Genomic DNA, 133,373 nt, shown 5'->3' with positions numbered 1-133,373 from the left:
AAATATTATTTAATATTTAAATTATTTAAAAAATTGAATCAATTTTATAAAATTAAAATTGAATTAAATAAAAAATACTTGTTTGAATTTATGTTTAAATTCAAAATAATTATTTACAATATTATGATATATATCATCTAAAATTATATAATATATCATATAATTATTTACAATATTTATAAACTCAATTTTAGATGATTTCTTTGAATCAATTTTTTTTTTGAATTTATTTAAATTCAAATATAATTTTAGATGATATTTGATATATATATATATCAAATATCATCTAAAATTATAATATATTTATAAGGTTATTTTTAAAGAATAGATTTGAGAATAGACTATTGATGGGAGTAAATGATTCAAAGAAATGATGTGAAAAATAATATGCAAAGATTTTCAAATTGGGACCAAATTAAATAAAATACAAGCTGAGGGGTTACATAGAAAAAGTAAAATTTTGTTGCCAAAGATTGAAGCTACGTAGGTGTTCTAATGTGGTTGAGGAGCATATATTTAAATTTGATAGAAAAAACATACTTAATTAAAGAGAAATTGAATAAACAAGTAAATCAGTGATTAAATCACAAGATAATTAAATTGTTTAGCTAATGACGAAAGCGAAGTCATTTTAATTTTGATTTTTTATTATTTAAAAAGTATAAAATCAAACTTAAAATATAAAATAAAATTTAAATATACTAAAATAACTAAAAAATTATAAAATATTTTTGAATTAGATCAAAATTTGAGTAAACTCAAATAACATAATCCGGCTAACATAATCTATGGATCGACCTCACAACGGGTAAGGTCGGAAGAGCAACACAGGCCTGGGGTCTAACAGGACGTTAAGATCCAACTTAAATCAATTGGTCATATGGGGAAGGGCATAACATAAGACCCACCTAAGTTGTGGATTGAAAGACGTGTCCCGATACTTTACGCAGATTAGATTATGGCCACAAAAATCTTCAGCCATACAAAGATTATCTAAATTGATTTATTTAATTTAAAATTTAATATTTGATATAGGCTTTGTAACATCTTAATTCACTACGACCCGAGACCGATGAATTTTTATGTTAGGAACTACCAAGCGGTTAATTTCCCAAAAAAAAATTTAAAAACAATTTAAAAAACGATTAAATGTCATCTATCATAATCATAGAATAACACAGTATATAAGTTTACAAATACGGGATCTCTTAAAATACATTCATACTATTTCAAAAGAGTATTTCAAAATACGATTACGACTCAAATACAATAAGGTCCGTATACAGTGTAACACCCTAGTCCAGTTAGACCCGAAGATCCATGGATTATAATGTTACACGGGAATACTGTAATAGTGACCCAAAAAATCTTTTAAAATTGCTTGTAAATCTATAAAATTTATTCATCCATAATAATAAATTGGGTTTACAGTTAATGGGGAGCTCTCAAAATACATCCACAAAAATAATATAAAATATTGAGTTCCAAAAAGAGCTACAACTGAAAACATAACATGGGTCCAATAGTACATGTCCTCTAAAGATGACTCAAGACGTATTCAGAAAGGTCTCTGAAAATCTCTGTACACTATAATATCTTATGACGATAGTTCCCCACGACCTGCTCCCTAAGAATTTGCGAATGGAAACACATTCTGAACGCTAAGCTTACGAACTTAGTGCCTTACTAAAAATTGTACTATACTATATGCATTCGCCAATTGAAATGACAAGTGGCACATGTTTGAGTATATAATTACTGGACTGATAATATGTGGCTAGCATCATGGTGCGGCTGAGCAATTTTGCATCTCGGAGCTCACACGCTCCTTCAGCACCGAAGTACCATCGGGTACTCCTGGGTGAGATATGGAATTCTGCATTGGACGGTACACCGACCGACTTACTCCGTTGAGTCTTGGGCCATCTGATGCCCAGTCGGTTTGTGTAGTGTGGCACTGACTTGGATCCACTGACTATCTTATTTCTGCTAAAAGGAACTTGAGTGTTCTGATTGTTTCCCAAGTGTCAAACAAGGCTAGTTTTATGTAAACCTAGCTATTTTTGTTTCTACTGTTCTGATATTAATTATTGTTATCGGTTGAAGTCTTATTTGAGGATATACTAAAGTGCTGGGGTACCTCTAGTCTAATTCTCTTAAAAAATAGCCTTTTTGTCCAAAACAAACTGAAAGTATCGATACTCTTGCAAAAGTTTCATATTTTCTCTACAAGTATCGATACTTTTAAACATTCTGAACTGCCTGGTTTCGATACTTTCTGGGAGTTTCGAAACTATGACCCAAAGAATTGAAACTCTTACTTTTGCCCATAAACTCACGAGTTTGCCCAAGAAGAAGATCAAGTTTCGATATTATCCCTATAGTATCAAAACTCAACTTGCAGAGAGAAAAATAGGTGCAAAAACTCCTATTCTACTATCCTAAAAACCTTAGTGAGGTCCCAAGCATTATTAATGTTTTATGAAGATACAATGAGCATAAATAAGGCTTTAAACATGTTTATAACTCTAAAACATGAAATCTACCATGGGAATGCTTCAAGCTTATGCAACATACTATATTTCATCTAAATGACTTACATATGGTATAGTTGAGTCAATAGTGAGTTACATTTGATGTTATATGGCTGCAAACGTTAAAGGCTTAGCCAAAGTAACTTTTCCTTCTTTTTAACTTATGAGCCTTCTCAAACTTCTTGCACTAAACAAAACCAAATGCAAGGGTTACTAATTGTTGCTATGGATTAAGGAGGGTTTTAAAACACTTCCTAAGGCTATGAATATCTGAAAAATGGGTTGGAACCATCTAGTTTCTTAAACTCTTCTAAAACTCGTTTATAGAACCTCGGGCAAAACTTGATCTTAAGGTCTCAAATGAAAGGTCAAGAGTGTTGATTTTGATTCATACCTTGGTTTGATGAAATAGACTGCAACTAAACTAAAGCTTCCACCTTTGCTCAGGAGAAAGTTGAATAAGATGAAAAAACTTGGGAGAAGAAGACAAATGTGAAGAAAAAGAGAAGTTGGAATTCAGACAGTGATATCAACTAATTTTAATGGAAAATAGCTTTATTTTTTAACAAGGGTATAATCGTTTCCTTGGTCCCTCCAAGTCTAACTACAAATTAAAACACTCTTTTTATTCACTATTGGGCTTACCTCAAGCCTAAATCCTCTTTAATTTGAGTCAAGGCTTCCTACAAGCTAAGAATTAAACCAAGGCCCATCTCAGGTTAGCCCAATATTTCTAACTCAAGACGTACTCAAAAGCTCGTGTCAGTCTGGAGTGCGGGCAACTCGATAAGCTCCTCAAACGCTCCTCCAAAAAATCTTTGCATGAAAACAAATTTCAAACATTGAGCTTACAAACTCAATGTCACACTAATAACCAAACTATACTACATGATCATGCTTGTAAATGTAAATATTAGCTCACGAGAATGCTAATCTAAACATACATACAAAAGTAGGCATCATGGTGTGGTTGAAGGGTTTCGCTACATCTTAGAGACATACACCCCTCTAGCCTACCTTGGGTAAAATATGAAATTTCTACATCAAATCATCTGACCAAGCTACTCCTTACGAGTACTTCTGACATCTACACCCCAGTCGAAATAAGTGCCTTGTGCACTAATTGAGACTTGTCTGGACATAAAATCGACTCCTACTACTGGAGTAACTCGGGTATCCTGACTGTTTATTGAGCATCATACATGGTTAGTTTTATGACTTCCTAATTTATTAACGTTTCTAGATGAAATTATAAACATTAGTGTTTTTCTCACTTGAAATCTTATTAAGAAGTTTCAATGGCCTTTGATCCCTTAACTAATATACTCGAGATAAAATGAGTTTTACCCTTATCAATATGAGGTTCTCGATATTGGGCCTATCAGTATCGATACTAGTGCTAGAAATGGGCTAATGGGGTTTAAGAAGACTAACAATATTGATACCCTAAATTAGAGAATTGGTACTAGCACACGAGGGTATCGATATTGTTCATAGTAGACACCGAATTTGACTTCGTTGTTTGAAAATTAACTGAGTATTGATACCCTTACCATGGTATCGATACTCCCTTGAGTATTGGTATCAAATGACTACTGGAATTCAAAATCTAAAATGGTATTAATACTACCCTCTGAGTATCAATACCCTAAAAACAATATTGATACTCCATAAACAATATCTATGCTCGACGCCAAGATACCTTACAAATTTCAACTATGTGAAGGACAATATCAGTATTGTTCATCTAGTACAGATACTTATGCCCATAAATGTCCTATTTTGGCACGAAAATGTAACTTAACCCTACTCATTTGCCCCCATAAGACCATCAAGTGATGTTTAAGTCTTATGTAAGTTGATAGGGGTCATAAAAAGTCATTTTCATGCTTAAAACACCATAACTATAATCTATTATGATCATGATCATATGCTTCATAAACTAATACAAGCTAAGTAAATGTACCCAATGACCCACAAATTGTATAAAAAGGTTAAAAATGTGTTACCTTTACGACAGAGATTCAAATAGCGACTAGATGGTGGTATATCGATAGCCATATCACGGTCGTGGCAACATCTGGGATCGTTATCACGGAAAATAGCGGTGGGTCGTAATTGTTATTTAATGGATAACGACCAATTACAACAATAACAGACTGTTATTCTGTTATTTTTGCTATTTTTTGTTGAAAAGAATTAGCTCTTTATATCAACTCATTTAGAAAAAAATCACGACCGCAATACCCACAATGACTACGATAGCATTCATTATATCCGCAACCACGATAAACATAACATAACAAAAACGCAACCTTACCGTTATTTAAATCCTTGCTTTATGGTTAGCTACTGAAAACGTCTCCAAATTAATCAAAAGCTAGCTTCTGTTTTTCCTTGGCTTTGGAACCTTCTCAAACCTCTCTCATTAATATAACATGGGTAAATGAGTTAGTAACTTGATTAAGATTCCAAGGTAAAACTGAAAACACTTTCCTAAACTCAAACATGCTAAAAACGGGCTAGAAATATATAGTTTCCTAATGCCACTTAATCTCCACCTATGGTCATTGTGGCCAAACTTGAGATTGTGAGTTTGAATGAAAGCTTGGGATGAGAAGATTATGATTTTTAGCTTGGAAAATTTGTACTGAGCTTGAAGGAAAATTATGAAAATGGAGAGGAATGAGGTAGGGGAAAAGATAGATGAAAATGAGGGAAAATAGGAAGTGGGTAAGTATAATACATCTTCATTAATAGAAAATCGATATTTGAATTAAAAATGGTATAATAGTCCTTTGGTCGTTCCTCTTCCACTCAAGTATTAAAAATACCCTATTTTTCTATCGTTTAGGCCTAACCCAACCCCAAATTCATCCTTATCTTGCTCCAAATTATTCTATAAGTCTAGTGTGCTTATTTAAATCCTCTTAGGTTAACTTGAAACTACTAACTTGAGATTTGAGGCATAATAAATGGATTTAAAATTTTAAATAAATCATTTTTATATCCGTCTAATTAAATCTGAATTGAAAATAACCATTCTTAATTTTTAAAATATTAAAATCAGCCTCTTATCTAAATGGCCATTTTAGTGTTGATGTTTTTAAGCATTTTAGTCTAAGCATTTAATTTTTTTTATTAAAAATTATCATGATTGTATAGAAATTATTACTTGACCCACAATCAACACGTATTAACGACATGATACTTTTATATTTATTTAGTTGTTAACATTTTACATGTCACATTATCACAAAGTGTGACACATTATATCATCATCTTAAATGATTTGGTACATATCACATCATCGTGTATGGTGACACAACACACGTCACGACTTCACTTTAAATGATGTTATATATTTCATATTATCACAGTGGATGATATAACATATATTATTTCATCATTTTAAGTGACATGATTTATGTCATGACATTATCTTGAGTGATATGGTACATGTCATGACATCACATTAGACTGACATATGAATAATATTACACATATAAAATTATTATATCAGTAACATATATTAATCATTAATCAATTAATAATTTTCATCTAATACGAGACTCTTTTATAAAAAATACATTAGAAGATGAAGTGTTAAAAAAACAGGAGTCGAAATGTTCATTCAGACAACCCTTAAGATTAATTGTGAGGTTATACCATTTATAAATTAGATGCAGAAGCAGAGGACGTGCGTCACGCCAAAAAAAGATGACGTCTCCTCCAAAGAAAAAGGCATAAACATTTCAAAATGACGTGGCAAATGCCGACGCGCGGTCACGATTTAATCATAGGCCTAATCCGACACTACCCTTCGTTAGCAATAAAAATCCAATCCACTAGTAATTATTCTCCGCACCCGGATCAGCCTACGCTCATCTTAATCAAATCTCAACCCCTCACATCCACCACACAAAAGCTCCATCAGTTATTCACCATCATCTTCATTCGTTGACCCACTGCGTTTACCGTGAATACGCCGTACGGGATCTTTCCTCGAGATCTCTCGTCAACCTAAGAGACGCCAGAGTAGACTGGTCTGCCCCAAACTCATTAATTTTTCCTCGTTTTTTCTCAGGTATTTTCCCTCAAATTCTTTATTAATCCGATTTTTCCCCTTTATTTGTTTTCCGCTGTTAAAATTCTAGAGTAAACTGTTCCAGTAATAGTAAGAACATGATTTTGATTTGATGTTTGGTGTTTAACTGAGAAATTATGGTTTGACTTTTTAGTAGTGTGAATTTGAACTTTATAAAGTTTAATTTGAACCGGTAGTTTTTTTTTTCTGTCGTTGAGTTTTGATTTGCTTTGGCTGTGCAGATCTGGGAAAATTAGGGTTTTGAATTTGGTTATCGGAGAATGCAAACTAGAGGGAAGAGGAGCTTGGAAGGAGATGAGAATCAGCCGCCCGAGCGAAAACGCCCCGCTTTAGCCAGGTGTTTATCTTTTGTTTTTAAAAAATGGTACTTTGTTGTTTGCTTGCTTGGTTTTCTCGTACAACGATACTAATTCTTGGCGTGACATGTAACTTATCATTAAATTTGTTCCTTTTTAGTCCATGATGATCTTGCAGCAAGTTTCTAGGAAGCAAAAAAACTAGTAGTATAAATATCAAACCTTCTCTCCCTGTAGGGGCTTAGCAATTTTCTCTGAAATTATATATGTATCATATGCAGTGTAATCGTAGAAGCTCTCAAGGTGGACAGCTTGCAGAAACTCTGTTCGTCTTTGGAACCCATTCTTCGTAGAGTTGTAAGTTCTGTTTACTCGGTCATTCTTTGCGGTAAATTCTCTTGTTGTGGAGGATTTGAGGTAACTCTTAGTCAATGAGTTATCGGTGAATCTGCCGTTTTTTTATATTCTTCATCTGATGGGAGTTTTATTCTGACTTGGTGCTGTATCTGCTTTCTTATTTGTGCCTGCACGTGAACATGCATCCATATTGCTTTTGTGCGCATTTGCCTGTTTTATTTGTACAGAGACGCACACAAATACATTTGAAAGATTTGAATGAAGAATGCTTGTGTTTTTAACTGTTCATATGTTTACTCATAAAACCTATACAAGGCTGTTCCCTGTTAGTCTTTTTGAACTGTTTCAGCTTTCACCTCACTGTTACCTTGTAAGGTATGAAGGCTGGTCATTCAATCAGATTTTGATGTGATCAGTCACCTGATTTCCTAATGTTTATTACTGTTTTCATAAAGTGCATTATTCTTGCAGATATTTTCAATAAATCCTAGACTAATTCATGCTTATGGGAGATGGAGTCCTGAATAGAACTTTTAGATGATCCCATGTTTTGCTTATCACTATCTTTAAGAACGGCTATCCCTTCTGGGATATTACTCATTCTTCCACTCTCTCCTTGACCCTTTTGCGCAAGTTAATGATATGGAAAATACTTCCGTTTAACTATAATTGTTGATCACTTGTCCACGCACATGTTCCTACCTATGGAGTCTGATGAATGATGATGTTTCTTTTAGGATCTTCGTATCTTAAACACTCATGCCAAGGGTTTCTGAGATGTAGACACTATCCTGCTTGCTTCCATGTAACATAGATGTTCACTGTTTGTGTTGTAATTTTGTTGGATGGTTCTAAAATGACCCTTTTCTTTAGCACTTATGAGCCCAATTTAGAACAACCGTTTCTAGCACATTTCTATGGTATATTGTGTAGTCCATCATTTTACCCTTTGGGATATTCTTTTCCTTGTAACTTTGCAGGTAAGTGAAGAGGTGGAAAGAGCTTTGGCAAAATTAGGCCCTCCTAGACTTAGTGGAAGGTAAAATAATAAAATATCTGTCTAATCATTTACGATTGTAAAGGCAATTATTCTATATTCTGATGTCTTAATTTAATTATATATATATATTTCTTTTTCAATTGAAGACAGATAGAAAATGATGCATGTTAAGTGGTGTCGAATGACCAATGATTTTGGTTTGGTATATCAATAGTAGCCTTATATTTGGCATTGTTTCCTTTGCCTATTGCTCGTCAGGATCCCTATGCTTAACAATGTCAAACCATTTGGCGAAGTTTGTGATTTGAGAAGGTCAAACTTTATGTGATAAAAGAACTGTTTTGCTATCAATTGATGTATCTTGCAGTAGCTGGAGTCTAATATTCATTTTGGAACTTCTGGGTTTTAGCAAATTTTAGTTATTGTGAGAAAGTCTCTTTGTGCATGATGATAATGTGGGAACATCATATTAGACGTTTTTTTGTCTTTTGTTACCACTCATTTTAGCAATTGCTTGTGGAATTATATGCATTTTTTTAATGTTAATGAACTGTATACGCTGACAACAGTTTCTGTTAATTCTAATAGTTTTTGTGGTTGTTATTGTTCATTAAGTAACCATTGTTTAAGAATATTGTGCATGAGAATTGAAGTGCTGCAATGAGATTCTGAAAGAGTTCTGGAATGCTTTTAGGTTTGATTCTTTTCTTCTTCTTTCTTTGTAGAATTCCATTGGTTAATTAACTGCTTGCCTTTTGATTTACTTGAGCATCATTAATATACCAATAGAAATAGATGAACCCATACAATAAACTTGTTTTGATGTTATTTTCTATTATGTTTTTGGCTGGTTGATTGGTATTTTACTTTCTTTAAATGAACTATTTTTTAATCCTTTTTTATGTCGATTATTTACTAACCACCTCTTCGGTTTTAAGGTTCTTATTGTCTCAGTGTCTCCCTACTTTTTCTTTCGTCATTTCCTGCGATGCCTTTCTTATATGGATGAATCTTCTAATACTTTTGGTTTTTAGTTCTCCTAAACAAATGAAGGTCCAGATGGAAGGAGCTTACAGCTCCACTTCAGGTCCAGGTTATCTCTTCCTCTTTTCACTGGAGGAAAGGTTGAAGGAGAGCAGGGTGCTGCCATCCATGTTGTTCTAGTTGACAGTAATAGTGGACATGTTGTAACAACTGGACTTGAGGCCTCTGTAAAGCTAGATGTTGTTGTGCTTGAAGGTGATTTCAACAATGAGGATGATGAAGATTGGACACAAGAAGAGTTTGATAGCCATGTGGTAAAAGAGCGTGAAGGTAAAAGACCGCTGCTGAGTGGTGACTTGCAAGTGACCCTCAAAGAAGGGGTAGGGACACTAGGAGATCTAACTTTTACTGACAACTCAAGTTGGATAAGAAGCAGGAAATTTAGACTTGGTCTGAAGGTTGCTTCTGGATATTGTGAGGGTATACGTGTAAGGGAAGCAAAGACAGAGGCTTTTATTGTTAAGGATCACAGAGGGGAATGTGAGTTCATACTTTATACCATATCTAATTTTTCATCTGTGGATTTGTAAAAGAAAATTTAATTGAGTTGCATGACAGTGTATAAGAAGCACTATCCACCTGCATTGAATGATGAAGTATGGAGATTGGAAAAGATTGGGAAAGATGGGTCATTCCATAAGAAGCTTAACAGTAATGGAATATTCACAGTTGAAGACTTTTTAAGGCTTGCGGTCAAGGATCAACAGAAATTACGAAATGTGAGATTGGATTTTGGAAATGAAATTAAAATGATATTGCTTTTGGCGTTTCTTCTGACATTTTTGTCTATGTTTGTAGATTCTTGGAAGTGGCATGTCAAATAAGATGTGGGAAGCTCTCTTAGATCATGCAAAGACGTGTGTGCTGAGTGGAAAGTTTTATGTTTACTATACTGATGATACTAGAGATGTCGGTGTTGTCTTCAATAACATCTTTGAGTTGAATGGCCTTATTTCTGGGGAACAGTATTTACCTGCTGATTCTCTATCTGATAGTCAAAAGGTGGGTAAGATATATTATGCTGTTTTTCACCTGTCAATGAGATGCTACATCTCTGGTACTTATTTACTTTTCAGAGATGACCATATGAGATGCGTTAGCAGCAATATTACTTGGCCTGCCGTAATATTTATCAGATAACATGGAATTCCTTTGATTTTCTTCCCCATGTAGTTTTGTATTTTTTTTTTTTTTTTATTTTTTGCCTTTTCTATATGCCTTTAGTTGAGATTGGTTATTACTTTCAACTGCTTAAGGCTTGGGGTTGGTGTTATTTTCAATTTTTATTTTCAACGAATAAAATAGTTCAGCTAATGTAACAAAGGGAGCAAAATTTCTGTAGGTTTATGTAGATACGCTGCTGAAGAAAGCATATGACAACTGGAATCAAGTCATAGAGTATGATGGCAAGTCAATGGTGAACATCAAGCAAAATAGGAGGTCAAGTGCCCGAAATGAACTTCAGATGGATGCATTAAACTACCCTAATGCATTAGATCATCAATTGCAGTTACCAAGGTTGCCAGTTTCTGTTCCTACGGAGCATGTGCACTCAGGCCCTCATGTTGGAGGTAAGCATATGATCACTTTAATGTTTCAGCATTAAATGATTTTTATGTTCAATCATATGTAGCATAGCTTAATCTTTCTACAGTTGATTTATAAACATCATTTTTCTTATTGTGTCCTTACTTCCCCTTTACCGTGGTACATGATAGAAGATTAACATCTCTGAAGGATGAATGATTGTCTATGAATTAAGCTAAATAAGTAACATGTTCTTAATACCCTTTAACTGCTGGCATTCTGTTAATTTCTTTCTTTTGGTTACCACAGGGTTTAATGATAATCAGTCGACCAGATACACGGGACAACCTGAGCTTGTGAATTCGAATTCTCGTAGTCAATTTGACAGCTTGCAGTTTTTGCCATATGACCAGCTGGGTACCAGTTCGCAGCAACCACAAAGCTCAAGAGCTGATAACAATGCTGTTGGGCTTGCTCTTGGTCCTCCTCAGTCATCTGCCTTGGGTTTCCACAATGCCGGATCTTCTATGCAGACGTCGAATGTTAATCATTTCAATGATTGGACAAACAGCAGAGACAGGGGAGTCGAGGACTTTTTCTCGGAGGAAGAGATTCGCATGAGAAGTAATGAAATGCTCGAGAATGAAGATATGCAGCATCTTCTCCGCCTCTTCAGCATGGGAGGTCACCATGCTTCTGTGACAGAAGATGGTGGGTTTGGATTCCCTAATTACATGCCATCCCCAATGATAAACTTTGTAGACGAGGATCGTTCACGCCCTGGCAAAGCTGTTGTAGGGTGGCTAAAGATCAAAGCGGCAATGAGATGGGGTTTCTTCATCAGGAAGAAAGCAGCCGAGAGACGGGCACAAATAGTCGAGTTAGAAGAGGAGGAAGAAGAAGAATAGCCTAGTTATCCAAGCCTCGCATTTCTTACTATGGTTCTGGAAGATGCTAACACCACCACCACCATCAATGCCAGAGAGAAAAACTAGAGGTACATCGTTCCGATGAAATTATTGGTTTCAACCCCCCGGGGAAGAACCCTAATTGAGACATTGGGAATCTCTTGTACAGTTTATTGTGTAGTAAGCTGTATATTTGAGGGGTCGAATTTGCTTTTTAAGTTCAAATGGCCCTTCCCTTGCCTGATTTTTTAACGCATTAGGTGTGTTTGTTGATTCAAGAGGCGCCTCTGCATCTGCATCTCTCAAATTGTTGCCTGAGTTTCGTCTCCACCGAACAACAATTTCCCTGAATATTGTCACTCTTTTTACTTATTTGTAGACTCTCCTCTGTCAGTGTGCTTATATATAACTTTTAAGTTTATGTTAATGGCAGTGTTTATTAATTTGATTTGAAACCTAGAATCATATAAATGGAATTCTTACAAACGCAAATTATAAAATTTAGGGTAAATTACACGGGTGATCACTAAATTATGATAAAAAAATCACTTTAATCACCGATGTTTCATTTTAATCAAATAGACTATTCAACTACTTAAATGATTCATTTAAGTCGCTCTCTGTCAATTATTTAAACGGTTCACTAAATTTATTTTCTGTTAAAGTGAACCATTTAAATAATTGAATGATCTATTTGATCAAAATGAAATATCAGTAGTCAAAGTGATTTTTTTAGCATAGTTTAGTGATTACTCGTGTAATTTACGCTATAATTTATCAACTTTCTTTTCACTCGAGTCAAATTATCCTATATTTGATATTAACCTTTACAGTCGGATCAACATAAATAATCTCTTATTGTTTCTCGATCTTCATTTCTTAATTTTAGTAATAAAATATAAAAGAGAGAAAATGTAAGCGATAGAATTTATAATTTAGTTTTAAAATAAAAATGGGATTAAATTTCAAAAATCACATTTGACAATAAACAGTCAATTATCTTACTACAATCGCTTGTGTTTGAGCTTAACTTCTAGAAATAACAACAATTTCTTTAACTATCGAGATAAATAGATTCGTGCAGTCGAAATCGATTTGAATTATAAAATATTATTCAATAAGAATATATTATTCAAACACATTGGAAATTTCAATTTAATTATCTTATTCTTTATTTTTTTTCTTTTCCCTTCACGCATCAAATTCATATGTATATATAATAATATTCATCGACATATTTCTCTACCTGGAACAAATTTAATTATTTATATAAACTTTAAAAAATAAATTTAAAATTTAATTTTCAATTCTTTATAAAAAAAAGAGAAAATAACCTCAATGACAAAAAATGCTTTATAATATACTATTTTAACTAACTTTTTTTGGATTTGCCAAAATGACCAACAAAAGCGCAATGCGATCGCTAATTCGCAACGCGAACTTCGACTATCGCATTGCGATAGTCCAAGTTCGCGTTGCGATAGTCTCCAAATTGGTTGCGATAGTCTCCAAATTCGTTGCGATAGTCTCCAAATTCGTTGCGATAGTCACCAAGTTCGTTGCGATAGTCCAAAATCGCAACGACTAGTGGTATTGCATTTGTCACGACCACATTTGGAGACTGGTGATTTTGGACTATCGCAACGAATTTGGAGACTACCGCAACGAACTTGGAGACTATCGCAACGAACTTGGAGACTATCGCAACGAACTTGGAGACTATCGCAACGAACTTGGAGACTATCGCAACAAATTTGGAGACTACCGCAACGAATTTGGAGACTATCGCAACGAACTTGGAGACTATCGCAACGAACTTGGAGACTATCGCAACGAATTTGTAATAAATCGTAACGCGAACTTGGACTATCGCAACGAATTTAGAATAAATCGCAACGCAAACTTGGACTATCGCAACGAATTTGGAAAATCGCAACGCGAACTTCGACTATCGCAACGCGAACTTGGACTATCGCAATGCTAATATGTAAATCGCAATGCGATAGTCGAAGTTCGCGTTGCGAATCTAAAAACTGGTTTACGATACCTGAGATCGCGTTGCGAATTAGCGATCGCATTGCGATTTTGTTGATCATTTTGACAAATCCAAAAAAAATTGATTAAAATCGTATATTATAAGACATTTTTGGTCACTAAAATTATTTTATCTAAAAAAAATATTCCCCAACTTAAATTTTAACATGAACAAGATATTTACTTAAATTGTCACACGTCATAATCATGGACAGCTTTTACGTGGGCCATTTATATAATAATTTTGTGTCACATTTAACAATGATTTGTTCGTGTTTCGTATGTTAGCCAGCCGTCTTCAATGGATATCCATCCACCAAACAACACCTCCATGCCCCCACTATTCTATTTTTATTATTTAATTTATTCATCAATTCATTTAATTTTTTATTTTCATTTTCCAACAGTTAATGATAATTATAATATAGTATGTATAAATGCAACGAGAGTTAATATAAATAGTTGGGATTTAGGAATTTGAGTATATAAGGTTAAGTTTGAATCATATCTCCGTTATTCTTGATGGATAATCTGTAAATTCTTATGTAAATTCTAATTGGATTTTAAGTATGCTCTGGGCCTGGATCGGGGAGTCAATCCTGACCTAAACTTTTTTTTTTTTTTGTATAAAAAAGGTATGTCTAAATAATTTCTTTAGTCATTAACAATATATATCGTATAAACGTAATTACTCAAATCTAAAATTTAAAAAACACCGGCAGAGCCAGCATACTATCAAGAAAGTTTTTGAATTTTTCTTGTAAATTTAATAAAAATGTTCTTATAAAATAAAATGAACATAATTCTAAAAAGAATATTAGCACCTTAAACATGAACTGACATTTATTTATCACTTTTATCCATTTAAAAGAAATTTCATGTAAGTTCTAAATTTGACACTTCAAAATATATTTTTTAATTTACATCTTAAAATATTTTTTTTAAAATTTTCTCTATTAAAAAATAACAACATTCATTTTTTATTGTTCTTTTGATTTCAAGGTTTTATTTTAACTAATTCGGACCGATCCACATCGTACACCTGACTTTAATAGATGAATCTCTTATTAAAGATTTTCTGCATATACAAAAGACTTTAGATCCAGCTAACGAACGACGTTCACTTTAATCATTAATCATTCAGACTTAACTAATAAATGAGATGCAATTTGCTTAACTAATCCCTTTTTCACAATCGAGTGAATTTCACATTAATCATTTGGCAGCCAGCTGTTGATTTCTACCTTATCTATTGCTATAATTATCCACAGACTTTGGGTTCCCATTTAATGTTTAGTATAATGATTTTTTTTCAATTTCGATTATAGGGTTTTATCTTATTAATTTGAATTGATTTGGGTCATACATCTGATTTTAGTAAGTGAGTATCGCAACGATAATTTTTTGCATACATAAGGATTCAAACTCGATACTTACTTAAACGATATTAAACTACTTATCACTTGAACCAACAATTTTACGATTTTAGTGATACAAACTGTGATGATACTAAAATCATGCATATAAAATTAAAAAACTGAAAAAAAATAAATATTTATTAATTTTAAATATAAATATAACACATATATCACACAATTATATTTAAATATATTTAAATCAACACCCCCTTAAATATTACTTAATCCACTAAATGTTTTAGGTAAATCTATTTTAGTGTCGGTAATTATATTGTTTGACGTGTCGATCTCAGTGGTTGAGATTTTTTGTCAATACGTGTTGGCCCCACCAATCCATCGTGTAGTTTTTGACCTAAAGTGTCAAACCAAAGGCTTATTCATTTAAGGGTAAAGTACACTAATAGTATATAAAATATAATTTTTATATCATTTTGGTCACTAATCTTTTATAAATTATAAATTATTTATTATATTTATCATATCATTACAAAATAATCATCATTATATTATAATAAATAAAAATAATAACGAGTTTAACAATTATTTCATTTTTATAATTTTTAGAAAATTTGGAAAATCATAATTTTTTTATTAGCATGATATGATTATAAGATAGTATCAATTTATTTAATCAATTGAAAATGAATACACACATCCTATAAACACAATTATTCAAATTTAAAACTTCTAATAAAAATAATATATTTTTGGGTAAAGTATACAAATGATCTCTCGACTATAGGGTACTATTTTATTAAGTCTATTGACTATTAATAGTTATAAAATGGTGCTCCGACTATAAAATGTTGCTTTGTTGAGTCCCTCGACTATTAAAAGTTACAAAATGGTCACTCAAATATTCATTATGTTCTAAACTCATCCTATTTCTTTAAAAAATAGATAGTATTTTCAGTTGAACATTAGCCTGCTGACTATGATATGATAAAATATGATATCAGAATCTCAAATCACTATCATATTTCAACCATCATGTTGATGTCCAGCTTAGACAATCGTCGACTTTTTTAATGAAAAATGACGAGTTTGGAACATAATAATAATCAGTGATCATTATATAATTTTTAATAGTTGAATAATTATTTTGTAATTTTTAATAGAGTAGTACCTTATAGTAGGGGATCATTTGTGTACTTTACCCTTGTTTTATACTTTACTCTTGGTTTAACGCCATCTGCTTTGGCCCAATGGAATCTTCAGCTATACTCAAATTGTCCCGAATAAAGCCGCATGCCTATGGACAGGTGGCCTATTCGGCTTTTGGTGTGTGCATTAACTAGGGGAGGACAAATCAATCCACACAACTAAAAATAAAATAATTGTTTCCAGCAGTTCGAATTATCAAATAAATTAAATTTCAATATATATTTTTCAATAACATGAAATAATTATAAAATAATATTATGTAACACAAATATTCAAACTCATGGTTTAAAGAAAAAATAATATTCTTTCTGACCACCGAAATCATTTAATTTTAGATCGATCATCGTCGCATACTTAATTTTGGTGGATGGGTTTCTCTACAGAAATGTTTCACACACACAAAAAATTAATCGATATCAAATTGTTTACCACTTGAACTAATTTGTGTCGGACTAGAATAGATAAATTAGAGTATAAAATGCTTATTAGCTCGAACTGCCTATTGAATACATGGGATGCATATCTGGTTGCACTGTAATGGAACATACCAAACGCATTAAATTAGATTTGCATGGATGGAACCAAGCAGCAGCCATCAATTTACACACTATGTTCCAGCTGTTCACAACTAGTAATCCACACGAAGCAGGAAGCTTCCAAGTTCCTCTGTAATTTCATCTTCTATTCCACACCAAATCCTCCCCTATATTAACTCTCTCACACTACCAATTCCAAATCATCAAGAATCAAATCAAAATCCCCAGAAAAACAAAACAAACATGAAGATTTCTTCTCTGCTACTGCTAGTATCTGTTTTGCTCGGCTTCGTGTTGGTTGCTTCAGCTGCCAACTTCAACCAAGACATAGATGTTACATGGGGAGATGGCAGGGGGAAGATTCTGGAGAACGGCCAGCTTTTGACGCTCAGCCTCGACAAATTCTCCGGTTCTGGATTTCAGTCCAGAAATGAATATCTCTTTGGGAAGATTGATATGAAACTCAAGCTCGTTCCGGGCAACTCCGCCGGCACCGTCACCACATATTATGTAAGTTATTTCTTCATTTTGCAACTAAACCAACTCTCTTCTCAACTGTTGATGGAATTCCATGTTTATTGAACAGCTCCGTTCACAAGGATCGACGTGGGACGAAATAGACTTCGAGTTCTTGGGAAACCTATCCGGCGAGCCGTACACGGTTCACACGAATGTATACTGCGGGGGGAAAGGTGACAGAGAGCAGCAGTTTCACCTCTGGTTCGATCCCACCAAGGATTTCCATACCTACTCTCTTCTTTGGAACCCTCAACGCATCATGTAAGTTATATTTCGCAGTAGTGATGATTTACTTATTGTTTTTGATTGTTTGATTGTGAACTGTGAATAATTTTTTAATGTTTTTTTTCAGCTTCTCTATCGACGGCACTCCGATCAGGGAGTTCAAGAACCTGGAGTCCATCGGCGTTCCGTTCCCGAAGAGCCAGCCGATGAGAGCGTATTCGAGTCTCTGGAACGCCGATGATTGGGCGACTCGTGGTGGACTCATCAAGACAGACTGGAGCAAAGCTCCTTTCACGGCTTCTTACAGGAGCTACAAGGCCGACGCTTGTGTCTGGTCTTCCGGCAAATCAACGTGTTCGTCGACCTCGCCGTCTCGGAATTCATGGCTGTCGCAAGAACTGGATATCAGCAGCCAACAGAGGCTGAAATGGGTGAGGGAAAAGTATATGATATACAATTACTGCGCCGATACCAAGCGGTTCCCTCAGGGACTGCCTAAAGAATGCACTGTTCGTTAACGGCGGGACTTCCTTACGTGAATGCTTGTTTAAATGTTTGTTCGTTCGTGATGGCTAAGGATGAACGTAGCTCAAAATTGGCTTACTGTATATTTTTTTTATCGTATATTTTTTTATCGTATGTTTTTTTCATATGTAAACATAAGATCAATAACAGGATGGATCCATCTCTTTATATTTTTTATTAATTATTTAGTTTCGAATTATTTAAAATTTTATAAAATTCGTATTTCGGACATATTTTTTTTATTAATGATTTAGTTTCGAATTCTTTAAAATTTATAAAAATCGTATTTCGGACAAAAAATTATATGTTCATCCTAATCAATAATGATTTTATATTTTCATGGACTATTGTATTGTAACTCAATTTTTTATTAGTATGATTCCTGTAATGTACGGACGGAGACATTAGTTTTAGACTTCTTTAAGAAAATTATATTAAAAATAGATCGACTTGTAACACTTTCAATATACCCCTATATGTTACTCTCCTACTTTATTAATTCAAATCAGGACATATCTAAAATTCCATTAAGTGACCGATTTGTAACACTTTTAATATATCCCTATATGTTAGAGGTGACTCTTCTACTTTTTCGGTCTAATATCAAAACATATCTAAGATTCCATTAAGAGTAACGGAAATGACCATCTCTTATATGTTAGAGGTGACTCTCCCACTCTCTCAATCTAAGGTCAAGACATATCTAAGATTCTATTAAGTTACCGACTTGTAACACCTTCAATATACCTCTATATTTTAGAAGGACTCTCAGTCTAAGATTAAGATATATCTAAGATTTCACTAGGAGTGATGGACATGACCATCTTAACGAACATGTTTGGTCGCCTTAACGCCCAATCGAGTTGTGTTTGCTTTTGGTATGTGAACAATACTTTCAATTTTATCTCTTTTTAGATAGTTTGTTTATATTTTATAATAGTTAATTTATATATATTTAAAAATAATTATGATCACAAGATAATATTTATGTTTGATTAAAATTTTAAATAAATCTATGTATATCTATAGTCTTCAAATAAAATTGATTGAACTCTCTAACTATTCAAGAACACTATTTTTTATCTTTGAAACTTTTTTTGAGTTTTTAATTTATATAATTTTAAAAAATATATCACAAATAAATATTTAAAGTTGAAATCTTTCTTGAGTTTTTAATTTATATAATTTTAAATAAATTATATCATAAATAAATAAATAAATAAATAAATATTTAAAGTATATAAACCTTGCATGAACTAAGTGGCCTCCGTAGTAAATAAATTGTTGTTATTCCTTGAGGACTTGGGTTCGACCACTATAAATATCAAGGGTGTCTGCGTTCAATGCAGAAAGATTGAGAATTTATTTTTGAACATATAATGCATTGTACTTACCTCGTATTAATATATATATATTGACCTTTTTATTTAGGTAATCCTCCTCTTATAATTAAATGGTTATAGGAGTAATTCGTTCTTTAATTAAATAATTATAATTCAAAATCAAGGGTAAAGTATATAAATGGTCCCCTGACTACAGGACACTATTTTATCAAGGCCTTTGATTATTAAATGTTACACAATGGCCATTTGATTATAAAATGTTGTTTTGTCACCTGACTATTAAAAGTTACAAAATGATCACTTGATTATTCATTATGTTCCAAACTCATATTTTTCCGTTAAAAAATTGAAGTTGTTTAAGTTGGATGTCAACATGATGACCGAGGTACGATAGCCATTTGAGATTCAAAAATCATATTTTATCATATCATAATCAATAGGTTAACAATTAACTCAAAATATCGTCTATTTTCTAATGGAAAAAAAATGAGTTTAGAACATAATGAATAATCTAGTGATCATTTTGTGGCTTTTAATAGTCGAGAGACTAAACAAAGTAACACTCTATAGTCAGAGAATCATTTTGTAATTTTTAATAATCAAAGGACTTAATAAAGTAGTATCCTATAATCGGGAGACTATTTATATAATTTACCCTTAAATCAAATTTCATATTAATTCAAAGAGTGATTTACAAATTTGGTAACTAAACTTTATAGGTTTGGAACCCTTTGAATTTCATATTAATTCAAATAAAGTCGAACTCTTTTACGATTGTAACTACCGATTAAATTCCTGGCAAGCGCTGTAATCAAACATAGAAAGGCGGCACCAAACATATAAACATTAACTTGCATGGAACCAAGGAATGGCCATCGCCTTTGTTATTATTATTTGGACCTTCTCTTTCTCTTCTTCCATTCTCCAGCTGTTTACAACTTCCGATACATCTATTTTCTCACCAAATCCTCCCCTATATAACAACACTTCCCCATCTCAAAAACATAAAAAATCACATCAAACCCCCTAGAAAATGACGATGAGCTCTTCATTTGGCTGTGTAGTATCTGTTTTGGTCGGCTTTGTGTTGGTTGCATCAGCTGCAGACTTTAGCCAAGACGTGGAAGTTACGTGGGGAGATGGGAGGGGCAAGATTCTGGAGAACGGTCAGCTTTTGACGCTCAGCCTCGACAAATCCTCCGGTTCTGGTTTTCAGTCCAGAAATGAATATCTCTTTGGGAAGATTGATATGAACGTCAAGCTCGTTCCGGGAAACTCTGCCGGCACCGTCACGACGTATTATGTAAGTTGTTAGTTTGTGTTGCGAGTAAACGAGCTATTTCGTAATGTTTGATTATCTGTGGCTGAACAGCTTCGTTCACAAGGATCGACGTGGGACGAAATAGACTTCGAGTTCTTGGGGAATCTTTCCGGCGAGCCGTACACGGTTCACACGAATGTATACTGCGGAGGAAAAGGAGACAGAGAGCAACAGTTTCACCTGTGGTTCGATCCCACCAAGGATTTCTATACCTACTCTCTTCTTTGGAACCCTCAACGCATCATGTAAGTTATATTTCACGGTTTTGATGTTTTACAGATTATTTCCATCGTTTGATTGTGATTTGCATGTTCTCAGCTTCTCTATCGACGGCACGCCGATCAGGGAGTTCAAGAACCTGGAGTCCATCGGCGTTCCGTTCCCGAAGAGCCAGCCGATGAGAGTTTATTCGACTCTATGGAACGCCGATGACTGGGCGACTCGCGGTGGGCTTATAAAGACGGATTGGAGCAAAGCTCCATTCACAGCTTCTTACAGGAATTACGAAGCCGATGGTTGTGTGTGGTCGTCGGGGAAATCGTCTTGTTCGTCGAGCTCTTCGTGGCTGTCGCAAGAACTGGATATCAGCAGCCGGCAGAGGCTCCAATGGGTGCAGAAAAACTACATGATCTACAACTATTGCACCGATACCAAGCGGTTCCCTCAGGGGCTTCCTATAGAATGCACTGCTCCTTAACAGCAGGGTGTCGAGTTTGGTATATGGCACTGCCTCGATGGTGTGAATCTTTCTTCATTACTTCACGTATTATCAAATGGATTGATTTAGTGCTCGTTTTAATAACAATAATCATATAAAGTTAAATTGAAATAAATTGCACATGTCCCCAAACTATAACCCCTATTTTAAATTTGTCTTTAAACTTTAAACCATTCTATTTCAATCCCCAAACCAGGATAACATTCTATGCTGGCCCTCAAATTTTAAAATACTTATATTAGTTCTCAAATTACCATTATCATTCTATTGTGATTCTTCTATTGATGTATCGTCAATTCTAATTATTATAAAATTTGATCTTTATTTAAGGTCCCAAGAATTGAAACAACTGATATTTTTTTAAAAAAAATCAAGATTTTCAAAAATATATTAAATTGCTTTAGAAGGTCGTGATTTCAATTCTCATAACCTTCAAAAACATATTAAATTTTACTTAGAAGGTCATAAGTTCAATTCTCGTAACCTTAAAATATCAGTAAAGTAACCAGAACATTAATAAAATGATCAAAATAGAATAATACTAAATATTTTGAAAATTTATGTAAAATATTTTAAAGTTTATAAAGTGAATTTTTTATATTATACTAATGGTTCAATCAAATAAAATTATAATTCTTTTTAGTGCATTAAAATTTAGGTCAGAGTGATTCCTCAGTCCAGGGTCGGTACAAACTTGAACATCCCCTCTTAAGAAATTGGAACATTTTATATAGAAAAGTATGAAAAATCACATACATTCTTCACCTACTTGCACTTAATTCTCAACCATTCGATTACAAAATGTTTTGAACGGGTAAATACGAATAGTCAAAACTAGTATAACCCATTGAAAGACCAATGTTTGTGTAATGAAATTATTTTAGTATTAGTTCGTACCAAACCAACAAATTAGGTACCAAATAATAAATATAACACCGTATTAATAATTTAGAAAATAAAAAATATAAACAAACACAATTATCTATTGTAAAAATAAGCGTCATTAATACTAATATAAGGATGAATATAACGATGACAATACATTGACAATTGACTTTATTACAATTCAAGTATGACGACTGAAATAAGAATAGATCAACAAAGTAATCAAATAAATGACATGCTTGAAAAGCATACATTGGCCGACTATTTCATACCAGGTATTGCAAAGGTCCATTATATGCAGGGACGGATATATAAGTTTATGTTAGTGGAAAAACTTGAACTTATAAAATTTCAGGGGACGAACTTGAACTTATAAAATTTCAGGGGACGAATTTGAACTTATAAAATTATAGGGGGCAAAAATATATTTTCAATAGAAAATACAGAGAAATAATCTAAAATATATTACGATTTTAAATTTTCAAGGGGGTGATCGTCCCCACCTAGGCCCATATCCATGATTATAAGGGTGACCCTACCAATCTTATTTTCTCCTTTCACAACACCAGAATTTAAACCTCTAACCTAGCTTAAAGAATCTATTAAGCGACCTCAGTGAAAAAATAGAGTATTGTTCTCCCTAGAAATCCCGAGTTCAAGCAGTTGGTATGCAGAGTATGTGTACGTTATCGATGACTAAAACAATTTCGGAATAAATATTCAAAAATGTGGAATCAAATTGTTGACGAATCCTTAGTGGATGTTGAAGAATATGAATAATGTAATAAATTACATGACCTAAATTTGTTGAAAATACCAGTCTCCATATTTGCAAATGCAAGCTGCGGACAAACTGGAAACCAAAACCTTACGTAATTGATACAAGACCTAATCAACTTTCAATATATGGACCTTATAGATAGGAATTGCAATATACATTGTATATTCATACGTATTATATAGTTTTTAATATTATGAATTTTGATCATATTTAAATTTCGATAATTTGATTATTATTTACAACAAATTATTCAGGGAGAGATTGATGCTGAAAAATAAGATTAGAGAAATAAAGATCACGAGAAATTGTCGAGGGAAACAAGATATTTTTGTATTTTGGAACTAAATTATAAAGAAATAAAATTGAGGGACTAAAATAAGAATATCTAGAAGTCAGTTTTAAATGAAGATTTATAGCACAAATAAATAACTAAAGTATATCACCTTTTAAGTATAGAAAGTATTTTTTGGTCAAAATAAGTATCTAAACTTATTTTTTGGTCAAAATAAATACTTGAAGTATTTTTCGGTCAAAATAAGTACATAAAATATTCAATTTTTTCATCTAAGTACCTAAAATATTCTTTAGTTAATATCACATGTCAATTTTTTAGAAATTAGACAAAAAATTGAATATTTTAGGTACATATTTTAATGAAAAATATTTTATGTATCTATTTTGACCAAAAAGATAACTTTAGGTGTTTTTTTACCAAAAAATACTTCAAGTACTTATATAAAAAATACTTTAGATACTTATTTAAAATATAATCTTAAATGAATTGAATTTTCAGTCGCATTCCTTAAACTCACTGTTTTATTTTTATTATATTATTGTACTTTTAATTTGATCCTAGACATACAAAAAATATAAAAATTAAAGAAAAGCCACTCCAGTTTAATCAGTCTACTTTGGTAAATTCCTATTTTAGTCCTTCCTGAAGATACTATTTTTTATCCATATTATTATTATCATTATTATTATTATTATTATTATTTTTATTATTATTATTATTATTTTTTTATTAAATATATTAAATACATATAAATTACAAACCAATTACAATTCAACCGGCCCAGTTACAAACCAACTGAAACCGGTCCAAATTCAACCAGAAACCCTAAATATTTGGGTTTCCAGTTAGGGTTTCCTAACCCTAATCATCCTCAGCCGCCTCATTACAACCGTTGGATCTGGCACGATCCAACAGTCCACATAGCTCCAGAGAGGAACCCTAGGGTTTGATACCCTAGGGCCACGCGGCGCCGCCCCAGCTTCCACGCGGCTGCCGACAGTCTTCTCGCCGCCTCCGCCGCTGCCACGTCCCGAATGAAGGCTCCAGAAGATCATACCAGCCGTCCACGCCATGGCTACTCGGTGAGTCACCACTGGTAGTCCGGTGACTCACCGAGAGCCCTTCTTCGGACCGGTCCGACGGCTACAACGGTGGTGGCTATAAAAGCCACCACCCCACCTGCAAGAAAAGAAAAAGGAGACAGAGACAGAGACAGAGACAGAACCGGAGAGAAAGAAAAAAAAAAGACAAAGAAAAGAAAAACAAACAAACTATACCAACGATCTCAGCAGCAAAGAACCAGAAGAAAAAAAAAAAGAAAGAAAAAGGAAGAAGAGGCTTACCAAGGAAACCTTGACCGTCGCCGGAAACACTGAACATCGCCGGAGAACCAAAAATACCGAAGGTACTTTTGTAGATTTGCTCCGATTGGGAGCCTTTTAGGAAGAAATAACACCGGAACCGTCCTTAGGACGGTCCGATCTATATATTAGTGTAAAGAAAAATTTTTCCGGCCACCGGATGCGGTGGCCGGCGGTGATGGTCACGGCGGCAGACGGTTGCCGTCCGGTGACCGGCTTCCCTCCGGTGAGGGAAGCTAGAGAGAAGGCAGAGAGTTTTAAAACTCTCTCTGCTAGAGAGAGAAAAAAAAAAATGAAATGGCTGGCCCTTCGGGCCAGCCGGTTTGGACCATTTATAGTCCTTCCCGAACGACGTCGTTTCGGGAAGGACTATACGCGTAATTATGAAATAGTTAAACCCCGTCCGCAGTCCTCCGGATTTGTAAAATTTACATTTTAGTCACTAAATTAAATTTATAATATTCTTAATTTAGTCTTCGAATTTTAATTTAATTTATTTTAGTCCTTCATATTAAAATAATATATTTAGGATAAATTACAGATTTGATCCATTAATTTCTATAAATAATTCTTAAATCCCTAGTTTATATTTTTAATTTATTTTATTATAAAATTCGAATTTTAGATAATTTTATTTTAGTCACTAAATCATTAAATCAGAAAATAACATATTTGATCCCTATAATTTGATTAATTACGAATTAGACTTTTAATTTTATTTTTACTGTAATTTAGTCATTTATTTATATGTTTTCTTTTATTTTATTGTTTTTAAATATATTGTTTTAATAGTATTTTTATTTTTATGAATAAATATTTATATATATCATAAATATATATAATGGTAATTTTTAAATATTTATCTTAATAAATCGAAGAAAAGGACAGTCTTAATACAACTGGATGTCCTATTCTGATATTTTAAAATTAAAAATTAAATAATATTATTTATCAATATCAAAGAAAAAGAGCTGTCTTAAGGCACCTAGAAGTTCTTTTTAGATATTTTTAAATAAATAAATATTTTATATATATAATTTTGAAAATAATAGAATTAAATATATTTTTGAATTTTTAAATTTTAATAATAGAGACAATTTATAATTGCAAAGTACCAATTTTGGGCGTTGTAGGGGTGCTAATCCTTCCCTAAATGTAACCGACCACGAATCCCTTTTTATTACTAAAAAGAACGAATTTTTGGTTATAAACGCAGATCAGTTTAATTTTTTTTAATTGATGTTTTCTTAAAACTCTTTTAAAAGATATTTTTTAGGTATTCGACCTACCTGACCCAAAAGGCCGATGGCGACTCTTAAATTATTTTCAAAATTATTCATTCACATCAATTTTCTCGCCCAATTTAATATTTCGTGCCCGGACGAAAACCGGTTACAACAGCTTGGCGACTCTGCTGGGGACTGATCAAACTTTTAAAAAAATCAATTATAAATTGTCTCTATTAGTTAAAAATTAAAAATTTATATATTTAATTTTTAATTCTTTTTTTCAAACTTTTTATTTATTTATTATTTTTATAATATTTATATGTTTTATTTTCTTTGCAAGTATTTCATTTCATTATTTATTTTTCTAAAGTTTGAACATTTCTCCTCACACACAACACTTGCATTGCATAACATAAAGCTCTATAATTGAGTTGTCCCTTTTAAGTGAAAGTGAAAGCAACGTCTTCGTGAGAATTTATTCTCCGTGTCAGACCTAGCAAGTAACTTTCGGGGTTCATATGCTCTCTGTCTTCGTGAGAATTTATTCTCCGTGTCAGGCATAGAGAAATGTATCCCCTCGAATTGAACTCGATCTACTTTAGTCTGTAATGGACTAGGATTGAGGGTTAGCAACCCAAGGGGGCACTAACAAGGACAATTCGGGTACCTTTACTCCTAGTTCTGAAACCCTGCATATAAAAAACCTTAGAAACTCTTCCAATCAGAAGTCATGCCGAAATTTTGTCCAAAATAGGTGTACACACAGGAGAAATGAATTATGTCTTTCCTGTTAATTTATTTTACATGTTTATTTAAATTATTTAGAAAAGCATGTTTAAATTAAATAAATGTTATTATCCTTTAAACTAACTTATTTTCTTTTTGTGTGTTCATTATTTTTCTGTTTGCATTGCATCATACAGGATAAAAGACATTGATCCTTGTGTTAATTGTCGCATTGGAAAGCCTTCATCTATGGATAAAAAGTGTTCAAATCAAATAATTCTGAACTCAAAAGTAAGACAGTGGGCTGAGGATTTACAAAGACAAGAAGGAGATAGTCTGCAGGATGATTATGTATCTGACTTGGCCAGTTATGCTTCAGTTTCACTAAAAAGAAATGATATGCAAGATTTGCGAAGCATTTGGGAAAGTTGGGATTCAAACAAAAAATTGCAGTTTTATCAGACTTACGGAGACATCCCATATCTGCTCTATGTAGAAGTTGATGATGAATTACTCCGAGCCCTAGTTCAATTCTGGAATCCAGGGTACAATTGCTTCACTTTCAATAAGGAGGACTTGGTCCCTACTATTGAAGAATACACAACTTTGTTACATATCGAAGGGGCTTTGGAGAATCGAATCTATTCAAAGTCAATTAAAACTCAACCCTTCCGAGTTAAATTAGCAAAAATTGCCGGGTACGAGAAGAATGGGTAGCATCCCGTACAAAACAAAAAGGCGAAAGCGAAGGCATTGCTTGGACCAACATCAAAGAACTTATTCAGAGTCATCCAGATATTAAAGTACGATTCGATCTATTTGCTCTGGGTATATATGGTATGGTCATATTCCCAAAAGTATTGGGATATATTGAAGCTGCAGTGGTAGACTTGTTTGAACAACTACCGAAGAAGATTAATCCTGTTTCTGCCATCCTAGCAGAGACCTTCAGATCATTAAATGCTTGCAGAAGGCTAGGAGGTGGACGATTCTCAGGGTGTACTCAGTTGTTATATGTTTGGATCCGTAGTCATTTCTGGAGAACAGAAAAGGTTTCATACCGACGCTTTAATACGGATTATTCACCATTAAAGGAATTTCTGGAGCAGGAATGGCCGAAAGAAATTAAGAAAGATATGTGGATTAATGCCTTTCGAAATTTGCAAAGCAATGACGTTGTTTGGCGAGCCCGTGGCAAATACAAAGGGAATTCATTTACAGATGTGGGGATTACAACTGGATAATGCTGCTCGGATTATGGGGAGGAATTGGATATGCACCACTTCTGGTTATAAGACAGTATGAAGGTCGTCAATTTGTACCTGTCACTGCTGGATTACAGTCATCTGAGTTCGCATTTCACAGCAAAAATTATAAAAGAAATATCATGGAAGCCGTTACAGCTTGGAAAACAACTTTTTGTATTCGAGCTAAAGCAGCAAAAGAAATGCTAACTCCTGATTATGAAGATTGGAGATCTGTCAGAAAAAACGAAAATATTCCTCTACCAGATCAAAATGAGGATATCTCTATGGAAGATCGCATTAAGGTGGTTCCATCAGAGATTGAAATCCTGAGAGCTGAGTTTGAAACAGAAAGAGATGGTTGGTCGAAAGAGTTAGAGCAAATGAGACAAGATAAAGCTATGTTGGGGGTTGACATTGACTTTCATTCGTCACAATGTGCAATGTTGAGAAAAGATAAAGAAAAAGGTGAGGATGAGTACAGAGCCTTACAGAAAGATTATCAGGAGTTATATAAATCCCGAAAAACATCAGGACCTAGCCAATCGACGGTACAGATGACCAGAGAATTGAACATCGAGAAAAGACGAGTTGAAGATCTGAAAGAAAAGAATAGCCGTCTACTCAAAAGCCTGGAAAAAGGAAAGCAAAAAATGGAAGATTTTGAGGTCGACAGACGAGAGCGAATTATAAAGCACAAGGCTGAGCACCGCGAGATCATGAATGAAATACAAAGAGAAAGGGATCGAGCCAAAGATTTAGAAGAGATGAAGAATGACATCTTTGATAAATTTGAAGGCGAGAAAAATATCATGTTCAAGGGATTTGAATCTGAAATGAACCAGTTGATTGCTGAACTTGAAGTCAGAGGCCAAAAGATGGAAGAATCCAATGTTGAAAAAGAAAAATGGGAGTTAGAAAGAAAAAATTTCAATACCAGACTTGAGGTAGAGCAAGAGGTGGCTAGCAATTGGATGCAAAGATGCAGAAACAAAGATGTTCAAATCCAGAAGCTTAATCAAAGAACGCAAGAAGCACGAACAAAACTTGAAGAGGATTTGGATCAGTCTAGAAACAAAAACTCAGAGTTTAATGCTTACATTTTGCAACTGGAAGAATCATTGTTTCAAGAAAAGGTTCGTCTAGGACCTAATGATCTCAAAGAAAGTAATGAGGAAAATGCTTCACTGCGAAGACGCATTAGAGATCTTGAAAAAATTCTGCACAATTGTCAAGTCAGAATCACTGAGTTAGAGCAAACTCTTGAAGGAACAACTGAACGATGGCAAAAGTCAACTGAGTTCTATGTCGAAAGAAGTGAAGAAAGAAGCAATATGGTGTTCGAGGCCATGGTACAAATGAGCGAGGTTGCCAGATATGTTGGGGAACTAGCTGTTGAAGCCGAAATAATTGAGCATCACGTTGATCCAGTTTCTAAGTGTGGAAAGAAGGTGTCATGGTTAATGAAAGAAATTATAGAGCTTAATAGGAAAGCTACGCCTTATCTGTAGTTCTGAACTATTATAAAGAAACTTTGTATGCCGATGAAAGTTGTTCTATGACAGTTAACTTTTTGGGATCAATATCTTTTTGCATACATACATTTTGCATACATTCATCATTCATTTCATAATTTTCGCTATGAATTATTTTATTTATTAAGTTAAAATTCATTAATTAAAATTTGAAAAAATAATATTAAGAGATTTTTCAATCGCAGTTACTCTGGCCAAAAGAGAAATACTACATCACTACGGTACTAGACAAGCTACTAAGAGAATTATGGAGGATAAAATACAGCGTATTGAAGAACAGCATCATAAAGAACAAGAAGAAATGAGAATGAAGTTGGAAAAAATTGAAGCCAGCATTGCAAATTCACAAGACAGTATGATGAAGAAGATAGAGGATATGTTTAAAAGGCAGGCTATTATTGGAAAAATGCCTGAAAATCCTGTATCTTTTGATCAAGAATCTATGTATCCTCTAGGTTTTCCACCAGAACCAATTTATCATTCTGGTACTACCCCTATACAAATCAATGCTCGTACATCTGCATTACAAGAAGTCAAATCACATGAAGATCAACAAGTGGATCCTGCATCTTCAAACAAAAATCCGCTTATATCAGATGTGAAAGTAGGGGATCTTAATACTGAGCATTTGATCCAGATTTAAATGAGCTGAATGAGAAACAAAAAGTAAATGAAGAACTGACCAGACAGATCAAGAGTTTAGAAGAGCGAATGAAATCCGTGGAAATAACTGAATCATTCTATGGATTTGATGCTAGTGAGTTGAGTTTGGTTCCAGACCTAATCCTCCCTATCAAGTTCAAAGCTCCCGAATTTGATAAATATAACGGTACTACATGCCCTTCATCCCACATTACTATGTTTTGTCGAAGAATGGCAGGATATGTGAAGGACGAAAAATTGTTAATTCACTGCTTCCAGGATAGTTTGACAGGACCGGCTTTAAAATGGTATACTCAATTGACCAAAGCCAACATTAGATCTTGGAAAGATTTGGCTAAAGCATTTTTAGAGCAGTACCGCCATGTGACAGACATGGTCCCTGATAGATGGACTCTTCAAAACTTGGAGAAAAAGAATAATGAAACATTCAGACAGTATGCCCAGAGATGGCGTGACACTGCAGCCCAAGTTCAACCACCTTTATCAGAAAAAGAGGCCACAGTAATGTTTGTCCATACATTGAAGGCCCCTTATTTAAACCATTTAATGGGGAATGCAACAAGAAATTTTGCAGATTTGGTCATTTCTGGAGAATTAATTGAAAATGTCTTGAAAAGTGGCAAGATTGAATCAAATGATGGGTCTAGTTCCAAAAGACCTACGTACCGGAAAAAGGAGAATGAAGTCAACAATGCAAACTCTTACAGCAAGGATTTATCGAAAAGTGTTACAATAACCCAACCAAGGGTTAAGAAAGATGAAACAAACACTAATCGAGCAGAGTCCAGAGGATCTCGAAAAGAAAACGAAAGGTTGTCTTTTACACCTTTACCAGTACCATATGCAGAGGTCTATGATTCGCTGTTAAAAGCAGATGTTATACGGCCCTACCCTTTGGTTCCCATGCAACCACCATTCCCTCCTTGGTATGATACAAAGGCACACTGTGTTTACCATGAAGGAATTACAGGACATTCTATTGAAAACTGTCTAGCATTCAAAAGGGTGGTTCAAAATTTGATTAACACTGGGAAGTTAGAATTCAATACACCATCCGCATCAAGTCATCCATTGCCAAATCATGGAGATAAAAACGTGAATGCAATTCATGAAGAGAACAGAAAGAAAGCAAAGACTGACATTTCTGAAATTAAATCTCCATTTGTTTGGATATTCCAACAGCTTTCTTTAGCCGGTATAATTCCACAACAATTCAGGCCAAAGCAGAATGAAGGCAAGAATTATTGTGAATATCATCAGGAGAAAGGGCATAAAATTCAACTATGTCCTGAGTTTAGAAACTTGGTGCAAAAATTGATGAACAACAGAGAAATAGAATTCTTTGAAGAAGAACCCGGGAAAAAAGAAGATGGTGTTTGCTCATCAGAGGATTCTAAACCAAATCAAAGAATAAATGATCCTGTGATCATTAATGTGAAATCATCCACGGTGATTCCGGCACCAATAAGGCCAAAAGTAGTCATTACCACTCCTCTACCATTTCCATACAAAGATACCGCAGGGTACCTTGGAATTATACTACCCATGTTTCAATGGTAGGAGGATCTGATTCTCTAGATAAAACAGAAGAGAAAATACAGAGTTTGAGTACTACATTGACGTCTGAAGCAGTGAGCGAGGTCGGTTTCTTTACAAGAAGTGGGAGATGTTATTCTCCCGAAACATCCAATGCTTCAGAACAAGTGAAAGCAAAAGGAAAAGCCATGGCAATACCTCAGAAGGTATTTGAGGATGAATCCCTTCCAGCATTCAATGAACCTGTGACAGAAAAACAAGCTCAAGAATTTTTGAAATTCTTGAAACATAGTGAGTATAGTGTGGTTGAACAACTACACAAACAACAAGCGAGAATTTCTATTCTTGATCTATTGATGAATTCAGAAGCGCATAGGAATGCTTTGATGAAAATTCTTAATCAAACATTTATCCCCGAAGATATATCCCTCAATAAACTTGACAGAATTGTGGGACATATAGCCGCTGACAATTATATAACATTCACAGATGATGAAATACCGGAAGGCGGAATGGGGTCAGTAAAAGCTTTGAACATCACGACACATTGTCATGGTCATGTGTTACCAGGAGTATTGATTGACAATGGGTCTGCTCTCAATTTGATGCCTCTAATCACACTTCAAAGAATGCCTTTGGATCAATCACACATGAAGAGTTATCAGAATATGGTACGAGCATTTGATGGTACTAAAAAAGAAGTGCTTGGAAAATGGAAATACCTTTGTTAATCGGCCCAGTCGTGTACAATATTGACTTTGTGGTGATGGACATCCACCCCACATATAATTGTCTCTTAGGGAGGCCATGGATTCACTCAGCAGGAGCCGTTCCTTCTTCATTACATCAGAAATTGAAATTTGTTGTTGATGGACAACTAATATGCGTCAATGCTGAAGAAGAAATCATTGCGTCTGTAACAAGCGATGTTCCATATATCGATACCAATGATGAGGCTCTTGAATGCTCTTTTCGAGCTCTTGAATTTGTAAATACAACTTTTGTTGCAGAAGGAAGGAAAATTCCATATCCCAGATTGTCTGATTGCACCAAGATGACAGTACAACAAACTTTAGGCATCGGAGCTAAAACTGGGAGAGGTCTAGGAAAGAATCTTCAAGGGATTTCAATTCCTGTCAGTATAAAGATGAAAAAAGACCGTTTTGGGCTGGGGTTTAAGCCTAATTTTCAGCAAAAGAACAAAGAGATGAAAAGAAGATGTGAAGACAGAAAGGCAAAATTGAAAGGAGGAGAAATCCTTTGGAAACACATGTCTTTCCCACAGTTGAGGACAACATTCAGATCAGGGGGAACAATTAATGTGGAACAGCAGCTTGTTGAAGCCTTTAAAGAAGAAAAGTTGACGAAAGATCAAGACATAGTTGAAGAAGCTATGAATGGATTATTTATCAACATGATCACGAATAACAACAAGACTGGCAAGTACTTGGATATGATTCGACCATGCCTTCCTGGAGAAACACTCACCAATTGGACCACTGAAGATCTTCCTATAGTTTTAATATTAATGCAGAGTAATATTCAGAACTAATCTTTATGTTTAGCTCAAAAATATGAAAACTTTTTGTTATCTTGTAAAAGAAATTATGTTAAATATAAGAAATTTTCTTTAAAATTTTCAGATGGCAATCATTCTTTACATTTTCTTACATTTTTACATTTATTTATTTTCATAAATTTACTATATTCTTTCGGAAATGTTCCGACTTAAATTTGCAGGTGTCACCGTGTTAATAGCATGTTTATTACTAGATTTAATCCAGTGATAAATTTAGAGCAGCCTATATGTCTGGAAGAAATCAATGGTTGTGAAGATGAACTAGAACGTGATGTTCCTACTGAACTATTAAGATTGGTAGAAAAAGAAGACAAACAAATTATACCCCACAAAGAAGAGGTTAAGACTGTGAATTTGGGAACAGATGAAGAAAGAAAAGAGGTGAAAATTGGTACCACTCTGACAATCCCGATAAAACAAGAATTGATAAATCTCCTTCAAGAGTTCAAAGATATCTTTGCATGGTCTTATCAAGATATGCCTGGTTTGAGCACAGATATAGTGATACATAAGCTTCCAATCAATCCAGAATATAAACCAGTCCAACAAAAGCTCAGAAGAATGAGGCCAGAAATGTTGTTGCAAATCAAAGAAGAAGTGATGAAACAAATCAATGCAGGTTTCCTACAAGCATCTAAATACCCAGAATGGGTAGCCAACATTGTTCCCGTACCAAAGAAAAATGGAAAAGTTCGAATGTGCGTGGATTACAGAGATCTCAACAAAGCTAGTCCGAAAGATAGTTTTCCATTACCCCACATAGATACATTGGTGGACAATACTGCAGGGCATGCATGGTTTTCATTTATGGATGGATTTTCAGGATATAATCAGATAAAAATGAATCCTGAAGACATGGAAAAAACAACATTTATAACCATGTGGGGCACATTCTGTTATAAAGTGATGCCATTTAGATTGAAAAATGCAGGGGCAACATATCAAAGAGCCATGGTAACTTTGTTTCATGACATGATGCACAAAGAGATTGAAGTATATGTAGATGACATGATTGCCAAATCCCGAACTGAAGAAGAACATATTCAAAATCTGAGAAAGCTTTTCCAGAGATTGAGGAAGTATCAATTAAAGCTTAACCCCGCTAAATGCACTTTTGGGGTAACTTCTGGGAAACTTTTGGGATTTGTAGTCAGCAAAAAAGGAATTGAGATTGATCCAGATAAAGTAAAAGCAATTCAAGATCTTCCACCACCCAACACAAAAAAAGAAGTTCGAGGCTTTTTGGGGAGATTAAATTATATATCTCGTTTCATTTCTCAATTGACTGACAAATGTGATCCAGTGTTCAAATTACTTCGAAAGAACAATCCTGAAGTCTGGAATGAAGAATGTCAGGAAACTTTGGATATTATTAAGAAATATTTATCCAATGCCCCAATTTTAGTATCACCAATGCCTGATAGACCATTAATTCTCTATTTGACGGTCTTCGAAAATTCGATGGGATGTGTACTAGGACAGCATGATGAATCAGGAAGGAAAGAAAAAGCTATTTATTATCTGAGCAAGAAATTTACCGATTGTGAAGTTCGATATCCACCAATACAAAAATTATGTTGTGCTTTGGTGTGGACTACTCGAAGACTCAGACAATATATGTTATACCATACTACTTGGTTGATATCCAAACTTGATCCTTTAAAGTTCTTAATGGAATCACCAGCTTTGACAGGCAGAATGGCTAGATGGCAGATGTTATTATCTGAGTTTGACATTATCTATGTCAACCAAAAAGCAATAAAAGGAAGTGTCATAGCTGATTTTTGGCCAGTCGTGTATCAAATGATTATCAGCCTTTGAACTTCAATTTTCCCGATGAAGATCTGTTGTACATATCCATGAATGAAGAAGTCAGAACAAATGATGAATTTACAACTTGGAAACTTTATTTTGACGGAGCATCTAATGCTTTGGGACGAGGAATCGGGGCAGTGTTAATTTCTCCAGAAAATGTTTATTATCCCTTTACAAGTAGACTGGAGTTCTTTTGCACCAATAACATGGCGGAATATGAAGCTTGTGTCATGGGGTTGAAAGCAGCTATAGAAAGAAAAATCAAATTTCTCAAGATATATGGAGATTCATCTTTAGTGGTGTATCAATTGCGAGGAGAATGGGAAACAAAAGATCCCAAATTGTTGGAATATCGAAATTTTACCCTCGAATTAGTGAAAGAATTTGAGAAAATTACCTTCAATTATCTCCCTCGAGAAGAAAATCAAATGGCAGATGCTTTGGCTACATTAGCTGCTATGTTTCAGGCAACTAAGAAAGTTGATATGATGCCAATCAAAATGCAAGTATATGAAATTCCTGCACATTGTTATAGTGTGGAAGAAGAGGTAGATGGTAAACCATGGTATCATGATATCCTGCAATATATCAAAAATCAAAGTTATCCACCAAATGCATCGGAAATTGATAAAAGAACCTTGAGAAGAATGGCTGCTGGATATCTTCTTGATGGAGAGATTATGTATAGAAGAAGCAGTGATCAAATGCTATTGAGATGTTTAAATACCAGCGAAGCTAGAAACGTCATTGAAGAAGTACACAGTGGAATATGTGGAACACATGCAAATGGTCTTTCCATGGCCAGAAAAATAATGAGATATGGATATTATTGGGCTACCATGTACACAGATTGCATTGATTACGCAAGGAAATGTCATAAATGCCAGATATATGCAGACAAGATTCATGTACCCCCATCTCCTTTACATGTAATGACAGCACCCTGGCCATTTTCTATGTGGGGAATAGATGTCATTGGGGCAATCACACCAAAAGCATCAAATGGACATTGCTTCATCCTTGTGGCAATTGATTATTTTACCAAATGGGTTGAAGCTACTTCATACACCAATATTAAGAGATCCACAGTCTGCAAGTTCATAAAGAAAGAGATAGTTTGCCGGTATGGTCTACCAGAAAGGATCATTACAGATAATGCTCTGAACCTGAACAACAAAATGATGACCGAACTTTGTACACAGTTCAAGATCAAACATGCAAATTCAGTGGCATACCGTCCAAAGATGAATGGGGCAGTTGAAGCAGCAAATAAGAACATCAAGAGAATCATTACAAAGACTACTGAAACTTACAAAGATTGGCACGAGAAGTTACCTTTTGCTCTATATGCATACCGAACTACTGTTCGAACATCTACTGGGGCAACGCCTTTTTCTTTAGTCTACGGGATGGAAGCAGTCTTACCAATTGAAGTTGAGATTCCATCGCTTCGAATATTGAGAGAAACAAAATTGGATGAATCTGAATGGATCCAAGCTAGAGTTGATCAATTGAACCTTATTGAGGAGAAAAGATTGAAAGCTATTTGCCATGGACAGATGTATCAGAAACGGATGATGAAGTCTCATGACAAAAAAGTACATCCAAGAGAATTCCAAGAGGGTGATCTAGTATTAAAAAAGATCTTGCCTATACATAAGGATTTCCGTGGGAAATGGATGCCTAATTGGGAAGGGCCATACGTTGTGAAAAAAGCCTTTTCCGGAGGAGCGTTGATCTTGGCAGAAATGGATGGAAAAATTCTGAGAAATCCAATAAACTCGGATTCTGTCAAGAAATATTATGCTTGAAGAAAAAAGAAAAGAAAAAGAAAAGAAAGAAAAGAAAAAAGAAAAGAAAAAATAGAAAATGAAAAAAAGAGAAGAAAAAGAAAGGGGGTCAAGGTGAAAACCCGCAAAGGGCATCTTGTAACCAAATGAAGGATTTGAGTTGAAAACCTGAAAAGGTGGCTCAAAGGCAGGTTGATATTAGGCATCCGGCAATTGAATTCTCTTAAGATTTTGGTAGTTTGGAAGAAACTTCACATCTACAAGCATTTCAACAACGTTTGAGATCTTCCAGACAAAAGCTTACATCATCTCTAAATTGTGTCAACTTGATTAATTTAGAAATACTTATGCTTGTAATTTGTTGAGACATTTGAATTTTTATTCTTATGCTTGCCATAACTTTGAATACAATTATATCTATTTCAAGTTCAATTTATTTGAGATTCAATTTATTTTTGGAAATTCAATTTATTCTTTTCTATTGAATTAACATAATTTTGAAATAAATTAAAGATTTCTGAATATCACTTTATGTTAATACTTTTAAATACATGGAATACAAAATAAGCAAATCATCACCATTTTGAACAATAAGGGTGTTATGCTAGATATAACCAACAACAAGGTCGAATCCGCCAAATCTACTCATCAATTGCTCCAACCGATCACCATTCAGTTCTTGCACATCTGTTTTCAAAGATATACTAAAACAGTAGAAGATGATCTTTGCAGTACTGATTCCAGCAAAAAGAAGCAAGACATTGATATCACTAGGAAACATGTTTCTATACAGATCCTTGTATATGGTTTTTAAGGAAACCTAGAAGCATTTCCACCTCATCAGGTGCAAGTGGAGCAACTTTATTCCTTCCAACCCATACTAGATTCCATTTTCAGCACTCATCAAGAACATACTTCTGAACGCTCGAAGTTGGCTCATTGTCATAAGCTTCAAAAGCCTTACAGATCCTTTCTGTCAATTTGGCACTTCCTGTACATGTTTATAAACAATTCGACTTTGTTCTTGGATCCCACGAAAGCCATCATTTCTTTGTCAATGGAAAAGCATCAGCACATGGAGGAAGCAGAATAAGAGAAACTCTGTTCTTAATTGATAAAATTATGAATATAGCCTTTTCAGTATAAGTAGCATGGAAATGCTTCGAATTTACAAATTTTGGCTCTACATCAAATGAGCACTGTGATATCTTAGTCCAAACATTAATTGAAAGAGACTAATAGCATCTTCTGGAAGTGTTCTTTGAGTTATCTGATCTGGTTAGACAGAATAGCATCTTCTGGAAGTGTTCTTTGAGTTATCTGATCTGGTTTGACAGAATAGCATCTTCTGGAAGTGTTCTTTGAGTTATCTGATCTGGTTTGGCAGAACCAATCATTGAATTTGGAAGATGAATTTGCTAATAGCATCTTCTGGAAGTGTTCTTTGAGTTATCTGATCTGTTTTGGTAAGAACTACAGAACCAATAATTAGAATTAAAAGATGAACTGCATGATCTTCTTCATTAAGAAGTTTCTTTTCAAGCTTCTTTTGCTTATTCCTTTCCCAAAAATCATAGCACAAGTTTCGCCTTTGCTTGTAACTGGGATCATCACATAATGGCTTCCCATCTTTTACCGGAAGAAAGCTATTTGAAGTTTCAGCTTCTGAGAATCACATTTTTGTCAAGTATAACAGTTTATTCTCCTCATCAGAATCAGAATTCAAGATTTCTCGGTATTAGAAGAACTATCGATATCTGTGAAATCATCCTGAAAGGTTACTTCATAATCAGATGAGTTGTTATCAGAATCAACATGTTGCCTGAATGCAAGCTTTTCAAGAGCCTATACTATTGAATTTTATTCTCAAGAGATTTTTGTGACATTATATCTACATTTGTCAAAGATGATAGATTTCTTTCATTTGAAGAAGAAAAATCTATTGGGTTTTTACAATTGAAGAAATACTCAATTCACCAATCTGAAATCAAATAACTCAACATTCATGCATCATATTTTAAGTGTTTACAAAAATAGGTGCATTTTCATTCATTTTCATCTATGTTGAATTTTTAACAGGAATTTCAAAGATTTTAGCAAAGATTTGAATCCATCACTTGATGGATCATTCTTTTCCAGAGAAAGTTCATAATGAGAAGAACTCATCTGAAGAAGGAAGAGGAAGTTCATAATGAGAAGAACTTGTTCAACCTTTTGCTTGAATTCATCACTTGATGGATCAATCTTTTCCAGAGGAAGAGTTCATAATGAGAAGAACTCGTCATCTGAAGAAGGAAGAAGAAGTTCATAATGAGAAGAACTTGTTCAACCTTTTGCTTGAATTCATCACTTGATGGATCATCATTTCCAGAGGAAGAGTTCATAATGAGAAGAACTCGTCATCTGAAGAAGGAAGAAGAAGTTCATAATGAGAAGAACTTGTTCAACCTTTTGCTTGAATTCATCACTTGATGGATCATCATTTCCAGAGAAAGAGTTCATAATGAGAAGAACTCGTCATCTGAAGAAGGAAGAAGAAGTTCATAATGAGAAGAACTTGTTCAACCTTTTGCTTGAATTCATCATTTGATGGAACATCATCCCCAGCAGAAAGTTCGTAATGAGAAGAACTCATCTGGAGAAAAAGAAGAATTTATTCAATATCTCCAAAATGATCAAAGTAAAGTCAAATGGATAAAAAATTTTATTATCTTTTCATCTTTGCCCTATTCTTGTTAACACAAGAATGAGCAAAGAGGGGCAGCTGAAGATACTATTTTTTATCCATATTATTATTATCATTATTAATATTATTATTATTATTATTATTATTATTATTATTATTATTATTTTATTATTAAATATATTAAATACATATAAATTACAAACCAATTACAATTCAACCGGCCCAGTTACAAACCAACTGAAACCGGTCCAAATCCAACCAGAAACCCTAAATATTTGGGTTTCCAGTTAGGGTTTCCTAACCCTAATCATCCTCAGCCGCCTCATTACAACCGTTGGATCTGGCACGATCCAACGGTCCACATAGCTCCAGAGAGGAACCCTAGGGTTTGATACCCTAGGGCCACGCGGCGCCGCCCCAGCTTCCACGCGGCTGCCGACAGTCTTCTCGCCGCCTCCGCCGCTGCCACGTCCCGAATGAAGGCTCCAGAAGATCATACCAGCCGTCCACGCCATGGCTACTCGGTGAGTCACCACTGGTAGTCCGGTGACTCACCGAGAGCCCTTCTTCGGACCGGTCCGACGGCTACAACGGTGGTGGCTATAAAAGCCACCACCCCACCTGCAAGAAAGGAAAAAGGAGACAGAGACAGAGACAGAGACAGAACCGGAGAGAAAGAAAAAAAAAAGACAAAGAAAAGAAAAACAAACAAACTATACCAACGATCTCAGCAGCAAAGAACCAGAAGAAAAAAAAAAGAAAGAAAAGGAAGAAGAGGCTTACCAAGGAAACCTTGACCGTCGCCGGAAACACTGAACATCGCCGGAGAACCAAAAATACCGAAGGTACTTTTGTAGATTTGCTCCGATTGGGAGCCTTTTAGGAAGAAATAACACCGGAACCGTCCTTAGGACGGTCCGATCTATATATTAGTGTAAAGAAAAATTTTTCCGGCCACCGGATGCGGTGGCCGGCGGTGATGGTCACGGCGGCAGACGGTTGCCGTCCGGTGACCGGCTTCCCTCCGGTGAGGGAAGCTAGAGAGAAGGCAGAGAGTTTTAAAACTCTCTCTGCTAGAGAGAGAAAAAAAAAAGAAATGAAATGGCTGGCCCTTCGGGCCAGCCGGTTTGGACCATTTATAGTCCTTCCCGAACGACGTCGTTTCGGGAAGGACTATACGCGTAATTATGAAATAGTTAAACCCCATCCGCAGTCCTCCGAATTTGTAAAATTTACATTTTAGTCACTAAATTAAATTTATAATATTCTTAATTTAGTCTTCGAATTTTAATTTAATTTATTTTAGTCCTTCATATTAAAATAATATATTTAGGATAAATTACAGATTTGATCCATTAATTTCTATAAATAATTCTTAAATCCCTAGTTTATATTTTTAATTTATTTTATTATAAAATTCGAATTTTAGATAATTTTATTTTAGTCACTAAATCATTAAATCAGAAAATAACATATTTGATCCCTATAATTTTGATTAATTACGAATTAGACTTTTAATTTTATTTTTACTGTAATTTAGTCATTTATTTTATATGTTTTCTTTTATTTTATTGTTTTTAAATATATTGTTTTAATAGTATTTTTATTTTTATGAATAAATATTTATATATATTCATAAATATATATATAATGGTAATTTTTAAATATTTATCTTAATAAATCGAAGAAAAGGACAGTCTTAATACAACTGGATGTCATATTCTGATATTTTAAAATTAAAAATTAAATAATATTATTTATCAATATCAAAGAAAAAGAGTTGTCTTAAGGCACCTAGAAGTTCTTTTTAGATATTTTTAAATAAATAAATATTTTATATATATAATTTTGAAAATAATAGAATTAAATATATTTTTTGAATTTTTAAATTTTAATAATAGAGACAATTTATAATTGCAAAGTATCAATTTTGGGCGTTGTAGGGGTGCTAATCCTTCCCTAAACGTAACCGACCACGAATCCCTTTTTATTACTAAAAAGAACGAATTTTTGGTTATAAACGCAGATCAGTTTAATTTTTTTTAATTGATGTTTTCTTAAAACTCTTTTAAAAGATATTTTTTAGGTATTCGACCTACCTGACCCAAAAGGCCGATGGCGACTCTTAAATTATTTTCAAAATTATTCATTCACATCAATTTTCTCGCCCAATTTAATATTTCGTGCCCGGACGAAAACCGGTTACAACACTTCCATTTTCATTTCTATACAGTTTGATTGCATTTGGCTTTACCAATCGGTATAGAATTCACTCTATTTTTCTAAATAATATTTCTCTTATTTTATTTTTCAATATCAATATTCTCCTAATTTAACGGGGTGGAAGAGGATCAATATAACGGATATCCAAATTAATTTTACCTTTTTAAATATTAGATTAGAATACTAATTAAATATAAATATTTCAAAATGTTGGGTTTTATAAATGATTTAATTAATTTAAATATCTTTTAAAATATTTAAATTTTTATAACATTTGAAAATTCTGATATCCAAATTCAAGTTATAGAGTTTCATTAATAGAGTGATTTATTAAGAGGATTTGAGAAACCAGTGGCGATACTTACTCAATTGGGCTCAAATGATCATCGTTAATCCAAATTAGTTGCCCAAGCTACATTACTTTTTTTTCCGATCTGATTTTATGATAAAACAAAAGAATAATATTAAAATTAGTCCCTGATGTTTTCCTGAATGCTAATTTTAGCTTCTATTTCTTTTATAGAATAATTTAGCCTTGAAAATTTCAAGTTTTAGTCAAAATGACTATTGCGGGATAGAAACCGTTAGTTAATTAACATCTAATATATATTGCTGACACGACATTTTTACATGTGTTAAATTGATGATGTGATACATATCATATAATCCAAAGTGATAATATGACACATGTCATATCACCCAAGACAATGATATAACATGTGACACATCAATAATTAAGTATATATAAAAATATCACATCGACAATATACGTTGGCTATTAGTCAACTAACATTTTTTATCTAATATGAATTATTTTGATAAAAAATAAAAATGTGAGACTAAAATATTTTTAAAAGAATACAAATTAAAGTCATCATTTAGACAAATGTTGAAAGTTAATTTTGATATTATACCTAAAATAAATAGGTTTAAGACGTGAGCATTCGATCGAGTTGAGTAAAAAAAATTTTAGTTATTCGAGTTGACATGTTAATTTTATTATAATTCTTTATAATATTACAGTAAGAATTTGTTCTAATTTTTTTTACTTTCTCTAATCATATATATATATATATATATATATATATTTCATAGACAAAAAGACATCAGAGGTCCTTGTACTTTTGGAAAAAAACTAATGTGGTATTCGTATTATTTTTCTCTTAATGTGGCCCTCTAACTCAGAAACAAACAAAATATCACCCTTTGACTAATGTTTTTCATCGTTTGACCATGGTATTGATGTGGTAGTCTATCTGTCATGTTTAAGTTACCAATTCAGATCATCTGCCACGTTATCCGCCATATTATCAACCACTATGGACTACCACGTCAGCATTGTAATGGTCAAATGACGAAAAATGTTGGTCAAAAGACCATATTAGGCCTGTTTTCTGAGTTGGATGGTCATATTGAGAAAGAAAAATAATACAAGCGCCACATTGTTTTTTTCAAAAGTACATGGACCTCTGATGCCTTTTTACTTATTTCATTTTTTTCATATTATAATGTTATTAAATATATCAAATATAATCTCAAATTATAAAATATATTCATAATATAATATTTTTTATTTTGAGGGTAAAATATTGATGAGAGTATAAAAGAGTTAATGAATTGATAAGAGGAAAGAATTTGCAAACAATTGCAATCAAAAGACCAAAATGAGTAAAATGCAATGTTAAGGGTCTAAATAAAAAAGAGAGTACACTTTTTTGTAAAAAAAATAGAAGTGAAGTTACATAGATATTTTATAGTGATATATGAGCATTGGTTCAAATTTTCTAAAAACGAACTTAAAATAAATTATAAATTTAAGAAAAAAGAAATTATAAAAAATTAAAGGAGTAAATTGAAAAATAGAAAGCTTGTTATCGAAAAGAGGAATTGAAAACACACATATATTCTACGATGGTTTAGGAGCATATGGTTAAAATTTAGTTAAAATTAGACTTAAAATGAAGGAGAGATAGAATGAATAATGAAATCAGAGACTAAATCATAAAACTGTCAAATATATAGTTAATTTTTCAATTTTTCAAGTATATCTAAATTTTTAAATTTCTGGAATTCGAAAATTGAATTGATAATTCGAGTGGACTCAAATAATTCAAAATTGAAAAAGAATCGATTTTTGAGTCGAATTTTACTCGACTCTAAACAAATAGATCTATTTAAAATCATTTATTTAATTATAGTTATAATTATATAAGATAAAAAATAATATTATCTTCATAACATCAAATATATAATTACAAGTACATTCCATAAGACTACTAAAAAAAAGGAAAATTACACGTCCCTTCCTATAAAAACACTACACATCGTCAAAGGAAGATAATAAAGTTCCTTGCTGCCGTGCTTTGCTCGTACACTCCAAAGGCGTTGTAACTAGCTAGCTAGTATGGTGGTGGATGAGGGCGATTCCAAGGCGGCGCTGGTCTATATGGATCAAAATAAGGCGGCGGCGGAGGTCCAGGAGGTGGTGAAAAAGAATGAGGCGGTGGACCTGGTGGATGGTTGTGATGTGGTGGTGGAGGAGGATGAGGTGCACCATAGTAAGGAGGTGGTGGCGGAGGCGCACCATATAGGTGTGGCGGTGGCGGTGGTGGTGCAAAAGGGTCTTGTGGTAGCGGGGGAGGTGGTGCAAAAGGGTCTTGTGATGGTGGAGGCGGAGGTGGTGGGTGCCTACGAAACGCCATTATGATTGAGAAAAAAGGAAACAGATTGTGTTGGTAAATATTGAGAGGTGAGATTTGGTTATAAATAGATAAAGGAATGGATAAGGCTAATTACTTCATACGAGACTGTTAGTTGGATGACTGACGGATTAGAACGTGATATTTTTCTTCTTGGCTAAGAAAATTAGAACCGATCAGACTGTTATTCCGGTTATCGTTTGGTGTTTCCATATCCTTCTATCCCAAATTTTATTTGACTTAATGCCGAAATAAATGTTCAAACCATATCTCAATTATCGAATAGGTATTTAAATTATTTTTTTATTCATTTACATGTTTAATGTTATTATTTTAAATGTATTGGTCGTCAATGGCATTAATTTACCGTTAAATGACACGTGTCACAATATGAAGGTTTTAAAATTTTATTTAAAATTTAAAAAATAAAATTATATATATATTAAAGAAAAAACAAACATTTTGAAATAACTTAAAACTTTAAAAACCTTCATTTCAACCCCTAAACTCATATTGATCGTCGCCTTTTGCTGTCGACGAAGCTCCACCCGACCTCACCTCCACCGGGTAACCAAAACCCCTATGAAATTGTGATCGATCGATGACGAATCGACATTTTATACCCCACGAACCCTATGATGAAAACCGCGATCCCGCACGATCTTAACGGGCAATCGATGGCAACTACGATGGCATATGACTAGGAGGATGACATATATTACGTCGACGACAGTGGTCGTGGCCAGAAAGAACGATGGTAGTGGGTTAAGGATATGATTTGGGAATTTTTGAAATTCTGGGACTTCTTCATAATTTAAGAGAAATTAGGTTTTTTATAAATATATTAATATTTTAAAAAAATAAATTTCAAAATACCAAATTATAACACGTGTCACTTAACGGGAGAAAATATTTGATATATAATTATACAATTAATATTTTTAATTTTTATTTTTAAATAAATGTTTATAATAAAGTTATTATTATAGTTTAATTTTTTGATGAAACAAAAAGTAAATTCATATTCAAAATGTCAAAAATGAGTGAACTGTAAAATTTAGAGTCTAACCGTTGATTGTGAAGGCAACCAATGTTGATCGACGGTAATCGATAGTGACAATGACTCTTTTAACAAGTGTGTCGCCTTATCAAACAGTAGAGAGTTAATAACATAGTGATTAAAATATACCAGTCAATAATATGAATGGTCAAAATTTAATCAATCAATAATGCAAGTAACCAAAATTTAATAAATCAATAATGTAAGTGATCAAAACTTGAATTTTAAACTCTTTGAGTAAAAGTGTATAAATATAGAAAGAAATTGACCAATCTAATAGTTTACCCTTTTTATTGTTTTCATGATTGATTATTCGTCATGAAATAACAATATTTTTATTTTTAATAAAATACAATATATAAATTTGTAAGGATCTCATTTAAAGGGTGAGTGATGAATGGGGTGTTAAAAAATATTCGATTTAAATTATTCGATTTGTTGACTCGTTGATTCGGTATAAAATTATCTGGTATTTCAAAAATAAATATACAATTTTGTGGGCCGAGTATCCGAATTATTATTTTGGCGGCTTTCCGGGTTAGATCTGAATCACAAAATTACCCTCAATCGAATATCTGCCATCTCGGTTTCCCCTTTTATTTTATTACTATTTTCATTTTAAATTAGTTTTTTCATTTCTAATTTCAAAATTATTTTACCTTAATGTTCTAAATCTATATATTTTTAAAATTAGTACACCTTAACCGGGTACCGTCTTCTCGATTTAGCGTATTCTTTTTCCTCTGATTAAGATTAAGGTAATTTTTTAACGAGACTCATACCAATATCTTACAGTGTATATACCTCTTGAATCATACAAAGTTTCTTTTCAATAGATAAATACTAACCGGGTATCCATGATCCAAAAACACGAATACCCAAATTTTATGGGTACCCGAAAGTCATATATCCACCTCTTATGAGTCGAGTCATAGGTCAAAATTTTATGACCCGAAAATCTCATATATCCGTTATATCGACGACCCAAAAAATACAGATATCCGGATTTGACCACCCCGTGATGAAGTTGATGTTTCTCAAACTTCATTCAAGGAACTGTAGGAGGGTTTACGATTAGGGTGTCATTTAAACCCACTTTTGCGCTGCATGCACTTTGTGCTCGTTTTTCTGGTGTGTTTTCTCTGTTTCTGGTTTGGATGCATTATCATATCACTATTTGCCTACAACAAAATACATGCTTTTTTTATAATCATCGATATCCAATCTATTGATTAATTAATCTAGATCAGGTACTGCAGAGGTAAGGGCGTCCCTCCCAACTCCATTCACAATCGTCAGAATTCAAACATTTGATATTGCTTAAGGGATCTAGTGTTTCCTCCTATTAAATCAACTCTAATTTCTTCAATTTCTTTTATGATCGTTTATATGAAAAAATGTTCGGTTTTCGATGTTTATAAATAGGTAGATTATCGATAGGAAATATCCAAATGATATGAGAATTTAATTTTTTTTAGAGAAACAATCGATAGGAAATATCGATAGGGATCTAATGTCTCATTAAAAAAATTCCTTCATAATCAAGTTACTCCAAAATTTAATTTCAATCATCGTATCAGTCTAATTAAAACAATTATTTAAACAGTAATCGAACACAGATTCTCATCGTAACGGTCGAATTTATCATGATTACATACTTAACGACAATAGATATAGAAAAGAATGTTTAGAGGTGAGAAAGAAAAGTAGGGTTTAATCTATGATAATATACGTGGCAGATATGAAATAGTAACACAAGTTGACCCTAGAAATCGGAACGTCGTCGGATTATGGAAGGCTGAGGTGTCGGCATTGAGGTTGTTTCAGTGGTGGGAGGGGATGCAATTGCAAGTGATTAACCCTTTTTTTTCAAGCAATCTCTCTTCGTAGGAAAGCACTCATATTCTTTAAGTGGGTTGATATACAAATTCCATATAAACTTATCGTTATCTCACCTTGTAGGGTCGTTATTCGACAATGACGGAATCAAAAATATTGTTTACAAAGATAGAGATAAATTATAATTTTTTTAAAGAGATCAAAGTTAAAAACTTTATGTTAAAAGAATTTTAAACCGTATTGAAATGCATAATTCGATTCAATTCGAGTTTAAGATTTTCCCCTACCCTTATAAGCCCATGGTTCTTATTTATAAGCAAACCCAAGAAGTAAGCTTCTCATGAAATTGAATACGGAGTGGGATGGATTGGATCCCACATCGTATTGGATTTCACTATTGTTCATTGATTGCTCTTTTTGGGCCCTATAATTATAAGAGTGAGCATTTGATTGAGTCAATTTAATTTTTTTTTGAATTATTCGAGTTTATATACAAATTTTATTATAATTATTATTTATAGTATTATGGTAAGAATTAATTTTAATTTTTCGAATTTCTCTAACCATATAAAATATATATTTCTTCATATTTTTTTCATATTATAATGTTATTTAATATATCAAGTACAATATAAAATTATAATATATATTTAAAATATTATATTTTAAAGAAGGTATTCTGAGGGTAAGGTATTGATGTGAGTATAAAGGAGTCGATGAATTGACGGAAAAAAAAAAGAATTTGAAAACAATTACATTCAAAAGATCAAATTGAGTAAAATGAAAAAGTAAGGGACTAAATATAAAAAGAGAATACATTTTTAGTGAAAAATAGGAATTGAAGTTACATAGATATTATATAATGATATAGGTGCATGTGGTTCATATTTAAAAAAGAGACTTAAAATGAAGGATAAATTGAAAAGAATAAAGAAATCACGAAAAGTTGAGGGACTAAATTAAAAATATAAAACTTGTTATAAAAAAATAGGAATTGTAAGTACATCTATATTCTACTATGGTGTAGGAGCATCTGGTATAAATTTAATAAAAATAAACTTAAAATGAAGATGAAATTGAAGAAATAAAAAAATCAGGGACTAAATTGTACAATTATAAAAAATACTCAACCAAAATTTTCATTTTTGGAATGACTCGAATTTTTCAAACTTTAACTCAACTCTAACTCACTTCAGTAACTGAAATTTTGAATTTTGAAAATTACAATTGAAATTAATAAAATTAGAGTATTTGGACTAAATCTACCATCTGCATATAATATAGGGAACAGACATACAAAGATAAATATTATATATTTAATATTTCCTTTTTCTTATAATCGGTCTTAAATATATCGAAATTAAAACTTTATTGATTCGATTAGAAAAATATTTTAACCGCCACCCAAACTCACATAGTCAATGAGCTGTTAACATCTCGCATTGTAAATTCAGTCTGGATATAAAATTTTATGTTATGAGTATAAATTTAAAAAATTATATTAAAAATTATAAAGATATAAAATTAAATAATCAATAAAAAAACACAAAGAAAAAATCTAAAATATAAGTTGATTTAAAATTTTCAGGGCATCCCAACACTCTCTCAATTTTAGGGATAGTCAAAATATCCGAACTAGACGGATTCTGATCTTATAAGAGTGGTTTTTTTTAATTTTGAGGCTTGAGACGGGGCGGGATGGGTTATACGGTATAAAATTTTGAGGCAGGTTAGGGTCGAGTTTAAGGTGAAAAGTCACCGACCCGACCCGATTTTTTTTTTTGTATATATATATATATTATATTTGATATTTTAATAATTTTTTTATATTGCTAAAATATATGAATTTAATTGTTTAAAATATGATAAATACTTATAAATATATTATTACAAATTATATTATTTTAATTATTTGAAAATATTAATATATTTAGTTCAAATCCGATAGGAATTTTAATCTAAAAATTGAAACGGATCTGAGACGGAAAAATTTTAAAATTCATTAGAGCATGACGTACGTAATTTTAAATATATATTTTTAGGTCGGGTCGGACAGCTGAAAACCCACCCGCCTCGCCCGTGGCCATCCCTGATTGTCATTATATATCTAAAATAATCCAAGCAGCATGAAACCCTGGACTTCCACATGAATTATCATTTTAGTTTGTTTTCATGCTGTCAAGAGAGAACTTATAATATATATATATATATATAATATAGTTTACTTACTTTATCATAAAAATTGATATTTGTGTCATTTAATGGCTTTATTATACTAATAAATTATTGTTTTCTTTGAATCAATTCCTCAAATCATGATGTCCAACCTATAAATAGGGATTCATGGTATGTATTTGCATGAAATTCGATATATATATTCGTATAATCATTTATATTTAATTTATTCAACGATTCATTTAAATAAAATATTATAAAACTTTATAAATAAAATATATTTTTTAATTCAATTCACTTAATTCATAACACAACATTTAGATGAATAACATGGGACACATTTTATTTCACGAAAATCAACTGATAATCGACGTATGAAAATCAATGTTAATATTGAAATCAACATCCCATCTTTAATTATTTCTATAATAATAATAATAAGGGTAAAGTACAAAAACGGTCCTTTGACCATAGGATGTTATTTTTTGAGTCATTTGACTATTAAAAGTTACAAAATGACCCCTCGACTATAAGGAGCTGCTTTGTTGAGTCCCTCAACTATTAAAAGCTACAAAAAAATGACTTAGAAAATTAACATGTTGGACATTAACACAACTTATACAGTTATTAAAATTTACAGTCATTTAAGTACTTTAACATGTTGACTTAAATTTGATTGTCATTTGAGATTATGATATCACATTTTTATCATTTCTCATTCAGCAGGTTAACATACAATTATATTGTTATTAAAATTTTAATAAAAAATGATTAGTTTGGATTATAATGAATAATTGGATGACCATTTTGTAACTTTAAATAATCTAGAGACTCAACAAAGTAATTTCTCATAGTAAGATGACTTAATAAAACAATATCCTATAATCGAATGACTATTTATGTACTTTACCCTAATAATAATAAGATAATGGTAGTTCAAGTGGTGGTTGAGTGAGGTGTGTCTCTCGGATGATGTTAACATCTTTCCTTACCATTCATTCATTAATATAAAACCTTTAATCCAATCATCCAAGTCCTTCACATATTTATTCTTATTATTCCCCACCTAAAATGTTAACCGATCACCAACATTAATTTATTAAACTAAGTCATATTCTTTATTTAGGGAGGTTTACAATCTACCTACACACATATAAAGGCAAATGTTATTATTTTGGGTAAAGTACATAGATGGTCCCTCAACTATAGGATATCACTTTATTGAGTTCTCCGACTATTAATAGTTAGAAAATGATCCCCCGACTATAAAACGTTACTTTTTTAAGTCCCCTTACTATTAAAAGTTACAAAATGGTCACTCGATTATTCACTGTGTTCCAAACTCGTCATTGTTTTGTTAAAAATTTATTGTAGTTTGAGCTAGACGTTAACCTGCTAACTGAGATATGATAGTCGCTTGAGATTCTGAGTTTATATTATATCATATCTCAGTTAGTAGGTTAATGAACAACTCAAAATTGTATCAATTTTTTAACGAAAAATGAAGAGTTTGAGACACAATGAATAGTTAGATGACAATTTTTGTAACTTTTAATAGTCAGGGGACTTAAAAAAGCAATGTCTTATAGTCGGGAGATCATTTTGTAACTTTTAAAAGTCGGAGAACTCAATGAAACAACATCCTATAGTTAAGGGACTATTTATGTACTTTACCCTATTATTTTTAGTAGTAAGATTTTATGTTCGGATATAATTTTTTTAAAAGAAAGTATATTAACATTTTAGAGATATAAATTTAGATAAACAATATAAAATATAAAAAAAACATATTTTATATGAAAATTTAAAATTTTATAAAAATATAAATACTCAAAGAATCCTCTTGATCTATCCCTCATTATCTTACAAATGAAAAGTGACAAATGATCATGTTTAATATAACATGAGTCTATTTTAAACAATTTTTTTAATAAAACTTACATTAAATTAGGATCTAAATCATATTAAATTTTTGTTAATGTACCAATTTGTATTTATTTGATCACATTATATGCCTAAATTAATATTTTATCATTTGATCAAATGAATAAGTGAAGGGAATAAAGAGACTACCCACTTATATGAATGTCACTTTTATTTTCACTTAAGTATGTTTCGAGATCGAGTCATTGTGAATGTAAAAAATTCTCGTTGAGAGATTCACCCATCAAAATCAGGTGTGCGACCCGAGTCGATCTGAATTAGTCAAGATGAAACCTTGGGACCGGAAGGGGAAAAATGCCACTTTCATCTTTGTATTAACAATTTATTATGTTATTAAGATATTACATAATAATAATAAGATGTAATTATTAAATAATTATCATATTATTTTATAAATATAAAAATACTAACTATTTAAACGTGTTTGAGTACTATTATATAATTATATTTCATGAGGTATATTAATTAAAAAATAAATGAAATTTGTAAAGTTATTATGATTAATTATTTATATAATTCTTTTAATTTTATGTTTTATTTAGGTCGTATTTGAACACCGTATTGTAATTGCATGAAAATACAACTATCATCCTATATGTAATTATGAAGAACTCTAATCTCATAGATATATTTTACATGATAAATTATAATATATTTTTTTGAACGGAAATATAATATATTTTTTATCATGTTCGATAATGCGAATTATAATTACATTGTTTTATATGTTTAAATTTGATATAAATTTTTAAATCAAAAAGTACAATTACATCTACGTCTAGGGATGACAATTTCACCCGCATCCGAAAGGTTCTGATCTGATCCGACCCGATCCGATCCGATCGGATTAGATTTTTTTTTTAAATTAGGTTATTGTCGAATTTTTTAAGGAATGAAGTCGGGTTCGGGTGGAGGGTGATAAAACTCTGACCCGAGGATAATAATATAATTTCCTTAAAATAATTAGCTGACCATATTCTCATATGTAATGGGGTAAGTGGGAGGTAGGGTAGTAGTAGGCTGCCCCCAACGCCAGGTTAAGAGCAGTTTCCGTGGAAGACATCCGTTATGAATTGCCCTTAGTAGGACTCGATCCCATGACCACAAGGTTAAGAACCTTGTGCTCTACCAACTGAGCTAGACGGGCAAGACTAATATAATTTCCTTAAAAAATGTTATTATATTTTAATTAAATCTTTAATTTATATCGGGTCGGGTTAGATCGAATTTTTACTCTAAAAATTGGGTAATGTCGGAGTTGGGTGGAGAATATATATTTTTTGAGCCTGGTCGGGTCGAATACATGATATAAAATTTTTGATTCATTCAAGCTCGGGTGGAGGATGCATATTTTCGGGTCGGTTTGATCAAATACCCGACCCGTTGCCATTGCCTATAATTACATAATAAAAGTTTTCAATAGAAGACTTAACTAGCGAAAGACATAAAGTATAGGGGCCTGTTTTATATTTGGACCTAGTTGTTTTATAAAATGTTCACATGAATAAAACTGGGGAATAACCGGAGGAAAAGAAAGAGGAAGGGAAAGGGTGGTTGAATAAGAGAAATACTTTTGTACGTCTCATCGTCTTTCTTCCTTTTCTCTTATTTGGCTCAACCATGTGTTTGCTTTCACCATCTTCTCCTTAGCAAAGAAGAGAAAGGGAAGACATCAAAGAAGAATAAACGAAAAACCCACACTTTTTTTTTTTTTTTGCAAATCTCTTGATGCATTTTTTTTTATAATTTTATTCTGGGTTGTAAGCTGTTGAAACAGTGAAGAAGAAGAAGAAGAAGAAGATGGTTGCAAACAGTTTTTATTTGTGGCAAAAAGATGCCTTCTTTTCTGCAGCAGAAGAGGTTCAAGAATCAGCTGATATGTATGTTTTTTTTCCCCTTTTAAAATTCAACTACCATGCCAATTTTCTGCTTGGGTTTTTGTTTTTGTTTTTGAATGTTTGGTTTAGTTTCGAATGATTGACTGTTAATTTCATATATATTTGATTAAAGGTCCCATCTTTTCGAGGAAGATTATATGCTTGATATCTGAAAACTTTATTGGAGATTTTGTAATGCTTAATGTCATTAATCAACTACATAAACTAGGGTCTTGCATATATAACAAGCTCAAGCTTGAAGCATTTTTGAAAACAAGTGCTTGAATTATTTTCATGGCTTCTGTTGTTTTCCAGAATGGAATCAGCATATAGGTTTTGGATCAAACAGAGGAGAGAAGGGCTAAAAACTGAAGATTCTGCTGAACTTTGTGGAGAACTGCAAACTGCTTTAGGTACTGCTAAATGGCAGGTATGTCTTCGCTACTTAAACTAATCGCATTTTAAGACATCTGTCATTCGGATTTCCGTCTTTGTTGGATGTGTGCTTTCGTGTGTGTCTGAGACGTATACACTTGATTTTAGGAGAATCATGTTTCCTTGTCCATGTGCTGATATATATTGGACATGGATACTTTTAGCATGAATGAAGAATTGTCGCATTTGCTAGATATCATTGCCTTTTACTCATTTATAGGAAGCTTACTCGTTTCGATATCTGCTCTATGTATTATGGATGTAAATTCAGTTAGAAGAGTTTGAGAGAGCAATACAGTTGAGCCATGGACATCGTAGCGATGATATTACAGCAACTAGGCACAAACAATTTATTACTGCTATCGAGAGTCAGGTTTCCCGTGTAGAAGCAGCTTTAAAAGAAGCATTTTCCGAGGAGGGGAAGCAACCCCTTCAGTGGGTTAATTTAGATGAAGAAGAATGTGATGATCTGGCAATCTTCCTTTCCAGAACTTCTCAGATATTGCAAGCATCTGCGAAGAACACTTATTTGGAGAATTGCCATAAGAGAAAGGACACAGATTCTAATTTCAATGCTACTTGTAATGGAGATACTTCTGAGGTGAAAACTTCCAAAGATTATAGTAAAGATGCTGAGTGTGTCATCGATGTAGAAGACGGTGAAACTTCTGGAAGGGCTGCTGACGTAAGTTGTGGACAAGAGAGAACAACTGGTGCAAGGAAAACATGGAGTTCACCAAATTTTGGTGCACTGAGAATTGTAATTGCTGATGAATATGATAATAGAAGCGAAATCAGGTCAGGCAATCAGTCCACACCTAAAGATAAAGATTCAAAGCTTTTCTTCAATAAGCAAAGGTGTGGAGATCTTCCTCGGGCCAAGGGTGCTTTTAATTTATTCTATCAGGTAAGAACCCGGGGGGGTTCATTTCCTTTATTTCTTTCTTATACCGTTTTTGTGCAATACTATATTTGTTGTATAAACAATACTCAGGGAACCTAATAAACGCAATATTGCAGTGCTCTGGCTGGGTTGGTGGGTTATCACGACATCTGCAAAGTCCAGTACACTTGCAGTTTAGTTACTCACTGCAACTTACACTTGCTTTATTGATAGCTATTTTTCTTATCGGTGAGTCATTTCTCCATTTCAATTCGAGGGTTTTGATAACGAAGTAGTCAAGGATTTTGTATGTTTTTGCAGAAAAAAATAGTATCGTTTGCAGAAAAATTTGCAGTTTAAACGATGACCAACTTAGTGTTCTTTATGTACATGTTTCTGCTTAAAGCCAATGTGAATTTTTAATGTAGTTTTGATACATGATAGTGTCAGTATGATCAAGCTGCAAGAACCAGGAATTCCGTGACACGATTATTGTTTATATCTCATTTTTTTTTGTTTTAGTTTAAATTATTGTTTATACCCTTTTGGATCATGTTTAGGATTTTGAATCGTTGATACGCCTTTTAACGGGACGGTAAGTTTGTAAATAATTCGAACGAGATAACATTTATTCATGATTTTGAACCACTGAAGGAATCTTTCTTATGCCCTTTTAACAATGTACTGCAGTGCCTTTTGTGCTTTATTCAAGTTGAGAGCTAGTGGTTGCTATGTGTTGTCAATCAAGACACAGAGGTAAATCTATCTCCTCTGAGTACAGTTAACTTTTTTTCTTCCTATTATACTCGGTGTAGCAACTGTATTTCATATTTGCAGTCTAGTCGAAATGCATCAAACACAAAAATAAATTAGAACAGCTTTGATCTTTTAATATCACTTGAGTGCACAATACCATCTTGTTGCTGGAAGAAATGCATCGTATCCACCACCAGGATAAATGCAACAGGACTGCAACATAAATCCTTGCTTTTAGGCATTCTACATAGGTTGGGGGTATCTTTTTGTATGACGGGACAGGGTTGAAATGGGGATCGGTGACACTTCGGAGTGGTATGCATTCTTGTTTCATATGACATGTCCCAAAAGGTTAAAGCCCGAGCTAGTTCTTAATTGTTTTTTCCTTTCAGGTGTTGATCGGTGACTTCGGGGTTGAAGATTGTGAGCTTGAATCTCTTGACCGGTTGTTTTCAAGATCTGGGTGAAACTCTGCTCTTGAGCTTTGCTCAGACAAAAAGGTTTTTGCTATTTCATTGATACACTGTAAATGCATTGGTCTTGCATGCATATAATATATTTGAAGGATCATTTGGTATCATAGGCAGCAGTCTCATAGTCATTGCCAATTGCCATGTGAGCTAAATCTCCACATGCTTAAATAAACATTACAATAAGAAGGATTGTCAACGGTGTAGCATTATCAACTTGACCCTACCCCCTACGTAAAGGATGCTTTCCCCTGCATTCACTACAAATTAATGCTTGAAAGGCTTGCTTCCGTCGTCATCATTCATCAATTCACCTTTTGATTTTTGTTCCATTTGAAATGTTTTTTCTCTTCAATGTCTATTGGTTTGGTGCTTTTTTTCCTTTGCTTTGAAGCTTGAACTTCCTTTGCTTTACGAAGGCGTTTATCCATTTCTTGGCACGATGTTCTATCACGGTCTTATCTAAGCTTGCATTGAATTTTGGGTTTTACTGTCGGCTCTTGATATCTTTAAGCTCCATCGCCCGTGGAAAACTTAATCGATCCGACCATGAAAATATACCACATTGGCTTAACCACCTTCTTAGGCGAAACCTCGGGTTGGTCGAAGCTCTTCGTCGACGTAACCCTCCTTCATGTTGAGACGGTTGAAGCTTATACTTCTGAGAACTCAAACAGCGGTTGATTCTAAGAGCTTTGTTGTTTCCGGTGGAGCTGATGGCATGTAACTCGGAGAACGACCGGAATCATTTTGCATGATGATTGTTTGTGTAAGGCATGGTTTTTTTTTACGCTTTCATTCTTCGAAAGGAAAACAAGTTTTCCATCGGAGATTATGTCGTTGGCTGGGCACATGTCGGAGCTGTTGTCATCGTCGTGAAAAGAATTCAAAGACAACTTCGGGAGATAATTTTCGAACAATATATATTTTTGTTATCAAGGGTAAGCAATTTATTTGAGGCAAAGGGATAAGCGAAGTCTTTGAAAAAAGTAATGTGACTCATTATTTTTTGTATTTTTTTTAAAATAATGTTATTCGTATTTTTTTTCTTAACGCGATCTTTCAACTTAAAAGAGAGTCTAATGTAGTCATTTGACCAATATTTTTTGCATTGACCAATATTTGTATAAATCATTCGTCATTAGTATGCTTTAAGTCGACAATTAGTTTCTGCAAAATTCATCTCCATGATTCTTTTTTTTTTCTCCTTCAACAATTGCTCATGCAATTGGAAATTGATTATTTCTGTCTCTAGCAATAGTCGCAAGCAGTATTACATTCGTAATAGATTGGAGAAAGCATCCATGTCAGTAGGAATTAACTAAGTCGTTAGTCAATGGTGGAAAATGTTAGTCAAAGAGTTATATTGGGTTCTTTTCTTGAGTTGAAATGTCACATTAAGAGAAAAAATAATACGAATGCCACATTAATTATTTTAAAGTACAGGGGCTTCATTTACCATTTTGTCATTATTTAATTATAAGCATGAACTAAACGAACTCATTGGTAAATAAATTGTTGTTATTCCTTGAAGTCTCAGGTTTAAACATCATGAATGTCAAATGTATGAGCATTCAATGTCAAATGGTTAAGAGTTATCTTTAGATAGATACTACCTTGTGGAATAGTATGAAATTTTAAAGGGTAAATTATATATTTAGTACCTAAACTATCAGTTTTGATATGTTTTAGTACCTCAATTTTTTTAAAATCATACTTAATATTTAGTTTTTATTTCTTTTTTAGTGTCGGCTATTAAGGGAAGTAGAGGGAGCGATTGAAATTCCTACTTTTTATAATCTTATTTTTTGCCTTTATAATTGAAGGACCTAATTTTTTATCTCACTTTTTCCATTTATGATTGAGACCTCTAATTTTTTCATTCCTACCTACTTTTTACATTTATAATTGAGGTTCCTAAATTTTTTAATTTCACTTTATAGCTTTATGATTGAGCCCTTATTTTTTTAAATCTCATTTTTACCTTTATAATTGATGTTCCTAATTTTTCCAATCTCACTTTCTAGCTTTGTAATTAAAACCTCTAATTTTTTTAGTATTGGGATAAATAATTAGCATGTAAAATAGAGGGTACATGGGCAATTTCAGCCCAATATTGTAGGTGGGCTAATCATTACCAATCCATTATGGTTGAGACGGATCTGTTCATTTTAGTACTCGACGTTTAAAATTTAGCACGTTTAATAAATAAATTATCAATTTTGGTCCATTTTAGTACCTAATTTTCAACTTTTTTTCAAAACTTAACTTTGAATTTTGAACATGGGTGCTAAAAGGAAACACGACTAGTTTTTAGGTATGATTTTGAAAATTTTGAAAGTTTAGGTATTAAAACTGAACTAAATTAATAGTCTGGGTACTAAATTCGTAATTTATCCAATTTTAAAATTTAATTTATATAATTTGTAAAAAAATAGTATAAAATTAATAGGATTAGTAACATCAAAACCTCAGCAAAATCTAGTGGACGAGCCGGGGTGCTTATTGGGCATGGCTAGAAATCATGTGGGCTCTGCCCGCGCAGGATCGAATCCTGCCTTCTACGTTTTCTTTCCCATTTTTGCGGCCTTCGTGTGGTGAATGCATGCAACTTTCTTCTTTTTGTTGCCTTCATATATTCGTTGTCAATTTCCAGAACAAGAGAAAATAATGCCAATATTCTAAACTATGAACTACTAATAATTAAGAAGGATTCATATTTCTTCTTTTTGTTCACTAAATAACTAACAGTTGATTAGCAACCGATCAAAAATTCTGCAATACTCGGCTTTAGGGATAGATCGAGTGAGTCTCCTGAAATTTTAAAATTATTATATACTTTAGATTTTTTTATGTATTTTCTATTTAAAATTTATTTTCGTCCTCCTGAAATTTTATAAGTTTAAGTTCGTCTCCCTAGAATTTCAAAAGTTCAAGTTCGCTCCCTGAACATAAAATCATGCATTCATCCATACTCTCGGCTTCTGCTACTACCACGATATTTTTGGAAAAAAACCACATCAAATTATTTGATTATATAAATGAATCAAAAAGTGTTAAAATTACCATCATATCCCTTAAAGAATTTAAATTCCCGCAATATTAAATAATTTTTTTCCTGATTATTTAGTTTTGTATCCTTAAAGTTATGATTATACGTTGCATAAATTTTAATATAGTTTTTATGTTCGTCTCTCTTAGTACAAAATTATGCATCTATTCCTCCAAAAAAAAACTAACTTCAAAATTAAAATTATATATTTCGAAAAATAAATAAATTAGAAACGACCGAATCAAATAAAATTTGACCAAATTGGCCAAAAACACATAGAACGCAACCTTATATACAATATGACAATGTGTTATAAGGGTAAAAAAAACTTTTAATCTCTAAAACTTTTTTATCCACAATAACCCCTAAATTTATTAGTGGATCGGTGAGTTTGAAATAATATTAAAAAAAGTATAAACTACATATATTTTATTTAAATTTAATGGTAACTATGAAATTTATAAATTATTAACAATAAAGCTATATTGTAATACTTTATTATTTTTAAACAATGAAAATATGACCGAACTTTAGAATTATTTTAAAATTAAATTCTAACCCGACCTATGGAACACATCTAGTGTTTGAGAAATGAAACTTCGATTTAGTGAAAATATTGAACTCAGAGTTCTGATATCTAATGTGAAGCACTCGAGGATCTATGTTGAAATCTGGGTGGGTACTTCCACATCCTGACATTCAATTTTTTTTCATGTTAATTGTTAATTTTATTAAAGATATTCACCTCAAAATTTAATTTTTTATGCTAATTATTAATTTTATTAAAGGTATTCATCCTAAAATTTATTTGTGTCCATTTCAGAATTCGAATTTCTTTATATTAATTGTTTATTTTACTAAAGGTGCCTACACTGAAATTTTATTTGTATCTGCCCATACGTAATTTTTTTTGTTATTAATACATATGTGCTCATACCCACTCTGAAAAATATTTCTGGATCCATCAATTAGAGGTGAGCGAATTCTTTTCTTTCAGACCTCATCGCCTTTGATTTGATGCGAACAATCCGGCTTTTCCCGTATTTTTCGCCCGAACAATCCGGCCTTGGCTTGTGTATATATATAATTTATACGTATATAGATAGAGAGAGCGAATTCTTTTCTTTCAGTATTTTCATGGTGTAAACATTCACCATACATCACGTAGATACCTGCCAGTAGTTTGCAGGTTTTTCACCATGCTCTCAGCCTTTGAGCTGTCTATACCTCCCTGAAATCAACAAAGTTTGGTGCATGAGATTACCGAAACAGGAAAAATTCCGGAAATCGTCCTCTTCCGGACCTTCCGGTATCGGAGTGGAAAGTGGTAAAGGTTGCAGTAACTTATTTTTAATCAAATTGCCTTGTAACATGGCAGCTGGTAATGTTGTTGATATCGGCAATCATAGTCCCGGGTTTATGTGTAATAAACATACCTGTTCTTGCAAAATAGTGTGTAGAGTACGATGCACATCTCTAGCCATGCCCTTGGCATCACCGCATACATATAGGTAACCTCCCTGAGAAATCATGTTCCAGATGTCCACGGCCTGGAAACGAGGCGGAAATATGCTTAGGGCTAGAAATTAAGGAACTGAAATGCCGGATTTGTAAAATAGAAAGAAAAACAAAAGTTCTATTCTGCAATTCATGACGGTAGGTGAAACATGTCCAGTACCTTCTCCATCATCTTGTGTTGCACATATTCCTTGGTAGGTCCCTCGCGTGAAAAGGCGACCACGAGCTCAGAAAGTGCACCACTGTCGACGAAGTTGTTGAGCTCGTCTTCATAAATGTAATCCTAGACAAAAGAAAACATGTACTGAATTAAAATTTGTAGTTTAATAACAAATGTATCCTCAAACCAATGGCGCCGGATATGCAAAACTTACCATTTTCCGATTCCTGCAGCCAAAGAACAATACAGATGGACCTAGATCAGCTCCAGCTTCTTTCAGGGCAAGTCTTTCCTGAAAAATAAAATATTAATAATTAGTTTATAGTATTCACTCAACGTGACAGCACTGAAAAGGTGATGGAACTTACCTGAAGGAATCCCCTGAAAGGAGCCAAGCCAGTACCAGGGCCAATCATAATAATCGGCAGTTTAGTGTCGGAAGGAAGTTTGAAGTTCGATTGCCTGACAAAAATAGGAGCCCAGCTGCAGTCATGGCTTTTCTCCAATGGCATGGAATTCTGAAAAGAAGGGGGCAAATGGGGATAAAGATTATATTAATACTATTATTAATCGAAAAAACGTGTTAAATACAACAGGGACGACAAGCATCAAAGCATGGCAACCAGGAATTAGATATCATTTATCTTATAAAAAATGTCATCCGAGTTTCCATCGACTTCAAAGGCTGCCTTCTCCCGACTATGTAGAAGAGAAAAAGGAAACATGGGGTACCTTCATCCAAGTCGAACAAACACCTTTGTGAATTCGACCTGTAGGTGTCTTCTCGTGAACCAATGCACAAGTTACATGAATTCTAGATGGTGCCATCCTGTAAAACATAATTATAGATGGTAAATATATCCACGTACATTTAAAAATATTATAGCTAGAACAAAAACATTAAATTGAAGATGGTGGAGTGTTCTTAAATGATATATCCATAATGCTACTGACTGAATCATCTATTACACATTTTCCCACCTTACTATTTAGAAGGAAAAGCTACTGGACAAATAGAAAGAAGAAAATAAAAGAGAATTACCTTGGTGAGGATGAGATGGAATAGTATCTAGGCTGCAACCGTGGGGCAACAGATGCAAAAAAGACGCCAAGTGGTGGCTTGGCTGAAGGAAATTCAGACATGACCTCAAGGAGGCTTCTCTGACTTGCAACCATCCATTGCGCATATTCATCCTGTAAAAATATCAGAAGGTACATCAGCTTACAAAATAAGCCTCAAACAGGGAACCAAGCTATAATATAAATTGACTCCTCAAACCTTTCCAGCAGGCGATGCAAGGTGTCTTAATCGAACAGCTTCAGTTGGATCAGATGCATGAGCAGCCAAAACAAGTAAGGCAGACTGGAGGTTATATGCATAAAAGAATTAGCTTCTTTATTCAAAGAAAATACAAAAGAGTTTATGATATAATGAGAAAGAAAAAATAATCTAACCTTTTTTGGTGAGCTCAAAAGATCAGCATATCGTGCCAGTGCTGTCCTTAGAGTGCAAGGTGGGAAAGGAGGAGGCAAAGAACTTCCACCAAGTGGAGTACCATCCTCTTTATCAGTATGAACAGAGAAATAGGTATCCGGTGATATCCCCAACAATCTCAATGCTTCCTCTACAACTTCGTCTAGATTCTCACAGTAAACACCAACATGATCACCTGTTTCATATCTGAAAAGGAAGACAATAGTAAGTAGGCAAAGTTATCTATGATGTTAAAAAGAAAATTTGAAATTACCAGCATTTGGCATCTAGTTTTAAAATGAGGATAAGAGAGGAGCAGAGATGGTCATAATTGCAATAACAAGAAGTTACCCACACAGTTACCAAAATATTTAGGAAAACAACTTACATAAGTCCAGTGCCAGCAATATCAAACTCAAGATGGGTGCAAGAACGATCAGATGCAGGAGTATGAAGCTCCTTCCTCACAGCCACATTAGACCTTTAAGTTAGAAACAATTAAAGATGTTAGGTTTCATCAAAGAAAAAAAACTAACAAATTGCACCAGGATATCTGAAAAAACTATTCTTGCATACTTGCATGGATGTTGAGCATCATAAATAGTGTGTCCATTTGCAGTGCTCCAGTTTTTATCCTGAATAGGTGCCTTCGTACGATCATAAAATACAACACGGTATTCCAAAACAGCAGCAGTGTATGGAGTAGAAACAGTTGTTGCATCATCTTCATCACGCAAAAGCTGATCTAACTCTGGCCACACCGATTCACGCCTGGAAGAGCAAGATGGGTTCAATAAAGGGTGAAGGTTAAAGAAGGAAAAACTTTTCATTCAAACAGAGCGGAGGTTCTTAATACCATGCAGTAAAGTCATCTTCAATGCATTGGTCATCATCTCCAAGACCCACAGGAACTAGGCGCTTTGCTCCTGCAAATATAAAGGATAATGTTAACCCATAGGTTCCTAAGTAGTGATAATTTGATTACAATATATATGAACCAACTATGCAACAAACTTCTACTGGATGGACCTAGATTTTATCCATCTGTATATTTCTGTTTGAACATTTGAATACATGCCAAGACTCACTTTATCTCACTGAAATCAGAATTTTCAAGGATTGAAAACAAAAGAAGAATCCATCTATATAAGCATGGGGAAGATAAAAGAAAAAATAAGAGCATACCCTGCTCAGCAAGGATGTCATCAACCACCTTTGCAACCTTGTTAAAATGTTCATACTGTCTGTTACCAAGGCCAAAAACTCCGTACTTCATGTTTTGAAGCCATTCTCCCAACTCTTTCCCTAAATATCCAAACACATTCAATATTCCAATAATAGCTAACTGAAAAAATTCTAGAATTACCATAATTTCGCTAATGAAAATAATTCGTTATCATCGTTGACTAACTACAATTAACATTTACCTCAGTGAACCATTTATGGAACCTAGCAGCATTATCGGTCGGTTCACCATCTCCATATCTACAAGTTCACCAAATTAAGCGAATCAGCAAAACAAGTTCTCAAAATATATGCATATAATGTACACATAAACACAGCAATACATAATATAAAAGTATAGTCATTAAAAAGAAAATGATTCAAAATAACTCACGTGGCTAAGAAGAAAAACGCCAAACTCTCTTTCTTCATCTTCTCCTCGTATTCATCATCATTAGCCGCATAGTCATCCTGTTAGTGTTTATAGCACAGCAAACAAGGCTCAACAGTTAAAATCGTCAATTCGAGTTCAAAAACTTAAACAACAAAAGAAACAACGAGCTCAGAATCAAACAGACCAAATCTACAACTTTAAACGTCGCCTTATCGTAGCGTGCTTTTGCCTCCTCAGCTAGAGCCTGAGTCACGATAAAAATCAAATCACGATCGAGAAAAATAAATCAACGAATAAAAAAATGATAGAAATTATGTATAAATGGAACCTTGGCGAAGCCTTCGGCAGTACCGGTTTGAGTACCGAAGAAGATGGTGACTTTCTGCTTGCCATCATCAACTTCAGCATCGAGATCTTTAACGATCAATGGCTTAGAAGGAACGATTTGTTTAGGTTCCTGAGAACCGGATCTACGCCAGACCAAAACGACGACGCAGCCGACGAGCACTGCAATGGAGGTAGTTAGAATCATGACGAGCTCTTTGTTCTCGAGAAGGATGGTGGCAATCTCGGCGGCGGAGGCGTTGGAAGGGTCCATTTTGGCCTTGATTAGCGCTGACATCAGATCGAGCGGCGAAACTTTCATGGAACCTGAAGGGGAAGAGGAAGGCTCCATTGCTGTTGTTGTTGAAGAATCTGAGGTTCCGTGAATGACGAATCAGAGGAGAAGGAGATCTTTGAATCTGTTTAATGCAAAGAGGAAATGGCGTTGTTGGGAGTTTGGTGGTAGTTGAGAGTTTGTGAGAGACTTGAAGGAGGATTAACAGGGGTGGCCATTGCCATTGGTCAAGCAGCGACAAAGCCAGTTTCTTTTGTTTAAAATATAACCTACGTTTATATCATTAATTATAGGATTAAATGCACGATGGCCCCCTAAATTATCGAGTTGTCCACAGTATTTTTTTGAGACGTTTTATCCTCGAAGTTTAAATTGTTATTTCATTTGCTTTAATCTGTTAACTTTAAAAAATATGTGGGTAAATTATATATTCAGTCACTCAATTAGTCATGCGATTCTAATTTAGCCAATTAACTATTTTTTAAAGAGTTAAATGGATCGCACGTTTTTAGACTATGACCCTCATTTTAAATTGTTTCATAAATTTTTTAATATTTTAATTATATCCCTAAAATATGAATCTCATTATAAATTGATTTGTATACTTTTAAACATTTTAAATTCTTCCCTAAAATATGATCATCATTTCAAATTGATCCCCAAACTTTTGAATACTCCAATAACAACCCCTAAAATATTCAAAACTTTGGGGTTGAAATTGGAATACTAAAAAATTAGGGACCAATTTAGAATAAGGGTCATAGTTTGAGGATGGATTTGGAATATTAAAAAGTTCAAGGATCGTTTTAAAATGAGAGTTATGGTTTAGAGATGAAATTGAAATATTTAAAAATTTAGAGAGTAATTTAAAATGATATTCATAGTCGAGTATGTGAGGTGCAATTGAACACCCTGTAAGTCCACCCTTTAATTACAGGGACTAATTTGAATTACAATAAGAGCTTGGATACCCTTTTAAAATAAGTCATAGTTTGGCGTTGTTGTATTAAAAGTGCTAGGGAGTTAAAGGGACTTAAATTGAAATTATCATTTGCATACCAACCTTTTTAATAATCATATTAACTTTTTCAAATATCTTTTAGAAAATTTATTTTCCATCGCAAAGTGCGTGGTCTAATATTTATATATTTACTGTTACATTCTTCGTGGTTTACTTTTATGCATTATATTATAATTAATTATTTTTAGTGTTAATTATACAATATTATGACTTTTATTTTAAAGTGATTTATAAACTTTTAAATATTATAATTTCATCCTCAAACTATGTATCTTCTTCTAAAATGGTCATTAAACTTTTGAACATTCCAACTTCATCCCTCAACTAACCCGTCCTATATTAATCCCCAAACTTTTGAATGTTAAAATTCCATCCCCATAATTTCGAATGATTTTCGGGGAGGTTATTAAAATGTCCAAAAGATTGGGAGCCAAATTAATATGAAGGCCATAATTTTGGGACAAACTTAGAATGTTCAAAAGTTTAGGGATATTTTAAAGTGATAGTCATCATTTGGGGATGAAATTAAAATATTTAAAAAATTAGAGATCAATTTAAAATGAGGGTGAATATGTGATGCACTTAACTCTTATTTTTATCTATCATAAAAACATAGTTAATTGTACTACACATCTCCAAATTATGACTCTCATTTTAAATTGATCCTGGAACTTTTGAGCATTCCAAATCCATCCTCAAACTATGACTTATTTTTCCTAAATTGGTCCCCAAACTTTTGAATGATTTTAGGGAGGCTATCGAGACATTCAAAACTTTAGGGATCAATTTATAAGAAGGATTATAGTTGGGGGATGAATTCAGAATGTTCGAGAGTTTACGGACTATTTAAAATGATATTCATAATTTGGAGATGAAATTAAGATGTTTATAAGTCTAGAGGATAATTTAAAATGAGGATCACAATTTAAGGACCCATGAATGTAATTAACTCTTATTCTTATTGTCGTAGAAAATATCGAATTTAATAAAGAAAATGAAACCAACGCCTACCAAACAAGACTCTAGCCCACCAAACACCAAAGTTAACAATGGTTAAAATTAATGAATGAACCAATCAACGCGGCATTCACCAATTCATCATATTTTGAGTATATGGTATCTATGTATCATACTATTCATGTTATATAGATCTCTTTTAAGTTCCATTAATTAAAAACTATTTTTTTCACGAAGTAACGTACCTCGGTAGTCAAATAAATTGTTGTTGTTCCTAAAGATCACATGTTCGAGCATCAATGACTGCAGCAACAGGATAATTGAGCGTTCATTATCAAATGATCAAAGAATATTTATAATAGATATTCCTTTATAATCACCTTAACTTAATGAAAAATATAATATTTTTCCAACTTTACACCTCGTACGAAAATTAGCCTAACATTTATTAGATTAGTCATTTTGACTCCTATTATATATTTAGAACATTTTAACCCAAATAAAATATTAATTAATATTCAGTAGCCAATATAATCTTACAGGAGTATAATTAGATATGATCGTTGGCTAAAGACACACAATAATTAACCAATTATATGATAGATGGAACAATAGCCAATAATCACATTATAGTCCTATTGTTTTCATCCTACTCTCAAATTAACTTTTTATTTAAATGTTGAGTAAAGTACATAAATGATTCCCGACTATATAATATTGTTATATTGAGTCATTCGACTATTAAAAGTTATAAAATGGTCCCTGACTATAAGATGTTGATTTGTTGAACCCATTGCTATTAAAAGTTACAAAATAATCAACCGACTATTCGTTATGTTCCAAATTTGTCCATTTCCATTAAAAATTTAACGACAATCTAACTTGGATGTTAAATTGCTATATGATATACGATATTCGTTTGAGATTATGATAACAAATTTTAGCATATCTCAAACAACTTTTATATTACCATCCACCTCATACTGCTATCATTTTTTTAACGGAAAATGACGAATTTGGAACGTAATAAATAGTCGAATGACCATTTTGTAACTTTTAATAGTCGAGAGACTCAACAAAATAATATCCTATAGTTGAAATGACCATTTTGTAACTTTTGATAGTCAGAGGACTCAACAAAGCAACACCATATAATCAGGGGACCATTTGTCTACTTTACCCTTAAGTATAATATTTTGCAAAATGCTACCGCCTAAGGCATATACACGGCCTTATTAACTATAGGCTGTCCTTTTTGACCCAAATATTTGTGGAAACTATCTGACCCTAAACAAGCCCAAAGTTAAACTACTCCAAAACGCCGCCGTTGGACTTTTCTTCTCCGTTTTCGGTCAATAGTAAGAAAAGAACCGTCGCTTTTAATGCAGCCCGCCAATAAGACGATGCCGCGTAGACAAACCCTACTGCATTCGCGGGTTTTCTCGTAGTCAAAACCCTAATTTATTAATATTATTATTATAATACTTCATTCGACGACTCTCAAATTTGTTCTATTAAGCTTAAAAACTCAGGTCAAACGCCTTTCTTTCTTCTTTAATTGCTTCACGTCTGGTTTATTATTGTTTGTTCCTCTATTTTTTTTAATTACTGAGTTAAATATCGAATCGATTATAAGCTGAAATCTGGTAAATAGATTGGTTTTTGAGTAAAAAAATTAACGTGTTTGATTTTGAATTTAGATTATTGATTTATGTTTTTTGTCTTTCATTTTTGATATTGGAAAGAGAAGGGATTGAGTATCAGTGATGTTGGGCGCTTTGAGGAGAAAAGTTACGATGGAGGCTCATCGGCTTCGGTTATAGCTCTTAAATCTAATTTGTTTTTGAAATTGTAATTTATTTAACTAGAATACATGGATTTTATTGAATTTTTCTTCATTTCAGGTATTAGGGAAGTCATTGCAAGCGATTCGGCATGGTATTTCAACCTCTAGAGTTTCTGCCAATTCTGGAAAAGAGGTAAAATGATTAAGTTGAAAATGAATCGGATTTGCGAATTCATGCTTGTGGTTCATTTTTGAATTTTGATTGATCTTGATTCTATTTATTATGCAACTGACGTCGAAGATGCTTGATTGGCTTTTTTTCTCAGTAAAACGCTATAAAGTATAAAAGATGGTAAAGAAGTGCTGATCAACTTTGCTTTTTAATTTTTTGTGTATGAAGATCGAGTGGTGAAATTGAAATTGCAATTCAAGCTTAATTTTGAAGTTAAAAATCATCCATTCTGTCGTTATTTTGTTAATTATTGTTGTGTTGCAAATCTTCACTTATGGAAGCAAAGACTAAGCAGTAAAAGCCATGGTCCCGGTGTTTTCATTTTCTCAAAAATATATGTTGGACACCTATGCTGGACACATATTCAATGGTGGCCATGTGGGTATATGGTCCTTGAAGTATATGAAAAAGGTTTTAAAAAATTGAGCATACCTTACTGTACACATATTCATATATGGCATTCATCCCTGTATCCGAAAATGTAGAGTAAAAGCAACAATCAAATCGATGCTTTTGTGTTTTTTGATCATTTTGGATTTTTATCATCCGTTAGGAAATATTCCCACGAGATTTGAATTTCGTTTGTGTGAACAGATTCTGTTACTTCAGCCAAGAGGAATTGACCATGTCCGTAACTTCTCTCATCTCATTCTCCCGGGTAAATCTTTTGGGAAGTTTTGTTTTCATTTTGGCAAAATTTTGTTGGTTTCCTCAGTTATTGAATGAAAATCATTTCATGGATATTATAGGTTCTGTTGGTTTAACAAAGACAAGGTTAGTTTGTTCTAAACTTTCTAATGCACATAAATTGTAGGAATTTTACTGTTACTCATTATCTTTCCTTGAGACTGTGAGCATATGTGCTGACTACTGGATTAATCTGATGTTTCATGTCTAATTACTATATCTATCTTTAATAGAAGGTCCATTTTAATGCAAAGTAGTCCATCTCGTTCTTGTTTATCATGAAATTATGTTTGTTAGGGAAATTAGAAAAGGAAATATATGCATTAAAATTATTTTATGCTAACAGCTTTTCTTATGTGCAGGGATGTCATTTATAGCATTCCGTCAGAGACTATCATGCAAAAGTCATGCAGGGCCTTCTCTTCTGGAGATGGTAAGATATTGATTAATGTCCTTAGTAATATTTCGTTTTCCAAATCAGCATTTTCTCTTATTGTTTTCTTTTATAATATTATTAATACACGGGTGAGTTGTTTTGGTTAAGAATTTTCCATTAACATCTAAAATAATTTTATCAAGCCTATTTTACAGTTAGGAGTTGGGCCACCCGATAGGGATTGTCAAGAGGTACTAGATCAGACAACATGTGAAAATAAGAAAATAGTTTTAGTTCAGAAATTCGTATAAAAAATATCTCTTGGAAAATGTGAAGGCGATAGTATGAAAAGTTTTGGCTGTAATTTAGTTATATAGTTATTTGGAGTAGAACTTCTGTTCTACTGGACTCGCACCTTAGGCTTCTTTTTTGGCCTTTTTGGTGCCTTTTTAAATTGCATATGATGGGGAACAGGTTTATGCTTGAAAATAGCCGTGCATATATATTTTTTTATTTCGTTATCATTAAATTCTAAAATTTCTGACTTCTCATTTTATTTGTGAAGGGGATCTGGTTGATGCTGTTGTCCCTTTTATGGGAGAATCAATTAGTGATGGCACTTTGGCAACATTCTTGAAAAGTATGTTTTCGACTACTGTAATTTCCATTGATCACTCTGCCAATAGTTGTTTTCATTGTTGTAAGTGCTTGACTGTGGATATATGTGAATTGTATTTTTGAGAGCAGAACCTGGTGATTCAGTAGCAGCTGATGAACCAATTGCTCAAATAGAAACAGATAAGGTACTACTCTTAGCCTTTTATTCTAATTAAAAGATGTGGGTTTGTACTTTGTACCCTAATACTGCAGTTTTTATTCTCATCAGGTAACAATTGATGTTGTCAGCCCCCACGCTGGTGTGCTACAAGAGGTAATTTATTGACAAATTTGGATCTCTGTGTCGCTTAGCATGAATGCACATGTCTAGCTTGTTGGTCATTCCTAGGTTTCTCTTTTTTGAAAGTCATTCCTAGATTTCTACCTTCTCATTTGTGATCTGGGTTCTGAACTATAACCTTTTTCCAGTATGTAGCAAAGGAAGGAGATACTGTGGAACCAGGTACCAAGATTGCTATCATTTCAAAGTCTGCTGAAGGTGTAGCACCTGCTGCTGCTGCTGCAAATAAATCAGACAAGGCCGCTTCCAAGCTATCTTCTCCAGCTGAAACTGTAAAGGAGGAGAAGCCAAAAGCTAAGGCTGAAGCTTCCCCTGCTGTGGAGAAGCCTAAACCCCCTTCTACACCACCTCCAAAACGAACTGCTACGGAACCTGTACTTCCACCAAAAGAAAGGGAAAGAAGAGTAAGTCTTCCATTTTCTATTTACATCCAAATTGCACCTTTGATGAAACATTAGCATCATAGAAAAGAATCCTGAATGTATGACGTCATGTTACAGGTTCCTATGACAAGGCTTAGGAAACGGGTTGCTACTCGATTGAAAGATTCCCAGAATACTTTTGCTATGTTAACAACGTTCAATGAAGTTGACATGTGGGTTCATTTTCCCCACCTATTTTAGTTATCTGTATCAGGTGTTAGGCATGCTGACTGCCTGTGTTACTTGACTTTCTGGACCATTTCTGTCTTTACTTGGCTATTTGATTCCCTGTTTTTAATACAAATTTTCTGTGAATTTGGTGAAAGCATTTTATAAAGGCTAGTTGTCTATCTGTGATAAATCTGGCTCCATGGATTTGTTTTCTTTTCTTATTGACATGCTTCATATTGCAGGACCAACTTGATGAAGCTCCGATCTGATTACAAGGATGCTTTTGTTGAGAAACATGGTGTCAAGTTGGGATTTATGTCTGGATTTGTTAAAGTATGCAATGATATGTTCTTTAGATGCTCACATTCGCATTCATGACCTCCCTTCACAATAACTTTGCTTTCTCTTTTTTCCCTTACCATTTCCTCTATTTTTTTTTTTGGGTTTCAGGCTGCCGTTAGTGCACTTCAGCATCAGCCTATTGTAAATGCTGTAATCGATGGGGATGATATCATTTATAGAGATTATATAGATATCAGCATTGCTGTTGGTACTCCAAAGGTAATATTTTTTCTCGGTTGCCTTTGCTTTAACGTTCTTTTTGTTTGCTGAGCCTTCGAATAACTTGCTGAAACCTGGATTAGTGTTTCTCTCAACATTTTCTCCTGGCTAACTTCGGAAGAAATTTATAATGCTGTGGGCTCATACATGTAAAAATGTATCAAAACTAAAAATCTTTTGTGGAGTGAACGCATTTGTGAAAGTGAAAATGAGTAAATCCAATAGATTCAAAACTGTCCTTTTACTAGTAAAGGACATTATAGACTTGTTCAAGGTTTTTCTTCTCTTTACTCTTCTTGAAGTGCTCATCTCCAACACTTAAAATAGAGATATGAACCTTCTAGGTACCTACAAATATGCAATAAAAACTTAAAATCGGATGTACCTGTGTGGTGTCCGACACGTACAGGTCCGGGATGCCTTAAAAATTGTGATTCTTTTCTCATTTTGTTCCGCCTTTGATATTTTCTGCTAGGGGCTTGTCGTTCCGGTAGTTCGTGATGCTGGCAAGATGAATTTTGCTGAGATAGAGAAAACAATCAATGGCCTTGCAAAGAAAGCAACTGAAGGGACCATCTCAATTGATGAAATGGCTGGTGGTTCGTTTACGATATCCAACGGCGGTGTTTATGGTAGTCTATTGAGTACCCCCATTATCAACCCTCCTCAGGTTTGTGGTTACAAAGTAAACTGTTGGCATTTATTCGTGCTTGTATATCTACGAATACGGTGGCCGACACACTGTTCCAAGTTTCTCATTTTAGCTTTTGCTTGTGACCCGAACGAAAATCTTACATAACCTTTTTTTCTTTTGCAGTCGGCTATCTTGGGTATGCATTCAATCGTGTCCCGACCAATGGTTGTTGGAGGTAATGTTGTGCCAAGACCAATGATGTACATTAGGCTCCTACTCGATGTCTAAAAGGGGGCCTGAATAGCATATGCTGTGATAATTCTCATGCATGCAACTATCTAAACGGACTAATGAATAAAAGCCTGAAGTTTTGTAGGGTTTCGATTGTTGATTTTAAACGCTGGGATCGCGGCCGGGCTATTCGTGAACTGTTTTGAGTTTTCCGATGTTTTGCATTATGGTGTTCTTTCTATTTTTATACTGAATTGTTTACTTCTGGTGTATAAAGGGTGGGCATAGTACCACTGCAGGTTGAATGTATTATCCATAAATCCAAATTCGCGACTCTTTTAAATGTGAAAAATCAGACGTGGGCAGTTTAAAATTTCTGACGTTAGTGTTCTTCTTAACTGTTACAGTTTATATTCTGATTGGTTTCTTTCAATCAACGCCGGTCAACTCTCAGTGACCATCATCTGTTTGTTTTTATCAAAACTCGTCTTACTTACATGATGAATTCTAAAACACTATACTAAATATCAAAGATCCTAAATTTCCATCATCTGTGTATTTTTAACGCCATCATTATTACGCTAACTTTGCTTTACCTTTATACTTTACCTTTATAGTTGACCTGATTTATTATTTTTACATTAATTTAACTTTAAAATTGTTTAATTGTATTATTCCTTACCCCAACTTAAAACCCCATAAACTCTAAAAGGAAAATCATAAACCTTAAACATTAACTTTAAATCCTAGTAAATATTTTAACTATCGACACAATTGAACAATTTCGAGAACAAATGCAAAAATACGATATAAACGAAAACAATAAATTAAATCTATTATAGGGACAAAAATTACCTTTTACTTTTAATTTTTGAAGTATCCACATAATAATAGATGAATTTTCATCTTAATCATTGATATAACTCGATATAAATCATTCATTATAAAAGATCTAATTATTAACGAATATATTAGTTTGGTTTCTCGGATATTGAATATGAATGCGAGTAATCGAAAACAATATTATTTATCCATGGATTGCATGTATATGTGGTCAAGTATATACCAGAGTGGTCCGCGAGGTGGTGGTACATCGAGAGCTGCGAATCCGCTAATGCATTGAGCTACCTCTCCCACAACAACTTTCAGGACATACTGAATTCGCATCACCGGAAAAGAAAAAGAAAGGAGGTCAGAGAGAACCGGTGAACACAAACATGCCATAGCCAGCCCAACCGGCATCAAAGTAAAAGGCTGATGTAACCTTAAACAGATATGGCATAATACATCATACCTGCTCGGGGGTAAGCTCGAATATCTTTCCACCAATTGTGAAGGAAACACTAGGCATAGAAGATAGACCGTCGCAATCAACAACTGATTCTCCCATCGGACTGGGCAATCGTTCACAGAGCTGCAATTATTGATTTCGTAAAACGGTAAGCCACTAGTTAAAGTTGCCAGAATTTATAAATGTTAGAATAAGGGGTTGCTTCCTCACCTGATTGACGTACTCGAGTATACGCTCCTGAGTCTGGTTCTGCTTGAGCTGGTTTTGCGCCCAGACAACTGCCATCTCACAGACAGAACACATTCCATCACCGAGATTGCCGGAGTCTTTTCCGGCAGTATCATTCACAACACTTTCGATTCCCATGCTGAACACGATACAGTTTACAAAAACTAATTAACAAAACATGTTATTTCAGAGACAAACTAAAATTTCATCATACAAAGATTTGTGTCTAACCTTACACCTCGAGTTCCATCAAATGTGCACAAACCTATTTGTGAGCAAATTTTCATCGGTTGGTCCTGTCGATGCAGAACAAACAAATACTATTAATTAGGCAGTCGATCGAGAAACAACAAGAATCTTACTCTAACCATCTCTGGAAACCACGTAGCTGAAACTACCAGAACCTTAGCTGCAACGCAATGATCACATGTTTAAACAGATCATATACCTTTGATAATAGCATGTCGATTATCGTTTCTCCATATTCTGAAACTACAGCCTTGCATTCTTGACTTACAACCCCTGATGCACCAATAGCATGATTGACTTGAGCAATGATAGCCTGAAAACATGCGTAAAGAAACCAAATCACCAATGGGAGATCTGACTAAATAATCGACAGAAACCAAATCACCAATGGGAGATCTGATTAAATAATCAACTCATGCATTATGTTTATAGTGCATCCAGTTAATTGTTTGGAGAAATAAAAGGTGTGCAGCTGCTTGCTTAGAAGTGTTATTTATGGCCGCCACAGGATTAATGAAAAATCCAACGTTTCCACATAAACCATCACCGAAAAAGTCAAAACATGATTACCACAACCTTGCTACACAAAACATGCATGCACACATAAAATACACAGAAATGTACAAACCGTAGGGCCAGTCAACAAGGAAGTTCCGGAATCAACAATAGCACTGCAGCCACCGGCACAAAGTCCTGAAACAAGTCAAAGAAAGTAAGGGAACCACAATATGGCAAAGCAGATATCCAAACATCTTTGTAAGACAATTTTGTCAGTTTCTCACCAGTTGTTTGGTCACCAATCAGGACATCACCCATATCAAACTGCAAACTTAAAGAAACAGTAGCATTACTGAAATGAATATATCACATCAAACATTATACAACATACAAGTAAACTTTAGAATTCTAACCTGCCAGTATCCTTTATGTGCTACAGGAACATAAGTGTGGTTTCCCTTGTAATGTTTTGGATCCATCCCACCAAAAACCACTTCTCCGCCTAAATCATCCTCGGGATTGCGGTTAAACCAAAATGAGAAAACTGGTTCCTTAACAAGGCCTTGATTGACCATATTGTACCTGTAGCACTTGCAGAATCAAAACTATGCAAAATCATTTGCATCATTAGTTCTTACACTATAAACATCTTATGCCCATAAATTGAACCCGACAAAGCATAACGGCACATAAAGATATAAAAGGTGCTATTGCATACCACACAGGCTCAGCATGTCCAACTGAAATCTCTTTAAATCCAAGTCCAAGTATACCATCAAACTTGGCAACCAAAAATGTTATGCCGGGTTCCCTTGTTGCCTCAATAAATTCCTAAACAGATAGAGATGAAAAGTAACTTTTCACATAAAACATCAACAATAGAGTACCACTGAATTACAGCTCAAACACATATAACAATAATTTACTAAACATGCCTGATGTTTAACTACAAGATCACCAACTGTTACATGGTCCTCACTAAAGAATCCAGAAATAGCTCCAGTGCCATATTGGATATCCGCTCGTTTACCTGCAATTACACATTAAAAAGAAAATATATCGGCATCAGCTTCATTATCTTCACTTCGACTCATATAAACAAGGATTAAGTGTAATATCCTTCTTGTCATCCCTCCAAAGTTTCGCCAGTCAAAAGCACAAAGGAACCAATTGTGCATAACAAGCACACAAGTCCCCCCCCCCCCAAATAACACCCAAATTCAACTACCGTATATGTTCTAAGTGGTATTTTTAATTGATTAAAAGAAAACCAGTTTATAAGTAGATTTCAGGAAAGCTTGAAAGGACCAAGGCACAGGAACAAACCATTAGCCTTGTAGGTACGTGAACTGCCTGATTTATATCTTGAATGTAAATAGCAAGCTATCTGCACCAAGAAAACATGCAAGAAATATTCCAAATCACATGTCCACTTCTTAAGCACTCAGATATCAATTTAAGGAAAAAACTCACCGAGAAATAACATTTAGATGAAGGTACCCACAAATTGGAACTACCGGTGTCAAATATCACAGTGAATTTTTGTGGTGGAGTGCCAATACCAATCTCACCAAAGTACTGAGCATCCAGGTAGTTCTTTAGTGCCACAATATCAATGTCTTCAGTTTCCCCCAAGTTCCCATTAAGACCATACTTTCTAATAGAAGCTTTCAATGCCTCGCCCGCTTTGGAATCAAAGTGGGCAGCCAACCTATTGTTTCGGTCAATCTTTATCTTTTTGAGTCCAATTCTGATCAACCGTTCACTAGGTGTGGAAAAGACGATAGGAAACAGAAGAAGACAAAGAAAAAGAGTGACAGTAGTAGTTTTGATTATTGTCCCCATTCTGATGAATTCCACTCTGCAATTGAAAGTCAACAAAACAGAAATTAATAAGCTATGATGAGAACTCCAAACGGAAAGCTTTAAAATACGATACCAACACACAACTAGAATAAATACAACTGGAAAAGTTACTTTCACATGAAAACTAGCACACCAACCACGTTTTGCCTACATAGTAATAAAAATATCTCTAGTTCACCTATGCCTAAAACATCTATTCAGATCATGTTTGGTCACTGAGAAAACACAACACAGGACATAGATGCACACATGCGCACACAGATAAATATATAAACAATCTACAACTTAAAAGTTAATATTATTATGGTTAAAGTAATTTGATTAAAGATAGGAGAAATCTTATTTAAAGTCAAATAATTGCTCTACACATCAATTAATTGAAATTCAGTAGAATCAATTCTTGGTCAAAATAATTTGATAAAAGCTAAGAGAAATCTTGCTTGAAGTCAAAACACTTGCTCTACAGTTCAAGTAATTGAAACTCGATAACACCAATTATTGATCAGGTGCCAAATACTGAAGAGATCCCACAAATTCATATTTGGTTGTAGGACAAAAAGGTGGAAATAAAATCTATCTTATTAGAATTTCGGAACAACAGCGTTAACTTAATTCAGCTAAACATTAAAGTCAAAAGAGATTTCCATTAAATTCAAATCACTTTCACGTTTCTCAGGTTCCAAACACACGATAAAAAACCAAAAGACAGTACCTCATCAGACAAACAGAAAACACGACAAAAAATCATTACAAACTAGAGCGGATAGCCTGAATTTCAAAAGTTGCGGTGTCAACTCAAAATTCAATACCAATATTAATCAAAGCCAAACAGGTAAAGATTTTAATTTAATTTTTACATGAAACTTCAGCTTCTGAGATCACATATTTCAATAAAAAAAACAACTACAAACCGAAAACTCAGAAGAAATGGGGTAATCGAAAGGAGATATAATGAAAAGATCAGGAGACTTGAGACGTAAACGGATAACCTGAACTTCAAGAATTACACAGTTAGCTCAAAAGTAAAAAAAAAAAAAACTCGAAGTCAGATAGAAAACCATTTAATTTATTTTTTTCCTGATATTTCAATTTCTAAGCTAACATACTCCAAAAAAAAAATCACAGAAGAACACGAGTGATCAAAAGGAGATCTAATAAAAAATTTGAAAAAATTTAAAGAGAAATTACACTAATACTTAAAAGTTAAACTAAATAAAGAAAAGCTTCTCACAGGTTAAAGGATGATTTAGCTAAACTTAAAATAGAAAACACTATAAACATGACTAAAGACGTATACGCATAACCTGAACTTGAAGAATTCTACTGTCAACTCAAGAGTCAGAACAAAAATCAATCAAAGTCAGATAGTAAAACTTTTCACTTAATTTTTCCATGAAATTTCAGCTTCTAAGATCACATCCTCGAAATATCGCAACAATTTTCCATAGAAAACACTATAAAAATGATTAAAGACTTATACGGATAACCTGAACTTGAAGAATTCCACAGTCAACTCACGAGTGAGAACAAAAATCAATCAAAGTCAGATAGTAAAACTTTTCACTTAATTTTTCCATGAAATTTCAGCTTATAAGATCACATCCTCGAAGTATCGCAACAATTTTCCAGCCAAAACAAAACATATAAAAAAAATTAACAGAAGAGCAAGAGTTATGATCAAAAGGAGATCCGACAAAAAACATTAGAAAAAAATTATACGGATAAAACATAAATAATTCAGAATTAGAAAGAAAGCTTCTTACAGTTTCGATGAAACAACGAAATGGAAAGCAAAGGAGAGGAGAAGGTATTTCTCTTTATAGGCTCTCTTTGTGGTTCATTCATTCATCAGTTGCCTGTTTTTCCATCTTTTGTCCCACTAGCTGAAAGGGATGTGAATTATTTTTATTTTAAAGGTAAATTACACTATTTCTCAATAAACTTTACTTTCTCTTATTTTGATCAATATACTTTTAATTTTTCTAATTTACTCGCTAAATTTTTGAATTGCTCCTGTTTTGATCACTCTGATTTATTTTATTATTATTTTTATATGATGTGATAGTGTTTAATAATATAAAATATAAAAAAAATTTTAAATAAATAATAAAATAATATTTATTATTATTAAATTTAAAAAGACTTAATATAATCATTGTTCACCGTTGACCATCTTTTATTTTTATTTTATATTTAAAAAAAATTATATTAATAATTCTGAAAATAATACAAAAATAATAATAAAATAATTCAAAATGATCAAAATAAGAGTAATTCAAAAGTTCAGTGAGTAAATTAGAAATATTGAAAGTCAAGTGAAGAAGATATGAGAGATAGTAAAGTTAAGTGAAAAATGATGTATTTTACCCTTATTTTTAATTATAGTGGCTTCTAGGAGACTCGTTGCCGTTGCAGACTTCTTGGAGAATCATAACCGTACAAGTATATATCCACTATGACTATTTTTTTTTATTTTTGGTATATATTACATTCATTTGTCATTCAATTATTAGTATGATTATAAAGAGGTCACTTAATTTTAATTTTTAAATAAATTACTCAATTATCAATAGGTCACTCTGACATAAGTTATAATTGATTGATTTGGTTGTAATAATTGATAAATTGAGTATACGGTTGTTATAATTATAAATAGAGTGACATGTTTGTATCTAAAAAATTAACGATTTTTCATTTTTAATGACACAGGGATGTATTTATAATAATCGATTTTTTGGATAAATTATATTATACGTCACTCAGTTATTAGTAAGATTACAAATAGGTCAATTTTAAACATTTACAAGTGGATTACTAAGTTAATCAATGGTTACAAATAACTCACTTTGTCATTAATTACAATTGAGTTATCTGGTTGTAATAATCGATAAATTAATAACCTGGTTGATGCAATTATAAATAGTGTAACCTATTTGCAACTAATTTTTTTTAAACATTTGTTTATTTTAAGGACATGATACCATATTTGTAACGATCAATTAATTGAGTGATTTGCTTATAACGGTTGATAAATTGAGTACTTAATTATTATAATTCATAAATAATGTGACATACTTTGTAACCATAAAATTAAAGCACGTCTCGTTTTTTTACGATAGAATGATATTTTTATAACAAATCAATTAAGTGAGTGATAGATTTAGAAATTTTTGAATTTAATGACCAATATATAATCCTATTCATAATTAAGTTACTTATGTTGTAATTTAACTTTTTTTCGTATGATGTTACTATTTTTAAATTTGACTAATACTTTTTCTTATTGTGCAAGAAATGGGGGGCGTTATCCAGTGCGGTTGAGTGCATGAGGATTTTGGATGAGAGATACTCAGAGAAATCATAATGACTGTGAGATTCAAAATTTTTAATATTTTCTTAATAAAATGAATATGTAAAATTTAATTTTATTATTTCTTTAATACATTAAATTATATTTAAAATTTTATCTAAATAAATAGATATGCATTTGGTCCCTTACGGCCAAAATGCATCCGTCAGTATTTATTAATTCAGAGTCATCGATCGTTAATTGATCTAGTAGAATAAGATTAATAGTTAATTGCTTCCCTATGAACAAACACAAAGTCGATAGGTCGTACTACAGAAAAAGGGCTCGTAGAAGCAGATCGTGGACGTCCGCATTATCTGTTTGGACAATGTGTCTTGTTAATAATTTGACAAATTCTATAATTTAATCTTTAATTTTATTGTTTCATACTCGCATGTTAGTTTTTTAACTTAGGTTTTTTATTGTTTCACGTTACTCCTTGAACTAAAATGTCAAAACTGAAAAGTTATGGAGTTCAAGGATTAATGTGAACCAAAAGTAAAGTTTAAAGATTAATTTGAAATAAAATGTCAAATTTAAAGATCAATGTGGACCAAAATAAGGTTTAAAGACTAAGTTGGAAAATGCTAAATTCAATGACTAAAAGTATAATTATCCCATTATAAATCAAGTAAAACTGTAAAAGTCGCCATATTTGGAAAGGTAAAATTACCGTGCAACAGAGTCCACAACGTTGCTTTCGGAAATGGAACCGAAGACGTTGGATTTTTCCCATTATTTTCACAAATAATGTGTTGAAAAAATAAAAAGGAAAATAAGTCTATCACTTTGAATTTATTAAATGAGAAATTGGATAAAAACTGTGGGAAGACGGGGTAGTTGTTTTCTAAACATTTAAAATTATTAAATATTTTAAAATTTTTAATTACTTTTTATTGAGAAAAATTATTTTCATTCTTTCTAAAATTTTATAATTTTAAATTTATCCTCTAAAATTTTAAAAATTCAATTTCGTTTACCTAACATAAAATTTTACGGTCTATCGCTTCTTGTAATAAAGTTAGATGCAGATAGAGGCCATGCATAGTGGTGCGTATCTTAGCATATGTATGCATGCTTATTTTCCGAATAAGTTGTGAATTTTATCATTCAATTTTCTTTTCACTTTTATTTTACTCATTAAAGTTTAAAAAGTTTTATTTTATTAATGCACCTTAGATTTACTTTTATTTTAATCACTAGAATATCATATCATAAATAAAAGTGTGACATTACAGTCACATGTCATGATGTAGATTACTTTCTATTAATATGGAATTCAAGTCATTCAAGTTAATTTTTATTTTTTATTTTATCTTATTTTTTTGAAGATAAAGTTTTACAATTTTATTCATGTGTCACGTCAACGCTGTAATTATCATTTTCGACATTTTCTTCGATCGCTTTAAGATATCAATAAACTCTCCAAATTTTCTCATACATTCTATGAGTTTAAATTTTACCTAAATCACTTTAAAAACTGATACAACTCAACCAGAAATTCAAAACTTTTGAAACTTCAAACAACTCCAATCTATAGTATACACTAGAGATTGACATGAGACTCGAACCTAACGGGTTCTGACCCAACTCGACCCGATCCAAACCCAATTTTTTTTAAAAAAAACCTACCTGATCCGATTTTGAGTCTGGTCGGATTTGGGTTTAAGGTGAAAAATATCCGACTGACTTGAAAATTTTGTAATTTTACCTTATATATTTAGGGTTAATTGTAATAATATCCCTCTATAAATTATTTTCTTTCAATTAAATCCCTATTTTTATTGAATAAAAATAATATTTTTTAATAAATATATTATTTCAAGTTAGGTTAAGATTTTATCTCAAAAATCGGGTCAAGTTCGAGTTGGGTGGAAGATATATATTTTTTGGGTCGGGTCGGGTGGACCGAAAATCCGACCCAACCCATGCCCATCCCTAATATAAACCATCCAATCAACGTGGAACCACCGGAATATCAAAGAGAAATCAGGAAATTTTCATATATATATATATAAAGGAAAATATTGGCTATTTTTTTCACCAACTTAAGTCACAAACATGATTTTGGTGGGTGAATCTCCCTGTGGAGATTTTCTACATACACAAGGACTAGAACCTGAGACCTTGCTTAAGTGATATTAAGTTTTTTACCACTTGAACCAACCTGTTGGTAATATTGGCACCATTTCATAATTTTAAAAATAAATGTATATTACATATCTCATGCATGCATGCTTGCACGTAGCAGTGTCATATTACATGTCTTGGGAACATATTTTTCGTATATAAATGTATGACAACGTATGCATGTATACATTATTTTTTATTAGATTATGGTGGCTGAACTTCAGAACCTTCAAACTTGACGACTGAATTGATCACTTGCTAGAAAACCTAGCTATTAAGAGGGGGCTCTGTTTAACAGAAAACTCTGCAAGCTTTTCAGTGTCAGGCAATAGATCTTTCACAACTGGATGGGGGAAGAAGCTGTTATGAGCCCATCCGGGCAAACCCGGCGTCTTCTCGTCGGAGAGTAGCTGCACCCCGTTAAACTTTCCGATGACTTGGATCCAGAGAAAGAATGGACCGAATGCGATGTCCAGGTAGCCGATGTCATCCCCACTGAAGAAAGCTTTCCCTTTGCTCAACTCTCTCAAGCATCCCTCTCGTCACCACCGCCTCTTCCAGTGCCGATATTGATGCCTTTTTGGCATCCTCCGTCTCGGCAATCACCGCTGATATCAAGGCAGGGACCAACTACATTCACATAAAACAACAACAGTTGAGACTCCACACTCCACACGTTATATCAAGGCGAAATATTAAAAAAAATTGTATATCAACGTTTAATTAAATAATTAATTTAGCCTTTATTCTTGTTTTTCTGGAGTAATTTAGTCTCAAAGTTTCATTCTAAGGTAAAAGTATCCTTAACATCTGTTTAAATAATCACTTTAATCTCAATGTAATAATTTAAAATAAAAAACTTGTAATGTTTGATTAAATAATTATTTTAATTCCTTTCAAACTGGATGCACTAAACCGTAGGGACAGAAATGGAGGTATCTCTAAGATTAGGGGCCACTGCCCCTAATTTTTTATGATTAAAAAGTATATAGAGATAGATATGTATTTAGACCTTCAACTTTGGGTATATTTTGATTTTGCTCCTCTCATTTTTGTTTTATTTTGATTTTGCTCTTCTCATTTCCTATTGTTAGTTATACCTTAATCCGTCGTTTCTTAGGGAGTAACTGCATATCCATTATTTAGAAAAGTTGTTAAATTTAGTTTAATGTGTTAAAGGGTGAGAGAAAAAATAAAGAAATTTGCGTATCATTTTAAAAAAACATTAAAATTTTAGACCATATTCTTAAATTTATGAATTCATCACGACTCTTACTTTTTTTTGGATTATTTTATTTCAACGTTTTATTTTAGGGCAAAAAGACACATATTTTGAAATGTTGATCATTTGTTGACTATCTATTTCCTTCCACACATGAACATTTTTTTACCAAAAAATGAAACGTGGAGGGCCAAAATACAAAAAAAAAAAGGAGAGGTCAAAGTGATTATCTAATCAAACGTTTGGAGCATTTTTTGAGATTATTTGTTATACAAATAAACCTGATCCCTTTTTAACAAAATGTGACCGAGATTAAACGAAAGAACCTTATCGTCGATGTAGGCAATCCAAATTCGAGCATTGGCACGTTGTCGAGGACGGGAAGGGAGAATGGAAGGGGCGTCGAGCCAAACCTCATCGATGTATTGGACGATGGCTTGGGACTCGATGATGGGTTTGCCGTCTTGGACGAGGACCGGGACTCTCTGGTGAAGAGGGTTGATTTTGAGAAGAAGCTCACTCTTGGGTTCCAATAAGTTCTCCTCGTTGTACTCGTAGTCTATAGATTTGAGGTGAAGGGCGATCCTTGCCCTCAACATGAAAGGGCTTGGCCATGAAACTATAAGCTTCACGTTGCTCTCACCCATTGTTGTTTTGTTCCTTTTTCGATGTTGAGTTGAAAACGTAGGAAGAGATGACCAAAACAACCATGCTGAAATTTGAAATTTCCATGGCCTTGGCCCTTTGAAATGAGAAATTTATCTTTGGATCCTCTAAAAAATTAAATAATTTTAAGTTAGTATAATGATATCCATACACGCACACCATATAACTACATGGCAGAGACAAATGTATGATTTTTTTTTAACAATTTCAATTTAGGGGAGGGAAAGAAATTTTTTACTCCTAATAAGTATTGAACTCACAAGTCAGATGAAAATGAAGTGTCAACCAAGAGCTTTTAATCACCTAAAAATAAAAAAAAAAATGTATTCGTATCGATTATTCTTAAGTGTAGCAACAAGCTACAGCTTGAATTTATAAAATGAAAAGATTTAAGAAAACGTTTGAAAATATATGGAAATATTTAAAATTTAATTACTATTTATTATTTATTTACCATGTTTCTACTGTCAACATTTTTTCATTGTCTATAAATAAAAATAAAATTTTATTTTATTTTATTTCTAATTTAATAAATTTAAACCCGTGTCAATTCCTCAATTAAATTTAAAGTCTAAGACTTTATTTTATTTAAATTTAAAAAAAATTACCATTCCAAATTTGTGTGACAACTTTTCCTTGATATAATATCTTGATGTAGAATATTATCTATTCATGATTTATAAGGTACACAAGCTATAAGCCTAACACGTGATGTTGTAAAACTCTAGTTGTTCCTTTATCATCTTTTCGTGTAAACCTTGTTCTAATTTTATTACATGTTATCATCATGGATGACAACACCAAGCTTGATTAATTATCGACAGTTAGTTTTTCCATTTTATTTCCTCCTTATAATTTGAATCATAATCAATGAAAATTATAGGTTGTTTATAAGCTATTATAGCATTTTTTTATTTGTTCTTGAGGTACGTATTTTTTCATGATTAGATTTAACATACACCTTCCTATTCAAGTTATGTTTATTTAATTATACGGTTGATAAATGCATATTTTATTTACGATTATTGAAAATAAACCACGATCGAATTAAGTTAATGTCACTTTGTAATGAGTTATCACTATTATGCATTTTTATGTTAGCGTGATGGTGTTGTCCTTGACCGTCAACAATGATGTTTGTTTGTATACAGTGGCGGATCCAGAATTTTTTTTCAGGGTGAACACATATATAATAATCGTATAAAATCCTATATGAGGTGAGCACAACTAAAATTTCAGGGTGGCCACAACTATTAAAATATGTAATTATTCTTAGAAAATTCAGATTTCAAGGTGAACACATACCCACCCTGTATCGTTAATGGGTCCGTCACTAATTATATCTATTATTTATTCAAATTGTTTGATTTGATTTTTAACTTCTACTTGTATTGTCTATTCTTAAATGCATAGTTTGCATGTTTTAATAATTTTAAGGGAATACTCTATTTATGTGCCTATATACTCTTGTTTTTTACTTTTCTTGTAACATATATTTCATATGTATCAATGAAAATATAAAAAATTAGAAAATTATTAAAACTCAAAATGCAGCGTGTGAATGCCAGCGTTAAATACTCAATGATCGAGCTATCAAAACGAGTGAAATTAAAAATTTAGTGACGAAATTAAAAGCATTTAAAATACTAAAACATAAATACAGGAAAAGTTGAAGGGCAAAGAAATTAGTTTACCCGAAGTTAAAACTGGTTCATTCTTTCTTTTATCTTTAAAGCAACCAATAGAGATATGAAACGTGTCCTAATCAGTCAATCTCAAAGCCGAGACATAAATATCTTTGCTTTAGAGACTTTATCTTCCACCACGACTTTGCTTTTACTAAAATATTGAGATCGCTTCACGTCTAAGCAAATTCTCATTATTCGACCACAGTACAGTACTTCCACCATGAAACATCACTTCGCCCACGGCGTCTCCGACGAAGTCAAAATGGCCTTTAATCTCGAAGTGGTGGTTGCCACGGTGGTCCTAGCTTTGCTTTTGCACATCTTCTGGCGTTGTTGTTTCTCGTTTTACCTTAATCACGTCAAGAAATACATTTCTTCTTGTTCCTCTTCATCAGCCGCGGCCTCTGGCTTAGAGCCGTCGAAGATCGCCGCCGTGGAGGAGATCCTCAACTACACGTTCAAAGACAAGAGACTCCTCGAGGAAGCTCTGACGCACTCTTCATGCCGCGAAGGCATTTCGTATGATCGGCTCGAGTTCCTCGGCGACGCGGCGCTTGGATTGACGGTTGCGATCCATTTCTTCCGCTTGGAGCCGAGGCTGAACTCCGATCAGCTCACTCGGCTCCGAAAAAAGAGCGTGTGCAACGCGAGACTGGCGTACCTGGCGGCTAGGCTTGGGCTTTACCGGTACGTTAGGAGAAAAGACACCGCTATCCTTAACCGCAACGTACGGGGAAACTCTGTTTCTCTCACATGAATTTTCAATTAATTCCTATATTTTACTAAAAAAATGAAAAAATAATTCATTTGTTAATAAATATAAATTATAAATCATTGATTTTTTTTATCAATTCTTGTTGCTTTTAAAGGTCAAGATGTATGAAGATGCGGTGAAACAGGGAAATGATCATAGAAATTTCACGGTTCGGAGTCCGGACATTTTGGCCGACGTCTTCGAAGCTCTCGCCGGTGCTGTCTACGTGGATCTCGATTTCGATTCCACGAAATTGTGGACGGTACGTCCGTTTATTTATTTTTATTTTACAATCTCAGAATTCAATTTTTTTTTTTATAATTTGATACTTGAACAGATCTTTAAAGATTTATTAATGGTGGATCAAATTAAGATCCCAAAGGACCTCGAATCTCGTAAGATTATTAATGGAGCACAAGACAAGTTGTATGGACTGTGTGGCAGGAAGAAATGGGGAAAACCCATTTATACTTGGTACGCCTCGATTATAGATTTATATGAATTATATTTAATGAACTCCGTAATTAATCGTACCTTTGGTGTTGGTGTTTTCCGGCAGCAGCCTTGTGAAGGAAGGACGTCCTCAACATGAAACGACGATGATTTATTCCGTCGAAATAGAAACCGACGACGGTTTGCTCCGGCAAGAAGGTGATGAAAAATATACTCCGAGAGACGCCCGCAACTCTGCTGCTTACCGTTTGCTTCGTTCCCTGCCAAAATATCCTATTATGTGATTCATATGCTTTCTTACTGGATCCTATCAATTAACATATACATAATGTTATCGGACTCAAGTGAGTGTTGAATATAGATGTGTATTAATTTTATAATATTTAGTTTTTAAAAAATATATTTTTATATTTATATAGTATTATTACAAATAAGATATTCCAGTTATCAATTTTAAAATTTTGGCGGAACTTCTAAAGATAAATATTAAAAGGAATTACTCGTAAGATACGAATGAGTTATCCATGACTAAAAAATTTATAAATAGATATTATCATATGATTATTACACACAATTTAAAAAGAACATAAGAAAAAATATTGAATAGTAGTAATGGAATTTAAAATTTAAATATAATATTAATTGAATAATAAAATGCTTAGAAAGGTAATAATTTTTTTAAATTTATAGATTTATTATTTAATAGTAAATTTAAAATTTTTGATATAAATTCACATATAATAAATATATATTTTATTATTTGTCCAACTATATATATCGAATCTTTAATTATTTATACCTTTTCACTCATAAAAAATAATTGTTTAAGTATTTTAATACATTATATATAATAAAAGGGTGTAGTACATAAATGATTCTAATTATAGAGCGTTGTTTTGTTGAATTCTTTGATCATTAAAAATTACAAAATGATCTTTTGACTATAAGATATTATTTTGTTGAGTTCTTGACTATTAAAATTTAAAAATGATCAACTGACTATTTATATTTTCAAATTCATCATTTTTCGTTAAAACATTATTAATCGTCTAAGTTAAACGTTAACTTGTTGACTGTAACATTTTAAAATTTGATCCCATAATCATTTGAGTTGTATTATATTTAATCGATTCTCTATTTACAATATGTCATTGAGTCAGTGCTTGAAATATTATGACATCGAGTTAATGGTTAAAAGCAATAGCGTTGCTAGTATATATAATTAAAATATGATATTAACATATCAACATCAAAATGTTAACATCAAACTCAATTGTCGTCAAATTTTTAATAAAAAAAGACAAGTTTAAAACATATAAATAGTTAAAGTGATGATTTTGTAACTTTTAATTGTCAAAATATTTAAAAGAACAATTTTACAACTTTTAATAGTCAGTGGTTCATTTATCTATTTTACGTATAATAAATTAAAAAAAAGGTTTATAAATGATAAAAAAAATGTTTTAAAGTAATGATAAATTATTATTTAACAGGTATATATGAAACCCACATAATTAATTTTTTTAATATATTATTTTCATAGTTAAAATGTGTTAAAAATAAATAAATAAATCTTCATGAAATTAATATAATTCGAGTAGAATAGAGGGTTGTACCTTCTCACCTATCATCTTTCGTCCCTTCCATCTCCCCTCTTCATTCTTTCCATCAAATTTACATTTTCTTTTTATTTTTTGTTCTGCTGTTTGTTTAAATATATTGATTTTGGGTATGTAGATTGGTGAGTTTACCCCTTTTTGATCCTAATCTCTAATCTTTTCATCAATCTCTTTGTATTGATATATAATATTTTTTTCTTTTTTTCTTCAATCTTTGAAGTTAAACATCTTTTTTCTGGATAAACCCTTTGAGAGAATCGGGTGGAATTTTTTAGGATTAGATCATTTTCCGATGAGGAAAGGAGGAGGATTCGACGTAGCGATGAAACCGGCGGTGGAACCCAACGTATCTGTAAAAGAACAAAGATACAGAGGTGTTAGGAAAAGACCGTGGGGAAAATTCACGGCGGAATCAGAGATCCATGGAAAAAAACCAGGGTTTGGCTTGGGACCTTCAATTCCGCCGAAGAAGCCGCCCGAGCATACGATCCGGCGGCGATTTCGCTCCGTGGAAACAAAGAGAAAACGAATTTCGCTTTAAATTCCTCCGACCTGCCACCTTTTCGTCCCAGCATCAATGAAGCCTTCATCGAAGGCGATCCGCAAAGACCGCCGAGGAGTAGCATGAGTAGCACGGTGGAGTCGTTCAGTGGGCCGAGACCATTCCTACCACAGCAGAAACCGACGGCGATTACGACTCGGGAGTGTTCACCGCCGGTGACGCCGGACGATTGTTATAGTGACTGTGATTCATCATCGACAGTCGTCGATGATGGGGATGATATCGCAGCGTTGTCTTGCCAGAAAACTTTGCCTTTCGATCTCAATTTTCCACCGTTGGATGAACTCGACGATCTCGCGTTATGTCTCTGATCAACGATTACGATCAACCAGTCGATCTTAAAGTATCTTTTTTGCTATTTATCAAATGCTAGATCTGTCGCTGGAAACATTATGGTGTGATTTAGGGTTTATGATATCATATCTCACCTCCGATGATCTCAGATCATCTTGTATAAACAATTTGTCTAATTCAATCCCTATAGAAAATGGGTCTTTGATTCTATGATTTGTGAATGCGATTGCTTTCACCTTCACTATTGATCTTTGTAGTAAGGGACGGTTTGTTTGTTTATAATTGATTTTTTAAAAAATAAATTATTAGACTTTGAATTACTAAAACTGAAAAATGAATTACTGAAATTTGAATTCTAAAAAATGAATTATATTTCTGAAAAATATTTTTCGTAAATTGAATTACATTTTTCTGAAAAATATTTGGAAAAACGTTTTATGATGTTTGGAAGATTATATTTAAATATTTTTTTCCATTAGTTGAAGAGTTTTTTAAAAATTATTTATTACAAATATTAAATATAATAAATAATATTATTTATCATAAAATTTTATATTATTATTTTAAAATATTAAAATAATTTATTTATTATTAAATATTATTTTTATAATTAATAATTTTTGTATATTTTAGTGAAATAAAATATAATAAATTATATTAATTATTTATTAAAGTAATAGTGTTATATTATATTTTAAAAATATTAATTAATATATTTTAAATATCTTTATTAAAATATTATTTAAATATATAAATAATATTATTCATTATTAAATATATAAATTTTTTATTATATATTATTAAAATAAAAATATAATATCTTATATTATTATAATATAATTGATTATTTTATATAATATTAAAAATATAATATTATATTATTATAAATATTAATAAATCAATCAATAATATTTTGATGAAAACGATATCAAAATATTTTATTAATATTAAATTCATAAAATAAAATTATTTTGAGGATTTATTCTTTGAAGTGAAAAGTTCGGAAATGACTTACGGAAAATGAATCCGTAAGTCATTTTACAGAAAACACAAAGGAAATTATGTTACTAGGAAAATAAATTACATTCCGAAAAACCAATTACGTAAAACAAACACGGGAAAACATTTTTTTGAAAACGAATTACGTAAAACAAACACGAGAATTCGGAGAAAACCAATTTCGTAATTCCAATTACGGCAAACAAACACACCCTAAGTGATGATTTCTTAAGGTGCGTTTGGTTCACGGAATGTAAGATTACCAGTGGGAATAAAAGATTACCAGGGAATAGGATTACTGGGAATGTTGTATTTTGTGTTTGGTTGGTTTAGCAGGAATGTAAGATTACCGTGTTTGGTCAAAGGAATAAAAGATTATTGGAATGTATATTTGACCAAATTGTCCTTATTATATATTTGTATAATATTACAAATTGTAAAATATTTATATATTTTCTTTAAAAAATTAAATTCATAATATTTATTAATTTTTACAAAATTAAAAATATAAAAAATGTTTAATGAAAGGGTAAAAAAAATTTAACCCCTAAACTTTATATAAAATTTTAATTATAGACTTTTTTTGTAAATCTAAAATAATTTAAGGATAAATTTGTAATTTAACATTCGTAGAATTTTTATTATTCAATGACAGGAGAAGGATATTTTTGAAAAAAAATAAAAATTTAAGAGCATTTTAGTCCAAAACGCCGGTAATGTTACAATACCTAAGGGAAGGGAGGTAATGACATTCCCGGTAATATACCCCAAAAAATCTACTATTGGTAATAAAACATTACCGGGAATGAGATTCCCGGCCAACCAAACATGGGAATGTGGGATTCCCATCCCATGGGAATCCTACATTCCTTGAACCAAACACCCCCTTAGTGTTATCAGATCTGGATTTCTTTCATCTTCTAGCTTCAGATCTTTTCTTTATTGACATTAGAAGTTACATCTGATCTGGGTTTCTGTTAACTTATATCATCTTACTCAAAATTAACAAATTTTTATCATGATATCTTTAAATTTTACTTTGTTCATATATAAATTTTGTAACGTGTTTAAATATTATCATCTAAACATACATTTATTGAATGGTTGAAGACAAGATTGATTTATGATTGTTTAAACAATTTGGAAATGCATGAAGAAATGAACTTAAATTGCTAATCAAACTATGGATACACAACTAGCTCTAGGGAAAAGACTACTTATGATACACTAGGCAAATAGCAAGCAATGATCCTCAGATGTGCGACAGGTCCAAGCTGCAAGCTTTTACACTGTGTTCAACATAAACAGTTACGACTCCGGATAATGTATCGGGAAAAATATGTTCTGGATGATATTAAAAAACCAAAAACGAAATTGAGATATCGATACTACATTTACCTGATCCAAGTAGTGATATCATTTGCCATGTCAACTAGTAAAGGCATGAAGATGCATAACTGTGTTAGCTTGATATAGGCTGAAAGCTTCCTTGGAATTCATCATAAAGCCATCTGCAGAATGAAGATTATTAATCGAAATCCGATTCTTCATGTGCTTAATACATGATAAGATTATCAAATGAATACACGTACTTGCATAAGAAAATTGCCCTTAATCCTTCTGTTGCTTCAATTCCTGACTGACTTCGCCTTTCACTTTCTTCTTTGAATTTAGCAGCAGGAAGAACTTCACAAGGGCATTGAATCGAGGTTGCCATTACGGTGCTATCATTATTAGATTCATAAACCTACAAAAGAATAACAGAAGGAATGATTGGCAAACCATTGGATTTTACTTGCTACCATGACAGACGAGTAGACAACATAGAGAACAATAGTAAGAAAACGGTCAACTTAATCATGCATGAAAGATTACCTCACTCGTTTCGGGAACACATGGATGAACAACACCCTCCGGCAAATCATTAGGAAAGTAGCACCTTTTGACAGCCACCCACTTTATCCCGGTTTTAGCATCCTCCCACATTGCCTGCAGTGCAGATCGAAAACTATGAAATCTGTTTGTTTTTATAGGACATAGGGTCTAGCAAGCTCATCATATAAATTCTTTTGAACATGCTTACCTGAAGCTTAGATGGTATCAGTTTATCCCGGCCAAAATGAACAATGGCATGATTATGAACTTTATAAGTTATTCCATTGATGCAACAAGACTGGTAAAACTCTTTCTCATCCACAACTTGAAGTACGTTACCATCCCATTCAACAGCACACAAACCATCAGAAGAAAACCTTGAAATCACAGTATTAGCTCCAGAATTCCCAGTAGGATTTACTGGTGCATTTGCAGCATCTTGTTCACTTTGATTAATCTGTTTAATGCAGTTAATATCTCCTTTCGAACCTTTCTCCAAATAATTAATTCTGGAGCTTCCATCATGGCAATTATTTGAAGGGATTTCAGCACAGTTTTGCTGCTCTGTTAGGATATCTTGATTGTTATGTGAAGGCTGTGAATGATCTGCCTTGTCGCTGATAGTGTTAGATGATGTATCCGCAGGCTGTGACAATGTTGTATGATCTTTTTTTTCTTCATGATTAGATGATTCAGTCATTTGAGAATGTTCTTCAGGTTTCTCATTTATTGTGCCAACAAAAGGTGAATCGCATACAGCCTCCAAAGGTATTGTCGATTTCCCTTTTGGAACCTTGGAACCAGATGCTGACTCATCAGAGTTGCCGTCAACTGTAGTGGACAGGACAGGAGTCTGCAATGCTGAGCTTCCATTTGCAGTTACCTTCTCATGATTGAGCGTGGGACCCAGATTTTCCACTTTCTTCTCTGAAGATGACTGAGCTTCGGCTGAACTAGAGGGCACTTTGGGTACATTGATGCTTCTCATGACACGACCATATTTGGGGGGCAAAGGCTTCCCATTGCAAAATGACAAGCATCTAGCACAGTGCCACTCGCCCCTAGGGATACCCTTCGACTGCAAACACTTCAAGTGAAATCCTTTCTCACATGCATCACAAAGCAGCACATTTTCCACTTCATTAATGGTAAGTTTGCACGTTTGACAAGTCACAGCCTTATTCATATACTCTCTAGAAGGAGGAGTCCAGGTAGGATGTGCAGGAAGCTTCGGTTGCAACAACTTTTGAACAATTCGAGCAATTTCACTGTGATTATTAGTAAATGGAGGAGCTTGTGTAAAGTTCACACCTTGCGCAGGCTGGTGCACACTTGGAAAAGTTCCGGTCGCAGTTTGAGTATTGAATGGTCTAAAGGTTTGATGATGAGCTAAAACCTTGTTCTCTTGCCCAGGTTTACCTACTGCTGCAGGTTGAGCTTGCATAGACCAAGTGGGAGCATTGGCGAGTGAATGACTTGCTGAAGAGTTAGCTGAAACACACAATATCAACATTCATTCGAGATGATGCACAGATAAAGAAGCTTAAATGTTCAACAGAACCAAATAAGAGGGAGAATAATGGCAAAATTTCGGGAAAAGAAACCACGATATTAGAATTTGCTAGACTATAGAATCGATCATATCATAATCATCATAGAATACAATTCCAAGCCAAGAAAACATGCCCCACCCATGGAAAAAGTAAGTAGACCGTATCATCTAATCTCTCCCAAAAAGTTTCAAATTATATGTAAACAGGCCCGTCAACTTTTTTGCTACCAAGGGTCGGAGACCTGGTCGAAGAGAGAATTACCTGGTACATGGGAAACAAAAGAAGCCACGTTTGATCCTCCATCCAACTTAATCTGTGGTCTGTCGACCCTGGGATAAGCAAACGAAGACGAATTTCCTAGATGGCCACTTGGTAGCCCAGTGGACATTGTTGCCCATTTTACACCGCCAGTGGGCAATTGATGCTCCAACGGAGTTGAACCCACTGCTGTAACATGAGACGAAACTGGGGTGCCTCCAGAAGACACAGTTGCATGAATTGGTCGATCTGATGGTAAAATGCGAACTGCATTCGATGAGCCATGGTTTTCAGCGGATCCACCAACATTGCTTTGCACTGGCCGAGATGTATATGTAGCAAGAGTAGTGAATTTCTTTGGTTCTTCCATCTGAAAATCATTGAGGTAATCGAACACTCAGATTCCAATAACATGAACTTTTCACAAAAAATCAGTATCACATTCAAAATATCATAAGAATTCTACAACATTCATAAATGTCCTATTTGAACCAAATTAAACATCTCACAGCTTCAGACATAATCCTTAATTCCCCAAAAGTAACATGAAAATCAGTGAAGAATATCAAACCATACAATAGATTGAGGCCTTTAATTTTCCTGATTTCCCAAATGTACCAATTAGAAAAAAAAAATAAATGCAATGGATTCATTAAAATAATAAAAAGTTTTTACCCTCATTTTAGAAAATAAAACCTTCTGAGAAATCGACATCCCCATACCCCTGAACCCTAATCTCTGTTCTTTGAGGTGGGAATTAAGCCCCAGCTCTTCAATCACATCCCCTATCGCCTCCCTCCCAACAATATCCTTAGGCGTCATCTCCCCGCACATCTCCGCCAACGTCTCACGTGCCTCCGCCATCAACGCCGTCTCAGCCGACGTGGGATTCCTCCCTCCGCCCCTCATCTTCCCCATTGTGGACAGCACCAGCACAATCTCCGCCACCCTCTTTTTCTCGACCCCCCGCTTCTCCCCCACCGCTGGATAAGGTTCAAACGCCGCTACGTTTTCCCCGGCACCCACCTCGGGGTCCATTATAAACAATATTAATCAAAACCCAATGTTGTAACTTCACGAGAGTGACGGAAACCAGAACGAGAGAGAAAGGGAAAGGGAAACACAGATCGAATGGGAATTGGGGAAATTACAGAATTACAAAAAATTTCAGGAAACTTTTTGGCGGGTAAATTGTGGGAAAGAGAGAATTTTTCAAATTAAATTTTTACTTTGAGAAAGGAAGGGATCAGAATTATGGCTGAAAGAAGCGAGGGATTATGAGAGCGTCGAATGACAATAAAGATTAAAAATATGGTTTATTTTGGGCAGTTTTATGGTTTAAATTGAACCGACCGGTTTACTCAAATCGGACCGGATTTGAGGAATTTGGGGATTTTCGATTTTGAGGTGAATGAATCTAGGGCTTGGGTCTTTGTGAATGTTATACGGTGCGGTGACAGGGATGCGAGCGATGAGGACTAGCCACGTGAGTAAAAGATGTAAAGTAGCATTTAATGCATTGCCTTTTTAACCTTTGCATTTTGGTCCCTAAATGTAGGATTTTAATCCTCAAAATGACACATCATCTCACAAAAATAAAATGTATTTTTAAATTTTTAGCTTAAAGGTTACTTTTGTTCCTGTAGTAAATCTAATTTATTATTTTCGTTTCTATCATATTTTCGCATCAATTTACCCCTCAAATTTGTTTGATTGTATTATTTATATCTTTCTCCTAATCTAAAACCTTAATTTACGTTTAGTTTAGGTTTTGATGTTATATGGTTTATAATTTAGGGTTTTAAGTTAGGGTATGATATAAAATGACGCGATTGAGCAACTTCGAGTGTTAAACTGATACGAAAATACAATAGAGACGAAAGTGATAAATTAAGTCTACTATAAGGACAAATGTTTTGCCTAAATTTTTCATGTGATGATATGGTGTAATTAGGAATGGTCTCAATCTTATATAATAATAGATTACTTTTAAATTTCGAATTTAAGATATATTTTATGAAATATAGAATGAGAGGCGAGGCAAATTTAAGTTTAAGATATAAAATCTAAGGTACACTATGCGTTTAGTACTTAAATTATCAGTTTTGGTTCGTTTTATACCTAATACTTTTAATGTTTTTAAGATCATACCTGAATTTTAGTTTTTGTTTTATTTTAGTACTTTTGTTCAAAATTTAAGTTAAATTTTGATTTTTTTGGAAGTTTAGGTACTAAATGATTCAAAATTGATAGTTTAGTACTAAACGCGTTAAGTTTTGAACAATGTGGTACTAAAATAAAATAAAATAAAACATCATGCATGGTTTTAAAAAAGCTAAAAGTTTAAGTATTAAAATGAATTTAAAATTTAGGGTTAATAATTTATGGTACGGGATTTAGGGTTTCCTAATGCATTATCTATTGAAGGAAACCACATTAGTTACTGTCATTGACTATCGTCGAAACTAAAATTCTCTAACAATTCCTTTAGGCCTTGTAATTTTGAACTTGATGTCATCTTAATTGAAAAAAATGTCTCGATATCATGGTAAAGTACACAAATGATCTATTGATTTAGGCCTTTGTCGAGTCAATTGATTATAAAAAGTTACAAAATAGTTTATCGACAATACGATGTTATTTTGTTGAGTCTATCGACTATAAAAAATTACAAAATAGTCACTTGACTATTCATATATTCCAAATTCGTCATTTTTCGTTAAAAAATTAATGGCAACCTGAGTAGACATTAACTGTTAGTACAAATGATCTATTGATTTAGGCCTTTGTCGAGTCAATTGATTATAAAAGTTACAAAATAGTTTATCGACAATACGATGTTATTTTGTTGAGTCTATCGACTATAAAAAATTACAAAATAGTCACTTGACTATTCATATATTCCAAATTCGTCATTTTTCGTTAAAAAATTAATGGCAACCTGAGCTAGACATTAACCTGTTAACTAAGATATGATAAAATCTGACATCAAAAACTCAAACGACTATCATATCTCATTCAACATGTTACCGTTTAGCTTAGACGATCATTAATTTTTAACCAAAAAATGACGAGTTTGGAACACATGAATAGTTGAGTGACCATTTTATAACTTTTAATAATCGAGAGACTCAATAAATCAATGACCTATAAGTTGAGTGATCATATTATAACTTTTAATAACAGAAAAACTCAACAAAGCAATTCTCTATAGTCAAAGGACCATTTAGGTATTTACCGTTCATATTAATATAATCTAAATCGAATTCTCGATCCATAAATAATTCTAAAAGTTACTTTAAAACATTTGGGCCATATTATCCCAATATGCGCTCCTATTTACTTCAAGCTTGGGCTCAAGGAGACGGGCCATTGATGAACAGTTGGTTTTCCGAAGATCCGAAACTAAAACCTCCACAGAACGAACCTTCCGAATTCCGATATACAAATCCAAACTCGAGTCCAATTACTGTTATTTTCTTGCATTTTCTCTGAATCCAACAAAAGGATTTAGTTTCTCAGCATATGGATTATATCTTATCTCCGTATTTGTTTTCGGCTTTGCTCAGCCTGGAATCCAAGTTAAATAATAAAAAAAGATTTCCTTTCCTTTTTTTGCAGGAAATTTTGTGTAAAATCGACATCTTGAACATGGGTTTCTTGATAACAACCCTAATTTTTGCTGTAATTGGGATAATCGCATCGCTTTGTACCAGAATCTGCTGTAACAGAGGTCCCTCTGCTAATCTGTGAGTGTCCTTTTAAACAATAACTCTTTTGAGAATTAAAATTTGCTCTTTTTATTAGGCCTTTTTAGATTTAAAATTCATATGTTAGAATTAAGTTTAAAGGGTATCTGTTGATTGGTATACTTCGATGAAATATGCTTTAATTCGGTATTGTAACTTGCAAGAACAAATTGGCAACCAATGCTGAGTTCTTTGCCGTGGTTGTTTACTCTGATCCGGAATGAACCTCATCACATCTCATTGCATTGGGCTGTGCTGTCAACGCATCCTTAGTGTCAGTTAACAGAATTGCATTGACCCTCTGCGGGCACGATCATTGCTCCGATCAGGCACCCGCTTGGTGCGCTGAGATGCGCTATCTTTAAGGAAATATGTGCCGAAAAAACCTCACCTAATTGAAGTTCTCTTTAATTTCTTCTAATATAAATATACTTCTTTATATTTGATATTCAACCACAGAGATGGGATCATAAATATACTTCTTTATATTTGATATTCAACCACAGAGAACTTTTCATATTTCTTCTAATATAAATATACTTCTTTATATTTGATATTCAACCACAGAGATGGGATCATAAATATACTTCTTTATATTTGATATTCAACCACAGAGAACTTTTCATGTTTCGTAGATAAACTAGATCACTCTTTGGAGTTAATTTTCGTATTTATACATCGTAACCCTATTTTATAAGTAAATGCGGACACATACAAAAACACACTTGTATACATTTTGTGCCTGTACTCATTTTGTATGCCTTGGGGGCATTATAAGGATTGTAGGTCCTAGAGGGTACCCTGCCACGACACTGGGTAAAGATTGGTGGTCTAGCAAACTGGTTTGACTGAACTTTTGTTATTCAGTACCATGTTCTGCTATAGAATAGCTTGGTTTGCCATTTAGAGTAGTTTCTAGATGTTTTCTTTTGTTCAATTATTATTTCCTGCCAGATAAGAGTAATTCTCCCTAGATTTTCCTTGTTCTCATCGAAAAACTGCTTTCCTTTGTTTTATTACGCAGGCTCCACCTAACACTGGTCATTACGGCAACAGTCTGTTGTTGGATGATGTAAGTTTATTCTTGTTTTGGATTTTATCTTTCTTCTTTAGTAGCTTGACTTTCATATGAATTCTGTTTGTAAATTATTAAAATATGAAATCTTCGGTGTGCAATAATTATTATATCTGCAGGATTCCTTTGGCCATGTTGTCCTAAAATTTTTGTCTAGATGAAGAATAGAATGCCTGCCTTTTCTGGCTATCCTTTCTGCAATGAGGAACTACTTTTTCTTCCTAGGATTCTGAATTCGCATAGTGGCACATAAATTGAGAATCAATGCCTTTGCAAAGACCTAATTTGAAGCTGTATATAAAGAACTTGACATAAAATGAGAATAATATCTTATGTAGCTTGTTCATTAGGTTCTTTAGCTATGAATTCAGCAAATATGTCACCTTGTTGAAGGCTGCGTTCTTTAAGATCCTTAATATGCTGCACAGTTTCTATGATCATTGCTATAATGATTGCGGAATAAGGTAAATTAATAGCTTCATTAGGCTGCCTTGGTTCTATTCATGTATACTATTCATACAAATGACCTATGTCCTGCATTGAGCACATAGTTTGCTACCATGTTGTTTCAACTCTCTATTTTTCTAAAAGTGACACTGATGACATTCTCATTTGAGTCCAAGTAACCCGACAGTGGTATACACCTTTAACCAGTGATTCCGAGGAAGTTAATCTATATAGCTATTTATACGTATAGATCTAGTTTTGCAAGTGAAGAGGTTTTGTGTCTTTGTCCTGTTAATTTGTAATGTTAGTTCCTTTTGCTTTGACAGGTGGGCAATTGTATATCTTGCACAAATGAAACCACTCATCGTCCCCATTTTGAGTGAAGGAGAGTGAGACCCTTCACACAATCGATTCAGAATTGTGTTAGAATCTAGTTGTCATGTAACATGTTTTCTCATGTTTTTTCTGTAAGTAATCCTTATTCAAAGCTTGAACTTTGAATTGATATTATGAGCACTTCACTATTGGTTCACATTTGTTGATTTCCATATAATAATAGTGTTGTTTCCATCAGACATTATGCAGTTTTTAATGAAATAATTATGGAAAGTACATTCATTTTTATAATCTTTCTTTTCAAGATACCAATCAGTAGATTTAGTTAAATTAACTGCTAGATCTCTTAAACAAGGTTGAGTTTTAACCATGAGGTTGTAACTGGAACAACTGGATTGAAAAGATTATTAGAATAAATCGTATAAAGACGCAGATTGAAAAGATCATTAGAATAAATCGTCTAAAGACGCAAATAAGACGTAAGTTACTCGTACATTTACAAAGTTGTAAATACAAACTCACTCAACAACTACTTCACACTTTGTTACACGGACTCTTCATTTTTCTTGAATACATATGTCCCATATTTGTAGAGGACAGAGTAAGGTATGCACATCTCCAAAATATATGAAAAACTTAAAAAAAAAATGAGCATATCCTTATTGGATGTATACTTACATCTAGCACTCACTCCAAGTCCGTGTAACATAACTTCACACAAAGAAAATTACGAAGAAATGTGGAGGAAGCCGATAAAAGTTTCCAAGCTGAAAACAAATTCTACCCATACAAACAGAACAAAAGAACGAGCTTGTAGGTTCGGTGTTCGTAGGTATTACAAGTACTTGATGAGTAGATATATGACAACAACCAGAATCACGATTCCGATCACAGCTAAAAGCATGCAAATACAAGAACAACCTCCTCCAGTTCGCTTGGTCAAAATCGCAAGGTTTTTCTGCACCCTCTGTTACAAAACAAGATACATCCAACAAAATTTGTACTTATTAGAACCCGCCATGATAGTCAAGTTCCATTTTTTGTAGCAACTAGCAGTGTTGCCAACAGGTTCCCCTTAACATCAGGCACCATTGGCACTAAAGACATTATCAGACAAGTTAGCATTTGATAGGAGGCATGCGGGCCAAAAGCACCTAGACATCCTTTTTGCAAAGACAATTGGTGCAAAAAAAGCTCATGTAATTGAAATTCTCTTTAATGTCATTGTTTTAACTTTGTTTTTCATTAGCTTTTTACCTTTCCTAGTAAGAAAGAGGATAATATCAGTCTTTACTCGATATTCAAGTATTCAACAACAAATACGAGACCATAAGGAAAACATTCATACAGCCTAAAAAAAGGAACAAAAATTGCTCATGTTTTGTAGACTAGAGCACTCTTTAGAGTTTATTATCATACTTATGTTTATATCATTGAACACGTCTACAGAACACACATACAAAACCCCACACATGAATATTTTGCACCTTCCTTCACCGAGGTGAAGGGTATTTTTTTGCACCTATCGCCTTAAAGGCGAGAAGGGTTCTAGTGCCAATAGTGTTCTATATTTCAACTATTCTGGACTTCAGGCACTAAGAAAATATTCACATCGCATTCAACATGGAATATTTCAAATAGTCCATTCTTTCTCACACTACCAATGCATCAATAATCACAAACAATATAAAACTAAAAAAAAAAAGGCAACATTTTCATATCAATTGCTTTATTTTGCTTTCATCAAACTGCCATAGAATACTACTTATAACCAGATTATTTCAACTATAATTCGATAACCAATGACTAATCCTTAGTTAACTTGAGAGAACTTCCAAGTTAAATAATCCTTGGATGACCATGAAATATTTCTTTCCTCCTTGAAGCCATACTATGGATTCAATGCTTAGTTTATCACTCTCTAGTGAAACGCTAGGACTCGTTCAACTTTAGTTGAATGTCATTAAGTAATAGGTGGACCAGATTAAATATATTAAAAACAATAACTGGATTTTGTTCCATTCAACAAAAAAGGAGAATATAGTGCTGAGAAAATGAAAATGTTAATTACTAAATGTTTACCCGCAGCCGAGAATCAGTAACATCCACATGATAGTCCAGGTCGTCCTGCATGGAGGAAGCACAGGATAATGTATAGTCATGGATGATGAATCAAACCTCACGAAGCATTTTTTTTAAAGAAATAAAAACCAAAGAGGATAGCAGAAATAAACAGAAAACATACAATAAGTCGGGTTTGCAGATCAAGTTCTTCATTGACAGCCAATGCAATATGCTTCGTGCTTACTACAGTTTCCTCCAACTTCTCAAGATCCTCATCTTGCTCTGTTCAAAAAATGACAACCTCATAAGTTGAGGGAACTCGAGCCATTTTACAAGCTAGCACTAAAATAACTTGCCTTTCATTATTTGTCGTTGAAGACCAACAACGCCAGAATTATCCAAACCAACTGTTCTACTCATGGCATCTGGCTTAATTTCCGGGCCCAACAAGCTGTCTCTATTAGCAAAGTTCGACATGTTGAATGCAGAAGCCATCTGATTGGCTTTTGATCTTAAATTTGCAATCATGTCCTTGCGACGATTCATCTCCTTCTCTGTTCTGTAACCAAAACACGAAACATCAAGTGCTGAAAGCCAGTTTGCTCATGATAAAACACAATTTACAAAGCAAGCAGACACAGAACTACCATATTTATAAATACCACATATGATCAAAATTACTAAGTGAACATCACTTTACTCCTATATGCACCTCGATTAAGGTGACTTACAGGGGCTTCCCAGCCGGCCTAGACAAAAGGGATTGCAATCCATCAAGTCTAGTCCCTAAAATCGTAATCTTCCTTCTTATAGCCGATGCATGGCGTTGAGTCTCCGGTCCCGATGCAGGAAAGGACCTCCTTTCAGATATCATGGCATTGATATCATCCGCAATTTTGACTGCTTCATTGCATTCTTTAACCCATGGGTCCGAAGAAGATACCATTGACCTTAGACAAACAACAATCAAGTCAGAATCTAATCTATCTGGCCAAAAAGATACATAAAATCTACAAACTTGAACTCATCGTCCAGATTATGAAAGAAGAACATATAAGGGCTCATTGAACTAGCAAAATTAACCCAATTTATAATTCTGAGAAAAATCCTTTCCTCTTTATGTCCTTCTGAATTTGATGGCTTCTTTTAGAGAAATAAACCACTAATCACAAGAAACCAATAATGCTTTCTTTTTATAACCGGATATGAGCTTATATTGAAAAAAAAAAAGGAATCAAATTCATGAAATAAAATCCAAAATTCATTAGTCCAATTAACCCCAAATGCAAAAAGAAAATAAAGTTGGGAAATCTAATTGAAAACCCATCAACACAATCCCAGATTCCTTTCAAAAATGGAATTAAAAAAAATACCCATATCACAAAATGCAAAATTCAATTAAAAAAAAAACGAAATCATAAACAACTTACAGAGATGAAAAGTGAGCAATGAATGAGCCAAGTCGATCAAATCCCCCAAAAGAACAAGCGTAAACCCAGAATGGGGATATTTCTTAGCTTTTGAAGATCCGTAGAAAGTGATCAATTGATTAAGAGCACTTAAAAGAAGAGAGGTGAAATGAAACACGCCGAATTTGATCGAATTTTTGGATCGTTGGATTATGGGATTTGGAAACGGCGCCGTAGAGGATGGGTTCAGCATTTTCTACTTGCTTTATTTAAAAGAAATTAAATTAATCTTACACAAAAAAATTAAAAACAAAGGGTAAAAAGGTAACTTTTTGTCTTTTAGTAGACTTAATTTATAACTTTCACATCTATCGTATTTTCGTATCAATTTAATCATCGAAATTGTTCAATTGCATCATTCTATATCATTTTGTACCTTACCTCTAACATGAAATTTTAAGTTAGGGTTTAGAGGTTATGAGATTATATTTTAGGGTTTATGAGTTATAATTTAGGGGTAGAATATAGAATGACGCAATCAAATAACTTTGAGGGTTAAATTGATACGAAAATGATAAATTGAATCTACTATAATGACAAAAATAACTCCTAAACTTAAAAATATTATATTATTATAGGATATGACGTGGCAAGTTAATATAAAAATTTGGTCAATCTCTTCCACTAACGATATAAATAATGAATTGGAAACGAATAAATTCAAACTACTCTATTGAACCGAAAAAAGTCATTCTAAATTATTATTAAATTTATGATATAATTTATTGAAACAATTTTAAAAACAATTTATATTTCTATTTATTTATTTATTTATTTATTATTAAATCAATAATTTTATCTAGAGATGATCAAAATACACTATCTTGATACTTTTGAATCTGAATTTATAAATGGCTAGAGAGAAAATTACCTTGACAACCTGGCGACACAAATATATCCTTAGCACAGAAACAGTCTCTCAAAGCATGAAGAACGGTAGATCTAAGTTATCCTTTGCTCTGGTTAGAGATGCTTTGTTTGCACTTGGTGTGGACGGCTTTGCAAGATTTATACTTCTTCTTTGGAACGTTTGGAACGGTCGTAATGCTAAGGTTCATGAAGGTAAGATCTAACCTGTCTGGCTTCTTGCTGCTAATGTTAAGTTGCTACACAAGGAGTATCTCTTGGACAGGAGTAACGCGGTAGGAAGTAAGTCGCGACCTCCCCATCTACCTGTGGTGATGCCCCCCTCGGCCAAGTTTGGAGCTGCTGGTAATAGGCTGACTCCTCGTCATCATCCGGGAACTTCTGTGCGCATCGAGGAGGAACACTGGACTCCCCCGCACCTAGTTATGTCAAGATTAATGTCGATGGTGCCTCTGATCTCAAACGACATTTGGCAGCTGTGGGTTTAATTGCTCGCAATTCGGCGGGGATTTTGTTGGGTGGCATGGCTCTTTCTTCATCGTCCTGCGTGGAAGTCGGTCTCGCTGAGATACATGCACTTGTTGCTGGTTTAACGTTTGCTCGTGAGAATCAATGGTAAATAAATTGAAAATACAAATTTATCTCTATACCTTCTTACCATATCAAATATAAATTGAAAAAAAAAACCATAATCTTCAAATGACAAATCTTCAACTTTTTTAATGAAAATATGAAAATAAATGACTATTTAAAAGTTAATTATGAGTATGATTAGCTATATGAAAAAAAGAGTAAGGTGAATAACTTTTACCATGTAATAAGAAAAAGTCTAAGTAACAATCTAGGTCTATTTTCTCATAGCATTTTTTTTAAAGAAACAATAATTCATCAGTAGCATATTCATTTGCACATTCAACTTCAATCGCAAGCATATGTCAAACCCCAATAATTCCATCCTCAAATCTCAACAAAACTAGCAAGATGAACAAAACAAAATCATAAAAGGTAATGAAGAACTGGCAGATTAATCAGAGCGCAACATAAACTGATCGAAATAGGCTGCATTTATAAAGTTCAAGATCATCGAACTTCGAACACGAATACGTTGTCAAACATGATACAAGCCACTAGTCAACACATTCAAACTATCACAATCTTAAATGTTCTGGAAAGGTAAATAAATATATGGCAAAAAAGGAGATTCTGTTGTGTAAGACGAAAGCTCGCATAACAAAAATTTTAGGCAGCACCCTTCCCCTTCTTCCTCTGAATCTTCTTCGAGTAGAATTCCAGCTCTTTGCCTTCCAAGATATACCTGCCAAACCCATATCACATTATATCAGAACAATAATGACTATAGTTACAATGACTGGAAAAAAACTAGTTGCCCTTGAATGATTTATTTTCTTGAAAACACGACAATGGCATACCCATCACAGCGGCCACACTGGCCAGGCCTTGAAGAGATACAAGCCAATAAACGACCACTTGCAAATTGATCCTCAATATGTGGGTTGAGCTTGCGATCCTGCAGACGTTTCTCCAGCTTCCTCACAACATGGTTGCTCTTCTTCACCTCCTCAGTGCTGGTTTCACCTTCCTATAAACAGCAATACCATCATATGAACCAGACACATACAGACTGATATACTTATGCTACAATGAAAGAAATCAATGTTGATTCAACAATTATTTTCCTTTGATGCATCAGAGTCCGATACATATCCAGCTGACACAAGTATAGAGGTCTAAACCAATAAACATCAAACACAAACTTGTATCCAGCACTAACAACCCATTCCAAGTATTATTTACATTTATATACACGAGTCACAAGTAGAACCACAGTGAAAAGCCAAATAGTATATTGCAGGAAAATGAGAAAGAAACTAAAATCCGCTGCTTACTAACAAACTACACCACTAACACAGACGACATCAAGGGTTAATTTCCATACAACACTTGCACAAACCAAATAGTTACCACTACAACAATTAACTCATTTCACAGGTGCTGATAAATTGTAGTATCCATGTGACCAGAACGTTAAAGAATAATCACCGTACCTCTCCTTCCTTCTTGGCTGCCGTTGTTTTCTTCTTGCGACCGATGTCAACACCATAGTGCTGGAGATACCATTGCTTGAACGGAGCAGCATCAACTTGAACAATGGCACTCTTCACCAGAGTTTGGGTACGAACCAACTCGTTGTTAGATGCATTGTACACCACATCCAAAACTCTGGTCTTTCGAGTCACGCATTCGCTTCCCCATGAGTAGTTTCCAGTGTCGAGCCTCAGTGCACGCCATTTCACATTCCCACCACGAACCCTGATCCTCCTGACAGTCTTGTTGCTTGACAGCTTAGTGTTTGCTGGTTGCCTTCCGAGCTCATACCTTCAAAAATAAACCAACAAAAGTTGAGAAAAAAAATACACTAATAGAAAATGCCAAATGGGACAACCCAATAAGGAAATTGGAAACGATCTCTGGCAAAAACTGGTACATTTGATCAAGTAAACTAGAACGACGCAAACATATTCTGTTAAACCATCCTAAACCAAATTTCTAAGCCAAAAGAGCAAAACAGAAAACCAAAGGAAATAAATGGTTTGCAGTTTGCACATTACTTTCTCTTCTTCCTCCAAGCCTTCTTTTTACCACCAGTGGCACGTCTCTTGTGCATAGAATCACGAGATATACCTATAAAGAAAAAAGAAATTAAACGCAATAACGAATAAAATTAAGCACAAAATTACATAATTAGAAGATATAAATGAAGAATTAGAGGAATCTGAGAAATACCCATTTTGGCTGAGGCAAAAGTTCAAGCCTGCTTTGGTTTTTTTTTTTTGTGTTGAAGCCAATCCCACAAGAGAGTGAAGCTAGGGTTTGAGAGGCAGCACAGCAGCCATTAGGAGAGATTGAAGCTTTTTTATATCGTAAAACCCTAGCTATTTGAAATTACAGTGATACCCTCGTTGCATTAGATTTGTTGTAGGGTAGAGTAGTCAATGAGTACGTTCTCTCTTTAAGGCCCAATAAAAATATTTGGGCTCTTGATTTAGGCCTAGCATACCTATTTTAAGGACCAATAAGTGTGTGAATTATATTTAAAATTGATTTTTATGTTTAAATAATTTTTTTTATTAAAAATAGGTGTCTAATGTTTCCAATGTTATACCTTTAGGTGTCTAGACTGTAATCTCCGTTTAATTTGGTCATTATCTGACATGTGTCAGACATCTAAAATTATAAAAAAAATTATTTTAAAATACTTAATATTATTTTAAAAAACCCAAAAAATTTATTTCCTCCACCACTAATCGACAACCGTCGGTCCATAGCCTTCACTATTAACACCATCATAACCATCTCGTCGCCACAACCGAAACTCATTCCTCCATTTACCGTGAAACTGCACCAGTTGTAGTGAAAATTGTCGTGAAGGATGGTCACAATTTTCGGGTTTTCTTTGTTATTTTCTGGTGATTCTGACGACTTCAATTGTTCGTATGTTACACAACTGCCACTATTGAGTTTCTCACCTGCTCACATATGATTTTCTTCTTTCACTGAAGTTCGAATAAATTTAAAAAGATTTACATATAGTTTAACAAATTTTATGTTTGATGAACTTCAAGTTTCAGTTGCCAACTAAATGTTCTAAAATAAATATTAATGGTGTCAATAATTAAATTTAAAATAAACTAAATCAAAATTTTAAATTCTTAAAAAATGTAAATGCTTAACACTCAGTAACACATTTAACCATCGCACCTATGACATTCTTAGTGCTCGAATCCAATACCTCAATGAATAACAACAATTTAATTTCCATTAAGGTCATTCAATTCAATTTAAATCTTAGATTCTTAATTGCATACAAATAGTTATACAAACCCTCTTAGTAGACTCAAGTTCGAACAATATTATTTGCATATTTTTGTGAGTTTATCTAATCAAATAGTAAAGACTAATGTTTTGGATAGAGAAAAAAAATATCAAGTTCGAGAATTTAAATACCTACTTTCATCTTAAAAAAAGATAAATTACAAATTTGATAATTGAACTTTATTATTTCTTTTCTTTTATTTCACTTAATTTACTTTAAAATTTTTCAATTTTCTCACTTAATACATGAATTTTTTTAGTCACTCGGCCTTTTTCTCACTAACGATGTTATAAATTGACTTTTATATAAATACAAAACGACGTAGTTTTAGTGAATTTATTTTAAACGATGTCGTTTTAACACCTTTAACTATTTAACAGCGGAGTGAAAAAAAATCTAATATATTGAGTTCAGTGAGAAAATTGAGAACTTTTAAAATTCAAGGAGCAAAATAAGAGAGAGGATAAAGTTTAATGATGAAATTTGTAAGTTACCTTAGTGGAAAATAGAATCCCACAAAACAAAGTTGATTGGTTAGTGGAAGCCTCCTAAGATCCGCATGACAAAAGGCATAAAACCAAGTCTCGTGCTCTTTCTCAAAGGGTAAAAGGACAAAATGCCATAAATTTTCACATAAAAGGCACATAGAGGACCACAAACATGGAAGTATCTCTTTTTAGTCCCCCACTCTAAAAGTAAATTTCAAATGAAAGTGATATTGAAAACCCTAGCAAGATATGTCCGGTATACTCGTGTTTAACACGAGTATCCGTCACATATCCGGACATAGATATGAAAATATGGTACTTTAAATACAAGAAAAAAATGGGACATACTCATACGGGACACGTATCGTGTCCGATACTCTCAGCTCCGGAGTCTGTGTAACATAAGAATAGCCATTGAGAACAAATATCCGAAGAAACACAACTAGAACAATAGCTGATGCAACATGGTAACAATTCTACACGATCTGAATAGAACGCGTTTCCGATCACATCGGAGCATATCTTAACCATTGGAATCACGTCTTTCATTCACAAAACAGCAAGGAGATGATTTTATCATGTTCTATACATATGACACAAAATGAACAAGAAAAGAGAGACGTCGAATGCGTTCACGGAGAGCTTATCCGCAAAAAGGTTACAGAAAGAGAGATGTGCCTAGTAAAAAAAAAAAAGAATCAAAATACGTTGTAAATTATTTGATTAGGTTTTTTTATGGATATCCCTCTAATGTTTCACACTAATAACTTGAACAGAAACTCCTTACAATCTGAGAGAAAAATGATTCCGGATAATACAAAGAAACCGCAAGGACAAGAAGTAAGAGCAACCCCGCTAGGCATTCCGGCAGCTGAAAAGGATATATAAGGGGAAATCGGAAAAATTATATTCATTACCTATGTTTGATGTGCCACTACCGGTACAGTTTTCTCGGAGATGCATGGTATATTAATCGGAACCAATCTTCCGGAGTATATATCCCACAATCTGATTGTACACCTCACTCAAATGCCAAGAAAGGAACCTAAAATGTTCGCTACTAAAACAAAATAGAAGAAAAAAATCAAATCGAATTGGATCTCAAACCTTACAGAAAATCGCTTGTAAACTGCTCGCTCCAAACGTATTATCAAATCAATAAACCTCGTTAGTGCTATACGATCAATTTCCTTGTAAGCTGACATAGTAATGAAGCCTGTTTTTGAAAATTCATTCACTCTACATAATAACTTCTGATACCCGAATAACAGATCTCCTAGGCAGCAATTCCTGCATATGGATCAAACAAATAGGAGAATTAACAAAAACGCAGCAACTAGCATTCCCCTCTCAAGGTTCAAATTTCGGCATATACAAAATGCTCGTATTACTGAAGTTCTAGTCCACAGATAAAGTTCCCGACTGATCTCTTCCGTGTTATTTACGACATCAGGGAAGTCGGATAAAGAACGTGACACTGATGGATTCTGCTACGGTACCACAAGCAGAGTACGTTTAGTCGGCTTTACTTAGGGGATGTGAAACCAGACATGAAAAACAACTATAAATAATCTTCAGACTCCTTTTGAATCAAATAGGCAAAACAAGTAGGATCTCCATCTTGAAAATAAAACAATTTTGTAAAAGAAAAGAGTAGGATCTCCATTTAAAATTCCGAACGCTACGAAGTTGAAACAAATTTATTCCAACTTATACTAATGGCTTTATCCTTATTCTCTTTGACTCACTCCGCTAATCAGATGCCAGAAATAAGTTTTAAGTATGGGTTCCAAACATCAATAAACTATGACTGCAATTACGCAATTAAACTTTCAAGACATGAGTAGTTATTTCCATCGAGTTGAATCTTAGAGTAGGCGTAACTTAAATTCATAAGCGATTTCTAAAGCGCCCACTTCAAGGAACTAAATAGAATATTACCTCTATTGGTCTGTCTACTAGCAACACTGTAACTTCCAACATAGTCCTCGGATGTTCTAGCAGCAACTTCTGAGGATATATCGCCAAGCCCATACTTGAATGAGTCAGAACCATCCAAGTCAGGAGTTGCAGACCGCCAAGTTGGGTCACCATAAACCGAACCACCACGGTAAAGATCCCCATAGGACCCCTCGAAATTACCAGTTGATCCAGCAAATGATGATGTTGGAGCTGCAACTGTTCCACTGTTTCTTCCGTATCCTGCCCTTGCCAAACCAATGTTATCATCGGTACTCACATAACCAGAATTCCCACTGGTGTAACCGGAAGCATTACCTCCACTTTGCATAGGCAGAGAAGGGCTCCAATTAGCCCCACTGTTTCCCAAAGCACCGAAATTCCCACTTGCAGTCCCCAAGTAACCCCCAGGGCCGGAAACATTTGTGGCATTGCCGAGGTCTCCATTTCCCCCGACACTACGAGTAGAAGAGCTCAAACTAGGATAATTTCTTCCACTCCCAACACCATAGCCAATAGGAGTGCTATACCTGTTTGGATTCCCAATATAATAGGGGCTAATTATCCGCCCATACCCCAGACTGTTGGCAAAGTTGGAACTCCCACCATAGCTCGGGTTCATTGCTTGCTCTATATTCATACCAATTCCATATCCGGTGGTGTTAAACGGACGAAACCCTGTTCGAGCACTAGTAAGAGGATTAAACCTACCATCCATCCTGACTCCAAAGCCTCCTAGAGGGCTTAGATTATATCCCTGAGGATAATCATTGAGGATGTTGGCAGCCCGACTCAAACCATAATTATATCCTAAAACAGGGCTACGGCTGGGGCCTGGAGATAGTTCTTTGGGACTGCCCTCTTGACCTCAACCAGTTTACCACTGAGTTCGTGAAATGTTTTGTGAAGGACTCTGCCTACTGCTTCCTCTGAATCATAAGTGATGAAACCAAATCCTCTCGGCCTTAGTGTGATATGATCATACATCACTACAACATCAGTAATTGTACCAAACCGATCAAAGTAGTTCTTAAAGTCACTCTCAGTGACTGTAGACGGTAAACCTCCCACGAAAATCTTTTTTGTGCGACCAGGAGCGGGAGATCCAGTGATGCCACCAATGTTCCTGTTTAAATTGTTTTGGTCATCTCTAGGGATAGCCTTCTTTGCCTCAACCTGAAAATCGATGAGCCAGCAAGTTTAATTAAACAATTTCATGACATTTTCTGTCCCTCCCTCCCTATAAATTGGATAGAAACAGTGATCTCACCGTACGACCGTCGATCATATGCTTATCCATAATTACCCTCTCGGCAACAGCAGGATCAGCAAAGATAACGAAACCGAAGCCACGGGCACGACCGGTGACACGATCTCTCATTATCATTGCCTCCACCACTTCTCCATACTTCCTGAAATACTCCTTCAGACGTTCCTCATCAGTATCCCAAGATATCCCACCAATGAAGAGTTTACCAAGATCTGAATCCATCTTATCTGCAATCATCAATCACCATTTTCCAAATCTAAAAATCTAAACTTTTCTTTGGCACAATTGGATTCAAAGATTAAATTTTCAAATTAAACCAGAACTCTAACAACAACAATTCAGTAAATGAAATTCTTGGACAAGTTTAAAACAAGCAGCACATGAATTATCAAATCAGCAGCTAAAAATGTCCATCAACTGATCAAAATGTGAACAAAGCAACAATCAAACAGGATTATTAAAAGAAACAACACACCTTTTGGTATGAATTATAGACAGAATCCGATCAAAGACACACTGGGTAGTTGTCAAATCAAAGGATCATCTGGAAAAAAAATCATGCACCAATCAGAGAACAATCCAGAGTTCCTGAAGATAAAAACAACGAAAATTGAGACCCAATTATGTGGATCAAGGCAAAGTAAAAGTGTGTAGAAAAAGATCAGGAAACAGATAAGAAAAGATGAAAAAATTTACCATAATGGACATAACCCAAATCAGAAAATGGGGAGGAAATCAAGATCTGAGATGATGAATGATGACAAAGGAGACATACTTCAGCTCTTTCTATTCTTCTCCCGTCTCTTTTCTATATTTAATGATATCAAAATAAAGTAATTGAGGAGAAAGCTAGACAGAGAAGTTAAGAGAATAATATATATATGTTGGGGAGAGAGAGAGATTGGAGGATGCAAATGCACTAAGAATATCTGGTGTTGCCTCGTAAATGGCAGGAGAAACTGATGTAATTGAATCAGGGTAATTTCTGGAATAATATTTATTTAGTTTATTTTTTTGAGAAATTTTTATTTAGTAAAATTATATTAAAGAAAAAAAATTTGGAAAAAAAATAATTTATACTAAATTGTCTGTTTTGATGGGATTACAAATAGAATTTTGATAATAACATCACATCTTTAAAATTATTTATTTACAAATTAAGATATATTCGCTTAATGAAATTTTCGAATACATAATCTCATCAACTAATATATGCTCTTATAAATCATCACTTATTTGATTATCGACAGACTCAAAAAATTTGTCAAAAATCAAATTTATGAGTTGGTAGTTGCTTTTAGTTATTCTATCAGCTTACAAATATTAATTATGATCATAGGTCTTATCCTAACACGCATAAAGGATCAACATATAAACGTATGTGCTAGGCATGAGAGAAGGCCCTCCATCTTTTGGATCGTGTTCACTTACTCTTTCTCCTTACTATTCTTCATCTCTTCATTTATTATATTCGTCACCGATCAGTCATTGTTTAATCACCCACTACAGTTATCCACTCAAATTAGGAGAATGAATCGTCTACTACCGTCACAATTTCTTTGTTTCTATCAACCTATTTGAGCAAACTCAATGTGAATGACCATGGTACAATGACATTTTCTTCAATCGCTCTACCTGCGGTCGAGTACACTTTCTTCAATCGTTATACTTGCGGCAAACTCGACCGACCATCACGATTATGCTGTCGGAGTTTCAGAAGGGTTGTCGTTCAAAACACGAACACAAGCTGATTCTGTAACCGGATTCATAAGCTCAAATTCTTCTACATAAAGAATGCCATGACTGCATGAATCATGCTCCCCGGTTGACTCCGTTGGTCGTCATGCAGATGCTGAGGACGAATACATACATACATATATATATATATATGCGCGCGCGCGCATGTGTGTCAAATCAGGTACTAATTTTTACCTTAACATCAAGTCAGGTTAAGTCAGGTTTCAAATCGAATGAAACTTGGCTTTCCCTAAATTCAAGTCATTTGACAGATAGAGGAATGTTATATTCAATTCGAGTTCAAATGGGTAAAATACCAAGCCCGACGTGTGACCAACCCTATCCATATCTAACTGAATTATTAAAATATCAATTGTACAAAAATTATAGATTGTAAACCTGCTTTAATTTCATGTTAATATAAGTAAATCCCTAAATCAGGAGCTGATTTATCAATCACTCAGCTATCATAGGCTAAAAGATTATTCATGTGGCAAAAGTAACTGAATATTGCAACAAAAAGGAACCCTAAACATCAGCTGTTCTCAGAATTTTGATTCCATCAAACCATCTAAAGATGTTGGAAGCTTGCCTACATGTAAGCCAAACGAACTTACAAGTTATTCTGTCAGATATTTAAACAATGCAGTGAAAGATGCAATTCATCAATGTATAATTTATCAGCAAAAAGTTTTTTTTTTTCCTTTTACTGCCAAAAATTGAAGCTTGAAAACTTGATCATATTCTTCGATTCCATCAACTATACATGAATCTGCCCTCATCGCCACCAGAAGCGACCTTGTTGTTGCCTTTGTTCTTGCTTTCGCCTGTGTTACCATTGTTCCAAATCAAAAGGCGTTCGTCGAACAAGATTTCACCAATGTTATCGAGTATGAAATAGAAAAACTGAGACAGGTTTTGAGAAATATGCATAGGTAAGAAAGAAGTAACCTCCGGTACTCTTTAGAACGTTCGAGAAACTCTTTGGCAATATCTTTTCTTTCGTAAGATTGTAATACTTGTCTGATATCAGGTGGACTATTGCGGGCTACATCTGTTGAAAAACCAAAACAGATAATACTAATCAAGAGAGGCTGTTTAGATCGATCAACATTAACCACATTGGTTAGCACACATGCCATGTTATAGATTTGAACAACGGCATCAAGCAAGGGGAAAAGAAACTGCATTAAACTTACATTCCAGAAATGGAATAAGATCCAAAAGTGCTGTATCCTCGCCCTCGAGTTTGAATGGCTTAATAGGGACACAATTTTCAGGTTGAAGGCTAGACTCGAACGCATGAGCACTCACATATAAGATCTTGGCTGGATCCCGGTTAAGCTTTGAAAAATCCTGCCAACACCAATCGTTTCTTAAAAAAATACTCGAGCTCTTAAAGACACTCTCTCATAGATTAATACACTTCATATAGCATAAACTGAAAGGAAAAACAATGCAAACAAGTAATCAACTATAACATACTCTATAATGCTTGCCATTCTGATATTTAGTATCGCCCCTTGATAGCCTATATCGTATACAATGGTTAGGATCCAACCTTTCGCAGACAGGATCAACGTACTGGATGAGCCAAAATAATAAATAAATAAATTAAATTTCTGGTAACATCAGTTATCCGATGCTTATGTATTCATATTGTTGTCACAAAATAAGTGCTTAAATTACCATATTCATCTGGTCAGAATACACAACAATTTCGTAATACTTTGCCAGATGTTCCAAAAAGGCATCAACTCCAGGTCTTTTGAAGGTACGCCAGCCTCTCTCTCGCTTTTCCAACCCAAAAGGAGAAAAAAGGAAAGAAAAAAAGAGTTACAGACATTGATGTGCGCGTTAATAAAACAAAACAAAAAAAGTCTAAGGAAACCATATAAAAAAACATTTGATGTGAGCTTTAATAAAACAAAACCAAAAAATAAAATGTTTACAAGGAAAATGGAAAATAGTTTTAAGTCAGAATATTACCTTCCAATCTGTATAAAGTAATGTCTCATTCAGATCCAGGACAAGCGTAAAAACATGTTGTTCTTGAGGATGCAAATCAGGAAGAAGCTTATCTGAGGTCGGTTCAGTAAATTCCTGAAACATGAGATGCAGTATAAGAATAAAGAAAATGAGAACTTCATGCTAATATAAAGAAGAAAATACAACAGTTAGGAAGGACATAATAAAAAAACAGAGAGGAGGAGAGTACTCACCAACACATTTTCTTCCACTAACCTCCTGAGATCCAGATAAGATTCAAATGCTTTAGCTGGAACTGAAATTATACAAGCAAAGAAGCCATGAGCAAATAGGGGAGGAAGCAAAACATGTAAACAAGACAATTGCTGAACAAGTTAACAGAGAGTAATGAGCACCGAACAATGAACTTCTTTTTGCTGGCTTAATAATCTTATGATGAAATAACCCAATTATTCTAAAGAAACAATTATGTACAGTTAACTAAAAAGGCTAAAACAAAATGTAAAAATAACTCTGTTACCAAACTATTTTTCTAGTAATTAGATTAGCATAGAGAAGAAAGAGTTTAGAGAAAAGTGCAGCTATGAACTAAGAAAGTAGCAATACGAAATAAAGAAATATCCTAACCTGTCATAGCGGTAGAGTAAAGTAAGCCTCGATATTTCTGAAAAACGAGATGGAAAACAACTGATTCATTCATAGAAGCAACAAAACAATGATTATATCAAATTACTAGGACTTAGCAGAAGTGCCACATATATCCATTCATATGCACAAGGACACTAATACAAATGCTGGTGTAACTGATATTGATGTACTCACCGCATCAAAGCCACTGATCATATGGGAAATGACCTATGGGGAACAATGATGGATGGCTTTTATGTTATTATTACAAATGTGAGCAGATAAAATATTTTCCTACAGATTGAAAAGAAATTGTAGCAAGATTTTATAACTAATTAAATAGAAATGCAGAAAAAATCAATCGCAAATAAATGAGAACCAAATTATCCGTATAGCAGTTATATAAATTAAACAATTTGTACACAGCATTATTCAACTAATAAGCTAAAATGAGAAAATTCATTAAAAATAATAAAATTCCAAACAAACTCAAACATACATCAACAGCAGATGCATCTTCACTAGGAGCAAAACTTGCAGCAGCCCGCAATGCCTTTGCCTTCTGATCTACTTCCTCGTACGAAGACTCTGCAAGACGAATTAAAATTTTAAAATATAAACATTTTTAATCATATTAAAAACCCACATTTTAAACAGTAATGTAAATTAAATCACAAATGAGTGAAATGACCAAATCTTAATCAAAAGAAGAAAAAAAGACTTAACTGTAAGAGAGATAACCAGAATAGCCAGCAGTTCCTGTAATAGCCGCGATGAGTCCGTACTTGAGAAAGCTCCAAGATTTCCCTCCCGAAGCTTGTGGGGCAGCTTCCGGCGCCGGAGAAGGAGAAGGAGGATTCTGAGATTGATCGGAAAGAATGGATTGCGAAGCCATGATCGTCTCTCGTGATGGATTTGAAGAAGAATCGACTCCTGAACTTAAAAACCTTCGATTAAAGATCTTTGACCCGCATTTATTTGAAAGTATACGAGATCGAATAACAATCGAAGACATTTTTATTAGGGTTTTCGATCTGTTGCTGGTTGGGTTGGGTTGGTTTGTTTGATGAAGGTTTCGGTAAATTGTTTAGGGCTTCTCGGCTTTTACAGATCGAAGTAGCGATGAATTCGGCACGGGGATGTTAAAAATGGACGTTTGGAAGCTGGTTTTGGTCAATCTTATGTTAGAATAGTGGAATCTGGATGGGAATGGGCCTGATCTCGCCAATACTTTGTCTCGCTTACTCGTGATTAGGGATAGTCATTAGTCGGGTGAAGTCATGTTTTTGATCTATTACTATTTAATTTTGGTATAATATTTTTTAGGGTAAAGAACACAAATGGTCCCCTGACTATGGAATATTATTTTATTGAGTCTCTCGATTATTAAAAGTTACAAAATGGTCATTAGACTATGGAGTGTTGTTTTTTTGAGTTGTTCAACTATTAAAAGTTACAAAATGATCATCCGACTATTCATTATGTTCCAGACTCGTCATTTTTCGTTAAAAAATTAGAGGTTGTTTAAGCTGATGTTAACATGATGACTTATGTGAATTTGTGAAAACATGGACAATTCCAAACATTGTATAATATATTCACTTCTAAAATTTGGGTAAATTACGTTTAGTATTTAAACTATCAATTTTGATATTTTTAATACCTAAACTTTATATTTTTTCATAACCATACCTAAAGTTTAGTTTTTATTTTATTTTATTACTAATGTTCAGAATTTAACGTTAAGTTTTGAAAAAATCGAAAGTTTAGGTACTAAACTGTTAAATTTTTAACGGTGGGGTACTAAAACGAAACAAAAATTAAACTTTAGTTATGATTTTAAAAAAATAAAAATTTAAGTACTAAAATGAATCAAAACTAATAATTTAACTAAATACGTAATTGACCCTTTAAATTTTATTAACGAAAGCCGGTGATAATACTGCGATTTGTGGACCAACATGAATAATTGCAAAATTACTTTGTCAACAACGAGGACCATTTTCTGAGTTTTTGTTTTTGGAAAGGCATTATATTCTTATATTCTTATCCATTTTGGATAATTATTTCCACGTCGGAATTTATTTTTTCTAATGCTTTGAGTTTTATATTTATAATTTATCTACAAACTTTTGCAAAGAATTTGAAGAAAAATGTTGAATCTTATTTTTAAGAGTAAAAGATTGCGTATTTTATTCCCAATATTTTTTGTTTAATCTAATTTATTGATAAATTATTTCAAATTAAATATTTTAAACGTCTATTATAGTAATATTTTAAAAAAATTTAATTTTTCAAAGATTTAATATTTCATCCTATTAGATAAATTGATCGTTAATAATTTATTTACAATTTTAATATTACTTTGTGGAAGTGAAAAAAACTAAAGAGATTAAAATTTGAAATAAAATTGATGACTAAAACTCATAATTATTTAAATCAATTACGCTTGTAAAAGAAAAGTTGAAGCCTTAACAAAGCGGGTCAGATTAAAACCCCCTCCTAAGCCTACTTTACTATAGAGGAAAAAAGTGTTCTGTCTTCATTAATAAACGACACTGCGGAGGAAGAACTAGAAGTTAAATGAGCTAATACATGAGCAGCAGTGTTAGCTGTGCGACGAATAGTTCGGAAAAGGTAACAGGATGATCGTCCAGAATGCAGCGTGTTTCAACTAGGATGAATCGCAAGGAGGATAAACAGGCTGATGGTGCTGAAGCTGATGAGCAACAGTGGAAGCATTTGAAGCCCACACCGAATGGCGTGAGCCTCCACAGTACTAGCACCGCAAGCAGAAATGGTCGGGGCCGAATGGCATTTCAAGCATAAAATCTGTAAGGATCTCGAAGAATAGCTCCAACTACGAGTATCCGTCTGATATCGGACAAGCGCCATCCATGTTTAACATAACCAGCCGAAAGTTTCACCCAATGAGAAGAATGGTCGGGGCTGGGGCAGCTTGAAAACCATTGTCGACCGTGAGTGCTGCACGATCATAAGCAACCTGCATAGCTTTACAAGATCCTACTATTTGCCAACCTGATAATAAACGACCTTCATGTACAAAGACATTCCGTCGACACCAGATTTGAGAAAGTAAAAGCATAAGTTGTAAAGGTCCCGGAATCCAACAATGCCATGAGAGACTCGAACTTGAATGGCAATAGATAAAGATTAAAGAAAGGAATTCAATTGTCTGAAACATGAGTCGAATTCAAAATTGATTTGAAAAAATTAAGGAATTTAAAAGTTTTTAAAATCTAAACGGATTCATCGACGAGTCTACCTTTAGCTTAACAATAAGATTCGGTAATTTAATTGTTTTTTTTTTCTGGTAATGATCAATATGGTACTTGTGATAGCTTTTAACTCCCAGGTGCGTAGTTAGTCTATAGCTTTATCTAGTTCAGTCCTTTTCTTTTCTTGGTTCCTTTAAACTTTCTTTTGTATTTTCTTTACTAGAATAACTCATTTGCTCTCTTGCTCTTTTAAATTCTCGCAGACTGGACTATGGAAAATCCGTTCGAACTGTTACAATACCCAAGCAGAAGTTGTAAGATCATTTACTTATTTCAGAATGACTGATAGTATATTTAGGGTTGAAAATTGGAATAACTTTGTACCTTTTGTCAGAATGATGAGCACCGATTTCTAATATACTGTTTCAAACTCATCATTTTTACTAAGCTCATTAAGATATCCCTGCCCCTACTTTATATTTCTCCTGACTGGGGATGGGGCAATTGCAGAAGCTTTTGTGCCCTCGTTATATACCTAGTTAGTAAATCCTTTCCTCGTTCATGGCCAGCTTTGAAAAAAAAATAGATGTCGGAAACAAATCCGAAGATTATCAAAAGTTTTATCTAAATCTTAGGAAGCTAAAATCGTATGGAAAATGGTAGAAGTTTGGTTGTTTAGATATTCATGCCTGTGTCCCATTTGGCAACTTAGAGCTATGCTGCTTTGGTTGTTCAATATTTTTTCTGAAGTATCCTTACCAACACCTGTATCTGACATATATTTCGGACATGAGTATGGGGTTATGACCCTTCAAGGACTCATCAAGCACATGGAAAGACATAGAAAAACCGGAGATACCCGTACCGGATACATTCCCGTATCTAACACTGGCACTCGAGTTCGAGTAATATAGACTTAGAGTTTGAGCAACATACTTTCTTCTCCTGAAGATGTGAAAAAAAGGACCATGTGAAGCTCATAGATTGCATTTGTAAAGAGGTTATGTACATGGTATACAAACTTAGATCAGGTATTTTAGGAGAAAGACTCCATTGAATTGCACCTTTTAATAATGTTTTTGCTTGTTTTCTACTCTCATATTCAACATGTTTATATTTTTCGGTAAATCTGAAGATGCCAAGTGTCATATTTCTGCAGCCCAAATCTATGTTGCTACAATTCCTCATTTCTCTGCATCAAACATATATTCATACACCTGACACTCACATCCAAGTCCAGGTAACATAGGTCCAAATAGAATCGACCATTTTAGTACTAGGTATAGCTACATTTGTGGGATTGTTTTCAAATTCTATGGAGATATCCGACATTTACGCTGAATCCGATAGACATAAACCTAAATAAAATGCATGGTGTTAGTTCTAGTATAGCAAACGTTTGGGTAGAGAAACCTGCATTATCTGCAGAATCGTTTTCTAGTGCTGCGAAGATGTTCCCTTGGCCACATCTCTACTTCGTTGTACAGGCTGCTGTAGATGAATGCTTCCTTCCTCCAAAAATTTATTTGGACTTTGAATTATTTTTGAAGTATTATAAAATTCAGAAATATTTTTTATATTTATTTATTATTTCAAAATATTATTGTTAATGTCCTTAATTCGGGAATGATAAATTAAGTGGTATTTAGATAATTTCGGAAAGTGAGTAATGATTCCATGATAAATGATACTAGAACGATCTTTTAATGTGTAAAATTTATGTTTTTTTTAAAAAAATAATCATAATACTATTAATTAGAAATAGCGTCGGATACAACAATATCAGTAATACAAGGATGTTACGAATTTAAAATTTTTAAGCATAGTCAAATACGAAAGAAAAATATAATTGAAAAAAACCTATATATTTTTCCTTCTAAATTACTTATTACGAGAAAAATTTCTTCTGAAAAAAAAAAGTTTTTGTTCGTAAATTTTCTATATTTTTAAATATGAAAAATTGTACGCGTATCCATTAATTTTACAGTTACTGTTGTTCAATATGACAACGGTGAAGTGGATTATCTTATAATAATTATTTTTCCTTTGTCTAATCCATTCAAAATTTTATACCATATTCAGTTAAAATTTAAATATAATCCTAAATTTTTAACGTACATTCTTTAAATTTATAATTAATATTGCCTAAAATAAGAGAAGTGTGAATTCTCTCGTGTTACTTTTTTATTTGACCAATTCATTCATTCATATCTTCTATATGTATTGCCACGTTTATGATAAAGATAACTGTTGGCACAAGTGGTTTGGATTTAGGATTTAGGAATTTGAATTTGTAAGTCCAAGTTCGAATCACACCACTGTCAGGTAATTTGTAAAGTCCGATGTAAATCTCAATTTGATCTTAGGTATGCTCTGATCCTGAATTAGGAGAGTCACCCTTAATCTAAACTTTTGTGTACAAATTTTTTTATCAAGATAAGATGATTATAAAATATTATTTATTCTCGGACAGATATTTTTTTAAAATGTTGTTCTTAATATTATTTAATTTTTTTTTTTAAATACAATATTACTTTTTATATCCTCGAACGGTGATTTACTATTAATAATCTCAAATGCCAGCGGTTGATATTGTAATATTATCTGAACTAAATACATCTTAAAAGTATATTTTGACAAGAAAGAAATGACTTGAAATAAGTTTCAGGGCAAAGTACACAAATTATTCTTTGATTATAGGATACTATTTTATTAAGTCCCTCAACTATTAAAAGTTACAAAATAGTCTTACGACTATAAAGTGTTGCTTTTTGAGTTCATCGACTATTAAAAGTTACAAAATGGTCACCCGACTATTCATTATGTTTCAAATTCATCATTTTTCATTAAAAATTGATGGCAATCTCAGTTAAATGTTAACATATTGATTGTGATATGATAAAATTCGATCCTAGAATCTCAAACGACTATCATATCTCGATCATCATCTTAACTTCTAACTCATATGACATTTAATTTTTTAATAGAGAATGACGAGTTTATAACATAATGAATAGTCGGATGATCATTTCTTAATTTTAATAGTCGAGAGACTCAACAAAGTAACACTCTATAGTTGAAAGGGACCTAATAAAGCAGTATTCTATAGTAGGGACCATTTGTGTACTTTACCCTAAGTTTTATGATTAAAATTTGAATTAATTTCAGTATAAATTCTTAAAACTATAATCATTGTTCTTAAACTTGTAAATATTTCAATTTCATCCTCAAATTGTAACTCTCATAGTAAATTGATCCTCAAATTTATAGTCAACTAATAAATATTATCCAATCAAGAGCCATTTTGACATAAAATAAAACATTGGAGTCAATATACATATATATATTAAAAGTTTTTTTTTTCACCTCTAAAGGGGCCACAGCTGACCTGTAAATCCCGGTAAGGGGAAGGGCAGTGTTCAATGAGAGAGGTTGGTGTGACCTCCAATAGTAAGTTTCCTCACTAGAAACGCCGGTATGCCTAGTGGAGTGGAGTGTGTTGGGCACTATAAAATGCCATCATCTTTTAGGGTCGAAGTGCCCTTTGGATGGACACAAATCCGTCAACCACCAAAATATTTAATAGATAATACCCTTATTTATTTTATTTGGAGAGACTAATCCATGGAACGTGGTGGTGATGAGTTCCTTCGTTTTCACAAGCTTGCAAAATCAAGTTCCGGTATAGTACCCTCCAACTTCAAATCTTTTCTTTTTTAAAAATACTTTTATAAAAAATAATAATATGACGTTTAATAAAAAAAAAGATTGCAGCAACAAGAATGGATCAAGGGACGGATAGAGTCAGTCACCCCTGAAACGGCTTAATAAAAAAAGATTCATGATTGGATTTGTCATTATTTTCTATATGTTTTACTTTTTATATTTAAATTTAATATAATATCTTTTTTCTGATTTCATCTATATTTTGGTCTCTCTTTATATTTTTTTATTAAATTAAAATGATTATAAAATAATATATGGGTATATACATATTTTGGTAAACTAATGATGATGTCTACTGTTTTTACGAAGGAATTATGAATACGTTATGTTTGTTTATTTGATTCTTAATTATATATAATTAATTTAAAATGTCGAAGCCTGTGTATTGAGAATGAGAAAAGGGGGTTAACTTTTTTCAACATATTGGTCGGAAAATGATATATGCATTTTAATTATTTTTCAATTTTTCCAAATATATATTTCCAAAAGATATATTTATATTAATTAAATGTATAATATTAACTTTTTTTAAAATGTCGAAGCCTGTGTATTGAGAATGAGAAAAGGGGGTTGACTTTGAATATCGAACAATCTACGGTAAGAAGTGGGGCCACGTCAGGGATTGCCACGTGCAATTATTTATATTATTGCCACGTGTAATTGGGACATAGGGCCAGTTCGATTTCGAAAATGTAAATATCTTTTTTTTTTCTTTTTCTTTTTTAAAGGTTCGAGTATAACTCGACATGGGAACTCTTCTAACTTCAGCAGCAATGGCAGCAACACCAACTCCGATATCACACCACCGCCGGTGGTGTGCGAACAGGATCAATTCATGCCGATAGCCAACGTGATCCGCATCATGCGCCGCATGCTCCCACCGCATGCCAAAATCTCCGACGGTGCCAAAGATGCCATCCAAGAATGTGTCTCGGAGTTCATCAGTTTCATCACCGGTGAAGCCAACGAGCATTGCCAGCTTGAGCACCGCAAGACCATCACCGCCGATGATCTGCTTTGGGCCATGGAAAAGTTAGGTTTCGACGACTACATCGAGCCCCTCAGCGTTTTCTTGGTCCGGTACAGAGAGGCCGAGAATGGCAGGACTTCACTGCCTGGTGAACCCACCTTGAAACGTGGGATCGACCAGGGACCGATGATCATTCCTCCATTTAACAGCTCGGCTTTCCAGGCGGGATTTTGCCATGGGTTTATGGATGCCACCACCAATGACATCGCAGGTGGATACAATCGAGATGCATCGGGTACTGCTGCCGCCGCCGCCGGATCATCTTCTCAGGCTCCGACAAACAACTTCGATCCATTTAGTCTGTTCAAATGAGCTGAGATGAACTAAAACGGCAAGCAAATGAAGTTTGTTTTGTCTTACAGAACAAAAACAAATAAAGCTAGAGAAAGGATGGTAAAATAAAGTTTTTGTAAACAAATAAAGCTAGAGAAAGGATGGTAAAATAAAGTTTTTGTTTGCATTACATAGGGTGTTTTAATGGCACATTCGTGCTCGTAATCAGTTTGGGTTCATTCGAAAAACTTCGAAGTCAAACTTTGTTATCGTTTCGTTGAGTATTCCGAACTATTGAATGAATCAAATTCGAATGTCTTAATAATTGACTTTAACAGTGGTGATTAAGTTCAATCCATAGCTCACATATAGATAAGAAGCTGGAATTGTTGCAAGTGTAAAAAATATATCTTTCGATCGACAATGATCTTTTACATATAAGAATTAACGATTACTAACCCGATCAGTTAGTCGGTAATCATTTGTCATCTGATTTCAGGTAGAGATTCTGTTTTCCTATATAATCAATCACTTCATCTATGGTCAAATATTTTATAGACAATCCTCTTGAAATGCATTCCCTGGAGCAAAAATGGAGGCAACAAGGGGATCTACATGAAAACTAGACTCGAAAACGAAGTTGAGCATTATCTTTGAGTACTATAACAGCCCTAAACCCACTGCTGCTTACCTCAAACTAGTTGAACTGATTTGGTTCGGAACAAGTTCATCAATGATTTTAATGTTATCCTGAAAGAATAAAAAAAATCAAATGAGCCACAATCGATGAGACACACCATAATCCCGAAAGAAACCAGCATGCATGAGAGTTGATCAAAATCCAAATATCATCAAGGATAACGACTGGGAATAAAGATCTTGATTTGCTTTGTATGAAAAACTGGAAAGAAATGAGAAATCCACTAACCCGGTTTTCATTCAAAATCTCATCACCACTGATGATTTTTTCCAAATCTTGTCCTTCTCTACGAATGCAAACCACGCCGTAATCTTTGCATATAGCTCTAACCTGAAATTTGATCCAAAATCCGAGGTTACCTTAATATATCATATGCTAGAGTATACTCTACGTATTATATTTAGAAAGAACAATATAGCATTAATGTCCTTATCGTCCTTTAACACTGATACAATAGTAGAAAATAATAAGCATATGCCTGCTCAGGGATCCAAAAGCCGGGAATGCTGAAAGATTGAAGTAAAACAGAACCACAAACAAGCATGACTTTAAGGGATTCTGTGAAACGACAAAGATATCGTTATTGTGTCTCCGCCGTTGGAGGAACAATGAGAAAACTCACATATAAACAGTATTAACAGAATCTAATCTTTCAATTTAATAAATTATCAACACATTCTGGCAAACTGATTATAATGTGTGGCTATATCTATCGAATAATGTGCGTCGATGAATATCTGTAAAACGTATAAAGTGATAAAATAATGTAGTTAAATGTTGCCGCTTGCATACCCTTACGTATCAATCCACCCTCAGTCAAGAAGCTCTTGACTCGATTCAGGAAGGTTAGAGACCGCTGAAAAGAGCTTTGTTTTGCCTGTAAAAGAGAATGAGATTAACATAAAAAAAAAAAGCACTACTTTGCAAATGCAACAGATATTCCTCACAATTCAACTCAAGTTTTCCAAAAAATGCAAAACAAAATCCGGAGAGAGAAGTAGCACCTCCCAAGGATCGACCATGATAAAGTCGGAACTTTTGCAGGCTAGGTTACACAACTAGTTACGATGTTCAGCAGCTACAAGGCCCTGCACCATCATCAGTCAAGGATACTCAAGCAGAACTAGATAACACATGTAATTAGCTATCGCCATTATCCACTAATTTACTAACATTTTTGGATTACTGTTCGGCGTACCAGCGATCAAATTCGGGCAAACAAATTATTCACCATTTTTACAGATGCTAAAGAATAAAAAAAACCAAGTTCATAAGAAAATTTGTAGATTCTACCATTAGTGATTCATTCTTGGATATCAAATCTATGCAATAGTAATTGAATTCTATCAAATCCAGCAATCAAATTGATGGATGCTTCGAGTTTCAATATAAATATCAGAAATCAAAACTTTGATCATTTCTCCAGAAGCACATGAACCAAAATAATGAAGTTTGTAATTCTACCATCAACAATTCCGTAAAAAGAAAAAAAAAAACTAACCTTTTTCTTGTAAGCATCATTTACAGGAGACATATAGACTCCTATAACACAAAACCCATTTGAATTCAACGCATCTCGAGCCAGTTCTAACCGTTAAAATAAATTTTAAAAAAATAATCAAAACCCATAGAAAATTTGGGGGGGGGGGGAGAATAAGAAGAAAAAGAAGGGGAAAAAGCTTACCAAACATGCGTAAGTGCATCAAAGTAGGAGGATTGAAGCTTCCAGTGGCTACTAAAACTACATATATTTTGTCCTCGCTTTGATTAAATCAATATATATATATATAAACAAGAGAAATTTATATATCTATAAAATTAGAGAATTTGAACGGAAAAAAAAAAAAAAAATGGAAGAGAGTAGCTTACTTGTTCTTTGATGGTAGAGATAATTTATCAAAAGGCAATGGGATTTCCATTTCAGGAAATTGTTTTTTTTTTGTAGTAGTTTTAGTAAAATTCTGGAGGAAAAAAAAGCACAGTTCTGTAGAATTAATATAATACATATATTTAAAAATAGTTTTAAACATTATTAAAAGATGATCGGTGGAAATAAAGGGCAAATTTCATAATTGAATTGTACTTCCTCTTTTAATTTGTTTATTGAATTTTAAAATTTTTTTTAAAATTTTTACTGAAATTTAATATATTAAATTTTTATTATTATTTAATTTTATTTTTTCTCTATTTTGATCACTCTACCGTTAAATAGTTAACGGTAATAAAGATAATCCTGTTTTAGAAAAAATAAATTCACCAAAACGATGTTATTTTACATTTATATAAAAATCTATTTTAACACAATAAACTATTTAACGACTGAGTGACAAAAATATGAAAAAAAAATAAAAATATTTAAAGTATAACGAGTGAAATATGATAGATAATAAAATTCAATTACTAAATTTATAATTTAATCCGAAAATGATTCGATGCGGAGCTTCTTAACAACAAAACACAAAATGACACAACTAGAATAATTAAATTAAAATTATCAATTTTTTTATTAATATAAAATAAATATAAAATAATATTTATTCAAAGATAAATCTCACACTTTTGATATTAAACGCTAACATTCTTTAATATCTATAATTTTAAAATCCGAATCTTCATGAATAATAACAATTTTTTATTTAACAGTCGTGCATTAGAATTACCACTCAAATGGATAAAAAAAGGATTCATTTCTAATTCCTTTTGTTCTATGATTTTTCTCCATAAACAAAGACGACGACATTTTAAGCATTGTCGTCCCTTGGGTATTTCTCCAGATCCTAACTAGTCTTCACAGAATTGGGCAAAGGCAAGTTCAATCTACCATGAAAGCATTGTACTTTCATTTAGCTTTTCAACTCTCATATTTTTGCAGGAAACAATAAAAAATTACCAAAAGAAAGAAGAAAAAACAGAGAAGAAAGAAAGAAAATTACAGCATTCTGATGTAAATCCAACGGCTTTCATCGACGGGTCTTCTCAAAATCCCCATTTTTCAAATACCCATTAATCAAAACATTTTAAGGAAGAGAAGATATCTGGAAAGCAAGGACAAGGGTTGGCGGCTATGAAAGTAAGAAGATAACGACGATTGGTGGTGGAGCTTGGTTTTGAGGAAGTCGACAAGGGTTTTGGGATTAAGGGTTGATAGTTCATGTCATATTTGAGCAGATTCTACATTGCTGATCAACATATGGGACAGAAGACAGTATACGCTTGAGGGGACTTGAATTCTACTTTACAGGTACCTTACGAATACCGAGCATGTATTAGTGACCATTTCATAATAATTCAAGCAGTGATCATTTTGAAACTATAAAAACTTTAGTGACCAAAAAAACCATTTGTGTATTTTTAAAATGAAAATTATTGGTTATGAATGCTTTGGTTATCTGCCAGAGCCACAAATCAGAGAAACAAACAGGCATTTATCATTTAAGATCGTCACCAAAGCAACAAGACCTCCAAAATGAGGTTGCATACAAACTGTAAAAACAAAAGCTAAAGGGTCGTTCAGAAATGAAATAAAGCTACTGATATAAGAACGTGTCAATCTTAATCAACTTCCTCCATTTTGCTGCCTTCAGCATCGGCATCCTCCAACGGGGGCATGTCAGCATCGGCTTCACCTTCACCTTCATTATCATCGATGCTAAGACCGAGTTTGAGCATCCTGTGGATTCTGTTGCCGAAGGTGTTAGGGTCATCGAGGCTGAAGCCAGAGGTGAGGAGTGCGGTCTCAAAGAGGAGGAGAATGAGATCCTTAACGGATTTGTCATTTTTGTCTGCATCAGACCTCTTTCTCAGCTCCTCCATGATGGGGTTCTCGGGGTTGATCTCCATTGTCTTCTTGCTGGACATGTAACCAGCCATGCTGCTATCCCTCAATGCCTGCGCCTTCATGATTCTTTCCATGTTGGCAGTCCAACCGTATTCGCCAGTAACCAAACAGCATGGAGAATCAACCACACGGTCGGAAACCACAACCTTCTCAACCTTGTCGCCCAAGACATCCTTTATAACCTTGCAGAGACCCTCAAACTTCTCCTTCAATGCTTCCTTCTTTTGCTTCTCATCCTCGCTCTCGTCCAGTTTCAAACCTTCCTTAGTAGCAGACACAAGCTTCTTTCCCTCGAATTCTTTCAGCTGCCCTACCGCATACTCATCAATTGCATCGACCATATAAAGGACCTCATAACCCTTCTTCTTCAACTTCTCAAGGAAGGGAGAGTTCTCAACAGCTTTCTTACTCTCACCAGTGATGTAATAGATGTCATTCTGACCCTCCTTCATTCTGGTCACATAGTCCTTCAAGCTCGTCATCTCATCACCACTCTTGGTGGAGTGGTAGCGGAGCAATTCAGCAATCTTATTCCTGTTCTGAGAGTCCTCATGGATTCCAAGCTTGAGGTTCTTGGAGAAAGCCTCGTAGAACTTGTTGTAATCTTCCTTGTTCTCAGCTATTTCAAAGAAGAGCTCAATGCACTTCTTCACCAAGTTCTTGCGGATAACCTTCAAGATCTTGTTCTGCTGTAACATTTCTCTCGAGATGTTGAGAGGAAGGTCTTCCGAGTCAACAATACCCTTCACAAAGCTGAGGAACTCGGGAATCAACTCCTCACAGTTGTCCATGATAAAGACACGCCTGACATACAGCTTGATGTTGTTGGGTTTCTTCCTCGTGTCAAAGAGATCAAAAGGAGCTCGCTTGGGAACAAAGAGGACAGCCTTGAACTCAAGTTGTCCCTCAACCGAGAAGTGCTTGACGGCCAAATGCTCTTCCCAGTCATTTGTAAGGCTCTTGTAGAAAGCAGAATACTCTTCCTTGGTAATCTCCTCCGGCTTCCTCATCCAAATGGGCTTCTGTTTGTTCACCAAAGACCATTCGTGCGAGACCTCCTTAATCTTCTTCTTTTTCTTCTCTTCCTTATCCTTCTCCTCGTCAACATCCTCGACTTTACCTTCTTCATCCTTCTTTTCCTCCTCATCCTCATCATCAGATATCTCCTTCTCGATGGTCTTCTCAGTCCAGAGGGAAATGGGATAGCTAATGAATTCAGAGTGCTTTTTAATCAAGTCCTTCAGACGGCGCTCCTCGAGGTACTCAAGCTGGTCCTCTTTCAAGAAAAGAGTGATCTTAGTACCCCTTCCAAGATTCTCCCCAGAGGTATCTCTGGTGACAGTGAAGGAGCCGCCAGCTTGGGACTCCCACACATACTGCTCATCATTGTTGTGCTTTGTTGTAACAATAACCTTCTCAGCAACCAAGTAAGCCGAGTAGAAACCGACACCAAATTGTCCAATCATACTAACATCAGCACCAGCAGCCAATGCCTCCATGAATTCCTTCGTCCCGGACCTTGCAATGGTACCGAGATTGCTCACCAAATCTAAACAACAGTGATATAGTCACATTACAAGCCTATTTAAATCAAAACTTTACTACTAAATGCACAAGTATAAAAACTTACCAGCCTTGGTCATACCGACACCACTGTCAATAATAGACAGGGTGTTGTTAGTCTTATCTGGAACAATGTGGATGAAGAGCTCGGGCTGAGCATCGAGCATGCTCTTGTCTGTCAAGCTCTCGAATCTAATCTTGTCTAAAGCCTACAGAAAACAAATTTAAAATTAAAATAATTACTAATCAGACATTAGGGCTTATTAATTTGCAATATATTATGCATACATAAATCCAAGAAAGACCACAAATCCAATCTAAAACCTTACACTTTCATTAAGCTTCAAGAATGAGTCCCTGACTCACGTAAATTCTCTGCCTATAAAACCAATCGCTTTCATTCGAACTTACTCGAGTACATCAAATCCTAGTACTAAGAATCTTTCACCAAGTATCTAAAGCAATATATAAATCAAACTGAACAACCCATGAACATAGCAATAATTATTAAAAATCACATCATCTTTTATATAAACCCTAAAAATTCCATCTAGAAAATAATCAAACAAACCCCATGAACATCAAATCATGAAATTCCAGATCCACTAACTAATGTATCCAAAAGAAATGGTAAAAACCTCAGAATTATCGATTTTCAAAAGTGAAACAAGAAAAGAAAAACAAAGAGAAAGTGGACTTACGTCGGAGGAGTTGCTAATGAGCTCACGAAGAAAGATCTCTTTGTTACTATAGAAGGTGTTAATAATCAAGCTGAGAAGCTGGTTGATCTCAGCTTGAAAAGCAAACGTCTCTGCATCCGCCATTGATGGATGAACTCTAAGCTCCCGATCCCAAAAATAAAAGACGATTTGGAAAGCTAAGAGTTCGTGATTCGAATAGTGAGAAGAACAGAGTGAGGCACTGCTTTAGACCTGCAAGTTAAGGAGACTATATACTGGAGACACATTAGGGTTTCAAGATTCTTCTATAAACAAGCTTTTTCTCTTTACCAAATAATAGGATGTGGGCATGGATATGGCCTTTTTCTTTTTTATACAAAAACTAGTCATTTCAAAATGGCTTAATATAAAAATAGGTGTCCAATTTATATTAAAAATCTCAAATAGGTGACTAAACAATTGTAACGATAATCACCTGGATGTGTCAAAAAACAGTTTAGACACTTATTTTAATATTAAGCCTCTCAAATTTAGTCATGGTTTATTCATTTATAAATAAATAAATTATGCTTTTAATTATTAATTAAAGTTAACTTTATTAAATAAAAATAATTTCATTAATATATTTTTTTAAAATTATTATAGTGTACACATTATTTACTAAAAGAATAAAATAATATCTTATTTATAGTAACTAAGAAAATAAAATTCTAAGTTTAATATTCATTTTTAGTTTGAAGGAGAATAAGTGAGAAATTTGAAGATTTGATTTGGTTAATAATGTCGTAAAAATAAAAGAATTTGTTTAATTTTGTAGGGATTAAATTAAAAATTATATGAAAATGTGGAGGATAATTTTGTGTAATTATGGATACTATTTATAAATATTAAGACTTTTTTTATTTTATTAATCTAAGGTAATTATAGGGTAGTATATGTTCAAACTTTTCTTAATTAATTGACGATGAACGTACATACATTGCAGACGAAGTTACTCAAACTCGAGACCATTAGAGAAAATAACATTTATTTTTACTATTAAAATCGCTTAATGAATTTAAAAATATTAAAAGTTAAATATATTATTATACTAATTATTAAATAATCACACTACTATAGCCGTTAGTGCTCGAACCCTTAACCTGATTCGTGCTATTCGTTAGTATTATACATGATCTTATGAATAGTTGAGTGAATTTGAGTGCAATTTACTCATATAATTAATACAATGTAATATTTTCAAATTGAACCCATTAAGCGATTTTTACCGTAAAAAATATTATTCTCCTTATAGATTATATTATCAATTAGCAACGAGTGCAAAATGTGTATATTTTAATTGTCAATTAATTAAAAATAAATAAATATTATATTATAATCATCTCATATTAATAAAAATAAAAATTATAATTTAAAATTTTAAGAGTGGACTGAATATTCAAATATATACGATAATCAAATATAGTTATAATCTATGTTGTGTATTAAATTATTTATTTTTTATATTATAAACAAATTAGACATGATTTAAATTATAAATTTGAATATCTATTTTTTATAATTATTGTCATTTTCTATAAGTTATATCATTTTTTTATTTTGTTTAGTAGGCGACAACATTGATTTTAATGCTGATTATCAATTGTCGTTTTTCTCTCTCTTTTTAATTTTATTTTTATGACACATTTATCTATATATTTGTGACACGTTTATATTTACTTTTGTGACACACTTTCCTCTGTTTTTAGTAGTTGATCAATATGGCATTTATTTGTTATCGTGTCGATTTTCTCTGCTTTGGACCTCAGATTGGTTTGGATACGCGTTTTGCGTTCGTGATAGTTTTCTCACGTCGCTTGACTCTGATTTGCAATTTGTCGATAATCTTTCAATAGCTTCATCCTCTTTTGTGATTCGTTTGCAGATGCAATCAAATTTGTTCGCATCTTTATTTTGTTCTAGCATTTTGGTTATGTTTTTTAACTTTTTCCTTCTTTGGTCATTGTGATCTACGTGACTAGTTTTTGCATTAATAGATATAGGAAAATATCCTAATTATAATTTAGTTTACGTTTACAGTTATGCTTGTAAATTTTTATTATAATTATGGATATTTTTTATTTAAAAAAATTTGCTATTTTCTATCAAAAATTATAAATTTAAATAGTAAAAATGAGTGACTAAAATGTAAATAAGATTAAAAGACAAATTTAATTCACTCTAATGTTTTTCGACAAAATCACGTGATGTTGTACGTT

At 33.4% G+C, this 133,373-nt stretch overlaps 14 protein-coding genes and 5 pseudogenes across 16 annotated transcripts; 9 read left to right on the top strand and 10 right to left on the bottom strand.

Moving 5' to 3' along the window:
• Window positions 1-6,652: 6,652 nt before the first annotated feature.
• LOC120172408 (calmodulin-binding protein 60 B-like) lies at window positions 6,653-11,853 on the top strand. The gene is given in 10 exon segments (XM_039179863.1): window positions 6,653-6,711; window positions 6,864-6,979; window positions 7,220-7,295; window positions 8,276-8,334; window positions 9,330-9,340; window positions 9,343-9,819; window positions 9,898-10,058; window positions 10,138-10,341; window positions 10,682-10,910; window positions 11,176-11,853. Coding segments are annotated over 9 exon segments (1,893 nt in total). The 5' UTR covers window positions 6,653-6,711; window positions 6,864-6,902; the 3' UTR covers window positions 11,775-11,853.
• A 5,284-nt stretch (window positions 11,854-17,137) lies between these two features.
• Window positions 17,138-18,213, top strand: LOC120172409 (xyloglucan endotransglucosylase/hydrolase protein 22-like). Its single transcript, XM_039179864.1, has 3 exons — window positions 17,138-17,436; window positions 17,513-17,706; window positions 17,798-18,213. Exons 1-3 carry the CDS (start codon window positions 17,170-17,172, stop codon window positions 18,186-18,188), a joined length of 852 nt encoding a protein of 283 aa, XP_039035795.1. The 5' UTR covers window positions 17,138-17,169; the 3' UTR covers window positions 18,189-18,213.
• Window positions 18,214-20,559: 2,346 nt separating this feature from the next.
• On the top strand, window positions 20,560-21,585 carry LOC120172410 (xyloglucan endotransglucosylase/hydrolase protein 22-like). The gene is made up of 3 exons (XM_039179865.1): window positions 20,560-20,841; window positions 20,911-21,104; window positions 21,178-21,585. The coding sequence occupies exons 1-3, from the start codon at window positions 20,572-20,574 to the stop codon at window positions 21,554-21,556; spliced, it is 843 nt and encodes a 280-aa protein (XP_039035796.1). The 5' UTR covers window positions 20,560-20,571; the 3' UTR covers window positions 21,557-21,585.
• Window positions 21,586-53,307: 31,722 nt separating this feature from the next.
• On the top strand, window positions 53,308-55,557 carry LOC120172418. The gene is made up of 5 exons (XM_039179874.1): window positions 53,308-53,522; window positions 53,835-53,949; window positions 54,226-54,861; window positions 54,975-55,086; window positions 55,528-55,557. The coding sequence occupies exons 1-5, from the start codon at window positions 53,443-53,445 to the stop codon at window positions 55,551-55,553; spliced, it is 969 nt and encodes a 322-aa protein (XP_039035805.1). The 5' UTR covers window positions 53,308-53,442; the 3' UTR covers window positions 55,554-55,557.
• A 4,536-nt stretch (window positions 55,558-60,093) lies between these two features.
• Window positions 60,094-64,683, bottom strand: LOC120172476 (NADPH--cytochrome P450 reductase 2-like). Its single transcript, XM_039179926.1, has 18 exons — window positions 64,640-64,683; window positions 64,214-64,580; window positions 64,070-64,129; window positions 63,886-63,962; window positions 63,696-63,752; window positions 63,453-63,574; window positions 63,124-63,193; window positions 62,844-63,038; window positions 62,656-62,748; window positions 62,249-62,474; window positions 62,073-62,156; window positions 61,836-61,987; window positions 61,526-61,622; window positions 61,162-61,311; window positions 61,008-61,085; window positions 60,794-60,916; window positions 60,552-60,665; window positions 60,094-60,346 (listed from the first exon to the last, which is right to left on the bottom strand). Exons 2-18 carry the CDS (start codon window positions 64,559-64,561, stop codon window positions 60,266-60,268), a joined length of 2,127 nt encoding a protein of 708 aa, XP_039035857.1. The 5' UTR covers window positions 64,562-64,580; window positions 64,640-64,683; the 3' UTR covers window positions 60,094-60,265.
• Window positions 64,684-68,248: 3,565 nt separating this feature from the next.
• On the top strand, window positions 68,249-72,597 carry LOC120172539 (annotated as a pseudogene).
• Window positions 72,598-73,548: 951 nt separating this feature from the next.
• On the bottom strand, window positions 73,549-78,084 carry LOC120172482 (aspartic proteinase-like). Its single transcript, XM_039179935.1, has 13 exons — window positions 78,047-78,084; window positions 76,280-76,667; window positions 76,133-76,193; window positions 75,742-75,836; window positions 75,525-75,637; window positions 75,220-75,388; window positions 75,091-75,130; window positions 74,937-75,001; window positions 74,508-74,621; window positions 74,291-74,355; window positions 74,042-74,198; window positions 73,835-73,954; window positions 73,549-73,695 (listed from the first exon to the last, which is right to left on the bottom strand). Exons 1-13 carry the CDS (start codon window positions 78,064-78,066, stop codon window positions 73,564-73,566), a joined length of 1,539 nt encoding a protein of 512 aa, XP_039035866.1. The 5' UTR covers window positions 78,067-78,084; the 3' UTR covers window positions 73,549-73,563.
• Window positions 78,085-82,402: 4,318 nt separating this feature from the next.
• Window positions 82,403-84,020, bottom strand: LOC120172484 (annotated as a pseudogene).
• A 1,853-nt stretch (window positions 84,021-85,873) lies between these two features.
• LOC120172483 (ribonuclease 3-like protein 2) lies at window positions 85,874-87,294 on the top strand. 2 transcript variants are annotated; one of them, XM_039179937.1, is made up of 4 exons: window positions 85,874-86,454; window positions 86,597-86,743; window positions 86,819-86,955; window positions 87,044-87,294. In XM_039179937.1, exons 1-4 carry the CDS (start codon window positions 85,948-85,950, stop codon window positions 87,216-87,218), a joined length of 966 nt encoding a protein of 321 aa, XP_039035868.1. In that variant the 5' UTR covers window positions 85,874-85,947; the 3' UTR covers window positions 87,219-87,294. The 2 variants fall into 2 exon arrangements, with proteins under 2 accessions (XP_039035868.1, XP_039035867.1); XM_039179936.1 differs by having other exon boundaries at window positions 87,041-87,294.
• A 1,277-nt stretch (window positions 87,295-88,571) lies between these two features.
• Window positions 88,572-89,668, top strand: LOC120172463 (annotated as a pseudogene).
• Window positions 89,669-91,802: 2,134 nt separating this feature from the next.
• Window positions 91,803-95,043, bottom strand: LOC120172423. The gene is made up of 6 exons (XM_039179879.1): window positions 94,770-95,043; window positions 94,098-94,464; window positions 92,492-93,774; window positions 92,284-92,397; window positions 92,001-92,155; window positions 91,803-91,919 (listed from the first exon to the last, which is right to left on the bottom strand). Exons 1-6 carry the CDS (start codon window positions 95,010-95,012, stop codon window positions 91,871-91,873), a joined length of 2,211 nt encoding a protein of 736 aa, XP_039035810.1. The 5' UTR covers window positions 95,013-95,043; the 3' UTR covers window positions 91,803-91,870.
• A 2,610-nt stretch (window positions 95,044-97,653) lies between these two features.
• Window positions 97,654-99,803, top strand: LOC120172432 (V-type proton ATPase subunit e1-like). The gene is made up of 3 exons (XM_039179888.1): window positions 97,654-97,843; window positions 98,868-98,915; window positions 99,692-99,803. The coding sequence occupies exons 1-3, from the start codon at window positions 97,746-97,748 to the stop codon at window positions 99,756-99,758; spliced, it is 213 nt and encodes a 70-aa protein (XP_039035819.1). The 5' UTR covers window positions 97,654-97,745; the 3' UTR covers window positions 99,759-99,803.
• A 359-nt stretch (window positions 99,804-100,162) lies between these two features.
• Window positions 100,163-103,299, bottom strand: LOC120172464 (syntaxin-51-like). Its single transcript, XM_039179916.1, has 6 exons — window positions 103,196-103,299; window positions 102,497-102,715; window positions 102,122-102,324; window positions 101,947-102,047; window positions 101,784-101,828; window positions 100,163-100,668 (listed from the first exon to the last, which is right to left on the bottom strand). The coding sequence occupies exons 2-6, from the start codon at window positions 102,709-102,711 to the stop codon at window positions 100,537-100,539; spliced, it is 696 nt and encodes a 231-aa protein (XP_039035847.1). The 5' UTR covers window positions 102,712-102,715; window positions 103,196-103,299; the 3' UTR covers window positions 100,163-100,536.
• A 1,848-nt stretch (window positions 103,300-105,147) lies between these two features.
• Window positions 105,148-106,998, bottom strand: LOC120172446 (40S ribosomal protein S8-like). Of its 2 annotated transcripts, none has more exons than XM_039179897.1 (5): window positions 106,907-106,998; window positions 106,732-106,804; window positions 106,168-106,498; window positions 105,532-105,701; window positions 105,148-105,416 (listed from the first exon to the last, which is right to left on the bottom strand). In XM_039179897.1, the coding sequence occupies exons 1-5, from the start codon at window positions 106,908-106,910 to the stop codon at window positions 105,341-105,343; spliced, it is 654 nt and encodes a 217-aa protein (XP_039035828.1). In that variant the 5' UTR covers window positions 106,911-106,998; the 3' UTR covers window positions 105,148-105,340. The 2 variants fall into 2 exon arrangements, with proteins under 2 accessions (XP_039035828.1, XP_039035829.1); XM_039179898.1 differs by having other exon boundaries at window positions 105,148-105,412; window positions 105,529-105,701; window positions 106,907-106,995.
• Window positions 106,999-109,191: 2,193 nt separating this feature from the next.
• LOC120172493 lies at window positions 109,192-112,291 on the bottom strand (annotated as a pseudogene).
• Window positions 112,292-114,042: 1,751 nt separating this feature from the next.
• LOC120172494 (mitochondrial import inner membrane translocase subunit TIM50-like) lies at window positions 114,043-117,259 on the bottom strand. Its single transcript, XM_039179945.1, has 10 exons — window positions 116,793-117,259; window positions 116,566-116,654; window positions 116,067-116,103; window positions 115,673-115,734; window positions 115,440-115,553; window positions 115,140-115,244; window positions 114,936-115,034; window positions 114,650-114,806; window positions 114,402-114,504; window positions 114,043-114,277 (listed from the first exon to the last, which is right to left on the bottom strand). Exons 1-10 carry the CDS (start codon window positions 117,079-117,081, stop codon window positions 114,229-114,231), a joined length of 1,104 nt encoding a protein of 367 aa, XP_039035876.1. The 5' UTR covers window positions 117,082-117,259; the 3' UTR covers window positions 114,043-114,228.
• Window positions 117,260-122,929: 5,670 nt separating this feature from the next.
• LOC120172538 (nuclear transcription factor Y subunit B-9-like) lies at window positions 122,930-124,399 on the top strand. The gene is made up of 2 exons (XM_039179976.1): window positions 122,930-122,987; window positions 123,760-124,399. The coding sequence occupies exons 1-2, from the start codon at window positions 122,930-122,932 to the stop codon at window positions 124,371-124,373; spliced, it is 672 nt and encodes a 223-aa protein (XP_039035907.1). The 3' UTR covers window positions 124,374-124,399.
• A 311-nt stretch (window positions 124,400-124,710) lies between these two features.
• On the bottom strand, window positions 124,711-127,024 carry LOC120172438 (annotated as a pseudogene).
• Window positions 127,025-128,439: 1,415 nt separating this feature from the next.
• Window positions 128,440-131,371, bottom strand: LOC120172462 (heat shock cognate protein 80-like). Its single transcript, XM_039179915.1, has 3 exons — window positions 131,137-131,371; window positions 130,503-130,644; window positions 128,440-130,421 (listed from the first exon to the last, which is right to left on the bottom strand). Exons 1-3 carry the CDS (start codon window positions 131,257-131,259, stop codon window positions 128,587-128,589), a joined length of 2,100 nt encoding a protein of 699 aa, XP_039035846.1. The 5' UTR covers window positions 131,260-131,371; the 3' UTR covers window positions 128,440-128,586.
• Between the last annotated feature and the right edge of the window lie 2,002 nt (window positions 131,372-133,373).

Source organism: Hibiscus syriacus, unplaced genomic scaffold (assembly GCF_006381635.1).
Source record: "Hibiscus syriacus cultivar Baekdansim isolate YM2019G1 unplaced genomic scaffold, ASM638163v2 tig00111851_pilon, whole genome shotgun sequence".
Lineage (NCBI taxonomy): Eukaryota > Viridiplantae > Streptophyta > Magnoliopsida > Malvales > Malvaceae > Hibiscus > Hibiscus syriacus.
Note: the sequence above shows the minus strand (reverse complement) of the source record. Positions and strands in the feature narration are given on the sequence as shown.

Bases quoted from the DNA above. Each gene is read 5' to 3' on its own strand.
- LOC120172409 (XM_039179864.1), top strand. From the start codon at position 17,170: ATGAAGATTTCTTCTCTGCTACTGCTAGTATCTGTTTTGCTCGGCTTC. The intron at 17,437-17,512 runs GTAAGTTATTTC...TTTATTGAACAG, and splicing joins GCACCGTCACCACATATTAT to CTCCGTTCACAAGGATCGAC. The intron at 17,707-17,797 runs GTAAGTTATATT...GTTTTTTTTCAG, and splicing joins TGGAACCCTCAACGCATCAT to CTTCTCTATCGACGGCACTC.
- LOC120172410 (XM_039179865.1), top strand. From the start codon at position 20,572: ATGACGATGAGCTCTTCATTTGGCTGTGTAGTATCTGTTTTGGTCGGC. The intron at 20,842-20,910 runs GTAAGTTGTTAG...GTGGCTGAACAG, and splicing joins GCACCGTCACGACGTATTAT to CTTCGTTCACAAGGATCGAC. The intron at 21,105-21,177 runs GTAAGTTATATT...GCATGTTCTCAG, and splicing joins TGGAACCCTCAACGCATCAT to CTTCTCTATCGACGGCACGC.
- LOC120172418 (XM_039179874.1), top strand. From the start codon at position 53,443: ATGGTTGCAAACAGTTTTTATTTGTGGCAAAAAGATGCCTTCTTTTCT. The intron at 54,862-54,974 runs GTAAGAACCCGG...GCAATATTGCAG, and splicing joins CTTTTAATTTATTCTATCAG to TGCTCTGGCTGGGTTGGTGG. The intron at 55,087-55,527 runs GTGAGTCATTTC...AATGTACTGCAG, and splicing joins GATAGCTATTTTTCTTATCG to TGCCTTTTGTGCTTTATTCA.
- LOC120172476 (XM_039179926.1), bottom strand. From the start codon at position 64,561: ATGGAGCCTTCCTCTTCCCCTTCAGGTTCCATGAAAGTTTCGCCGCTC. The intron at 63,963-64,069 runs GTCTGTTTGATT...AAACACTAACAG, and splicing joins CGTTTAAAGTTGTAGATTTG to GATGACTATGCGGCTAATGA. The intron at 63,575-63,695 runs GGTAAATGTTAA...GTTTGGATATTT, and splicing joins TTCCATAAATGGTTCACTGA to AGGGAAAGAGTTGGGAGAAT.
- LOC120172482 (XM_039179935.1), bottom strand. From the start codon at position 78,066: ATGGAAAAATTAAGTGAAAA. The intron at 76,668-78,046 runs GTTTTACTATCT...TTTCAATTGCAG, and splicing joins ATGGAAAAATTAAGTGAAAA to AGTGGAATTCATCAGAATGG. The intron at 74,199-74,290 runs GTTAGACACAAA...TATCGTGTTCAG, and splicing joins GATGGAACTCGAGGTGTAAG to CATGGGAATCGAAAGTGTTG.
- LOC120172483 (XM_039179936.1), top strand. From the start codon at position 85,948: ATGAAACATCACTTCGCCCACGGCGTCTCCGACGAAGTCAAAATGGCC. The intron at 86,455-86,596 runs GTACGGGGAAAC...TTGCTTTTAAAG, and splicing joins CCGCTATCCTTAACCGCAAC to GTCAAGATGTATGAAGATGC. The intron at 86,956-87,040 runs GTACGCCTCGAT...GTTTTCCGGCAG, and splicing joins GGAAAACCCATTTATACTTG to CAGCCTTGTGAAGGAAGGAC.
- LOC120172423 (XM_039179879.1), bottom strand. From the start codon at position 95,012: ATGGGGAAGATGAGGGGCGGAGGGAGGAATCCCACGTCGGCTGAGACG. The intron at 92,398-92,491 runs GTAAGCATGTTC...TCTGCACTGCAG, and splicing joins TGATACCATCTAAGCTTCAG to GCAATGTGGGAGGATGCTAA. The intron at 92,156-92,283 runs GTAATCTTTCAT...ATTCTTTTGTAG, and splicing joins GTGTTCCCGAAACGAGTGAG to GTTTATGAATCTAATAATGA.
- LOC120172432 (XM_039179888.1), top strand. From the start codon at position 97,746: ATGGGTTTCTTGATAACAACCCTAATTTTTGCTGTAATTGGGATAATC. The intron at 97,844-98,867 runs GTGAGTGTCCTT...TTTATTACGCAG, and splicing joins AGAGGTCCCTCTGCTAATCT to GCTCCACCTAACACTGGTCA. The intron at 98,916-99,691 runs GTAAGTTTATTC...TTGCTTTGACAG, and splicing joins ACAGTCTGTTGTTGGATGAT to GTGGGCAATTGTATATCTTG.
- LOC120172464 (XM_039179916.1), bottom strand. From the start codon at position 102,711: ATGGTATCTTCTTCGGACCCATGGGTTAAAGAATGCAATGAAGCAGTC. The intron at 102,325-102,496 runs GTAAGTCACCTT...TTTTGGTTACAG, and splicing joins AGGCCGGCTGGGAAGCCCCT to AACAGAGAAGGAGATGAATC. The intron at 102,048-102,121 runs GCAAGTTATTTT...TTTTTTGAACAG, and splicing joins TCAACGACAAATAATGAAAG to AGCAAGATGAGGATCTTGAG.
- LOC120172446 (XM_039179897.1), bottom strand. The intron at 106,499-106,731 runs GTAATGTGCAAA...TTATTTTTGAAG, and splicing joins GCTTGGAGGAAGAAGAGAAA to GTATGAGCTCGGAAGGCAAC. The intron at 105,417-105,531 runs GTATGCCATTGT...TGGGTTTGGCAG, and splicing joins CAGTGTGGCCGCTGTGATGG to GTATATCTTGGAAGGCAAAG.
- LOC120172494 (XM_039179945.1), bottom strand. From the start codon at position 117,081: ATGTCTTCGATTGTTATTCGATCTCGTATACTTTCAAATAAATGCGGG. The intron at 115,554-115,672 runs GTGAGTACTCTC...CTCATGTTTCAG, and splicing joins TAGTGGAAGAAAATGTGTTG to GAATTTACTGAACCGACCTC. The intron at 114,278-114,401 runs GTTACTTCTTTC...ATGGTAACACAG, and splicing joins CGTTCTAAAGAGTACCGGAG to GCGAAAGCAAGAACAAAGGC.
- LOC120172538 (XM_039179976.1), top strand. From the start codon at position 122,930: ATGGAACGTGGTGGTGATGAGTTCCTTCGTTTTCACAAGCTTGCAAAA. The intron at 122,988-123,759 runs GTATAGTACCCT...TCTTTTTTAAAG, and splicing joins GCTTGCAAAATCAAGTTCCG to GTTCGAGTATAACTCGACAT.
- LOC120172462 (XM_039179915.1), bottom strand. From the start codon at position 131,259: ATGGCGGATGCAGAGACGTTTGCTTTTCAAGCTGAGATCAACCAGCTT. The intron at 130,645-131,136 runs GTAAGTCCACTT...TGTTTTCTGTAG, and splicing joins TCATTAGCAACTCCTCCGAC to GCTTTAGACAAGATTAGATT. The intron at 130,422-130,502 runs GTAAGTTTTTAT...ACTGTTGTTTAG, and splicing joins TGTCGGTATGACCAAGGCTG to ATTTGGTGAGCAATCTCGGT.